Raw genomic sequence first — 104,311 nt, 5'->3', positions numbered from 1 at the left:
ATTTGCAAGAACATTGCAATACATGGGAAAAATGAATCTATTACTGTAATACAACACATCACAGTTAAAATTGCAGCTAAATGTCCATTCATTTATTGGAAGTCAGCATAGAGTAGCCAAAAAATAACACTCAAATGCATTGCTTGTGCTAGAACAACTCACATAAGCGGATTTTCGGAGTATTTAACTATTGTTTTATGAGCACTGATGTCGATCTTGTGTTTTGGCCTAAAGTAGAAGGCCAAGTGCATAAGTAGCCATCTCTTCCACACTAAATGAAATAGAGAGCTGACTCCTTTGTTGCTTCCTAAAGCTTGATGGAATAGATGGATAGTAAGCAATCGTGCACAAAATCAGTACGGTAATATCATTCAAATGATATACTTACTCTCCGTGGATCATGGTGTCATACATTGTTCAGAACATCGTACTCGATTAGTATTATTTGGATACTGTGTTTTGATTTTTTTTTTCCCTAGTGTTGTTGCTCTGCGTTGCCGAATCAGTGTTGCTGTCTGCGGCAGCAACTTCCGGCGCATGCGCTCCAGCGCTCGCGTCACAGACAATGGCTGCGGTCCAGACACTTTCTTTATTTATATGTACAAAATTCAATTCAATATGAAAGAACAGAGAGGGAAAACCAAATACATTCGCGCACAAATATTACATTTACAAATCCTCCGTAAGCATTAGTCCAAATATAATGATTTTCCTTTAACCAATCACACACATCTTCCCTGAATCCGATTATGCCATATTTTAACTTCGAATCTAAATGATCTTGTAACAGCATCGTGTCTTCTTGCAAAAACACTCGTTGTAAATTTATCACGGATAGCCTTCTCTAATTTGTCTGCCCCTTGCTTCGCATTTCATGTCGCTGTGTCTGCAGAGATAATCATGCTTTATCATTCTCTAACCATATCACTTGTGAGATTATTCTCCTCTGGTTTATCGTTTAATTTACTCTCTAGGAGACAGAGAAGTTGTCTTAGAATTTGTATTAGTTTATCCATTAAGTTAGAGCTATCATAACTTATAAATACCTTGAAAAACATCACGATAATCATATTAAGTAGCAACACATTTAATTAGATAGAAGATTTATCTTTACTCTATTTATCTTGATGGTTGTCAGTGTCTGTAAGGAAACTGTAAATGTGGTCGATATTTCCTGGTAGAAATCAACCAAACAAGCAGTTTCTGATTTGCTAGAAGCATCATGTTTAACACAAGAAAACATTTCCTTAAACAAGATTATTGCATATTCTCACTTGCTTAGTAAGTAGGTTTAGCCTTTTGGTATAGTCCCAGAGACTATACTAACATTAAAGTCTGTCCAATGTCAATTTTTTTCCACGTGGTATGGAAAGGGAGAAAATAATTACAAATATGAAAAAAATCAAATTAACGCACGTAAAAGCATTCTTAGCAACACTTGGAAGGCAGCTGCTTAATGGAGGAACAACAGCATTTTCCCATTTTGAAAAACAAAACAAGAAATAACACGGCAGCTGCACCATAGAGCAAACGCATAGTGTGGTGTACCCATCAGATTTATTAGCGCCAATTCAATTGTGTATTTGAGCTCATCGTAATTATAAAGCGTAGTCTTAATCAAATCACTTTAGTCTATAAATAGATTAACTGCCCCAAACACACAGGAATGTGAGCGCGCAGTCATTCGATAAGTAAAAATTGAGGTTATTTTATCTTGAGTCATCGTTATGTGGTTTTGACAGACGCACTGAAAACCTCATCAGACAAGCTACCGAAATGACATGACAAGGACTGCAGTTTCGTTTTGAGATGCTCGGCTGATTTGACACAAATAGCCCGCGGTATATAATCTGACGCCAAGAAGCAAACAGCCAAGGCTTCGAACGGAACGGAAAATGGTGTATAAATATTTACACTTCCTATCGGCGAGAAAAGAGCCGTGTGATTTAAATAAATCTTGACATTTACTAGTACTTGACAAAACAATCGCCCTTCGTTCGCCATTTTACCGGAAACCTTCTTCTTCTTTTGTTGATTTCTGGTAAAACACAAGCGGAATGTGTATGTCGTCACCTACCGGTCCAATGCGCATCTGCATATAAACATCCAATAGCCTCTACAGTAAGTGTAAAACATCATGTGTTACAGCGAATGCCCAAAGTTAGAGGACAAGGAAAATAATTAAAATCATATTTTGACAGACAAGCCTAAACTTGAAACGCACTATCAACCTGATACCCACTAATCTCTTAGTCTGTTCCCTACATCTGCCCTAAGTACAGTGGGTTTTTCTGAACTCTTCCCTAGATGTGTGGTTTGATGCAATCCTATTTCTGAGCACTACAGGCAGGTTATTTTTTTATTTATTTTTTATATAGGGATTGTCTTTGCTCTAATATGCATTTTCAGCTGTTAGACCTTTTATTAAGACATGTGTGCCTTTCCAAATCATACCCATTCAATTGAATTTGACACAGGTTAACTTCACTCAATGTGTGGTAACATTTACAAGCAAAATGAACGCTCCTGAGCTAAAATACTTATGCAATGGAATCATTTAATTTTTTTATTTTTATCTTTAATAAATTTGCTAAGATGTTAACAACCTGTTATTTGCTTTGTCATGCAGTGTAGATTGATATGGAGTTTAACATAAGGATGCAATATAACAAAATGTGAAAAAAAATGAAATACTTTTGCAAGGCACTGTATATATATATATATAATATTATATTATATACACTGTATATATACATATATACATATATATATATACAGTGCTCCATACAGAGATCTGATCTCATCATCATCCAGTCTGTCTGGAATGACATGAAGAAACCAAACAAACCGAGACAGACTCAATCCAGAAGAACTGTGGCAACATCTCCAAGATGCTTCAAGAAACCTACCTGCAAAGCTACAGTACTGTTAAAAGTTTTAGGCACTTGTGTAAAAATGCTATAAATGAGGATGCTGTCAAAAATAATGTCATAAATAGATTTTATTTATCAATTAACTTCTATTAACTAAATTCAATCAAAATGGTGTGACCATTTGCCCTAGGTGCACTTGAGCATAGTTTTTCAGGTAGCTTTGCAGGTAGGTTTCTTGAAGCATCTTGGAGACGTTGCCACAGTTCTTCTGGATTGAGTCTGTCTCGGTTTGTTTGGTTTCTTCATGTCTTTCCAGACAGACTGGATGATGATGAGATCAGATCTCTGTGTGGAGCACTGGCTGTTGTCAGACTTCTTGTGCAAACAAAAATCTCACTGGATTATTACAATTGATGGCAAAAAGATTGTTTGGTAATGCAAACTGATGTTTACTACTGACACACTACAGCAAAAGATAGAAATAACCGACTTAAAACCATTTTTTTGTTGGTGAAAATACTAGTGGCCTATAAGACTTTTGCACAGTAACACACTTTAAATATATGCTTTAAATAAATCATTTAAAATATATTATATACAATTAAATATATTTAATCCTTTGTGCATGAACCTTCATCTCTCAAAAGCAAACAAGACAGAGATGGTGATTTTCTTTGAATATTTAAGCTCCCTAAATACCCATTTCCTTTCTATAGAGCAATCTTCAGTCCACTAAGCCATGTTATATGCCAGTGAAGGATCTGAGGGATCTGTATCTCCATACAGTAATTTCCTTTATGCTAATATAGTGTTAGAAAATACTGCAAAACTTTGTGAGATTTAGAGTGTGTGCATATCATGAATAATTTGAATAGCTGCTTCTAAAATAGTTTTGATCTCAGTGGATCTACTCAGAAGCATTGCAGCTATATTTATCATATTGATAATAGAAGGCCAAGAAATTTTCTGTATTCAACACTAACAATTTCCCTGTTACAGAAGATGGATGGCGTTAGAGCCTCTGACTACATCCCACACAAGCCCTGTCAAAATATTTCTCCTGTCATTTCTGTACCCACATGCCAGCAATGCCTCCACACATCAAACTTTCTGCTCGCTGTATATTTTTGTAGGTCCTATGCTTTCAATTGTACTTGACATCCTCCATACACGCTGCACTATGGAAAGCTGCTCAATTACAACAGTGGAGCCCATCAGTCACTTGACATTTATAATGCTCTAACCATCATATTTTTCACATCTCGTTTTCCGTATACACACTCCTGCTACACATCCCGTACAATGACACTTAAAACAGCTTAGCATTGGAGGAATAATAGTTATACCTTGTCAGGAAGTCATCCCTCAAACTAAATTAAAACACTCAGACTATCTTGTAATTCTTTTTGAAGCTGAACAGACATTGCATTCCACTTTACTTCCTTTAAGGTTTACACCAGTGTCCTCAACTGTAATATACATTACTTGTTTTTCCAAGTTTTTTTTTTTTTTTTTTTCAGCCAATATTTAGTTAGCAGCCAATATTATTAGACATTTTTTAAATATAATGGTATCATCAGTGTATACCAGCCAATGTTGCATTCACCTTTGCCATTATTTAACTTACTTAAAATGAATCTTTAAAAACAGCAAATCACAAATTAATATCATTTTTATTGCACATTATAATCTTAGGATGTCTAAATTCACATTTAGCATTTAAAACTATTGATTTTGATTGCTGTTTACTTATTTATTTGTGTAAAATAGTGCAAAATGTTTATATTGGACATAAAAAAAATTATTGGTTCATCTACAGGTCTATTAGATCTTTTAAATGGTCTTCTATATTTTTCATAGACCAATAGCTCTGAAAAGTTACAATTCTCATTCGTTGATATTTCTAAGAATGATTTAGGAAAACATATTTGATTTGTTCATAGCTATTAGTAACCTCTCTACACTCCCACGTTTCCAAATGACAGTTTAATATTGATGCTTCCATAATTTTTCTTGAATACTTCTGCAATCTGCTCGTACTACTATAAATTGTATTACAGGTTTACTATAAAAAAAATAGCTAACTTTTGTAACTTTTGTAAACTTGTTCATACATAGCCTAAATAAAAAAATAAAAGCAGCCAAGCCAATCAAACACATAACTTAAATATAGATAACACATTCTAAATAAAATTATAAACAGAGCATCTAATATCACAGATATTAGAACTTAATGTGGTTTTTAGCACTTCTCTGGTCTACTTTTTTGAACACTCTATTGTGAGGTCCTTCAAGCAGCGACACCATCACATTATAGGGCTGCTGCAGTTATGAAATGGAATTATATAGAATGAATAACAATGAGTATGTATTTAAACTGTTGGTGTGCCACCCGTCTCTACCTGACGCACATCCTCTCAGCAACCGTCGTCAACATGATTATCATTAACCAGGCATTGTGTGATTCATAGCAGGCAGAACTATGTGGTGATCAAGACTAATTATTCTCATTTTTGCCATTGAGAAATAAGAAAACGCTGGTTCAGACCAGGCCATTCAACATGCTCGGAAATCATATCAGCGTCACAAGGCTTTCTCAAAAGAAAAAGCCATTATGTGGAATAATGTAATAGAAGTCTTGAGCTTGAAGCTTTTCATGTGTGGTTTCAGGTTTTTTTCCCCTGGAATTATTAAGGTTATGATGGCTGATCCTGGACCAGTACAAAACGTCATTTTGCACCCACAGAGCCTCAGGCAGCTGAGGGGAAGTGCTCAGCAGTGTGCTTCATCACACAATAATACAACGTTAATGACGCAGAATGGTGTCTTTCTTTGGCCCTGAAAGACATCAAGGCAGGATGTTTAAGGAACAGTGGTCCTAATTGCACTTTTTATTCCCAACTCTGATGTGATTGATGGTTTCAAAGGAGATGCATTATTGATCCACTTCACAGACAAGTTGTATTGATTGCGAAATCCTGATAGAGTATGACTTTTCCTCCTTCTCTTACAATCTCTCCCGCTACAATCAGGGCTGGAAAGTATGACCTCTGGGTGCTTTTTAAAATGATCGTCCTAAAAGCGTTTTGATGAGGATGTGACAGAGGATGCCTCAGCTGTGTGGCTTTGTGTGTTGTGCTGTAATCATGTGTAATGGCTGAGCAAGTCGAAGCTGTATCTGCCTGAGTAGCAACTAACCAGCACGGCTCAGCCAGCTCCTGTCACACGCCTGTCGTATACTCAACATCTCTGCAGCTTTGTTATTCCTCCTTGCCTGCAGAAAGGTCGCATTGCTGTGCTGTAACTGCGGGACATTTCTATCTGTGTGTGTGTATCTGTCTTCACTGCAAAAGACGTGGAGAGACCTACTGAAATATTTGACATGACAGCAGTTATTCAGCATCCACAGCTCCTAAACAATAATGGCATATGCAGCACAAACATCCCTAGGATGAGGCTGTCATTTTATGCTGATATGGGATTCCTTATTATGATTTCTAACCCTGAGCTTTGTAAATTAGAACCTAAACATGAACATAGATTTGCACAAGAATTGACAGAAACAGTTTTAATAGTCAAGTTATTTTTGGAGAAACCATTTAAAACGGTCCACGATGTTTAAAAACAAACAAGAAATTTAAAATCATCCAAGATTGAAACCTGCATACTTTTTTTTTTTTTTTTTTTTACTTTCAGCATTTTAATTATGAGACTCAAATGAATTATTTAAATGTGACATTATGTTTTACATAACGTATTAGGCCCTTCAGAATTTTTATTTTCTTTCTAGATGAAAACCACATAGCTAGATGAATATTTAGATGGTCATAAGACCACAGTGAAAATGAAGACTAAAGAGGTTTCTTTGAATTTAGGGCTAAATTACCGGGATTCAGTTTCTAGGAATTGGAAGTCACATAAAATTCCACAGACACTTGCCAGAAAAGGTCTCCTCACAAAGCTCATGCAAACAAGGAGAATTATGAGAGAAAAAGATGAACAAACAAACACTGTGAAGGTACTAGAGTTGAGAGTCTATATGTAGTATATTGCATGTGTCAAAAGTTACAGTGTGCGTAATAGCACTAGCCTTTAATGGCTGGCAAAGAAGAAGTTATTACTCAAAAAGATGTGAAAGCACATCAACATGTCTATAGAGTTTATTTATGGTGACCTAGTTCTAATGTGGAAAAATATTTTATGGTTGCAGGAGACCACACAATTACAGATGATGGGTGTGCTGTGAGTGCAACGCTGGCCACATCTCAAATATAAAAACCTACAGTGAAATATGATGGGGTAGCATCATGATGTCTGAATTTCTTGAGCAAGGACTGAACATCTTGTTAAAATAGATGGAAGAATATATGGTGAAAAACACAGCGAAATACTGGAATATGCATCTGTGTGCTAAAAAAGTTTGTGAGAAAGTTCATCAAACGTTCATGGTTGTGGCTGAAGAACAAAAGGTAGTTAAATCCCAGATATCCTATTTATCTCATACAGCAATAATAATAGTATACAATTAGCAACAAAGATCTTTAGAAGTTCTGCAAAATGTGTCTCCACGACATTCATTTTTAATTACTGAATACCAAATTAGTGTCTTAAAAAACAGAATTTCAACATCAGATTAGCAATTATCTTTATAAATTCTGATCATATGTAGCTAAAAATGGCCCATATTCTCAAATGAGGGGAAGAATGTGCCATTTCTCCTGGTCTGCAGGGTAAAAAGGTAGACCAAACCCATGTGAGGAGAGGTCTTGTTTAAGTGAATGGTGAACGTGTTTTTGTTGGCACATTATTCTATCTGATATAGCCTATTTGTGTCTATTCCTGAACTTGTTGCTTCCTGAATGTGTTATGTTTTCACTAAATTGATATGCTGACAGATTGTGAGCCACCTGATATCCTTTCTTCTCCTCAGTGGAAGCGTTTTTCCGCTCTGTGCTGCTCCTGGTGGACTAGCTTTTGATGGGAGATGGAAAAACACATCTGTTCTCTCTGATTTTACCTGAGTGGATGAAAACAACATATACAATCTCAGTGCCTCTGATTAGGGATCATATTCTCAGCTCTCTGGTCCTCAAAGGCTCATTTTACCACAAACCTAACAACGGGAATTTTGATTTCATTTGGTCTGTTTCATGCTAGACCAGTGAACTCCAGAATCTCACTCCTGTCAGTAAAGTAAATATAGTAATATCCAAAGGGCATCATATATATACACACACAATAACATTTCCTCTTGTACTAGCTGAAATGATAACAAAGGTTCATAGTTTTTACTGTCAGATGCTGAGGCTGTCTATATATTAAAGTAGGCTATTAATAATTAATGAAGACTACACTAGCGGTTTATTTATAGCGCCTTCGTAGCGGCGCCTGAGCAGCAGATGGCAGTAGTGTGTAATATATAGATTCATCACTCGAGTTCACTCGGCATGAGCAACATGTCTGCGCCCTGGACACATGTGTAAACAAACATGGAGAGGAGAATAACCTTGCGCAAGGGTTAGCCCAAGTTAAACATTTTGAAATTATCCACTGGTGTATAGAAAACTTGTTTCAGCAATGACTTTGCGGCTTTGCGAGACGTTTCTACGCAGATCTTTGCGGTTTTCAACGATCCGCAAACTGACAGCAGCCCCAGAGCACGCGCCACTGTATCTGCGTGTATCAGGTGATTTATAGATTACACACAGTCTGTTTATCCTTCTTGTATCTCGTGATGTTATGCTAGATGACAAGCTGGTTGTATTTGTCTTATTCACCACCAGAAATAAAACCAAACTCATAGAAAAACAATAACGTCATAGTATAACTTATTTTACCTGTCGTTTGTCCTCTACTTGTTCACAGGTTGCTCAGTGTTTGGTCCACAGACAGTAAGAAAATGTCTTTTTCATTGTACTCCGGCCAGTTTGGTGTCTTCGAGTGCTTTTTTGGACAGACTGCAGAAGGGGAGAGCGGTGGTGTCCGATGAAGGTCTCTGTCATCACCAGCCTGTCTCTGTTCCATCAGACAGCGGTAAGAATATAATCACCAGCCCCTCTCGAGCCTTCAAGACTGCTGTTTTACTGATAACATGTCGAAAACAGTTATTTGTTATTATCTGCGTAGACATTTGTGATATTATAGCCTATTAGTTAAACCAGTTTTGTATGTGTTCTGCTCTCAGGTCATCAATTTTCCTTATTGCTAAAGGATCCTGATCAACCTGAAAATGCCAAATCTCTTAAAGTGGCGATAGTGGGTGCACCTAATGCAGGGAAATCAACATTGACCAATCAACTGCTGGGTCGAAAGGTGATATTATACTAATGTATGGAATAAAAATTAAGGTGAAATGTGTTTTTTTCTCACCCAGAAATGTTATTTCTGCTATTTACTCTGCCTGTAAATAAGAGGCTGTGTATAAAGTTACAGTGTTGGTCCAACATGTTTGAATGTACACATGTAAAAATGAGATTTGCATAGTGACGCATAATTAGGAGTAAGTAATGATAGAATTAAATAGAATTTTTGTGTGAACGGTCCCTATAAGAACTTGTGTCTGTAACCTTAAATGTTAATTAACAATTTTTATATAGTTGTTTGCTGTTTCGGAGAAAGTGCACACAACAAGATCACGTGCTGTTGGTGTCCTGACAGAGAATGACACACAAATTGTAAGTACCTCTTCTACCCCATGTATAATAGTCTGGTCTGTTTAGGGAATGTTCCATGCTTGAATGGCATTTTCTCATCTATTTATTTTTTTCTATCAGATACTGTTGGATACCCCTGGTCTCACCACACCAATAAAGGCTAAAAGGTAACTATGTAATACAGCAGTTTCTTACAACATTAGGTGGCAACTGTAAGTAAACCATTTGTAGGTTGATTTCCCAGAAAAGTGTAAATACTGTGCTCTGCAACCTTGCTGTGATTGTTTGAGCATCTCAACCAACCCGAAACAACAACATTGCTTTAACTAATGCCATGATTGTGGTAAAAATTCTCATACTCATAAACTAAACTTGATTTTGTTATATTTGTTTAACAGACATCACCTGGAGGAATCGCTGCTGGTGGATCCTTTTGAGTCAATAAAGGAAGCTGATCTAGGTAAAAATAAATAAATAAACATCTTTGTTTTAGTGGTTCTTCTCTTGTTTATTTCTTAATCTGTTCAAAAAAAGAGGACACATCCAGCATCCAATAGAATCACCATTGGCTGAGTACATCGCCATTTTATTTTATTCGCCAGACTTATATATATATATATATATATATATATATATATATATATATATATATATATATAATATATTTGTATGTGTGTGATTAGAACTAACCATGAAAATGTCTGAAAATTAAAAATGCATGGATGCATATTTGTCATTTTAACAGAATTTAGGGCATTGTTGATCATTCAGTGTGTCTGTAAAAAATAAAAATAATACTGATATGGTGAGTGAAATCGAACAATTTATTAGCCGGTGACTAATGATAGACATTCTTGAGTGATTTACTTGCATTGTTGAGGGTTGGTTTGTGTGATAATTATGTTATGGTATTAACCAGGAGGCCTGGGGCCTCAGTAAACATTCAAGGGGGCCCCAATAAGTCTCAGCAGAAAACAACAATAAATAACTTACAATATTTGATTATATTTAATATATAATTGAAATATTAAATATTTGTATTACAACAGGTGTACCAGCGGTATATTTCAGCTTAGATGAAAAAGCCTTTAGTCAAAGAAAAAGGCTCGAGAGCCTTGGCGTCAAAAAGGCTGAGAACCGCTGTATCATGACTCATGTTGCTGAATCTTCCATTTTTTCCATTTCTGCTATATTTTTGCAGTGGTGGTGCTTGTTGATGTGTCTGATAAATGGACCCGCAATAAGCTGGACTATGAAGTGCTGAAGTGTCTGGCCCTGAATTCAGATGTCCCTGCCATCCTTGTCCTCAATAAGGTATTAGCTGTGTCATTGTGTATTGATCTGTCCCAGTCTGACCATAGGATTAGTTTGTGGAGGAAATTACCATCTCTTTTTCTCTGCATATCCCATCTTTCATCTTACAAAGAGAGGGGGCTGTTTTGCTGCAACTGTTAACATTGAAATTAATTTCACTATTAAACTCAGTGAATGATTAATAGCTGGTACACTTAGAAGAGCTAAAGCAAAAAATCAACTCTAAACACACAGGTAGATCTACTGAAGAACAAAACACTTTTGCTAGACATCACGGCACAGCTGACAGAAGGAGTGGTGAATGGAAAGAAGATCAGGATCCGTGGCGCAGAGAAACCGTGTGAGAAGTTAGCAGCCAAATCCCACAGCAGACATGCTGAAGAACCACAGTCTGAGAGCGTGAAGGACGGGGTGTCTCAGGAGGGTCAGGACAAAGACAGGCTGAAGGCCCTGAAGAGCCGCAGCGGGTGGTCTCTTTTTAAGGATGTGTTCATGTTAAGTTCTATTGACGGGGAAGATGTGGAAACATTAAAGGTTAGAGACTGTATTGAAGATTTTAAGAAAGAGACATTTGCATTAAAACAAACTTGATGTTGGAATCTCCAGCATTGTGATAATCATCCTTAATTTGTCTGTGTTTGAACATGTGCAATAGACGTACCTGTTTGAGGGTGCAAAGCCTGGCCAGTGGCAGTACCACAGTGAAGTACTGACTGATCAGGTTCCTGAGGAGATGTGCGTCAACACTATCAGAGAGAAACTTCTACAGCATCTCCCGAAGGAGGTGCCGTACAGTATGACACAGGTGGGTCATGATTTGTGCACACTAAAAAGGTGTTGAAATATGCTACGGTTTGGGGTCAATAAATGTTTTTTAAAGAAATTCAATTATTCAGCAAGGATGCGTTAAACTGATCAAAAGTGACAGTAAAGACCTTCACACTGTTAGAAATGTAGCATTTGAACCATTTATTCATCTTAGAATCCTGAAAATATATGGTTTACGGTACACACAAATATTAAGCAGCACAACTGTTTTCAACATTGATGATAAGAAATGTTTCTTGAGCACCAAATTAGCATATTAGAATGATTTCTGAAGGATTGTGTGACACTGAAGACTGGAGTATTGTCTGCAGAAAATTCAGCTTTGCCATCAGGGAATGATTTGCATTTTAAAGTATATTAAAATATGAAAGAGTTAATTTAATATATAATACTATAATAATAATTATAATTATATTTTACTCTGTTTTTGGTCAAATAAATGTAGTCATATTCACTCATTTCCTGTAAAACAGCTGTTTCTCAGCTTATTATGGTCTGTTTTTCATCATCGAAACTGCATCTATTTTACCCCGCTATGATTCTCATTGTGTTAGCTGAAAATTGGGAATTTCTTCACAAAACTTAGTCATACATCTGCCCTTCCTTTTGAATGATTCCATTACTCAGAATATTTATTGTGGCCTTTTTGTATTATTTATGTTTTCTGGAATGTTATTTGTTTTCATTATTATTTTGGTCTTTTTGCAGCAAATTGAAATCTGGAAGGAATCTGAAGATGGGGTACTTGAGATATCCATCAAACTATATGTAAAGAAAGACACTCATATGGTAAGTTGGTTTGTTTGCCACATTTATTGAGAGAGGCTAGTCTTCTGTGCTGCTGTTTTAACCATCAGGCAACTTTAGTTTTATGATAGACATTTTGTGGAATTGTTTTTATAACAAAAGAGTGCTTTCTCACTACCTGAAGAAACAGTAGCATTATTATATTTCACTATAAATTGAAACCTTTGTTCTTTCTTGCAGAAAATGGTTATTGGTTCTGGAGGTCATTTAATAACCAGAATAACCCAGGAAGCTGAAAGTGATCTAATGAAGATTTTCTTGCGTGAAGTGCGTTTAAAAATCTCTGCAAAGTTGAGGAAATGAGGTAGACAGTTCGGATGATGTAGGTCAGAGCCTGACTCGTGCAGAGGCATACGTAAACCTGAAAAGAGTGAAGAAATGGACATGGACTCAAAATTATTTTGGGTTGTACTGTCAGGTTGATCTCAACAGACCCCCGCTCATTCCTGTAAAATGAAATGTAAGTATATCACAGGCACATTACATGGGTTTTCTGTATCATTTCAATGAGACTATGATCGATTGGATCACATATGCCTGTGCCTGCTTTTGATTTATAAATATGTCTTTAAATAATAATAAATACCATAAATCATATAGTTTTGCAATCATACATAGATATACATGTGTGCTCTGAGAGTAAGGTTCATTTTCAGTCTTTTACTGAAAGGAAGGCTTTACCTTGTTTTTTTATTATTCATTGTCTTCAGTGTGGTCAGGCTATTATCTGTGGTGCAGTCTTGCTGTTTAACTGAATGTCTTGCATAATAACATTACACTGACCTGAAATCACTCAACTGTAAGCCCGGCTCCAGGGCCATAAGACTCAGAGTGGGCTGCACAGTTGGGGTGGTGGCTGGTTTGCCAGGGTGGAGCCGGGCCCCCTCAACTGTGGCTGTACATGATACTAACTGCAGCTTTTGAATTATTAACTGTTTAAAATGATGTGTAGCTATGTCTGTAATATTACAGTTAATAAATATTATCAATAATTAATTTTCATCAGTTGAATAAAGTATTGCATCAATTTTAGTCAGTGGTAAATGTTTTGAGTAAAAAAGAAAAGTCAGTTCTCATGGTGCAGGACTGTCTGTGGTGAAAAAGTTATGGTCAATTTATCTACAGACAGCAGAACTGCACATATGGAGCTGAAAGAATCAACTCAATTATTCGCTGCATACATTTAATTGTGTAAATCTCAATTGTTTGTTTTATTATAATACACAAAGATGCATTAATCTGATACAAAAAATACAGTAAACAGTAAAATAGTAATTTAAAAACTAACTAAAAGTGCTGTTACTTTTTAAATTTTGCTAAAAAAAATTACATTAACCCCAACCTCACAGTTGTGTATCTCTCTCTCTCTCTCTCTCTCTCTCTCTCTCTCTCTCTATATATATATATATATATAATAATTCTTTTTGAAAAACAAAATTTCTTTAAATAAAATGTAAATAATGTAAACAGTCTCTTTTCTTCTTCCACCTCCTTCAAAACATGTGGAAAAAGCCATTTAAAGTTCCACTGCCTAGACCCTGGAGGGTTAGATAACCTTTCGAATGGAAATGCAGTTAACCTGCTGCTAAAGTGAGTTTCAAAATGGTGACTAGATGCACTTATGCCCCTTTTTGCAGTGGAACTATATGCTTACCTCTAGCTGGCCTACAGCAATGATATGTCCCTGGTTCTTTCTCTATATCCTTACACTGGCCATTACTTTTATTCCATTGGCTGCATCAGTTAATTGTAAGTTCATTACAGTTAAAGCAAAGATTCTTATTAATCATGTCTTTGGCTCCTAGAAGCACAAGTAAGCATTTTATCAATCACATATGCTGCCTTTCTGCGTAAAATGGTAGTTAAAAGTGGATTCTGTAAAAATAATTGCAAATAATGAAGCAAACGGTTTAATTTCAATGTAGTGATATTTATTTAAATGACACACAATGGCAGTCTCATAACACATTATAGGCTATAAAGTACATATGATTCAGAATTTCAAATACATTTCTACTTAACATTGGTTTTTCTGGTATTTTTGTCCATTCGTTCACTCATCCGTTTTTGACTGCGCCATCCGTTGCTCTGAAGTTCCATCATATCCAGATGATTTTTGAGAGAAGGCAACAGAACCCTTACCATTACTAAACTCAGTAATGGTAACGGTTTCACCGCCACTCTCTGTCACAATGTTTGCGGGTCCACAGGAAACAGTTGGAGGTGTATTGACCCCCTGGATAGTACATCATCTATACTGTAGTGTCTCAATAATGAACTTACAGTATACGATGATATCCTGTCTAGAGGACAAGATTTATGAAACACCTTCGCTTTGGAAACCCACTGAACGTTCGCATCTACTATTTTTAACATTTTCTGTGATCTAGAACATTGTCAGCCAGTTTTTAAAGAACTAAAAGGATATTTCACTTGTCAATGTTCCTAAGCAATTTCCAGAAACTGTATAGTTTTCCAGATCTGTTGCATCATTATCAATTCAGCGTGGTCTAAATTGTTAGATTAATTTGTGTTTCCAAAAGATTTTCCTGTAGAAACTCTTCCCAACTCTTCAGATGATCACACCTGTGGAAGATCCCTCACATGGGACTATTCATCTAAAAGGAAGAGCAGCTGCCTTCCTGTAGTTCATAGTCACCGGCCGACACACTCACCTTTAGATCTGTGTCTCAGTACTCCTGCAGGAAGTGTTGAAAAACTATTTAATTGGCTTCATCTGTCACCTTTACCCGTCTTCTCACTTTTGTTTTCACAAGTCTGTCGTCTCCACGCCGTTAAGCGATCGTAAACGTTGCTCCCTTGCTCGTGAGTTTTAATGCTTGCTGCTCATTTGCATATGATGACACAAAGGCTATTCCATCCTTATCATGTCTTTGCCCTTCAGTCTGCTGACCAATCAGAATCGTTCCCTATATCAGACCCTGAACAGTTACTTAGCATCAGGTTTCGCTCTCATGCGAGTGTGTGAGCCCACACCCAAACTCTCCCACCCTTGGATTAAACTTGAAATTTTACCAAAAAAAGTTGGTGGAAAGATCCAAAGACATGTTTTATGCATATCATATTAGTTTCTTCTTTTCATCTATAGCCAAAAGTGCATATTACAATAAGATTCCAAATTACACATACTAAAACCTGCATAAGTAGTTAATAATACCACAGGAGAAAAGTGCATCTTGAGGCTGTATGAGGGGTTTGAAAAATCGTATTACTAAAGGACAATGTTTTATTCAGTTTCTACACAAGATTTAAATTACTGAAATGGTTTTCATGACATTATGGTGCATAAACAGATGCCAAATTCACGGATTCTGGTGGCCAGTTGTTGATTGACTACCGATGAAATCACCTTTGGGTGTCTGTTCTCATACCTGTGTGAGTTGTGACAAATTAACTTGATTCTACATCTGTAGTTGTCCTCAGCATCTGGATATTAAAGGTCTATTGGCTAACATGGGAGTAGCCCCCGCAGTTACTCTGGAGACAGACTCCCGGTTAGGGTGGGGTTGGGGGGTGTTTGTGACTGCTTAGACCATGTTAACAGATAAAAACAAGATTGTGGCCTATCTGAGTTGCACCAGCATGTAGCAAGCCTCTGACACCTTATCTGCCACCAAAATAAATGGACATTTCTGTTAATTTGTGATGATTTCACAGAAAAGACATTGCTGTGGCCAGACATGAAGGGAACTGGAAACTGCCCTTTAGAGCTCTTATGAAACACAAGTAGTCACCTGATCTAACTGATTTGGGATCATTTAAACTTAATGGTTGTTGAGTGCTGGCATAAAGTGTGCAGAGTCAATTCTTGGAGAACAATCCTGCTATATCAGCGTCTTTTCCTTTAGCAAAGCACTTAACGAGTTGCTCAGTTGTGACTCACTTTTCAAGTAGTTTACTGTAAATTACCTTAAATGAAAACCACTAAATAATGACAGTTCAAGGCAGATACTAGATCAGAACCTTTAGGACTCCTTGGTTTACAGAGAGACTTAGCAGAGGCACTGTTACGTAATTTATAAAACTGAGACTTATTTCTGGTATATAAAATATGTATACAGTTTTAATGTTAATTTATTATGATCCTTGCGTTGCACATCAATTAATATATAAACAGAACATGATTTGTAATTTCTATTAATTTTTCATTTATATTGCTTTAAAGAGACATGTGTACATTTAATTTTCACATTCTTGTATTTAAATTTCTATGAAAAATAATACTGGGCAGTGTTGGGAAGGTTACTTTGGAAATGCAATAGGTTACAGATTACAAGTTATCCTATTTAAAATGTAATAAGTAGTGTAACTATTTCAGTTACTTTATTAATGTATCTGATTACATTTAATTACTTCTTGATTACTTTTCTAAATTTCTAATGACTGTTTTCAACTGTTAATCATTTTGAAACATTTAAAGCAGGCCGGGTTAACCTACTGTCGAATCCTTCTTCACTTGAATTAAGATTATAATCATTTCATTACAATGCGCAACCACCACAAAATCAAGACTTTAGCACCTCTATTTACTTTGAGATTGTACAGTTACTGAAATGTAACTAAACTGTAACAGATTACAGTTATATTTATTTTGTAATTTAATTATGTAATTCCATTACATGTAACTACAGTAGTTACTCCTCAATACCGCTGGTGGGACAATGAAACATTAACTTAGTTTTACTTTATTTATTTATTTTCTAAATTAGTTTGAGCTGGATACGCTGATTCTTTCTCAAAGGAAACGAACTGCTTCAGGGAGGGAAAGAATATGAACATGACTGATGAATTTGATGTTGGCTTCTTTCATGTTGAACATTACTGCCTTACTTTAAATAGTTTAGACTGAAAGGTTGTCACATTAAAAAAGTTTTAGTAGTGTGGTCACATTTAATCATACTGTTAAAATGACTGCATCGATTTCTGTGAACAGTGATAAATGTGATCCAGTCATTTTTACAGTTATTCACATGATTGGGAATTTCACAGGAAGGCAAAAGTTTTCCCTATGCAGGGGTTCAAGTTGATCACACGGATTTGCTGAATCGGTCAACAGAAAGCTACTTCGTTTTACTTTTGTGTCATACATCACTACACTGTTGACTATGTGACCTTTTTTGGTCAACAAAATTTCTGAAAAACTGTCAAAACTGTCTGAAAAACTTGGTGTTTGTTAAGATGGTTAGAAGTGTTCAACTGCTTAAACATTCAAAACCAGTATACAGTATAGGATGTTATGATAGAAAAAGCCCTTAGCAAATGACATGAAACCAGATTTTAATATTCAAGATTAGAAATTATCTGCTGAACTTTGACAGTTTGGCCAAGAGCCAATAAATAGAGGAAAAGACTTCCTGCAGTAATGAGGGGACAAACTGCTGGGGTGATTAACACCTATATGTGTGTGTGTGTGTGTGTGTGTGTGTGTGTGGGTGGGTTTAGAGGAAGTGTTATGGAACCCTTGGCCTCTAAAGTCAGATGCACCCCCCTTTCCTCCAGATCCAGAGATTGTTGTTTCTACACACCTTTGCAGGCAAGCTGGAGCACAAACTGGAAACTGGGAGAGACAAAGAGGCAGATCAAAGACGAGACTGATGTTTTGACAGAAGTGCACATACACACCTCTGTCCTCTTTGAAGTTATGGAAAGGTAGCATCCTAAGGATAGTCCTAGCAAGTCATTGGCTTGCTACAAACCTCTGGACAAGTCACTTTAGTTTGTTGCTCCAGTCTCATGGTCATGTATCTCCCAGAGGAACGGCCTGTGCTGGACTTACCTTACCAAATGAATTATTTGGCTAATAACTATGGATATTATCCACAAGGTAGGACTGTTTTTACATCTCTCATGTTTTTTAGTTTTAAATTCATTTTCAGGTTTATTTTTTGTTGTTTTAATTGATTGATTACTGTGAGTTGTCAAAAGAGGGAGGGTTCTCTAATAATAAACAAGTGTCGTTCTTGAGAGCCAGTGTTGTACATATGAAATAGTGCGAAAATCTGAAATTATTCTGTTGTCGATTAGACTGTAAGGAACCCATTTTCCGCACTCAACATGGCCTCAATAGCAGGATGAACAGTCCTGAAGCTGAACTGACCTCACTGCCAGTTCATGTATCCCTGCAAGATCGAGAGCTTTGGGACAAATTCAGCAGTATTGGCACAGAGATGCTGATTACTAAATCTGGAAGGTATGCACCTACAGTGTTTTAAAACTTTAAACATTTATAATATGTGATGATATAACAAACATATAATTGACTTGTGTTGGAATTTACCCTTATTATAGTGCAAGAAATCTTTGTCAAGTGCATTCAGTGTACTGTTCATTTAGCTGAATATTTAATAATAATGAAAGTGTTACAAATCAGAATGCACATTATGGAAGGCGTCGTTTAGTATGTGGTGACTAAATGTTATGATGTGTTTCCGGTGCACGTTTATTTCAGGCGGATGTTTCCCAGCTGCAAAGTAACAGTGACAGGACTGAATCCAAAAGTCAAGTATATGGTGATAATGGACATGGTGCCGTTTGATAACCATAAGTACAAGGTACCTCCCTCCACCCTCCCTTATGGTACATACACACATACTCACTTCAACCCCCTCCGACTTCCCTCACAATCACACATGTACACTAGCATTCAAAAGTTTTGGGGCAGTACAATTAAAAAAAAGTATACTTTTATTCAGTTGATCAATAATGACAGAAAAGACGTTACAAAAGATTTCTAATTCAAATAAATGTTGTTCTTTTGAACTTTCATCAACGAAACCTGAAACTGCATGATGGTTTTCGAATGTTTTGATGACAACATCGATGATAATAATAATAAACATTTCTTGCACACCAAATCTGCATATTAGAATGATTTTTGAATAATCATGTACCACTAAAGACTGGAGTAATGTAATTAAATATATTTATTTTAAATATTTAAAATATTACTGTTTTTACTTTTTATTTGCATTTTTTTTTCTTGTCAAATAATGCAAATAATGTATCCTTGCTAAGACTTCATAAGAAAAATACTATAACAGTAGTTTACTATGTAACTAGTTTTCTTCTGCTTATACATTATAATATGCCACTCTCCCTGTTTTATTCCTTAAAGGGATAGTTCACCCAAAAATAAAAATGTTGTCATCATTTACTCACCCTCAGGTTATTCCAAACCTTTCTAAGTTTTTTTTTCTTCTGTTGAGCACAAAATAATATATTTTGAAGAATATGGGTTACCAAACAGTTGTTGGTCCCCACTGACTTCCATAGTATGGAAAAAAATACTGTAAAAGTCAATGGGAACTATCATTTATTTATTTCAAAATATCTTTTGTATTGAAGAGAAGGAATACGCTTATGCAGGGTTGAAACAACTTAAGGGTGAGTAAATGGATTAAAATTTTTCGGTGAACTATCCCTTTAATATCAATATTTCAACTGATACACATCATACTTTCAGCCCCAGATGGTTATAGGGATGTTATAAGGTTGCAAACCTGATAGATGTGTGAATATTTTTGGAATTTAAGAACAATAAAACTAAACGCCTATATATAAATCTATGTTTGAATGAGTAGTGATAAATTGTTGTAGTCTTCATGACTATTTGTATGTTCTTATGTTGTTACAGTGGAATAAGGATCGTTGGGAAGTGAATGGTTCAGCCGATCCACACCTGCCCAATCGGTTCTTCATCCATCCAGACTCTCCTGCACCTGGAGAGAAATGGATGCAGTATCCGATCTCCTTTCACAAGCTCAAACTGACCAACAACACCCTCAACTCTAATGGCCTGGTAAGATGTTAGAAATGGGGAAAGTGTATCGGTTGAAAGATTTCTAGGAGATGTTCTCTGTTTTGGGGATCACTTTTTTTTTTACCGTTGATACTTCTATTTCTCTCAATGTTCGTTAGGTGGTTCTCCACTCCATGCATAAATACCAGCCCCGTCTACACATAGTCCAGTCTCCAGACCCCTGTAACCCTCACAACGCTGGCGGTTACCTGCGCTTCACCTTCCCTGAAGCTGCTTTTATAGCTGTAACAGCCTACCAGAACCAAGAGGTGAGGACAGACATTTCACATGAGATCAATAACTGTATGGAAATGTAGAACTTTCTAAGCTGGCCTTCAAAGATTATTTTCAATAGAGTTGCACTGCCATCTAGTGGGTCAAATTCATGAGGATAAAAAGGTCAATTTAAATGTGTATAATAGTAGAATTTAGTACCCAGTATAGTGTGCAAAATATGCAAAACCCAGTTTTCATCACAAAATATCAGCAAAACATTTAAGTAATAGTTGAAGTTTGAAGACTTCAATATGTCTGATTTTTCTGTTTTATTAATCTATTTTGCATGATTTATGCTCTTTGCCTGACATGTCTGTGGTTTTTGCTGATGGGACTCTGTTTTTCTTCCTCAACACAGATCACAAAACTCAAGATTGACAACAACCCCTTTGCTAAAGGCTTTCGTGACAATGGGCTGAACAGGAAAAGGTGAGAGACACTTCATTAGAAATAATTAATTAGGTCAGTTCAATTAGAGAGAATTATTAGGTCACCACAAAAAGAAGTGATGGAGAGCATTTTTCACAATTCTTTCTTTAATTCAGAAAATTTCACTTAGAAATGTCTCCTTTACAGCATAAGGGCTGATATTTTTTGTGAATAATTAATTATAATTCTTTTCAACCATGTAGTAGGTAAAGGAGCAAGATTTTCACCATTCCTAATGGCAAATCAAACTGTATTTAATAGAATTTACATAATGTTTCCTGTCCTGAGTGTTGAACCTCCAACTCTAATAATTAATTCTGATATTTTCAGTTAATATAACCTTTATAATTTCTCCTACTTAGGTTTAGAGAAAAAGAGAGCCAAGAGACCCAGGATTCCATTGGACAGGCCAAAAATGAGCATGGTATGATTCCCAAGAGAATAATAAGAAGAAGAAGAATATTCAATATAACTTCACATTATATGCATCAGTGTCACACTTCTTGTTTCTGTTCCTATGACCTGGTGCCCAGCAGAGGGCAGCAGAAGGGGACTTTTAACCTCGATCAAGAGGGTCACCTTGATGTGTCCTATATTTTATTTACCACTTAATTAGCTTTTTTTTGTTTTTTTCTTTGGACAGACTAAAGAAAAATAAATTGTGTATTTCTTCTGTCCACAAGCAGTAAGACAGCCACAGAAAGGCGAGGAAGTGGATGTGACCGTGTCCAGCTCTGTTGACTGCAGCAGAACACTGAATTCTTCAGAAGTAGTTTCCTCTGTCACCCCTAACCCTTTCATATCAGCCTTCATAAACCCCAGCACTGCTGGAGGACCTTCACCCCATCAGACCCACACCATTCTCAGCCTCAATAACAGACACCTGAACAGGTCAGTCTGGCTCTGATTCTGCCTGGGAGTTTTTGTGTGCAGTGAATATCACATTATAATCAAACCATAATATTATGCTGCAGTTCTGCTGGAAAATACTAATTCTTGCTGTAGACTGAAGTATTACAATTAATCTTAGAAATTCAGGGAGGCAAACTTATCAGGGGTGAAAAAGGTGACAAAGATAGCCTAGTGAAAAAGAAATATACAAAGATTTATTTGAAATACATCTATTTCATGCTAAGTATACATTTACATATTTATGCACTTAATAAAGTTGTACTAAATTGGAACAACTAATTTTGTGCTGAAGTCCAACAAAAGAAATACTGAAGTGAATTTGAATGTGCTAAAGTGTAACTATTGCAAATACACTTCAGGTAAACTTTAAATGATGATTTAAATCTTGATTTTAAAGACCAATATTATACAAAGATCATGCATTCCTCATCAATAATGATATTAAAACACATTTTAGGCTTAATATTAAGAAATGAATATTATACATAGTTATATTATAAATATTTATAATAACTATATTAATATTATAAATAAAGTTTAATTATCATTTTTATGTCTGTCTCGAGCGATATGTCAGTAAATATGTTAATAGATTTGAACTATACTTAATATGAAATAAATGTATTAAATGTTTTCTAGGGTAAGAGCCCTCTATGGAATAATTTTTTTTTTATCGTCTGAGCTTTGAAATGGGGATTTAGACCCTATAAAGAATATTAAAAATATTACTGTAGTAATAATACTATTGTACTGTAAAATTAAAAATAAATAAATAATAAAAATGATTTCATTTTACATAACATGAATAAAATTACAAGTGACTTAATTTCTTTGCTTTCAAATGCTAAGCCATAGAGCTTTTATTTTGGCTTAAATCCTAGTTTTCACTGAATAGTGACACATTAGGATCCCTGAAGATTACATTTATTCTCAGGTTATGACTTTTTAGACTTACTACATGCAGACTTGTAAAAAGTTAAAATTTTGCTTTTGATAATTAGGCATTGTCCAAAATACTACTTCTACTGATTATTATTATTACAAAATATTATTTTTTAATTAAATTCCATTCCAAATTTTAATAATTTCCTTTTATAGAACAAGAGTAAAATTACAAGTAAAACTCTTTAATTTCTTTGTTTTCAAATGTTTTTTATTCTGTCAGAAAACCTTGGATTTGTACCTCTCAAAATTAAAATGATTCTCTGTTGATCACTTTCTAGACAACATCTACGTACAGACTTGACAGTTTTGTCTTCCAAAATAATGGTGTGAATCTTTTTCCAAGTCCCAGAGAAACGAGACCCTCCAGCCTCCATAGTCTGTGTGCAGCTTTGCCCGTGGCCCAGAGCTCCTGCATCCAGTCCTCCACAGGAAACACCAACCTCAGCAGACTGCCCTCTCAGATCAGCAGCCCTCTAAACCCTCAGCAACACCATCACCACAGCAGCCCAGCCTCTCAAACCCCAGACAGATCCATCATCCAGCTCCAGCCTTATTTTCAGACCCCTCCACATCCCTCACGACAATGTCCTGAGATGGAGCTGCCCCTCCCTCTGCCTCCTAAAGTGAGCCGGATGCAACTCCCTGAAAGTGCTCTGAGGAACCTGGAGATGACCGACTACGTTAATCTGAGGCCCCTCACTGACATCCTCAACAGGATCCATTTTCGAGCTTTAGCTTCAGGACCATCGGGGAAGGTCCTACAAAATCCCCCCCAACCTGAGCAGTACCTCCGTGGCTCAGACCGAGAACTGCATCCTCAGATTTATCCAGCAGTTCAGGAATACATCGATCAGCAGTTCACATTAAACAGCATGCTGAGCAGCCAGACTGAACACAGATCACAGATGGACTATGTCAGTGCCAGACCACTAACTGAATATTGCTGTGAACAGCAGACTGGGAAATGAAGTTTTTCAGTCATCATCGAATTATGCCTCATTTTGTTGCTCATTTCCAGCAGACTGCACTGCTCTGCATTAGTAGTTTACAAAGCAGATTCAAGTTGAACACTGAGGGCTTCCCAACAAAAGAATGTAAATATATTTTCAGCAGGACATGAGGTTGTTAGCTGTCATTGATGTCCATATTTATGTTTGGTCTGTTACTGTCTGAACTTTAAACTGCTAAACGTCTAGAGTCAACATGAAACCATTCAGAATTGTAATCGACTTCAGGTAATTCTGCAGACCACACTTTTGCTGTTTCTATCCTAATTTTTGACCCTGTGTGGGTTTCATTTTTTACATTAAACCTAAACACAGAGTTCTGGGTTAAGTTTTCTTTTTTTTTTTTTTATAAAGTCATCACAAATATAACTTTTCTTAGCAATGTAAAGTTGCCTTTACAAACAGCATAGACTCTACTGACACTGCTGTGCGTCTTTCAGTCTAGTGTAAAACAGCAAATATTTCACACGCAAAAACATCAAATAAATCAAGATGAATTTATTGACTGTGATCAGAAACAGATTTCTTATTAGATACATATATTGTATATTCATTCTACAACAAGTTATAGGCATTAACTCTATGCACAGCTATATAACACATTCTCAGTATGTGATTGTTAGTGATGGAAACACCACACAACTCTAGAACAAACACACTCAGCTTAGAAACAACAGCTCTCATTAGTTTAGATTAAGCATAGAAAATTTTTCGAAGCCTGAAGTTGATTTTAAATGTGTGCAACATCTTATAAACAATGGCTACATTTTTAAAGCACAGTTCCCTTTTTCCCAGCTGAAACAGATATTGATGTAAAATAACAAACACTTCATTTTGAAGAATGAAAATTGAACATCAATTTTAATGAACTTGTTTCTGACTAACAGACCATTCCTTCACAAATACTTTTGCCAAAGTGTACTGTAAAAACAAAAACAAACAAACTTCTATTTGGCATCTGATTACCAATGAGCAAAAGACCCAATCATTCATTTATGATTCAGCAGCAATGTAAAATAAATGCGGATATACAGTTTGACCTACTGACGTTTGGCAAATTGATTTGTATTTTCATAACACAATAGCAAGCTGAAAATCAGAAGACAACAAAACAGTAAAATATAGCCACTCTGGAGCAGAGTTAAAATTCACATATACCTGACAGAGCTCTCACATTATCTGGTTGATGATAATTTGCACTTTAGAAACAAAGAATACATGTGAAATTATTTAAAATATTGCGGTTAAAACATAAAAAAGAGGAAGAAGACCTGTTATAATCAAGCTGCATCACTGAATTAAAAATAACTGAAATTATTCAATATGGGAAAAACTCTGAGGCACAGAGTATCTTCATGGTAGATGTTCAACTTAAAACGCACAGTATCCAAATTTGTAGATTTAACAGTAGACAAAAGAGTGTACTAGGTCCTGTACGGTCAGTTTGGCTGCAGCCATAAAATCTTAATTGCAGCTAATGGAAGAGGACCAAAGCTTTATCGTCTGCATAAACATCGGGTGAGGTAAAACTATTGGAGGTTTTCTGCAATGAAAAAATAATGATACTTCTCAAAATCCTACTAAATTCAGCGTGTTTTGGCCTTTGCTTGGTGTCTCGGTAAAAATGCATTTGGAGTACTACTTATTATCCAAAAATAGGCAAAACATTCTCAAAGAATATACGTACAGATATGATTATGAATCACATGGCGTAGTTTTAGATGAACGACTGCACAGTGAAAGCGTGATTTGACCTACAACCCTAAAAGCAAAGTTTTGAAAAAAAAAAAATTACTGTTTGAACTATACAAAAAGATGTTTACAAATGAACCTATGTCTAAATGTATTGGTTAGATAAACTAAAAGTCAGTTCTCCTCACTCCTGTGTCACTATTTGACCTGAACAGCAATGTCTTCATAATGATGAATGATTTCAAAGGCCCAGTTGATCAATCCAATAAACATGCTGTAACAAACCTAATGCTTTTTATATTTTTATACACTATATATATATATATCTTCATACATTGCATAAACGTAACTGTGAATACAACCTTAGCTACCCTCTAAAATGGAAATACCTCCTTATCTTCTAAATCACTACATACACATACATCTGCAGCTGCCCACTAGTGAATTTTATGAAACAGTTCTGCAAATTAACAAAATAACCATAATTGAGGTAAGTGGTTTCAACAAAAAAGGCAAAAAAACAGATAAAAGGATACACGTGATGAAAACAAGAGCACATGCAGAGATTCTGGTCCTGCAGAGGTAAGGCACCAGGGGTCTAAAAAAATCAATTCCTCATTTCTGTAAAAAGAAAACAGCTTGTGTTTCTTTTCAAGGCAATCAATGTGGGAGTGTCGAATAGGCAGCAGAGTGGAAGAGGCGTGTTCAAGCTTGAGGATTGATCATTTTCTGAAGCAAAGGGATCTGTAGAGAAACAACATTTATTTACATGTTTATACTGACAAAACATAATATATATTACTTGTTCCCGGTTATTCATTTCTTAATCCTGTTCTACCTCTGAAAATATACTAATGTCAAAAAATAATCAGGTTTGATATATAACATGCTAAACAGCACTATGCTTATTATTTTTTATAATTATGTATGAGGTTTTTATGACCATATTAAATGAGAGCTAACACTAACATTTTACAGTTTGCGATGAGTAAAAATGAATACTTTTATTCTGTGTGGACGCATTAAATTAGAATGATTTCTGAAGGATCATATGACACTAAAGACTGGAATAATGACTGCTGAATATTCAGCTGTGTCACCACAGGAATAAATTACATTTTAAAATATATTACAATAGAAAACATATATGTTTGTAATAGTATTTCATAATATTACAGTTCTATTTTTGATCAAATGAATGCAGCCTTCATTTAAAAAAATATTTTTTTAAATCTTAAACGTTTGAACAGTAGTTTACATGAAAAGTAGTAGTCTACATGTATTCACCTTGGACAAATCCACCCCTGTGAGGGCATTTACAGAAACAGGTAGTTCAGCCAACAGACGATTCACCTCCCCAGTAACACGGCCACCGTCGCCGCTCAGGATCACAATCTCATTGATACGACTTAATGGTGCTGCTACCTGTTGAGCAATCTGTGACGAAACAAATTCACTGACAAGTTAACGCAATGAAAACACACTCAGCTTAAACTTAAACATTTGCATTTTAACTACTGGTAGTGTTGGAGAGGTCTGATCAAAGTTAAGAGAAAAAGAAAAAAACTGACATCTGTAATTACTGTAATCTAATTTCAAATTTGTTCAGAAGTTCCCAGATTTCCACACACCTTTGGCAGGGCCTCCAGGACGAGGGCAGTCTTTGCAGCCTCTCCGTACTGCTGATAGGCCTCAGCTTTGAGCTTCATCTTCTCTGCTTCGGCTTTACCCACAACCTCAATGGAGCCGGCCTCTGCTTCTCCAATACGCTTGATCTTCTCCGCTTCGGCCTGTGCCGTCAATACCTTCTTTATCCTGACAGAGAGGAGCATAAGACAGAGTTCATGAGGCCTTTGTTCTTGCCTTTCTTATCTGGCTCACTTAAACTAAATATACCAATTTTATATATACAGCTCACTAATTCGCTCTCACTCGTGTTACTCACTTATTTGCCTCTGCGAGCTGCTGCATCTTGTAGGCTTCAGCCTCAGCTGGTCTCCTCACGGTGGCGATCAGCTCTTTATCTGTCCTGAGGATCTCTTTCTCCTCAATGGCGATCTGCTTCTTCCTCTGAACCACCTCGATCTCAATCTCCTCCAGTCTGATCTTCTGCTGTTCTTTGGCTGCCTGAAGCTCATAGGCCAACTGCGCCTCAGCTTTCTGAGATAGGTGAAAGGAAAGAATGATTATATGTGTTGTGCTTTGGGTGTCGCATGATTAATTTACCAGTGCATCTGCAGTATTAAAATAACCAGAGGAATAACTTTGCTCTACCTTTGTGTTCACTTCTTGATTGAAGGCAGCCTTCTGCATCTCCAGCTCTCTCTTCGAGTCTGCCATTCTTGTATCGGCTTGGAATTTTATGTCCATCATCTCCTTCTTACATTCTGCTTCCTAAAAAAAGGGTATAAGAAATGTGAGGTGGAAAAAAAGTTCCACACCACTTGCTTTTTCACATTTTCACATTTTTGGATTAGAATAAAATTTGCTGCACTAAGATTTTTGGTGTCAAAGGTTTGCAAATCTGCTGAAGTCAACTGTAGTAAAAAATAACTGTAAATTAATTGTAATTACCAAAAAAACAAAACAACAAATCAACATTTGGTCATAAACTAGCCAGCCCTGTACTGAGTGAAATCTTAATTTTGGTTTACTTCATGTTTATGACAAAAGGATTTGAAACTGTATATACTGTATACCATTCTTCAAAAGTTCAAAAGAAAGCATTCATTTGTTAAATAAATCTTTTTATAACAATGCAAGTCTTTACTGTCACTTTTGGTCAATTTAATGTGTCCTTGCAGAATAAAGTATTAATTAATTTAAAAAAGACTTGCAGACCCCAAATTTGTCAAGTTATGTTTTTATTTTTTCAGCTATGTCCAAAGTTATTCTAATCTGAATGTTTTATATTCTAACAAAATGAACATAAAACTTATTTTGACATCCTGATGATAAATATTTTCACTTGACCATTTATCTGCAAAAGTTTTTTTTGTGTGCTGTCAAACGATTAATCGCATCCAAAATAAAAGTTTTACATAATGTGTGTGTACTGTGTATATTTATTATGTATATATACACATGCACACACATACAGTATATATTTTGAAAATATTTAGATGTATTTACGTGTATATATTTATATTACAGATAAATATATTTAATATATAAACATATTTTTCTTAATTATATACATGTATGTGTGTGTATTTATATAGACATAATAATTATACACAGTACACACACATATATTATGTAAATAAAAACGTTTATTTTAGGATGCGATTAATCGTTTGACAGTTTGAGGCTCTATTTTGTACTATAGTCATGGAAAGTCTCACCCTGATTCCAGCATCTCTCTCTGCTTCAGCCACACCAATGTCAGCATCTCTCTGAACAGCGGCAGTCTGGGATTTCCCCAAGGAGCTCAAATAGTCCACCTTGTCATACACATCCTGATGGGAGAAAACTAATGACATTTTCACCCTGACAACTGAAACGGATTTGAAAGACTGATTGTCGAAAACACAAATATAAAAGCAAAATAAAATAGAAACTCTATCCATATTAATGTAAGCACACCTTGATAGTAAAGCTTAGGATCTCAATGCCCATCCTGCCCACATCAGGTGCTGCCACCTCCCTCACCAGCTTGGCAAACTGATCCCTATCCTGATAGATCTGCTCCACCGTCAGAGTCCCTGTGAATAAAAGCAAATGAGATTGTAAGGATGTGAAAGTCACGTTTCCTCATTTTCATGCTCCAGGAAATTGATTGGAGTCTGCCATTATAAAGGATATATACATTTTCTAAATGCACTGTGAGGTCAGAGGAAGCTTTTAACCACATAATGTCCCAAACTTTGAGTAAGTAAGTAAAACTTTATTTATATAGCACCTTTTAAAACAATGTTTACAAAGTGCTTTACAAGATAGACAATATACACAAGAACAAACATAATAAGCAATTAAATCACATAATAGAAATAAAATAATAAAATACAAAAATGAGTCAAGGAAAAGCCCTAGTGAACAAATGTGTTTTGAGATACTTTTTAAAAGTGCACAGTGAGTCGATGGCTCGTAGGTTGTCAGGAAGAGAGTTCCATTGCTTGGGACCGAAATAACTAAAGGCTGACTCCCCAATTTTTATCCGAGTCTTAGGCACAACCAACAAATTTCTGTCTGAGTGATCTTACTGGAGTATATTTATTTAACAAATTAGAAAGGTATATAGGGGCAGTTCCATTTAAAAACTAATAAGATCATCTTGAATTCAATTCTGAATAATACAGGCAGCCAGTGAAGGGCTCTGAGTGTTGGAGTAATGTGATTTCTAATTTTACAGCGAGTTAGCATTCGTGCAGCTGCATTCTGAACTCTTTGTAAGTGTTTAATAGAGCTCTTTGGTAACCCAGCAAAAACACTGTTGCAGTAGTCAAGTCTGGACATAACAAATGCATGAACAAGTTTCTCACTGTCAGAAGGGGAGAGAATGTCACGTACTTTGGAGATATTTCTGAGGTGATAATATGCTGTTTTAGTAACAATGCTAATATGTTTTTTTAAAACTGAGGTCACTATCAAATATAATTCCTAAGTTCCTAAGCCTGATTACTGGTTTTTAGTGATAGAGAGTCAAGATGTGAAGCAATAGATCCTCTCCACACGTCATTATCGATAACAAGTATCTCTTGTCTTATCTTTGTTTAGCTGTAAAAAGTTCTGAGACATCCACAATTTTATGCTCTGTATGCAGTCAAGTAGTGTGGAAATTGAATTATGGGCATCTGGTGCAAGTGAAAGATAAAGTTGTGTGTCATCTGCATACTGGTTAAATGAAATATTGTACTGGTTAATTACACCAGCTAAAGGAAGCATGTATAAATTAAATAATAAAGGACCCAAAAATCGAGCCTTGAGGAACACCACAAGAAATGGCATAATGCCTGGAGGTGTAGGTACCCAGTGTAACACAGTATTCCCTGTTACTTAAATAGGATCTGAACCAGTCTAAGACAGGACCTGATAGACCGACCCAAGTCTGAAGTCGGTCGAGTAGAATCTCATGGTCAACAGTGTCAAAAGCAGCACTCAGATCTAAAAGAACAAGGATAGCCAAGTTTCCTAAGTCCCGAATAACTTGCAGATCATTTAAGACCCTAATCAAAACTGTTTCTGTGCTATGGTTTGCCCGGAAGCCAGACTGAAAAGTCTCAATAAGTGAATTGGCATTGAGATACTATTTTTTCAATTATTTTAACAAGAAAAGGTTCTGAGATTGGTCTGTAGTTACTGAGCACAGAAGAATCAAGATTACTTTTCTTCAGCAGGGGCCTAACAAGTGCAGTTTTAAAAAATTGTTGAAAAACTCCTTGCCGTAGGGACTGATTAATGATATTCAAGATATCAGGTAATAAGCAATTCACAACAGTTTTGAGAAATTTAGTGGGTAATGGGTCTAAGGCACAGGTAGAGGAATTCAAATGTGATATGACCTGTATAAGTGTACTGGGACTGACAGCTGAGAAAGAGGACAGATTACATTGCAACGGACTAGCTGGGGGGTTGGAGACCTTACAAGGGGAGCAAGTGCTGGCAATGTTTTGTCTTATAGAAGTAATTTTCTCATAAAAAAATTCTGCAAACTCATTGCACTTTGCAGTTGTGAGAGGTTCTGATGATAATTCAATTGAGGGGTTAAGTAGCCTATCGATAAATAAATAAATATTTTTAAGTGATCTGTTGAGAGTGGTTGCTGGTCATATGTTGCTCATCTGGCAAGAACTTTGATCTAACACTGACTGTGCACACTGTCTGAACCCTTCACAGTGACGGTAAGAGAGTGCCATTCAAGATGGACACAAGTGTCCGGCGTTACTCACCCAGAATAGAGCGCAGGTGACCTTCCAGCGTCTGCAGAATGACACTTTTAATCTCTGCCACGGTCTTGCCCAGGAACTGTTCACAGGCATAACCCAGCAGCTCATTGTCAGTCATGACCTTCACCTGGTAGCAGAACACATATAGTCATGGTCCAATACTGACATGCACTGGATCACAGCATGCCATTGACACCTAGAGCTCGATACAATGCACTCAAGACAGTAGAACTTCAGTAGACAGTAGAAAGAGACATTTTTAGCTGTTGTGTTACTGTACTGTACACATACAGCAAAAATGTTTCAGAGACACACTCAGAATCTTCTAGCATCTTATACATAATATTAGATCAACACTTGCAGTTTGACACATCTAAAAGCATATTTTGCAGGTGTGAGGGAAAGACACAATCAAATCTGCTGGATGTTGTGTAAAACAGGTTGTGGTTAAATGAGGGACATGCTTCAGTCAGTATTTACGCCATATTAAATTTACATGCAAAAGCTTGCTAATCAGTATGTAAAAGAATAATCTTTGATAAAAAGAATATGAAATAAAATGTTTAAAGAGACCAAATGTCTCATTACATTCAGGCAGTATAGAACATTTACGATACATTTAAGATTCATTCATTTACATAGATTTCAAATTAAAGCAATATTGTGAATATTGCTATGACTTTTTGTAATTATTTGTTCATTGAGTTTTTAAATGTAGAGTGCAAGTCAGAGTGATTAAATGTATAAAAATAAAAATGTAGATATACACAATATTATCAAAAAGCTAAGAAAATAGAGACATTTTTTTAATCTATAACACTCAGCCCTAGTATGAATTAAAGGGATAGTTCACCCAAAAATGAAAATGCTGTCATTAATTACCCTCATGTCGTTCCAAAACCATAAGACTTTCGTTCTTCTTCGGAACACAAATTAAGACATTTTTGATGAAATCCAAAAGCTTTCTGACCCTGCACAGACAGCAACGCAACACGTTCAACAGCCCATGTGACATCAGTGGTTCAACCTTAATTTTAAAAAGAATACTTTTTGTGTGCAAAGAAAACAAAAATAATGACTTTATTCAACAACTTCTCTTCCGTGTCGGTCTTCAACACACGTTCACAAGAGTGCCACGCATGAGAAAAAAGGTCTTACGTGTTTGGAACGACATGAGGGTGAGTATTTAATAACAGAATTTTCATTTTTGGTTGAACTATCCCTTTAATGGAATTTACAATTAATATAAAGGGTGGTAAAAACCAAACCTGATGGGAGAACAAACGCAAAAAAAATCAAAAATGGGTCTAAATGTTCATGTCTGCATGCAAAATAAAGTAAAGTAAAAGAAATAAAATAATGTCAGGAATAACCGCAAGACATTTTCAATGCAACCAATGTGCAAACCCAAGGGTTGAATTTTCCACCCCTTCACCAGTTATGAGTCTGAGACACATTTTAAAACAATCTCTCTCCATGGCTGTGAAAAGGAAAGGAGAATGAAATCATGCATCAGAAAGAGAGGGGTGAGTTTTTGTAGGTTTAAGGTTCTGGCTAGAAGCCGCCCCTCTCTACTGAACTACAACCAGCTTCCCATTTAAACATAAAAACATATTTTTTTTTTTTCAGAGCTGAAAAAAATATGCATGTGGCCTGGTTATTTCAGCAGTACGTGATTATGATGAAAGCTGATTTCAGTGCAGTGTCAAAGGTGAACTCTGGCAGGAGGGTGTTTGTGCATCCTCCCCATAGTCGAGCAGTCATCAAACAGTTAAAGATATGGTATATTACAAGCAACCACATACACAGCAGCATGACGACACTAATGTGGGTGGGGGAAAACATTAGCCGTAAAATGAATCTCAAAAGCCTCCACAGGATTAATGCCCTGTGAATGACATCTGGTGATGGTTGGTCTAGTATGGCTGATGCTCCAGATAAATGTTCCAGGTCTGGAACCATATTTCCAAATATAAATTCTGAAATTACATTTTTTGTATTTCTCAGAATGAAGGCCTGTTCACACAAAGATTAATATTCAATATTCATTTTTATTTAGCGATGATCTTTTCAATCGCATGGCGAAGAAAACTGGCCAACCAATAACATTTGTACTTTTGGTCACATGCCCAAAGCTGCTGTTGTTACACAAAACCAGGGCATTTCTGCTTTTCTAAAATTGGTCTGAACAGACAAATTTTTCTGCTTTGGTGTGAACGGTCTTGATAGTCCAGCATAAAAGATCAATATTATAATCATTAACGGAGTCTAATTGAGTTCATTCAGAATCAGCAGTCATTCAGGACAGACATGTAAATCAAAAATGTCAATAACAATGGAATGTTGTAGCATTTACAGTCAACATGGGGAGCCACGCTTTAACAAGCATTCAAACGAAGGCTGCGTGCATTGGTGAGAACATTTTCCCCCAAACTAAAACATTCACATGTTGTGCTCATGGGAAACCACAGCAATCGTGCAATCATGCAACACAGTAAAAACGAAAGTAGGGCAAGACTGAACATGTGTTCTGGGATTAAAAAAAGAATTTCTCTTCTTGAAGTTTTCCAGATTGTTAAGAAAACAAAGTGATTTTGAACTCAGAAAAAGAAAAAAAAAAAAACACAACCCAAACCCACAGTGCTAGTATTATCTGTATCTGTATCTTTGTTTGTTGGTGAACATGTATAAGGATTGATTCATAATAGAAAACAGACTCAAGGAGGATATTACAGAAGACTGGGTGGCCAACAGTTAAGTGGGTCCATTAGTTCAACAGCTGCAAGGCCTCCATTTACAAACTACATGAGACAGTCTTCCCACAGTGGCTCTAAAATTGATACATTGATATGGTTTGATGCAATCAATCAAATTAGAGACTAACAATATGACACAACATAATAATATCAATATGGAGATTAGTGTTGTCACGGTACCAAAATTTCAGTATTCGGTACGGATACCAGTGAAAATCCACGGTTCTCGGTACCAATTTCGGTACCACATGCTAATTAAAAAAAAACTCACTATTTTTAATAATAAAGTCAAACAAAAATAACATGTATGAAAATTGTGTTTCAAGTTTTTCCGCAAGTAATAAAAGTATGAAAAACAGTAAACAAGTTTCACCCAAATTTGATTTGTTTTTTAATTAATTAAATTTAAACACATTTTATTTTTTGGGTAAATAAAGGGAATTTACTATTAAAATTAAAATATGGAAGAAATATTGTGTGATTTCTTTAAAAATAAATATTTATAAAAAAAAATTTCAACAGTAGTAATAGTATCACATACATTCTACTAAATAATAGTAATATATTCTGGCACAATGTCTTTAAGATAAACGTTTATTTTGACGGGTTGCCGTGAATACCTTTACATTTCTGTGTGTAGCTATATGATATGACGCTGGTTTTACTCAATGAAACGGTAAAATGCTCGTGAAGTGACTCTTAAAGCAGTTCTATAGATGTTGTTTATGTATTTATGTCCTCACTGAGACGGCAGATGCTGAAATCACCGCGAGCGTCACGCGCACTTATTAAAAAAAAACAAAAAAACCCAGCGCGTCTCTACCTTTCATTCACTCGCACAGAGACGCGCAGGATTCATATTTGAACCGACTTTTGCGGCTTAATATTTACAGATACTAGTCAGTGTCGCGATTTGATTTAAGTGTAATGACCTACTTTTGATTAATTCATCCAAACTTTGACAGATTCCGTGACATTTTGTGCTAAACTGTAAATTCCGTTTTTATAACTGGATTCCGAGATTCCGTCCGCGTTTTCTGCATCGCGGAAATCATAGGGCCGTACGCGTCAAGAACCGGGCTGACCGGGTACTCGGTACCACCGGTACTTAAAAAAACCTGGTACCATGACGTTTTCATTTTTTTAGTACCGACTTGGTACCGAAGTACCGGGTCTTTTGACAACACTAATTGAGATACTAGATGTGCACATTTTAGAGAGCACAGACGACTGAAAGACTTTCTTGACTGTTGTCAGTGCTTATCTCATTGGACAAGCCAATGATCAGATGACAGATGATGTGCATATTGATTTTTCCCCCCATTATTTTAGTATTCAGTACTTTTTAATGTTGATGTCCCAATTGAACCACAAAACTTGCAATTTTCATAAAGTTCACTGTTTCAAATCATATTGTGGTATGTTTTGAGGTATCAGCAAATATTGTATTGCTGGCTAAGAGAATAAAAATCAAATATACTGATGAAACATCCAAATTACACCCCTAGGTAAAACATGCAGGGCAAAGCAGTGTATTGCAGTCTCATTTCATTGAAAAAATTCAATGTTTTGATACAATAGACAAATGTAAACATACAGTCTCTCTGTGGAGAGACCTTGAGCTCAAGTCTCTATGGAGACTGAATCGTGTAATGTCTTGTTTAAGTTCCTCATCCAATCACATGTGACTACCAGAGATAAATGCCCTGTAATGGCTGGACTGCCTCTTTGCGTTATAATGCTCTCATTGTTCACACCAGACTAAGTATTCACAGAGAGAAAATAACACTTGAAAAAAAGAATCAGGCTTTGAGAACTGAAATTAAAGATCTTGCAATACAGGTAATGCAAAATGCTCAGTTGTAACCATAGTGGAAACTGGTATTTCCTCTTGAAGTTGAGTTTTCAAAAGAGCAGAGAAATGTTCATTAGAGTTAACATGTGAGTTCAGTTACACACTGCAAGTTTTGGCACACTGACAACCAAGAGCAATCAAAAAACTGTCAAGGCATAGACAACAAAGAATGAAACTAATCAGCATATAATTTACAGATTCCTCTTCTCTGTTTGAGAAACGCTTTTAGATGCTTAAAAAAAACAATTAAAACATCTGTTACATCTACACTTCAACATGAAGGTCACAGAATGTGGCAACATATTGGCTCTGTTCTAAAACCTAGTTTCCGCCATTCTAAGGCACTCCTAATATGAGTAGGTGAATTAATTAATGTAATTATGAGATTTCGAATTTTAGACTTAAAAAGCATTCACATTCTTGTAGAACTTGTAATTACAACTTGTTAACACTGAATTTTCTAAAAGTTACAACTTTTACCGCCTGATCATTGTAATGTCATGAGAACACATTTGAATGGTGGTGGCTACAGTGGTAAAATTTAGTTATTTCATTATAATTCTGTAAAATAATTCTTAGAATTGACTATTGTTAATGTCTTAATCTAATGTCTGCTAAATAAATTTTAACCTTATTATTAAGGCATTTGCATAACAATTGTTACTTGTTGCAGTTTTGTTTATTGATTACTTAAAGTGATAGTTTACCCAAATTCTGTCATTAATTAATCACCTAAAACGTCAAAAAATGCGTTGTGGTACTTTTGTGAATGACGGCAGAAACTGACCCGGAAGAGAAGAACATTGAAGAAATTGTCACATGGACTACTTTAATTATGTCCTTACTACCTTTCCAGGCCTTGAATGTGTCAGTTCCATTGCCATCTATGAAGGGTCAGAAAGCTCTCAGAATTCACTAAAATATCTTAATTTGTGTTCTGAAGATGAACGAAGGTTCTGTGGGTTTGGAACGACATGAGGGTGAGTAATTAATGACAGCATTTTCATTTTTGGGTGAACTAACCCTTCATTTTGGCTTTAATAGTGTTGCCATAGAAAGGAATACTTCAGCATCTGAGGACGTACAACATCCTGGGTTGCATCTAGTGATTAAAGTCACTTTCTGTATAAGAGTTACGTTTCAGCCTATTTAGGCAGTATTTACACCAAGACATCTCACTGGGTTTTGGAACAGAGCCATTCTTTGTAAATTATGTTTTTTTAGCAGAAAAAGCTTTCCCCCGAAATACCAGTAAATTATTGTTTAGCATTTAGCAAGTAACCACAACTTTTTCGGTTTTTGATTGACTGAACAACAGTTCATCATGTCAAGCACAAAACAGTGACCTTCAGTCTGGTAAACATACTAAGATTGACACTGTTCATCCCTGAGGGGCGTATCAAATTCAGGGACCAGAAAAGGAGGGAAGGAAATGAGAGGAAAAAGCATGATAAAGGGGTGCTGGTTCTGAAACCAGTCTGGCAAACCTGAAAGTGGCATTTGGAGCTGAGGTTAGGTGAGGTAAGGTGGTTTACCTGTGCCACACCTGTGACAGTAATAGCTACCCCCTCCGCTGTCTCTACATCCTCACACTTGGGTTGCAGGGTCATAATCTCAAGGGTTATCCTGTGGAAAACGCAAAAAAAGGGAAACAAACCAAAAAAGTTGGCTATGATCTACGGGAAGAATGTCAAGCGGCGTGAAAACAGGAAAGAAGGTGGGATTAAAGAAAGACGTGAAGGTAAACAACACAAAATGAATCTGTAGGGTGAAAATACGAAGACACAACCACTTGGTCAGCACAAATCAGGTGTTTTGACCATGGGCTGTAATGGCATCCTCTGGATTCAGATTCCCAGAACCTTAAAGATTATTTCCCTACCCACAATATTCCCGAAAGCCCGTCTAATACGTTCGTCATCCATTACAGGCCCATCAGTCAAAACAGGCTGACGTGAGACATTAGTTACATGAGCCATGAGCGCTGCGTAGCCAAACTCCAGACAAGGATAGTGAGAGATGACTGGCTCTCCTTCACTGCAGAGGAAGACCAACACAATAGTGTGGAAGAAAGCGTGAGAGCATGTGTATGTGTGTAACTTAGGAAATGGAACCAGGCCACCGCCCTTCACATCCAGAGAGCTTGAAATTGTTCTCACTGTCTCATTAGGTTGGCTTGTTTCATTCAGTGTGATTACCTGAGCGACCCCTGTCACATCCAAGGGGACACCCTCCGAAGTTTCGATATTCTCACAGCGACAGAGGATGGTCATTATCTCCAGAGAGAGTCTATGTGGGGGAGATGGGGGGTGGAGGGGAGGGGGAGAGAGGGTGAGGAGGGAGGGAAGGAGGGGAGGCAGGACAGCACAATATTATCAGTGTGTTAACATATGTGAAAGGGGAGGACTGAGGTCAGGGTTCAAGGTTAGGGAGGATGGCGCTGGTGTTGATTGCAGTTGAATCCAGACCATCAGGGAGCCGCTGTCTGCTGCATATGGAGAGATCTTTCATATCATGTAATTTATCTTTGAAATCTCATGACTGACTCAGAATGAATGTCTTATTTAGTCTATCCATTACACTCACACCCCTAGATCACTCCTTAAACATCTATGACAACGCAGTTTCCATTTCTGATAAGATGTTTATGCTACCGGTGGATCTGGACAAAAGGCTGCACAAAAATGATTAATCTTTCATTTTTAAATAGATTTTAGTAGAATTGTAACAGAATGTGCATTACAATATAGGTCAGCTGCATCACATATTCTTTATGTAGGCTACAAATTCAAACAAAGATGATAACTGTTAATAAATTAATGCTGGAATACACTCCAGATCTGAACAGGTATTAAAACACTAGGCCTCCTCATACACTTGCCAACTTTGTAAATGGTTACAAAGAAAAACTGGGTATCGTACACTAAACCAGTGGCTCTCAACCATTTTAACTTGAAGGTCCCTTATTGTCCAAGGGCCACCTATTATATTAACAGACCTATAATATATACAGCAAATACAATCGATTATTAACAGACACTTGGGGTGTGTCAATATAGGTAAATTAACCAAAATTAATTTTGTGACGTTTCAAGAACAAAATACAGCAACTGTTGAGGGAAAAAAGATTTAAGATTCAGACTGTATGTTTTTAAGCATTTTAAGTTAGATTGCTTTAATATATTAATATTAAATTGATTAAAATAATTTCAAGTCATGTCTGGTTGAGAACCACTAAACAACTGAGGATCTCACACACTACCAGGCTTAAGTCATGCAGAGCACAGCAAATACAATGGAGACACGTGGTAAATGAAAAGACTGGCTCTGACTTTTGGCAACTAGCATTGACTCCTCTATTGACTATAATCAGGGCAAATGTCTGTGCAAAAATCAGTTTATGTATTCCAGCTGTATATACAGTGGGTACGGAAAGTATTCAGACCCCCTTAAATTTTTCACTCTTTGTTATATTGCAGCCATTTGCTAAAATCATTTAAGTTCATTTTTTTCCCTCAATGTACACACAGCACCCCATATTGACAGAAAAACACAGAATTGTTGACATTTTTTGCAGATTTATTAAAAAAGAAAAACTGAAATATCACATGGTCCTAAGTATTCAGACCCTTTGCTGTGACACTCATATATTTAACTCAGGTGCTGTCCATTTCTTCTGATCATCCTTGAGCTTCATTTGAGTCCAGCTGTGTTTGATTATACTGATTGGACTTGATTAGGAAAGCCACACACCTGTCTATAGAAGACCTTACAGCTCACAGTGCATGTCAGAGCAAATGAGAATCATGAGGTCAAAGGAACTGCCTGAAGAGCTCAGAGACAGAATTGTGGCAAGGCACAGATCTGGCCAAGGTTACAAAAAAATTTCTGCTGCACTTAAGGTTGCTAAGAACACAGTGGCCTCCATAATCCTTAAATGGAAGACGTTTGGGACGACCAGAACCCTTCCTAGAGCTGGCCGTCCGGCCAAACTGAGCTTTCGGGGGAGAAGAGCCTTGGTGAGAGAGGTAAAGAAGAACCCAAAGATCACTGTGGCTGAGCTCCAGAGATGCAGTCGGGAGATGGGAGAAAGTTGTAGAAAGTCAACCATCACTGCAGCCCTCCATAAGTCGGGGCTTTATGGCAGAGTGGCCTGACGGAAGCCTCTCCTCAGTGCAAGACACATGAAAGCCCGCATGGAGGACTCCAAGATGATGAGAAATAAGATTCTCTGGTCTGATGAGACCAAGATAGAACTTTTTGGCCTGAATTCTAAGCGGTATGTGTGGAGAAAACCAGGCACTGCTCATCACCTGTCCAATACAGTCCCAACAGTGAAGCATGGTGGTGGCAGCATCATGCTGTGGGGGTGTTTTTCAGCTGCAGGGACAGGACGACTGGTTGCAATTGAGGGAAAGATGAATGCGGCCAAGTACAGGGATATCCTGGACGAAAACCTTCTCCAGAGTGCTCAGGACCTCAGACTGGGCCGAAGGTTTACCTTCCAACAAGACAATGACCCTAAGCACACAGCTAAAATAACGAAGGAGTGGCTTCACAACAACTCTGTGACTGTTCTTGAATGACCCAGCCAGAGCCCTGACTTAAACCCAATTGAGCATCTCTGGAGAGACCTAAAATGGCTGTCCACCAACGCTACCATCCAACCTGACAGAACCGGAGAGGATCTGCAAGGAGGAATGGCAGAGGATCCCCAAATCCAGGTGTGGAAAACTTGTTGCATCTTTCCCAAAAAGACTCATGGCTGTATTAGATCAAAAGGGTGCTTCTACTAAATACTGAGCAAAGGGTCTGAATACTTAGGACCATGTGATATTTCAGTTTTTCTTTTTTAATAAATCGGCAAAAATGTCAACAATTCTGTGTTTTTCTGTCAATATGGGGTGCTGTGTGTACATTAATGAGGAAAAAAAATGAACTTAAATGATTTTAACAAATGGCTGCAATATAACAAAGAGTGAAAAATTGAAGGGGGTCTGAATACTTACCCACTGTATGTTGAAATTTAAAATAATACACAAAACAAATAATACAATAAAGATCCAATTATAATCACTGAAGCTGTCACTCACTGCAGGTTTATAATGTTTCACATTGTCGGGAGTCCTGCAGTTCAGCACAAGTTAACTGACTTACTGGGTGGAAACAGGGTCCAGATGGCATACTATTTCTAGTGAATTGTTAGGAAAATATAGCTCAACCCTAATATAGCCCACACCCATTTAACACAGGATAGTTCACAGTAAATAATTATGCACCATCTACCAATACAGTAGTTGTGAGCAGCGAGTATGGACTGCTCATCAACGGCCCTTTTCTGTATACTTCAAACTAATTTATTTCCACTTGTTTTTTGTCTGTTTCAAAAAGCGTAGCTCTTTAATTGGACTGAAAAGAAACTGTGGAAGTCTGAATGGCAACATGCACAAGAATATGCAGTAGGATCCTCAACTAAATGTTTAATTTCAGCCCTTGTGCTGCAGCAAGCCCTACAGCGCTCTCAATCTTTTAAAATTAGATCAATGTAGCTTTTAGAGCTGCCAGCAAACTAGATTACTACATGCTTTATCAAGGAAGGGGGGATGGTAAGAGATATCCCACCCAGCCTTGCTTTATTTCTAAGCTATGTACTCAGCTGAACAACTGTTGTAACCACTGTTTACAACACAACCCATATTTACACTTCTTTTTGACATTTAATCCCTCTCTAGAAACTGCTGAAATTGACAGTTGTTTCATCTTCCTATGGACTCAATAAAAAGTATGAAATACACATTTTCATTTTAGATGTAACATTTAAAACTAATGGCTGCATTTCTGCAATAGACCTTTTCCACACATCCATGTGTTGTAACATGACTCTCTGATAAATGACCAACTTCCTGTGTTCCTGTCAATGGATGGCGGTCAGTTTTGGTAAATTAAATATACTGTTAGTGAATTTCCCAATAAACCTTTCAACGGTTTCTTTAGCTTGACATAGTATTTCCCCATATATTATCTTATCATAGTATTTCCCCATATATTATATTATCAATTTTAATGTATGACAGTGGTGAATAGGGACGTTATTCTCAGAGAGATCTCTTGCTCAAGAACTAAATACTTCCACTGTGCACAAATGGAAGTGTGATAAAAGTCTACTGATCTGCATTTCCACAGAGCTGATTTAGCATAATAATCTTATGATCCCCAGCAGTGAGATACCAGAGAAAGATCAGATGCTCAGACACACACGGGTGAGTCCAGCGCTTAAAGGCAGGTTAGCTCAGCAAACACTTAAAGAAATGAACAGGAGAGGAACATCAGAGAAAAGACAGGCTGGGTATTATTGATTGCACATGCATAACTACATCAATGATGATTAAAGAAGGAAACAAGGAATGGAAATAAATCATATGCTTCAGAATGATACACAGTTCTCTTATTTCATATATGTGACTTATGGCTAATGTTCTAACAGCTACAAGCATTGTGTACCCACAGTGCTCTCACCAAATGACACATATAGGCTTTTTACACTGCACTTAACCTTGTATTATCATATTTTTAAAGCTCACTTTTAGAGAAACATCATTTGAGGAAAACTTTGACAGAAAATGTTTTATTTTTACAGTTATGGTCCAAGAAATGTCTATTCAGGACGAATTAGATAGTCAGTAATAAATAAGCCTGATGTGCAGGAGTGAGACAAGCCATTATTTAAACTGTGATATTGACACCACAAATATGCAAATAAGAAAGTTAAGCCTGGGTTTACGATTGTACAGTACAAAATCTGAATAACCAGGGTTATTTGCTACCTAGAGCAAAGAATGAAAATGTGTGAAACAAAATATCATAACCCAGGTTTCCTATAACCCAGTGTTAACAATGTTAAATGTCAAAAGCCCTATATAATTTTAGCACAACAGATTTTTGGATATATTATGTTTTCATCAGCAGATGCTGCACCATTAATGATCTTCCGTTTGTAGCCATTGAAGCTGAACTTCAGTCAACACTCCAGTATTGTTAATTCTGTTTATTTTTCCAAACACTGGCCCTGGACACTCAGGCCCTTAATGAAGTGAGTTTATGTGAACGTGGGGGGAGTACTGATATATGAGACAATGTTTGTGTTTAATGTCTGAAAGCTGTCTAAGCTGAAGACTATATCACTGAAAGGAAGAGCGCTCAACAGATATGTTTTTTTCCTTTAGTAAACAGTTATTTTAGTTACAATCAATGTCTTTAATATGTTGGGAAGAAAACAATAGGCACAGGTGTGTGCACTCTGGAGTTTCTCTAAAGTAGACATATTATATATTCACAAGTTTATATAATCTAGCCAGACAAATATGAGCATGCGGTGACAATTCTAAAATGGTCCCAATGCCCACTCAAGAGGTACTGAAATGTACATATATGGAGAATAAATTCATTCAGTCAGTGAGAGAATGATTTGTTTATGTTGTGAGCCAGTAAACACAATAGTAGGAGTGAATGTGATGAATGTACATTCTTACTTCTGTATGTCAGTGATAAGCCACCATGCCCAGGCCCAGCCGCCCACTGTATACTGCTTCTCATCAGAGCCACAGCAGCCACCTGAGAAAATAAACACCGCATATTTAGTACAAATACACATTCCAAACTAATTTCACTTTCAAACTCAAACATGCTTGCAATTCATTTTAAATTGTCTTAAAAAAAACAAAAAAACATATTTTTCCATTGTAATAATCTAAATCTTTCAGCCCATTTCACAAGCTATTGGTCAGTCACCACTTTCACCACCTACAAAAGGTAAAAACCTCATACATGCCTCACCAAACTGGATTATAAACTGTAAACTGAACAACAACTTCATTATAACCACATGCAATGAAAATCATTGGAAAGCCCCAACACAGAGTTACAGACTAACCAAACCACTATGGTGGTTAAATGTTTACAGAAATGAGCTCAAGTCAGTAATCAACTAGCTGTTCCAAACAAAACAGCTTGTGCATCTGTGCAAAAGTTTGGGATGTAAAATTTGTTTTTAAAGAATGTAATACTTTTATTCAACAAGGATGCATCAAAGGCAACAGTAAATACATTTATAATTGTTATAGTTAAAATGATAACCATTTCCACAAATATTAAGCAGCACAGCTGTTTTCAACATTAATAATAAGAAATGTTTTTTCAAACACCAAATCAGCATATTAAAATGATTTCTGAAGAAAATAAACTACCTTAATAAAATATATTAGCCTAAATAGAAAACAGTAAATTTTAAATTGTAATAATATTTTTTCACCAAATGAGTGAGCAGAAGAGATTTTAAATTTTTTTTTGTAAATCTTACTGACCTCAAACTGAATGATATTGTACATGAACACAGAATTACGATTCAATTACTAAGGTGGGACTAGTTTGATTATGAGGCTTACTGAATACCAAGGCCATAATTTAAACTAAATATGTCTGTTATTGTTTGCAAGACAAACAAACAAAATACTCTTCACTCATATAAGTATCTTTTTCCATCAATAGCGGATTAAATCACACACATCTTTTGGCCACATGAACATGCACATCCTATTTGCCTTTAATTTTCATTATGTAAAATACAGTCTGTTGCTCATGTTGTGATTTGGCTAAAAAACTAATGCTATGGGAGGCAAGCAATTAGAAGGGTAAGTGTAAGACAAACCTTCCAGTTCTCCATAATATTCAGTTTATGAAGCAAGATATTTTGGCTATGCATCTGTGCAAATATAGATATCGTTGGGTCAACCATAATCTAGGATCTATTACACTCAGCTGTCAATGTTACAACATCAATACATTTTGCCTGAAGTTTATGCATTAATCTGGACTCCTGATGTAAAGTATAAACAGTAGGGGCCTGTAACCATTAGGAATGTGAGATATGTGAGGAACTCCCTCACAAATCTATGTATATCACGCATCCTCAAATCTGGCCCACTCCTGCAGAGTTTAGCTCTAACCCTAATCAAACATACCTGAGCATGCTAATCAGAGTCTTCAAGATCATTAGAAAATCACAGGTAGGTGAGTTTGATCAGGGTTGGAGCTAAACTCTGCAGCAGATTGGCCCTCCGGAGAAAGATTTGAGGAACCCTGATGTACATGGTTCTGGTCCCCAGACCATTCAAGTCAGAGTTTGTCTCTCTTCATGTTGCAATGGAGGTACTGAAAACTATTCTAACAAATTCCCTGCATGTCATCAGCTATTAGTGTGCAATCCTCAGCTGTTGTTTAATCACTTGCACAACTGCAGCCAGATCAATCACGTGAAAGACAGATGAATTGGTCCATTGAAGTTTCTGTCATGTGACTGTAATTCATAAAACATGACCAATGCGGACACAATGTTCAGGCAAGTTAAGCAATGAGGAAATAACCCTGCATGAAAACTGTACAGTTAGAAAAAACTGTAGTTGGCAGATCATTTAAAATAAAAGAACTAGCAAATTTTGTGACAGTGTACACTTTAGTGTGCTATGACTTCCTTGGGCCTGTTCCATAAAACAAGTTTACCAAATAAACCAGGCTTATTTCAGTAATTCTAACTTATTTTCACTTGATTTGGTTTCTGAAAGCAAAATTACCATAGCTCAAGCTCAGTCACTGTGGCAACTTATGCTGGCAAACTAACCTGGTCCGGAGCAGGCTAACTGTCAGGCTAAGCTGAGCTCCTCTAACACTGACCAATGGGAACACATTGATATTACCACTGACTCTCTCACATACAATTAGTTGACTTTATTATTAGTCCAAAAATAAAAGTAGCCTATACAGAAAATACACCTTAAATAATCAAATAAATAAAAAATAGGCTACAACCAACTGTATTTAATATATTGTTGCCAAAATAGGCTAATGACATTTTAACATAGTTACTTGCACATTTAGTTGATCAGAAGTTTCTAGCCATGCAGCCTTTCTCTCTGAATTTATGACAGCTGCACCTTTTATGGTTATTAGAACATAAAACATTGCAATCTAAAATGGCTCTTTAAAGCATTAAAAACACTAAATCAAAAGTTAAAATCACTGAATTAAAAATTGAAATAAATAATAGAAATCAGACCACATTTGAACTAATAAGAGGAACACACATTTAACTCATTTGAGCTAGTATGGCTGTATTAGCCAGCTTACATTTGATTTACAGTTACTGCTATCATAAAAATACACTTATAAGTAGGATTGAAATTATATGTCACATTTAATGTCCAACAACAAATATTTGAGCAGAATGTATATTGTATTCTGAATTCTTGCGCTATTATTCTATTCTGCTCCGTCTGTGTTGCGCGCATGTGCTCAGCAGCGCTCGTTCGCTCGCTAAGCCTCGCCCACTCCTGACAGCAAAATGGATATATTTGCATTACTTTCTAACATTTAAAGATGAAAAATATACCTCTGACGTGTCAGTTATACACTGAGGAAAACATAACGTCTCAAATGCATTAAACAACACAAATATTCGCTGTTTGCCATGGTGGATCGATTTGATCCATGATCGACATTAAGGGCTGCTTAAGAATAAGCGTGCACATCAAATTATCCTGACTCACTGAACCTGGCTCGAATTAGTGAGATTGCGTGAATTTAAATTGTCGTTTATGAAACCGCTTTAGTCCCGATTGATTTGTTAGGCTATTTCAAGTCAGGTTTTGGACTTTAATCCCCGCTTTTCTTAGCGTCTTTTATGGAACAGGCCCCTGTAGTCTGATATCTGAGATTCATGCCTCTATCAGGTATATTTGATAAACTATATTAAACATTAAAAGTAGCTATAGCTCATACTGAATGCCTGCATTTCCCACTTAAATGTGTACTGCTAAAAGTCAGAGGTCTTGACTTTCCTGACTGTATCCCGCAATTAAAATCATACAATATAATATTTTGATGTAGTCTATTGATTCAGACTCAATTCATGCAAAACAGCTTTTACATGAAATGTAAAATAGACTACATCAAAATATGCTATTATTTTTCCCACATGTGCATACAACCCCATTACTGCCCAATTTCCCCCTTAAAGAAATATAAATGTAACCTAAAATTGTGAAACCCAGGAACATTTCTACAATGTAGCAGGAAGACAAGTAATGACAAAAAGAAATCAAGGGCCTGTTTCATAAAACAAGTTTACCATATAAGCCAGGTTTATTTCAGTTAGTCTGACTTATTATCAGTTGATTTGGTTCAAACTAAGTCAGACTAACTGAAATAAGCCTAGTTTATTTGGTAAACTTGTTTTATGGAACAGGCGCCAGGGCTTCAAACTATGTAGACAAGTCCTGATTTTTATAAACAGGGGTATGCTAAAAGGTCTTGATCAAGGGCGCCCAATCCTGTTCCTGGAGATCTGCCTACCTGCATAGTTCAGTTCCAAACACACCTGCCTGTAATGATCAAGTGCTCCTGAAGATGTTGATTAGTTGGTTCAGTTGTGTTTAATCAAGGTTGCAGGAACAGGATTGGGCACCCCTGATTGATACCGTTTCTATAAAATTATTATTGTGCAGCAACAAAACGTGTTATAGTACTCTTTAAACAAAAATCTACAATCATTACCTGATATATAGATACAATGGCTTAAAACTATTTATACCAAGATATGGACGTGACAGCATCACAAAAAACATGTATAGGGCCTACAGTCCAAAAAAAAAGTTGTGTGTTTAATCTAAACCACTACATAAGCAATCGATATTCAAGACCAACAGGATCTCGAGAAAAATCGATTTCATTGCGTATGTAAAAAACGAACAAAAACGAGCACGAGGGAGGCACAACAACACTAGCCGAGTGAATTGTCTTCTAACTACAATGCAACAGGCAAGCACGAATGGCTACACACTACTCGACTGAAATGCTTGAGAAAATAAGCATTTATTGCAGTTACACTGTAGAATAAAATACATTTATGATGATTTATATACACATTGTACGTTAGCTACATTTCAGATGATTCTAATACACGCGAAAAGCGGACTGCTTTGAGAAAAACTGAAGGTAGTTGATAGTATGTTACCTGATACCACCAAGGCTTCGTTTGGTCCCACCGTGTGGCAATTCCCCATATTTTTCCTGCCCGACGGCTTTACAAAGCTATTCAAAACGTTATTTCCTTTTTTTTTTTTTTCAATGACGACGGAAAAGTGTATTGAAAACAGTCAGATACAAAGACAAGGCACTCAAAACAGTCTTGTGTACACCCTATTCCTCACGATTTCTGCTTGCGCCAGTAGTCACCGCCCTTTCAGAGATGTGACGACTGTTACTACGATTCATGGTAAATTTGTGTTATTCTTTAACGATCCAGTAGAGGGAGCCATAAGATTTTAAATGAGCCTAAACACCAGAGTTGCTCAGATCTTTTTCAAAAACATCAGGGTTTGGTTTGAGCTTTTTATATTAATTCTAGAATTAAAAGTGGACTACTTTGGCCTTCAGCGCCTGACAAGCTCACGTCGAAAGGCAATTTTGGAGTCAACTTTTATTTATTTATTTATTTTTGTTTGTCGGGTCTTCATTTTTTGAAATCAAGGTTGGTTTTCAAAGATTATTTTATAAGAAATTCCAGGACAGAAGTGACCACATAAAAAAGCCCAAGATGAAGCCCGTGTATCACTTTCAGGTAACGCGTTCACTTTTTGGCTGTTGACGTTAATAACTGTCGGTAATAATTTCGCCACCAACAACGCATTAATATTGTAGGTTCCATGACTTAAAATGCGTTATACAAAAACAAAAAATGATTAGTTAATAATCATATGGTTTTATTGCATAAGTGTTAAAATAATATAATACAAAATAATTTATGTAGGCTACCTACATTACATGTTATTGCAAATGCCTGCAAGGGGCGCCAAAGGCCTGGTAATTGCCGTTACACTTAGCCTACGGGATGATCAAATCCTTTACAGTTTTTTACAGACGCTAGGACACATTTCTCAATACTTAGGTCACTTTTGCAAAACTCTTCACACAGTTCTCCTAACCAACTTTCAGCTTGGCAAAGCAGTTCATTTCACATTCAAAATGCACTACAACTACCAAAACACTTTATTCAGGTCTCAAATCAACTCATTCTTCCAGAACACTAGCAAAGGTTGACAGCCGACAAACACACTTTGTCACCCACAAAACAATGACCTAAAAAACACTAACAACATGTAGCATTATACAATGTTTTCTTGTGTAAAACAAGGACACATCTCTGCTTCATAGATGCTTATTTTGCCTTCCACACTCTAAAAAATGATGGTTCTTTACATGTTGTAACAGCTCTATTTAGAACCTTAACACCCCGAAGAACCCTTTTATGCTTTTAGAGTTTAGGGTTCTTTATTCCCGCCTTTTTGTTTTTCAAATCTGCAACTGTTAAAGTCACCTCATTATAGATTTTCTGGTGCTCAGCCATTCAACTACACAAGACTATCAACACACCCTCAACAGGTAAATTATTTCTTTCATAAATTTAAATACAAAATGTAACATTTTCTTTTCTCATTTTAGTTTTTTGGTCACATGTAAGCAGCTCTGTTAAGATGAGGACATTTCTCGACACTAAGCAACAGAAATATTACATTTATAATCCATATTGTTAGATTTTTTTTTTTCAATTATTGCTTGGGTTTATGTATAACCATGCAGTCACAAAAAAACATCTCTTGTCTTTCTACTGTATTACTATTTCCTTTTAACATTGTGAAGGGCTCACATTCTGCACATTTTGACTACTTTTGGCCATTATGAACATAATTTTTACATAAACAACTGGAAAAGGCATACTGTAACTCTAAACTCAATTGTGTATTTCGACGGATTTCCGTCAATTGCAGGGTTCCCGCCTGTCTTTAATGTCTTAAATTCACTTTTCATAATTTTAAGGCCGTAAATAGGCTTACATTTCTCAAACAGTGTAATAAATGTCTTAATTTTAGCTTGAATAGGTCTTAAATTAGGGAAAGACGAGGTGTATTCAGCCTGCTGAGGGGGATGTGATCAAAGCCTGGAGTAGAGTAAAATCACGTTCCTCTCTCCGCTCTAAGCGTTCTGTATTCACTCCGCTCTCGATCCACTCCGGGTTTTGTGTTCCCGCTCACGGAAAAACTGCTCCGCGTTCACTTCACTCCATTAGTTATTAGGGATAACAGAGGGGAAAAGAAACATGTAGCGCGTTGTTGTTGTTGTTCTGCCGGCACACCAAAAATCATCCCCGCCACGGCTGCAGCTTCTCACTGACAACACAGTAACGCCGCTCGCATCATTCACAGTCGGGTTATTATCAGAGAACAGAGCAGAATTCGGCGCGGGATTGCGGTAATTGGAGTTTGCAAATGTGATATTGATTTAATACAACAGATTAATAAACAAGTACTGCATGATTTTGCTCCATATCATCAACGAAAGTAGTTCTAAATGAAGTAACAGCTGAGCCGCTGCGCATCTCTAAAAGCAAACACGGCGGTGTTTCATTCATGAATGTAAGTGCGTTTTTGATTCATGATTAAACATTCATAAAGACAGTGCCTGCGTCCCAATGTGCATACTATCCATCCTAAATTCTGTGTGGTAGTAGTAATTTTCAATATTATTTAGGGCAAATAGGGTGGATAGTATACATATTGAGACGCAGGGAGTCACTTGCTTCATTCCTGAATGAATCATCCGTTCGAACCAATCAATTGAATGAATGATTCAGTGAAGAAATCATTGACTTGCCGCCACCTGCTGGCGGTTTCAGTTTCACTTTTAGCGTATAATTTCAGTTATTTAAATCATTTAATATTTCTGTATTAAAAATGTTATATTTAAAACATTAATCTCCACATGAATCTATGAATTTAATTGCACTCATGCCACCTCTGAGCCTCATTAAACGTCTGAAAATGTACAAACCACTTTTGTGTTCTTCTGTGCCACCTCTGTAGTACAAATAAATTTATTAATACTAATTTCATATGATTGGTATCTTATTTGTCTTATTCTACTACTTATATTGTTTTAAATAGAAATTCTAAAAAGCTTATAAACATAAATTTTTGAATTTGACAGATGAAAATAATGCCATTGCAAAGGTAAAAAGAAAATACCCCTGTAAGTCACTTTAAGGAGTCAAATGTCACCTCGTATTAGGAAGGCTAATTTTTGATTATTGATCAGAAGGTGCTCCTAAATTTTTTAAATTAGGAGGACAAGAGCTCCTAAAAAGAAAAGTAAGCACAGAGCCATGTGTAACATATTAGATCTGTGCATGAGGTCTTAAAGAGACAGCAGCCTAAATAAACCTGCTGCTGTCTTTCATTATACAGTGAAGACTATTCAGTGTTATTTTACAGCTGAATAGATTATAGTTAGACCTAACTGAAAAATATTAAGTACTGATCATTTAATTTGTATCTTATTGTTTTTGTTTGTACTATTGATTGTCATTAATTTATTTGTTCTTATTTTATTATTTACTATTTACTTGTCTTATTTAGTTAAAATAAATTCGATTTGAGTGCAGGTGATTCTTGGGTGGGGAGGGGGCGTGGTCCATGGGAAATAGTCCTGCCACCACAGCTGGAAAAAATCCTAGAGGAAACACAATTTAATAAAATTAGAAAAATGCATTTACAAAGGTAAAAAGAAAATGCCCCTGTAAATCACTTTGAGTCATATGTCACCTCGTATTAAGAAGGCTAATTTTTGATGCAAAGTTTTTATTGATTAGAAGGTGCTCCTAATTTTTTTTTTTTTAATTAGGAGGACAAGCGCTCCAAATTACAAGAAGAAAAACACGGCTCTTAAACTGGGTGTGTGACAGGTATGGCTGTGGAATGGGGTTTGGCCGAGGAAAAATTCAGTCAAAAGATTTTTTTTTTGCTTTAACCCCTGTATAATGATAAAAAATCCACCCAGTGGTTTTTTTGTATTCTCGTTAAATCTTTACCCCTTTGGATGCCCCTCCCACGATTGTTGATTGACAGTAGCATTTTAGCACAGACTGCACTGGTGTCTTACCTCAGACCCGCCCTGAGTGAGCTGTCATCAGTTGTTTCACCGCTGGAGCAGATGTAGACAAGAATGACTCCTAAGCGATTGAGGTGTTTTGTTGTTGGATATAATGAACATAGCAGTTGTCATTTACTCCAGACATCTGAGCGGCTGAAGAGGATTAGGTTTTGCTCTGAAGGGAATGTGCCCTCCATCTACCTAAATGCATCTATGTTCGCCCGAATCATTCGTGATCCAGCTTCACCTCCAGAAAAAGTGAGTACAAGGTTTTTTAAATGAATCTTTGCAAATGGCCTTTCCTAATAATGTGCTAATTAGAAAATTTCAAGATGAATGCGGCTAAAGTATGCGGCTAATAGTTCCTCAGAGAGCCGCTCGGAAGACAGGGGCGGAGTCAGCAGAGCTCATTAACATTTAAAGGAGAATGACACAATACCGCTTGCTCTGACGAGCTGTTTTTGACGGGGTGAAAAAGGTGTTTTTTTTTACTCTACCAATGAGAAATCTTAACCAAACTATGTTACAGACTTTTCATTAAGACCCTAAAGAATAATATCAACTTGTGGAAAATGGGCATTATATGACCCCTTTAATAATACTAATATTATGTAAATATACGAATATAGCGAAATTAATGAAAATAAACTATCATTAAAAAAGTTATTTATAACACCATTAAGGTTCCCTTTCGAAGTGTCTCTCGACGTTGTGTACAGCTTTGCTGATGCAATGGGGAAACTCCTTTCTCCTTCGAATACTGAAGCCTGATTCTCTTAAAGCCATTGTTCTGCAATGGCCAATGGTGCTCAAGCGCGCTAATTGGGGGGCGTGGTGACCCTTATAACGCAGTGCTTGGCGCCATTTTCCTCAGAATCTTTCTCCTTCACCTCAATTATTTGGAAGCCTCTCCTTCGTCATTGAGTCATCGCAAAAGTGGATATATTCAACCCTCTTCAGCGTTCCGGCGAAGTTGCGATATGTCATTTAAACTTTGTTCCTCATGCTTGGGACCTCTAGAGCAGCGTTTCCCAATCCCAGTCCTTGCACACCCCCGCTCTGCATATTTTGCATGTCTCTCTTGTTAACACACCTGATTCAGATAACCAGCTCGTTAGAAGAGAGCTACGTGCATGAACTGCGTTCCGATTGTTATGATCCCTACACAGTGTTCATTGCTTTCTACTCCCTGAGCAGGGGAAATCCAATTAAGTTTTCTTCACTTCGGAACATTCATTCATGGATTTGCGCTGTGCCGCTGCCTGCAACGTCTTCACACACAAACGAGTGGACATCATATAGGCCTACCTATGTAAATAAATACAATTGAAAGTCTCGCACACTCATTTCGAACTGGAATCATGGTGGAATATCCGGTGATATCCACTTTGCAGAGCACTTACGGTCGAATAGAACAAACTTTGTAAGTGATAAAAGATACATATGAAAAATGCAGAGGGGGGCGCGAGGACTGGGATTGGGAAACGCTGCTCTAGAGCTCCCTGATGATCATGACAGGTGCGTCTTCTGCCTGGGCTGCGCCCACGCAGAAGCTGCCATTGAGGAGCCCAACTGCCCTGACACTGTGATGCCATGAGTGTCAGGACTCTCGCTGCATTAATGCAATGTATCATATATCACCAGCTTTGTAGCCCTTGAACTAACATTGCTTCCTTCCAGGGCATGCTATTGGAATGTGCGGTTTAATTGTGTGCATTTGCGTTTCGATAGGACTCGCAATGCACTGTGCCACTTGTTCTCTTGTTAGTAAGCGCTGACTGCCACCGCTTCTATCATTCTATAGAACGTTCATTATCATTCAGTGACTACCTGGACCTCACCCTCCTTTCTAGAGCACAGGGTTTCAAGCAGGTCCGCTGACATGCAAATACCAGCTGTGTCCCAATGTGGAGTGCGTGGACTCCGGAGTGTATGGACTTCGAAGGCCATGCCTCCGAAGTGCACAAAGGACCCTCCGAAGTGCATGAGACGCTCCGCCTTCACAGGATTTCCTAATTGAGCCACCAGGGGTTCCCAATTAGCGCTCTGTAGCATAGCAGAGGAGAGCTGCCATTCTGCCAGGATAGGTGAAGCCAGAATTGATCATTTTTGTTTTTATGTTTTACATTATAATGGAGGAGACAGTGATTAGCCAAGACCGAGGCCAGGTAATTTACACTGGTTTGCTGGTATTGCCGCCGGTATTGGCTTAGCGCTTACTTGAATAATGTAATGATACATATGAAAAACTACAAAATACACACACACACACACACACACACACACACACACACACACACACAGCAGTTCAAATGCTGATCATATGTACAGTATGTGGAAAATAATGTGTTTTTTGAACCTCAAACCATGTAATCACATTGCATTACACCAAATACACAAAATAATGTTCTTTTTAGCAACATCATATGACCCCTTTAATGCCAAACCATCCTGACGAATTCTTTTTTCAGAACAATACTGAATATCTTTCCTTTTTTTCTCTCAATACCTTAAGTATATTAGAGTATGCAAGATAATACTTTTACTTAAAGGATAGTTCACCCAAAAATGAAAATTATGTAATCATTTACTCACCCTCAAGTTGTTCCAGGTTTGGAATTTTCATTTTTGGGCGAACTGTCCCTTTAAGGTTTTAAATATGACTAGCAGATTTTCCCCAATGTGGCACTATGTTACTAAAAGTAGTTTACTGAAGTATCTCACTATTTCTTCTGCCATTTACTTTGTCATAGCTCTAAACAATTTCTCTTTTCCTTCTTTCCCTAAATCAGACCAGACCCCTGTACTGCAGGATAAATCTGAATGTACATGCACTGGACAGGTTTTTTAATGGTTTTCGGCTGAGCAGGGAAGCCCTGACAGTGCTGCTGGATCTTTTGAGAAGTGAATGGCAACACGGATGGGGTGCCACAATCCAGACCTTGGTGTTTCTTTTCTGTCTGGCCAGTGGTACATCATAAAGAGTGGTCTCCAGAGTGTTTGACATGCCTAGTTCCACTTGCCCACCGCATTGTCCTCCGAGTCGCTGAGGAGGTGCTTGCCATTCGCCACCAAGCTTCACCTCCCGAAGACCCCAGAAGACCTATGGCAGGGCTGGGCTTAAAATAGATGTTGTTTTTCTGATGTTAAACCTTTGTTGTAAATAGTTGTAAAAAGTACTTTCAGTGATGTATAGAATAATTTGTTTTAATGTGTAAAACAATTTATTTACAGGACAAAAAAAAATAAACGTATAGAAGAATGTGTTGTGAAAAAATTATAAGCTGCATTAAAAAAAACAATGTACATAATTACTACTCTTTTATTTACTCATGTGAATATGCGAAACAAAAATACTAAATTTACAAATAAATTACACTGCAAAAATGAATAAAGTATACAACTTGCATCACAAAAATAAACTACAGAAATTAGGTTGTTTCACTGACAATGTGACATTTAAAAAAGATATTGAAAAATTGTAATGTACCCATTTTTTCCCCCTGTTTTCTCTTGCCTAATAGAGAATGGCTAATAATTTATTTGTTAACCATTCTCTCCCTGTTCTCCTGTGCTCTTCTCTCCTCGATCTCCCTCTGGAGTTTGATGTCCTCCCTGAGTAGCTCCACCAGCTCACCACTCACTCCCTCACCTGTCCCAAGACACTTGCAATCCTAAGGCAGAGCAAATAAACCATGCCTGTTAACAACAACAGCACAACGAATTTCAGCAAAAATGTCTATTAACTTGCTTACTTTGTATTTTTTAAGTCCTTCACCAGCAGGTTCATTTTCTCCAGAATAGTCCTAAAACAAGAGAAAATGGAAACACTAATGACAAATATAAAGAGAGGTTTTCAATCTTAACATTAAAAAATATGACACAGCAGCACATGCATACAAAATACTGAAGTGCTAAAGTTTGGTTAAAATATTTGTCGAAATATCTTGCATGACAGCACTACAAAAACACAACAAAGGGAAAGACTATTGCCTTGTATACTAGTTGTCTTATTGTTTGTGGGCTTTGTGTAAAAAAAACACTTTTAAAACTTTCGCTATGAGTAAATGAAAACACAACACTTTCATTTCAATGTGAATTCCCCCACAGAACTCTCATATCCTCCAGGCTCTTTGAATATAAATTCCATCGTTATTTGCACACAAGTGATTCTGGGATATGGTAGGGTGCAAATTGTCCATCAGATGTACACTTCATTTTCCTGGGAAATGGAGGGTGCATTTGAAGTCGCTTTCGAATTACAGCAGCCTTCGTCGTGCTGCGGTGACGCAGTCGGTCTTGGAATGCGGTCTTCGGGGGGTGCATCCTGAATTGGGACAGCTTACGTGGGGATGCTGTGACGCAATCGCACTTCAAATGCGCCCTCCGGAGTCCGCGCACTCCACATTGGGACACAGCTAACGAGAACCTTTTCACTTGAATCTGATTGGCTCTAGTGAGTCTAGATCAAGGGATATCCCCTCCTGCGTGGCGTGTGCTCTTTTCTACTTCAAACTGCATTGTGTCTCCACTTTTAGCCGAAAGACCTTCGCAGTAGACACGGCGTGACTGTATATGTTCCCAAATGCACCAGCAAAGCTGTACGCAACGTCGAGAGACACTTCGAAAGGGAACGTCCCTGGTTACTGAACGTAACCTCGGTTCCCTGAGAAGGGAACGAGATGTTGCGTTCGTGCCGTGTTAACTTTGCTCAGGTCTTATTTTATTTAGTCTAAAGGTTCTGAGGAATGCCCCCCAATTTTCTTTTCACCAATTTGCATTTCTAGATGACTTATTTAGACTTAATGTGCTCACCTAAACTTATGTTCAAAATTTAAGGTTCACATTTAGATTTAGTAATGAAATATTTCTTCCAAACAGGCTACTTATAATGACATTTTATTGTTTTTATTTAGTTTATTTTTAATCTGTGCTCTAAAGAATTACCACAAGTACAAAAATAAATACTGAAATATCAACACAAGCTTTATTTTGCAAGACTGTACATATGACACACTGTAATCAGGCATGTTTTGCATTACTATTTTGAAATGCACAACAGTGATTAATGATCATGTTTATCAGAAAAAAAAGATTACGTAAAGCAAACATTAAGGAAAGATTTACATAAAAAAATTAAGTTCAAGATTTGTCAGAAGGACGTTGGTTACTGATTGTAGGGTGCTGATATCATATGTTCTTCATTTAACAATAGCTCATATGGATTCATTTGCAGGCTATTTCTTCTATTTCTTCTGCAGGCTCCTAAAAATAATCAGAAACAGTTGATAGTGAGTCTTCTCTGTTTATTCATATTGTATAGACATCAAGTATAAACTATATATAATATTAAAAATATTAAAGGTTTATACTAACCTCTTTTCAACAGCCTTCATGATGTATTTCTGTGTGAATTTAGATTCCGGATTCAAGCATTTCTGCTCTGTACTATTTTTCAGAGTAACACTACACAAAACACAAGACAAAGTAAGATGCATGATTATTTATGTCAGTCAACATATTTAAACAGATGTACAGTATTTAGAGAATATTTTAACAGTGTACGCTTACACAATCTCCTGGGTTTTACAAGAGGGACTTGGTGGTATGATTTCAACCTTCTCAATCAGTTTTGGAGGAACCATGTTCACACCTTTGTCAGCACAAAAACACCTGCCCTTGGGAACTCTAGCCTGGCCTGGAAGAGAAAAACAGTGTATTTTACCATCATCTGCAACATCCTGCCACGTAAAGAAGGTTTCACAATATAAATGCACAATATGAGAAACAAAATATACTTGCATTTCTTCAATCTGCAAAGTTCAGAGATCAAACTCACCTTTCACCTCTACAACAAGCAGGCAGCCTAGAATAACCATAGCTGTAATGATTTTCATGGTGTTAATCTTCTGTGTTCACCTCCCTAATGGCTTATTAATTAAGTTATGTATGATTAAGTTCAGCTGCTTTGTTTTTATGCTTTTGTAAGGGGTTTTCCCTCCCTGAGAATTTTTCAGTTTTTGTTTCTATGGTCCTGCATCTGTACTTGTCTCGTTTCTCAGAAACACTTTCTTTAAATGCAGACTTGACCTTTCCAAGAATGAGGAAGGAATCATTCGATTAATCATTTTCTTTGGTCAATATTAGACTAATATTGGAATGAAATTGCAATTATATTGCAATATTAGACTATAATTGCAATATTAGACTATTGTTGCAATGAAAAGCATTAGGCAATTAAAACATTATAAACATAAACATTGTGTAATTTAATGCACATTTTTATTATGAATTTACAGATAGACTGTCAGTCTCTTTGTAAGTATTAATACTGGGGATTTCAGGTAACATTGCACCAGTAGGTGTCATGGCGACAAATAAGTGAGTCACTGAACCATTTTTCAATAGATAAGTCAAAAAAAACAAAAACAAAGGGAAATTGTAAAGGGAAATTGTTGGCTTGACAATTATCCCTTATTGATTGCAATTGTGCCTAAGTGTGTTTATTTATTTATTTTGCCTCATGAGCACTGAAGAAAGCATGGGCTGAAACATCTGCTCTTTGGTCTGTTTTTGAGACACTTTGCACTTTTTCACTTTTGCATATGGAAAATAAAAAATATATTTTTGATTGACCTTTTTTGGTCTGATTGGATTTTTCCAGTGCGCGGACAATTTCAGCTACCCGTTGGACTAAAACTTCCTCCTTTTTGTTCTACGTACCTGAAAATTCATTGGTTTTTTCTTTTTGAGTGCACACAATTCCTGTTTGATAAAAAGAACAATACATTCAGGTACAAAATAAGTGTGATTATGAGTGAGTTAGTGAATCATTTACTCAACCGAATCATTCAACAACCAGGGGCATAGCTGCACTTTTTTTTTTTTTTTTTTTACTGTTGCACACACCCCATTGAAATGCCTCTGTGCTCTAGTAAAATATTACCCAAACCCTTGTCTGACAATGTAGATGACTGTATTATACATAAGCAATTATGTAATGCTGTGTTTTCAGCTTTAAATCAGAACTAGGGATGCCAGATTGAGAATGAATGAATGAATGAATGAATGAATTAGTCGGTCAGATGGGTTTGCACAAAGGTCTGGAGTTGTTAGTAATGGGATGTTTAACGAGGCAGAAGACAAAAAGAGTGGCAGGATGAGGTGAATTTTTTACCTATAATCCTTTGTTTATAGGTAAACTCTTGCAAATGCAGCTTTTGAATGATTCTGTATTACAGGTAAAGACAATTTATATCCATCCAATAGTATACAAAAAGAGTATATAAAAATATGAGGAAATGTTTTTGATGGGGGTACTGTGCCCAGTACAGAAAGAAATGCTTCCTGTCAACTACTCATTCACGAGTGACATGCTGCTCAGACACGCATGACATTTGGATCTGCTGTGGCTTAGTTTCAAACTATTTTTCTTAGCTGATGAATCAGTCAAAAGTAACTAATAATATTGTACATAATATGTATGTCTCTTATGTCTCTTGTTAATTGAAATATTACATTGTGCTGTTGTTGTTCTGAATATCAGACTGCGACCTTTTGTAGCTGAATCACAGTGTGGTGATGTAAACCACAAACTAGTACACACACCAACACTTCTTTTTAAATAGATGTTAATAGGTCAGTGGTTAGTTGCTCTCACTACCCTTTTATTTTACATTCTATGTTCTATTTTAAAGTCAAAACAGTGATTTATTGAAATTTGTTAAAGCTGACATGCACAAACTACATCAACATGGGAACACCCATTATAAGTCTGGTATAATTATTGGTATAAACAGCTTCTTTTCAGGAATATCAATACAGTGCATGTAAGGGATAACATAGTACAGCGGAGGGTGGTTGCCTCCGAGAAGTGCATTCAAATTGTTTAATGCACAGCTAGCCGTTGATTATCCCGTTTATGCCATGGTCATTTCCCAGCATTCACATATTAAAGATGTTAACAATATTTGTGCTGCAATATTTGACCGGAAAGAGAATATAAATACACTGCTGTTCAAAAAGTTTGGGATCAGTAAGATTATTATTTTTTTTTTTAAAGATGTCTCTTATGCCTGCTGCAGTTATTTGGTCAAAAAGAGTCATATTTAAAGTATAATAATATATATAGTAATATAATACAAAAGAGCTATTTTAAATTTCACAATATTACAGTTTTTTTATCCAGCATAAGAAACCTCATTTAAATGATACAATGAAAAAATAACAGTGAACACTAATTGCTTTGTTGTCCATTTGTACAGTATTCATTGTCAAACGTAAGATATCAAATGACAAATGATGATCTGTTTGCACGGAATGAGTGACCTCCTCCTCTCTTCCTTTTTCAAGAGCGACTCGTTTGTTTAGACTCTGTCTTCCATTAATGATGAGGCAGCTAACAATTGTCAGAGCAGAATTTCTGCATTGTTTAAGACATTTAAGGCTCTTTTTAACAGTTTCTTCTGATCACAGTTGGAAGTAGCTGCCTAGATTTTGTTTTAATTCATTATGTGGGATGGAAATGTAGCTTGAATGTCATTTTCAATTGATTGATTTATCTAGTGCAGTGGCAATCTGCATTAGTTTTCACTGGCAAAAGTCTTTATACCATCCATATCAGTCAAAAATAGCTGCTTATAACTGAGACTATGTTCAGCAATCTTTAAAGCTTTATTGAGTTTTCACATCCCAGACCTCGTGTTTTAGAAGTCCATGGGACTATTGCTTATTGTAAATGGATTATTATATGCATTTTCACTCAGAATGTCAGAATGCAAGAACTATTCTGAAAGAAGTCAGGAGACGTAATTCATAGACAAAAAGGTTTATTTGACATCTTTTGGATTATGAAAATACAATCAGCAAATTATAAAAAGACTGTACATATGACACATTCTTCAGTGGTCTTTTTGTGAAAACAACCAAGTGGTAAGATAAAAAATAATTTAATCAGCTTAGACATAGGAAATATTTTTAGCTTTAATTTTTTTTCTAAATTGAACTCCAACTTATGAGGCAGAATATTAATTCATCTGAAGTCTATGAAGTCATTTGAAGGATGTTGGCGCTGATGATGACGTCATGGTGCTCTTCAGTGGCACAGAAGCAGTTGTACTGTGTGTCTTCTGGCTCCTGTGAAGAGCAGAAATATTTTGCATTTAATAAAATTTCCAATTAATTAATTCTTGCTTTTTTTCTCTCTGCCACAAATCTACATCTTTGCATTGAATAAATATGTGAAGCATGATTAAATATAAAGATATTCTCACCTCTTTTCAAGAGCCTTTATGATGACATTTTGAGTGAATTTTGACTCTGGATTCATGCATTTCCATCCTGCTCCGTTCTTCAGAGTGACACTATGAAAGAACAAAAAGCAATGAGCCGAATCTTACTTGGGTTTGTTTTACAGTTGACGAATTAATTGAAAATGAAAATAAATGAATGTTTACAAATGTAGGCTATGCTTACATAATCTCATGTTTGCGACAAGATGGACTTGGAGGGATGATTTCAACCTTCTCAATGTTCTTCACTAAAACCATGTTTGCAGCTTTGTCTGCACAGAAGCACCTGCCCTTTGAAGACCTGTTCTGTCCTGGAAGAGAAATGCCATTTCATTAGAGTCTATTAGCTGCAGAACATCACCATAAACATATACATGTTCTGAAGATTGCTGAATGCTCTTGATCTGCGATTCTCAGAGCTCAAACTCACCTTTCACCCCTACAGCCATCAGGCAGGCAAGAAGAACAAAAGCTGCAGTGGTCTTCATTGTCTTCTTGTTGTCGTTGAACTGTGCTTGTGTTATGTCTGGGTCAGTGAGATTATGACTGAAGGACTGCAGGAGTTTGTTTAAATACTGTAGGATCGGGGTTTGCCCTCAGTTTTAGTTCTCATTTTAGGTTTCAATACTCCAGCTTCCTCTCTTTTTTCTCTTTTTAATGCGATTTCTCAGAAGCACTGTCCTTAAACCTTAGAGAAGCCTTGACTTAGGGCACCCTGTTTGTAACTTTCCATGAATTAGGAAGCAAATATTATGATTTTGGTGGGAGTACTACTGGACTAAAACATTGAAAGTGAAAAACACTTGGGGCATTTCAGTTATTTGCAAAACATTTTAATTGACTGAATTTTATGGCTTTTATTGTCTGTTTTAAGCATGTGACCATCTGTTATATAGATTTTGTGTATAAATTAAGGTAACAATACACAGAAATATAGAAAATGCACATTTTGTATTTATCAACACAATCTTTTGCGATAATGTTATTGCTGAGAAAAAGATTCTGAGCAGGTAACAGTGACAGGCACCCAAGTTACACCCAACAATTTCTGTGCATTCAGTCTGACTGAATCCTGCTGATTTAGTAGTTTATAGCTACACTTTGAAGTTGTAGTTTGTTTCATTTACCTTTTGGATGTAATTGTGGTCCTTCTCTTTACTGAAATCAGCTTTCTTAAATCTTATATTATCATTAAGCACAGACCAACACCAACACCTCAACCACCAACATCTCTATCTGCTAGAACATTATCTGTTTTTCTACAGATTTTTTTTTTTCTTACAATGTAGTTTACCAAACAGGTCTGCTATCCAAGTCCTAACCAGACTCATCCCTGCTAAGCAGCAGCAGACTTGACCTTTCCAAGAATGAGGAAGAAATCATTTGAATGAATATTTCCTTTTGTCAATATTAGACTATAATTGCAATGAAAAGCATTAGGCCAATAAAAAAAATGTAAAACATAAACATTGTGTAATTTAATACACTTAAAAAAAATAAAAATAAATTATATATATATATATATATATATATATATATATATGACAGACTGTTAGTGGGGATTCCCAGGAGGGGAAAAAAAAAAAAAAAAACTGGGCACATTTGAGTAGACTTAGATATTCTTAAGATTATCTTAAGTACTGAAGGATATATTTTCAGTATATTAAGTACAAAATTAGTGCATGAAAATAGAGCACTTTAAGTACATTATTGAAATGCTGCTGTGCTCTAGTAAAATATCTGACAATGGAGATGACTGCATACCAACCTAAGAATCAAAATACATCTAAAATGTACGTCACTCAATACTGATTCCTTGTTTATTGAACTATTGTATGCATTGTGCTGTTGTTCTGTGGCTTTGTGCAGTCAGCTGAATCACAGTGTGATGATGTAAACCACGAACTACACAGACCAACACTTTTAAAAATAGTGCTCAATAGAGGTCAGTTGTTAGTGGTTCTCACTACCCTTTTACTTTACATTGCATGTTCTATTTTAAAGTCTTTGATAAAAACAGTGACTTATAGAAATTTGGAAATGCTGACATGCACAAATGTCATCAATATAAAACTTGTATAAGACTGGCATAATTACTGCTATAAACGCAGCTGTTTGTTTTTTCCCCCCCAGGCATATCAATACAGTATATAGAGAATATATAGGCTACACTGCGGTTTAAAAGTTTGGGATCAGTAAGATTTGGAAGGTTTATTTTTTTATAAATAGCCCAAGTCTCTTATGCTCACGGAAGTTCTAAGCGGCCATGCATTATTTTTTTCCCTTCTTGTTGTCTCGACATTACTATTGCGAATGCAACCTTGACAGGAATATTTTAAAATACTTAACCTGGCTTAATGCATTAATTGAGAGTGTTTTTAAAAGACAAAACTCAGTATATACACATAGTAATTCATACAGACAAGATGAGCCCGTAATAAGAACGCAATTCATTTAATTCTGCGTTAAGCCTAGGCTTAATGCAGGGTTTATAAAAGACCAAACTCAGTAAAACACATCATTAATAAAGCCCAAACAAATAATAAATAATAACAAACAAATAAGCCCATAACACAAATGCAGTGCGTTTAATGCATTACGCATTTTACCCATAGAAAACAGTTAGGGTATTTATAAAAAAAAACAAACAAACAAAAAAACACCACCACCTCTTAATGCTTATTGTAAATGGATTATTATATGCATTTTCACTCAGAATGTCAGAATGCAAGAACTACTCTGAAAGAGGTCAGAAGACATATTTTACAGATATAAAAGCTTTATTTGACACATCTTTGTGGACAATAAAAATACAATCATAAAGCAAATTATAAAAGACTGTACATATGACACATTTGTGAAAACAACCCAGTGGTCAGATAAAAAAATAATTTAATCAGCTTAGACATAGGAAATATTTTTAGCTTTAATTTTTTTTCTAAATTGAACTCCAACTTATGAGGCAGAATATTAATTCATCTGAAGTCTATGAAGTCATTTGAAGGATGTTGGCGCTGATGATGACGTCATGGTGCTCTTCAGTGGCACAGAAGCAGTTGTACTGTGTGTCTTCTGGCTCCTGTGAAGAGCAGAAATATTTTGCATTTAATAAAATTTCCAATTAATTAATTCTTGCTTTTTTTCTCTCTGCCACAAATCTACATCTTTGCATTGAATAAATATGTGAAGCATGATTAAATATAAAGATATTCTCACCTCTTTTCAAGAGCCTTTATGATGACATTTTGAGTGAATTTTGACTCTGGATTCATGCATTTCCGTCCTGCTCCGTTCTTCAGAGTGACACTATGAAAGAACAAAAAGCAATGAGCCGAATCTTACTTTGAAATTGTTTTACAGTTGACGAATTAATTGAAAATGAAAATAAATGAATGTTTACAAATGTAGGCTATGCTTACATAATCTCATGTTTGCGACAAGATGGACTTGGAGGGATGATTTCAACCTTCTCAATGTTCTTCACTAAAACCATGTTTGCACCTTTGTCTGCACAGAAGCACCTGCCCTTTGAAGACCTGTTCTGTCCTGGAAGAGAAATGCCATTTCATTAGAGTCTATTAGCTGCAGAACATCACCATAAACATATACATGTTCTGAAGATTGCTGAATGCTCTTGATCTGAGATTCTCAGACCTCAAACTCACCTTTCACCCCTACAGCCATCAGGCAGGCAAGAAGAACAAAAGCTGCAGTGGTCTTCATTGTCTTCTTGTTGTCGTTGAACTGTGCTTGTGTTATGTCTGGGTCAGTGAGATTATGACTGAAGGACTGCAGGAGTTTGTTTAAATACTGTAGGATTGGGGTTTGCCCTCAGTTTTAGTTCTCATTTTAGGTTTCAATACTCCAGCTTCCTCTCTTTTTTCTCTTTTTAATGCGATTTCTCAGAAGCACTGTCCTTAAACCTTAGAGAAGCCTTGACTTAGGGCACCCTGTTTGTAACTTTCCATGAATTAGGAAGCAAATATTATGATTTTGGTGGGAGTACTACTGGACTAAAACATTGAAAGTGAAAAACACTTGGGGCATTTCAGTTATTTGCAAAACATTTTAATTGACTGAATTTGATGGCTTTTATTGTCTGTTTTAAGCATGTGACCATCTGTTATATAGATTTTGTGTATAAATTAAGGTAACAATACACAGAAATATAGAAAATGCACATTTTGTATTTATCAACACAATCTTTTGCGATAATGTTATTGCTGAGAAAAAGATTCTGAGCAGGTAACAGTGACAGGCACCCAAGTTACACCCAACAATTTCTGTGCATTCAGTCTGACTGAATCCTGCTGATTTAGTAGTTTATAGCTACACTTTGAAGTTGTAGTTTGTTTCATTTACCTTTTGGATGTAATTGTGGTCCTTCTCTTTACTGAAATCAGCTTTCTTAAATCTTATATTATCATTAAGCACAGACCAACACCAACACCTCAACCACCAACATCTCTATCTGCTAGAACATTATCTGTTTTTCTACAGATTTTTTTTCTTACAATGTAGTTTACCAAACAGGTCTGCTATCCAAGTCCTAACCAGACTCATCCCTGCTAAGCAGCAGCAGACTTGACCTTTCCAAGAATGAGGAAGAAATCATTTGAATGAATATTTCCTTTTGTCAATATTAGACTATAATTGCAATGAAAAGCATTAGGCCAATAAAAAAAATGTAAAACATAAACATTGTGTAATTTAATACACTTAAAAAAATACAAATAAATATATATATATATATGACAGACTGTTAGTGGGGATTCCCAGGAGGGGAAAAAAAAAAAAAAAAAAACTGGGCACATTTGAGTAGACTTAGATATTCTTAAGATAATCTTAAGTACTGAAGGATATATTTTCAGTATATTAAGTACAAAATTAGTGCATGAAAATAGAGCACTTTAAGTACATTATTGAAATGCTGCTGTGCTCTAGTAAAATATCTGACAATGGAGATGACTGCATACCAACCTAAGAATCAAAATACATCTAAAATGTACGTCACTCAATACTGATTCCTTGTTTATTGAACTATTGTATGCATTGTGCTGTTGTTCTGTGGCTTTGTGCAGTCAGCTGAATCACAGTGTGATGATGTAAACCACGAACTACACAGACCAACACTTTTAAAAATAGTGCTCAATAGAGGTCAGTTGTTAGTGGTTCTCACTACCCTTTTACTTTACATTGCATGTTCTATTTTAAAGTCTTTGATAAAAACAGTGACTTATAGAAATTTGGAAATGCTGACATGCACAAATGTCATCAATATAAAACTTGTATAAGACTGGCATAATTACTGCTATAAACGCAGCTGTTTGTTTCCCCCCCCCAGGCATATCAATACAGTATATAGAGAATATATAGGCTACACTGCGGTTTAAAAGTTTGGGATCAGTAAGATTTGGAAGGTTAATTTTTTTTATAAATAGCCCAAGTCTCTTATGCTCATGGAAGTTCTAAGCGGCCATGCATTATTTTTTTCCCTTCTTGTTGTCTCGACATTACTATTGCGAATGCAACCTTGACAGGAATATTTTAAAATACTTAACCTGGCTTAATGCATTAATTGAGAGTGTTTTTAAAAGACAAAACTCAGTATATACACATAGTAATTCATACAGACAAGATGAGCCCGTAATAAGAACGCAATTCATTTAATTCTGCGTTAAGCCTAGGCTTAATGCAGGGTTTATAAAAGACCAAACTCAGTAAAACACATCATTAATAAAGCCCAAACAAATAATAAATAATAACAAACAAATAAGCCCATAACACAAATGCAGTGCGTTTAATGCATTACGCATTTTACCCATAGAAAACAGTTAGGGTATTTATAAAAAAAAACAAACAAACAAAAAAACACCACCACCTCTTAATGCTTATTGTAAATGGATTATTATATGCATTTTCACTCAGAATGTCAGAATGCAAGAACTACTCTGAAAGAGGTCAGAAGACATATTTTACAGATATAAAAGCTTTATTTGACACATCTTTGTGGACAATAAAAATACAATCATAAAGCAAATTATAAAAAGACTGTACATATGACACATTTGTGAAAACAACCCAGTGGTCAGATAAAAAAATAATTTAATCAGCTTAGACATAGGAAATATTTTTAGCTTTAATTTTTTTTCTAAATTGAACTCCAACTTATGAGGCAGAATATTAATTCATCTGAAGTCTATGAAGTCATTTGAAGGATGTTGGCGCTGATGATGACGTCATGGTGCTCTTCAGTGGCACAGAAGCAGTTGTACTGTGTGTCTTCTGGCTCCTGTGAAGAGCAGAAATATTTTGCATTTAATAAAATTTCCAATTAATTAATTCTTGCTTTTTTTCTCTCTGCCACAAATCTACATCTTTGCATTGAATAAATATGTGAAGCATGATTAAATATAAAGATATTCTCACCTCTTTTCAAGAGCCTTTATGATGACATTTTGAGTGAATTTTGACTCTGGATTCATGCATTTCCGTCCTGCTCCGTTCTTCAGAGTGACACTATGAAAGAACAAAAAGCAATGAGCCGAATCTTACTTTGAAATTGTTTTACAGTTGACGAATTAATTGAAAATGAAAATAAATGAATGTTTACAAATGTAGGCTATGCTTACATAATCTCATGTTTGTGACAAGATGGACTTGGAGGGATGATTTCAACCTTCTCAATGTTCTTCACTAAAACCATGTTTGCACCTTTGTCTGCACAGAAGCACCTGCCCTTTGAAGACCTGTTCTGTCCTGGAAGAGAAATGCCATTTCATTAGAGTCTATTAGCTGCAGAACATCACCATAAACATATACATGTTCTGAAGATTGCTGAATGCTCTTGATCTGAGATTCTCAGAGCTCAAACTCACCTTTCACCCCTACAGCCATCAGGCAGGCAAGAAGAACAAAAGCTGCAGTGGTCTTCATTGTCTTCTTGTTGTCGTTGAACTGTGCTTGTGTTATGTCTGGGTCAGTGAGATTATGACTGAAGGACTGCAGGAGTTTGTTTAAATACTGTAGGATTGGGGTTTGCCCTCAGTTTTAGTTCTCATTTTAGGTTTCAATACTCCAGCTTCCTCTCTTTTTTCTCTTTTTAATGCGATTTCTCAGAAGCACTGTCCTTAAACCTTAGAGAAGCCTTGACTTAGGGCACCCTGTTTGTAACTTTCCATGAATTAGGAAGCAAATATTATGATTTTGATGGGAGTACTACTGGACTAAAACATTGAAAGTGAAAACACTTGGGGCATTTCAGTTATTTGCAAAACATTTTAATTGACTGAATTTGATGGCTTTTATTGTCTGTTTTAAGCATGTGACCATCTGTTATATAGATTTTGTGTATAAATTAAGGTAACAATACACAGAAATATAGAAAATGCACATTTTGTATTTATCAACACAATCTTTTGCGATAATGTTATTGCTGAGAAAAGATTCTGAGCAGGTAACAGTGACAGGCACCCAAGTTACACCCAACAATTTCTGTGCATTCAGTCTGACTGAATCCTGCTGATTTAGTAGTTTATAGCTACACTTTGAAGTTGTAGTTTGTTTCATTTACCTTTTGGATGTAATTGTGGTCCTTCTCTTTACTGAAATCAGCTTTCTTAAATCTTATATTATCATTAAACACAGACCAACACCAACACCTCAACCACCAACATCTCTATCTGCTAGAACATTATCTGTTTTTCTACAGATTTTTTTTTTTCTTACAATGTAGTTTACCAAACAGGTCTGCTATCCAAGTCCTAACCAGACTCATCCCTGCTAAGCAGCAGCAGACTTGACCTTTCCAAGAATGAGGAAGAAATCATTTGAATGAATATTTCCTTTTGTCAATATTAGACTATAATTGCAATGAAAAGCATTAGGCCAATAAAAAAAATGTAAAACATAAACATTGTGTAATTTAATACACTTAAAAAAAATACAAATAAATAATATATATATATATGACAGACTGTTAGTGGGGATTCCCAGGAGGGGAAAAAAAAAAAAAAAAAAACTGGGCACATTTGAGTAGACTTAGATATTCTTAAGATAATCTTAAGTACTGAAGGATATATTTTCAGTATATTAAGTACAAAATTAGTGCATGAAAATAGAGCACTTTAAGTACATTATTGAAATGCTGCTGTGCTCTAGTAAAATATCTGACAATGGAGATGACTGCATACCAACCTAAGAATCAAAATACATCTAAAATGTACGTCACTCAATACTGATTCCTTGTTTATTGAACTATTGTATGCATTGTGCTGTTGTTCTGTGGCTTTGTGCAGTCAGCTGAATCACAGTGTGATGATGTAAACCACGAACTACACAGACCAACACTTTTAAAAATAGTGCTCAATAGAGGTCAGTTGTTAGTGGTTCTCACTACCCTTTTACTTTACATTGCATGTTCTATTTTAAAGTCTTTGATAAAAACAGTGATTTATAGAAATTTGGAAATGCTGACATGCACAAATGTCATCAATATAAAACTTGTATAAGACTGGCATAATTACTGCTATAAACGCAGCTGTTTGTTTCCCCCCCCCAGGCATATCAATACAGTATATAGAGAATATATAGGCTACACTGCGGTTTAAAAGTTTGGGATCAGTAAGATTTGGAAGGTTTATTTTTTTATAAATAGCCCAAGTCTCTTATGCTCACGGAAGTTCTAAGCGGCCATGCATTATTTTTTTCCCTTCTTGTTGTCTTGACATTACTATTGCGAATGCAACCTTGACAGGAATATTTTAAAATACTTAACCTGGCTTAATGCATTAATTGAGAGTGTTTTTAAAAGACAAAACTCAGTATATACACATAGTAATTCATACAGACAAGATGAGCCCGTAATAAGAACGCAATTCATTTAATTCTGCGTTAAGGCTAGGCTTAATGCAGGATTTATAAAAGACCAAACTCAGTAAAACACATCATTAATAAAGCCCAAACAAATAATAAATAATAACAAACAAATAAGCCCATAACACAAATGCAGTGCGTTTAATGCATTACGCATTTTACCCATAGAAAACAGTTAGGTATTTATAAAAAAAAACAAACAAACAAAAAAACACCACCACCTCTTAATGCTTATTGTAAATGGATTATTATATGCATTTTCACTCAGAATGTCAGAATGCAAGAACTACTCTGAAAGAGGTCAGAAGACATATTTTACAGATATAAAAGCTTTATTTGACACATCTTTGTGGACAATAAAAATACAATCATAAAGCAAATTATAAAAAGACTGTACATATGACACATTTGTGAAAACAACCCAGTGGTCAGATAAAAAAATAATTTAATCAGCTTAGACATAGGAAATATTTTTAGCTTTAATTTTTTTTCTAAATTGAACTCCAACTTATGAGGCAGAATATTAATTCATCTGAAGTCTATGAAGTCATTTGAAGGATGTTGGCGCTGATGATGACGTCATGGTGCTCTTCAGTGGCACAGAAGCAGTTGTACTGTGTGTCTTCTGGCTCCTGTGAAGAGCAGAAATATTTTGCATTTAATAAAATTTCCAATTAATTAATTCTTGCTTTTTCTCTGCCACAAATCTACATCTTTGCATTGAATAAATATGTGAAGCATGATTAAATATAAAGATATTCTCACCTCTTTTCAAGAGCCTTTATGATGACATTTTGAGTGAATTTTGACTCTGGATTCATGCATTTCCATCCTGCTCCGTTCTTCAGAGTGACACTATGAAAGAACAAAAGCAATGAGCCGAATCTTACTTGGGTTTGTTTTACAGTTGACGAATTAATTGAAAATGAAAATAAATGAATGTTTACAAATGTAGGCTATGCTTACATAATCTCATGTTTGCGACAAGATGGACTTGGAGGGATGATTTCAACCTTCTCAATGTTCTTCACTAAAACCATGTTTGCACCTTTGTCTGCACAGAAGCACCTGCCCTTTGAAGACCTGTTCTGTCCTGGAAGAGAAATGCCATTTCATTAGAGTCTATTAGCTGCAGAACATCACCATAAACATATACATGTTCTGAAGATTGCTGAATGCTCTTGATCTGAGATTCTCAGAGCTCAAACTCACCTTTCACCCCTACAGCCATCAGGCAGGCAAGAAGAACAAAAGCTGCAGTGGTCTTCATTGTCTTCTTGTTGTCGTTGAACTGTGCTTGTGTTATGTCTGGGTCAGTGAGATTATGACTGAAGGACTGCAGGAGTTCATTTAAATACTGTAGGATCGGGGTTTGCCCTCAGATTTAGTTCTCATTTTAGGTTTCAATACTCCAGCTTCCTCTCTTTTTTCTCTTTTTAATGCGATTTCTCAGAAGCACTGTCCTTAAACCTTAGAGAAGCCTTGACTTAGGGCACCCTGTTTGTAACTTTCCATGAATTAGGAAGGAAGTATTGTTTAATTAGACTGGAATATCTGTGTGAACCTACACCCCTCAACCACCAACATCTCTATCTGCTAGAACATTATCTGTTTTTCTACTGATTTTTGTTTTCTTACAATGTAGTTTACCAAAGAGGTCTGCTATCCACGTCCTAACCAGACTCATCCCTGCTAAGCAGCAGCAGACTTGATCTTTCCAAGAATGAGGAAGGAATCATTTGAATGATTGTTTTCTTTTGTCAATATTAGACTATAATTGCAATGAAAAGAATTAGGCTAATAAAAGTCAAGTCGCCTTAATTTATATAGCGCTTTTAACAATACAGATTGTGTGAAAGCAAATAAAATAAAGTGTATAGAAACAAATAATAAAGAAAATAGTGTGTCAATAATGCAAAAGGGCAACAGTAAACACTCAAATTTCAGTTAAAGGCAGACAGTTCAATTTCATCATTGAATTCAGTGATGTCATCGCCCAGCTCAGTTCAGTTTAAACACTAGCTGTGCAATCAAGGCAGCGATATCACTGGAAATTAAAAACGGTAAGAAACAAACAAACAAACAAAAAAAACATAAACATTGTGAAATTTAATACACATAAAAAATAAAATAAAAATTACAGACAGACTGTCAGTATTATTGGGGATTCCCAGGAGAACAAAAAGTGCACTTCCATAAGGTACTTAAAGTGCTTTGTTTTCATGCACTCATTTCGTACTTAACATACTAAAAACTATTCTTTTGTACTTCCTAAAATAATCTTAAGAACACCTAGTGCACTCAAATGTGCTCATTACCACTTGTAGTACACTTGAACCCATCCTTCATACACTAGTGGGTTCAAGTGTATTATAAGTGGTATCTAAATACATTTTTTAAACGCAGAGATAATATGCTAAAAGCACATTTTAGTTCATATTCATGGTGTCCCAAAATAGCACATTTGAGTACACTTAGATGTTTTTGAGATTATCTTAAGTACTAAAGAATATTTTTTTATACTATATAGTACATTAAGTACAAAATTAGTGTGTGAAAATAGTGCACTTTAAGTACATTATGGAAGTGCACTTTTTTAGGTTTCCGTTGACTCTTTATGCAGGTAACACTGCACCAGTAGGCGGCGTAGCAACAAGTAAGTGAGTCACTGAACCATTTTTCAATAGATTTGTTAAAAAAAACAATACATTCAGGTACAAAACAAATGTGATTATGAGTGAGTCAGTGAATCAACTGAATCGTTCAATAGGCAGGGGTATAGCTGGACCTTTTTACTGTTGCACAAGACCCATTGAAATGCTGCTGTGCTCTAGTAAAATATCTCAATGGAAATGACTGCATACCAACCTAAGAATCAAAATACATATAAAATGTAAGTCACTCAATAATGATTCCTTGTTTATTGAACTATTGTATGCATTGTGCTGTTGTTCTGTGGCTTTGTGCAGTCAGCTGAATCACAGTAAGATTTGGAAGGTTTATTTTTTTATAAATAGCCCAAGTCTCTTATGCTCACGGAAGTTCTAAGCGGCCATGCATTATTTTTTTCCCTTCTTGTTGTCTCGACATTACTATTGCGAATGCAACCTTGACAGGAATATTTTAAAATACTTAACCTGGCTTAATGCATTAATTGAGAGTGTTTTTAAAAGACAAAACTCAGTATATACACATAGTAATTCATACAGACAAGATGAGCCCGTAATAAGAACGCAATTCATTTAATTCTACGTTAAGCCTAGGCTTAATGCAGTGTTTATAAAAGACCAAACTCAGTTCTGTCAGGACCACTATCGTCAAAAGATAGATACTTAGCATAAAGTTTTGGTTTGGCGGTATGGTTCTGTTCTGTGCAAAAACTCCCTGCCCATCCATGCAGCCTGTCATGAATGAGCAGGGAGAGCAACAATAATAACCCCCCTGGGTAAACAGAACAGAACAAGGCAGATATCATTAATGTACTTAATGATATTTTAGTGTATTTAATATGATTCAGCAAGGAATATCAGAAAGACAAGTCCTGACTGCGAAAGGAGGAGTTGGGGATGGAGGAGGGTGATTTTCTCCTGAGCAAGCGGAAAAGCTGCTGATTGATACGGAAGAGAGCTTATATAGGAATGCCGCGATAGGTGTTGTATTCCTATAGGTAGATACGATCAGCTGGGAATCAGCTGATGCAAGCTTGACTCACGTGACCTGCCAGAACTAACGCTAACGCTTCATTAAAACACATCATTAATAAAGCCCTAATAAATAATAACAAACAAATAAGCCCATAACACAAATGCAGTGCGTTTAATGCATTACGCATTTTACCCATAGAAAACAGTTAGGGTATTTATAAAAAAAAAAAAACCAAAAAAAAACACCACCACCTCTTAATGCATTGAGCAACGTTAAGCGTTTTGGAATGCCCGTCACACATTGGATGGAGAGGCACACAAGGGTAAGTCAGTTAAGAGCTTCCAAACTGAAGGCAACAGCAAAAGGTAAGTGCAATAACTCAGAGTTCAATGAAGCTCAATAAACTGAGAAATTAAGCATCCTTATCTTTCCCTAAGTGTAAGCAACGGGAGGAAGACATCCATGGAGCCACAGAGATCCAGCATGTAAGTTTGTAGCTTGTAACCTCGAGACCAGACAATAAGGGTATGGATTGAGTGAAGTCTTACAGGGAGCTTGATTAGTGGCAACAGGCGAGGAGGATTCCCTGATGGAGGTCAGGCGAGAGTGATTACTGATGGAATGCAGGTGAGTGGCAAGAGGGATGCTGGGAATTGCAGTGCATTTCAACTGGTGACTGTTGCTGTGTTCCAATGTGCCTACTTATACTACGCCCTTAAAGTATGTACTCTTTTGGTGAAGAAAAAGTACACACTTTGAGTGTGTAGTAGAAGAGTAGGCAAGCTTTGGGACATACTATCACGTCACACTACTGCGTCTTTAACGGACCGCTCTGTTGCATCTGTTACACGCACTCTGTCACTGTAAACTGGCCTGTCAATCATCTTGTCACTGTTAACATCCTCCACATTTAATTTCATTTCATACGGTATTGGAGAGAAAAAAGTAGCTCGTTCTCTTTCATGGCAAGAACTCTGCTCATATTTTCTGCATAATGATGCATTTAAAAGTTATCGACCAAATGGATGTTTATAAACGTTCACATGGCTGTTGCAGATTAAATATAACACGGATAACAATAAATAAATATTTTTTACCAGGTTAAATGTTGATTATTAGTAACTCATACCCCTTTTTGTAAACCTTTTTTTATTTATTTTTTTTTATTAACAAAAACAAGTTACATGTATATAACAAACATTATACATGATATAACAATTACACACTGGAGGGGCTGTACATACAGATTTATATAAAAATATTAAAGCATTTACAAACTTTCACCGTTTTAATTGCTTTTTGTTTCATAGAAAATAGTATAGTATCAATATAATGCTCCATTTCCTTCCTAAAAGAAAAAAAACAAGGTTTTTTACTGGAGAACTTACATTTGTGAATATGAAATTTTGCATATAAAAGAATAAGATTTATCATGTAAACGTGATTGTGCTTTTCTCTGCTATTCTCTAAGATACCAAATAATACATATTTCCAAAACAAAACAAAATGACTGTCAATATTTTGTACGATAAAATCACAGACATTTTCCCAAAATGTTTTTACAAAAGGGCAATGCCAAAACAAATGTACCACAGTTTCATGGCTACTGACACAAAAGGAGCAACTAAAATCAATATCAGATTTAAATTTTACCAAATAATATTTGGCTGGGTAAATCATGTGTAATTTTTATCTCTGTCAACAATAGTAATACCTCTCATTGGGCTTGATATAATATAAGAGGAAAGAAGCTGACTTACTAACAAAAAGAGGTATGGAGATACTGGGCACCCCTGCCTAATTCCTTTAGAAATATCAAATCTAGGAGAAGTACCATTAAATAACTTTATAGAACAAATTTAGAGTATCAAGGATGAACTGATGTTCTACAGAATCAAATGCTTTACAAAAGTCTAAAAACAATATAAATCCATTATCATTCATCAGATTTGAATAGTCTAAAATGTCCAAAACTAATCGTATATTATTTGTTATATGCCGATTTTTCATGAATCCCGATTGTGATTCATCAATTACTGAATCCAAAATTGTTTTCAATCTTCTAGCTAAAATTAGGGCCAACAGTTTATAATCATTATTCAATAAACAAATAGGGCGCCAATTATCAATATACTGTCTGTCTTTATTTGGTCTGGGAAGCAATACAATTAAACCTTGTGTTAAAGTGGGTGGAAGACACTGTTTTTGATGCTTTCAACAAAAACCTCTAAAAGAAAAGGAGCCAATTCCTTGGAAAATAATTTATAAAATTCTGATGTCAAACCATCAGTACCTGGTGATTTGGAATTTTTCAAATGATTAATTGCTTCCATCAGCTCACAAATTGTAACTGGTCTATCACAGAGCTCCTTTTCAGTTCTATTAATAGGTTTAATCGGCAACGAATTAAAAAAAATATCGGCTGACGCCTGAGAGTAACTGGAGGTATACAAATTTTTATAAAATTCACTACAATATTGAGAAATTATTTTATGATCATCCGTTATGACCCCATTAATATTTAATTTACTAATAGTATTACAAACAAAATTCTGTTTTTCTAAATTAAAAAAATAATTTGAATTTTGTTCCCCTACCTGCAGCCATTTCTTTCTGGAACGAATAAAGGCACCTTCAGCTTTTTTCTTATACAAATCATCTAGTTTACTTGACAACTCAAATTTTTCATCCTCTAAAAAAGAGTTTGGATGTCTCTGAGACAAATTTGTTATTCTTGTTATTATTCTAATTTCTTCAGCTCGTTTACTTTTGGCCATAAAGGCCCTTTTCGTAAACCTCTCTAGGTAGATCGCGCGCATCCGTCACGTTTGCAGTTTTTCTAACGCGTTTTATACGTGTTTGTAGTTCTGGACCGAATCCTTCGCCAAAACGTAATGGATTGTGGGCAATAGCCGTTAGAGTGTGCATGGATCCACACTTCAAATATCGACCTGAAATAGTAGACCATTCGGGGACTTTTGGCATACTCTTTTCAACATACTATGCTGGGACACACTTATTGTAATCTCACATACTATTTAGGATGGATAGTATGAACATTGGGACGCAGGATGTGACAGTCCCCTTTGATGATCGACAGATAACCGTGCCCTCTTATACTGTATCCTGTGGATATAGAAATGACATCTACAATAACAATAAATAGACTAATCAAACACTGCTGGTTTTGTCCAGAATTAGGCTTCGCTAAACATTTTATTTGTGTAATTAACATGTTTAAATGGTCCAACAACAAAGCATTTAACCCCGCAAACGCAGGCGGAGAGCCTTAGAAGACTGCAGAGAACTATTCTAAAAAATCTTAAACTGCTTGGATTAAACTCACTTTAAAATTTAGTTTAAAATGATATATAATAAAATAAAATGATTATATATAATAACATTATATATAATAATTTGTTTGTGATTTTTATTAGTCATAGGATATCATGTGCGTAACAAGTTTAATGCTGCTGCTGTGTGTGTGTGGTTTACAAAGAAATGTAGAAAATACAAAAGATTAGGCTACAACACTGTATAACATCACTGAACTAAATTATACACATATGTATATCTTATTAATATACATTTATTAACGATAAAGATTAAAAATAAGAAAGATGCACATTAGAAATGGGCTACGTCATTGACTCATTGTAAATGATTAACAGTGATGAGTCGTGCAGCAGTAATGTAACGATAACAGATACAATTTCAAGCAAAATGATCATATTTATTCAAGCATTTAACATTTATAAGTTAACTAAATGTCAGTAATGAACGGCACAAATTATAGATAACCTAAGCAGGGGCGGTTCTAGACCACAGTAACTGGGGGGGCCAGACAGGGGCCACTTGTGCTTTTAGCATTTTAAAATTCATCCTAACCTACTTTAAGTATTATTCATTCAGTCATTTTTCACCATGTCATGTATCATTGCAATCTCTAGAAGTAATCTATAACAATTTCAACTAAAATGAATATTTCATCATGTTTCATTTATTTTGACAAATAATTTTGTATGTCAGGGGCATAATTTTTGAGGGGGCACGAGTAAGGGGGGGGGGGGGCTCTCATGCTTGTCATATGACACACAGCAGCCACAATACCACTGTATCAGTTGATATAGGCTTATGTATTATTATTTTTTTATTCGAAATATTACCAAAATATATCATGAAATATCTCTATTCTCAAATATGTGTAAGTAAATGCATTTTGCACCTTTATAGATTATGTTCTGTATTATGCAAAGTAGCCTAATAGTGTAATATTAACTTTGCATAAAAATCCGTCTTTTTACTTAAGTACCAGATGTCATACCATAAAATGAGTGTCATACCATAAACATATAATACCACTGACTTTGTATTTTATGTGGATTTAATAAAAACATTGTAAGTTACTAATTATCCCATAACACTTTCATTGTACAAAAAGAGCAAAGCTTGTTGACAGGGGGGCACATTAAAAGCTGCTCTAGCGGTCCAGATCAGCAATAAAATGCGAATGGGCCATAAACGGAGACAAAGGGTATCTCTCCCGCTCAAAATACATGCCTCTGATTGGCCACTCCACCCACCAAATAGGTGCGGCCATGAACCATTAAAAGTTCTGAACCCAGACTAATCATCGCTCAAAAACTCTTCTTCTTGAGACAAACACACTCCAAAACTCTCCTCTTGAGTTTAACCTTCTGGCAGTGTTTACCTTCAAGTAACTTTGTGGACTTTCTGCAGACTTCTTCAACTCCCTCCTAAAGAAATCATCGAGGACCTCGTCTACCGCATCACTACTCTTATTCAGCAACAAACCAATGCAAGTAACCATTTACAACTAATTAGATGCGTGTTTAAGTTTGAACCCCTTTTAAGGTGAATTGTGTCTTTGATGATTCTCATTTTAGGTTGTGGTTAATTGATGTGAAATACTGCCATTCTTTGCTCTTCTCTCTCTTTTCCTTACTTTCCTTCATTCTATATATGTATGTTTTGCTTAGTTTGTTTGTATGTTAGTTATAGTTTCGTTTATTAAATCCCTTATATTCACAATTGATTGTCTCTGTGTTCCGCTCACATTTCAAAGTCACTGAATGATTGATCCTTGCTACATGCTAAACTACTGCTAGCTCTGTATAAGCAGGAAGGCTATTGTTCCTTGGCCAGGAAAGTAATCTTCCTAGAATTGATAAATAATTATATTGTCTGCTCGGTGGACGGACAGATCAAGTAATTGTAATATCAATTCTGCTACAGTTAGTTCTAAGATATAATCTAAATATTTATTATTAATTATAACCAGTTATAATTAATTATAAATAATTCCCTTTTTTTTAAGCTAATTCGCTACACATGGCTTTAGAAGAATAGGCCTATAAATACACTTCTACACGTGGTTGATGTATTTCTTTTCTTTCGTACTGTGTGATACTGTCTTCACAACCACAAATGCTTACAGTAAAAAATAAAAGTTTGATTTCAATTTTGCTTTCGTGTTTACCATGAATTTTTCAACATCTCTCTGCCAATTACTTTCAATCTTGTACAGAAATGTACATAGGAACTCATGAAATAAGAGCTTTAAGTTTTGAATAACTGTGTGTATATGATATATCCAAAAATACAATATTATGGCAAAGGTGTTTGCAACCTAAGACAAATGTTTGCTTTTGAGATATGTTTGTGATATTTTGAATTCAGTGCTTCATTTTGCAAGAGATGTGAGGCATTTTTCATTTTGTGTGTGTAATTCTTGGATTTGTGTGTAAAGTTTTGAAAAAAAAAGAGGCATAGTTTTGAAAATGTGTGTAAGCAGTTGAAAAAAAACTGTAAGCAGCACAACTGTTTCCAACACTGATAATACATCAGCATATTGGAATGATTTCTGTTTGAATGGCTGATCAAAATTCAGCTTAGTATCACAGGAAGTAATTATATATTAAAACAGAAAACAGTTATTTTAAATTGTAATAATATTTCACAATATTACTGTTTTTTTTCTGTATTTTTGATCAAATAAATGCAGCCTTAGTGAGCATAAGAGACCTTTTTTTTTTTTTAAACATTCAAAATCTTACTGATCCCAAACTTTTAAACAGCAGTGTATATATTCTCTTTATACTGTATTGATATGCCTGACAAAATAGCTGTTTATAGCAGTAATTATACCAGTCTTATACAAGTTTTCCCATATTGATGACATTTGTGCATGTCAGCATTTCCAAATTTCTATAAGTCACTGTTTTTATCAAAGACTTTAAAATAGAACATGCAATGTAAAGTAAAAGGGTAGTGAGAACCACTAACAACTGACCTCTATTGAGCACTATTTTTAAAAGTGTTGGTCTGTGTAGTTCGTGGTTTACATCATCACACTGTGATTCAGCTGACTGCACAAAGCCACAGAACAACAGCACAATGCATACAATAGTTCAATAAACAAGGAATCATTATTGAGTGACTTACATTTTATATGTATTTTGATTCTTAGGTTGGTATGCAGTCATTTCCATTGAGATATTTTACTAGAGCACAGCAGCATTTCAATGGGTCTTGTGCAACAGTAAAAAGGTCCAGCTATACCCCTGCCTATTGAACGATTCAGTTGATTCACTGACTCACTCATAATCACACTTGTTTTGTACCTGAATGTATTGTTTTTTTTAACAAATCTATTGAAAAATGGTTCAGTGACTCACTTACTTGTTGCTACGCCGCCTACTGGTGCAGTGTTACCTGCATAAAGAGTCAACGGAAACTCAGTGCACTTCCATAATGTACTTAAAGTGCACTATTTTCACACACTAATTTTGTACTTAATGTACTATATAGTATAAAAAAATATTCTTTAGTACTTAAGATAATCTCAAGAACATCTAAGTGTACTCAAATGTGCTATTTTGGGACACCATGAATATGAACTAAAATGTGCTTTTAGCATATTATCTCTGCGTTTAAAAAATGTATTTAGATACCACTTATAATACACTTGAACCCACTAGTGTATGAAGGATGGGTTCAAGTGTACTACAAGTGGTAATGAGCACATTTGAGTGCACTAGGTGTTCTTAAGATTATTTTAGGAAGTACAAAAGAATAATTTTTAGTATGTTAAGTACGAAATGAGTGCATGAAAACAAAGCACTTTAAGTACCTTATGGAAGTGCACTTTTTGTTCTCCTGGGAATCCCCAATAATACTGACAGTCTGTCTGTAATTTTTATTTTATTTTTTATGTGTATTAAATTTCACAATGTTTATGTTTTTTGTTTGTTTGTTTGTTTCTTACCGTTTTTAATTTCCAGTGATATCGCTGCCTTGATTGCACAGCTAGTGTTTAAACTGAACTGAGCTGGGCGATGACATCACTGAATTCAATGATGAAATGAAATGAAATGAATAATGCCCTTTTGCATTATTGACACACTATTTTCTTTATTATTTGTTTCTATACACTTTATTTTATTTGCTTTCACACAATCTGTATTGTTAAAAGCGCTATATAAATTAAGGCGACTTGACTTTTATTAGCCTAATTCTTTTCATTGCAATTATAGTCTAATATTGACAAAAGAAAACAATCATTCAAATGATTCCTTCCTCATTCTTGGAAAGATCAAGTCTGCTGCTGCTTAGCAGGGATGAGTCTGGTTAGGACGTGGATAGCAGACCTCTTTGGTAAACTACATTGTAAGAAAACAAAAATCAGTAGAAAAACAGATAATGTTCTAGCAGATAGAGATGTTGGTGGTTGAGGGGTGTAGGTTCACACAGATATTCCAGTCTAATTAAACAATACTTCCTTCCTAATTCATGGAAAGTTACAAACAGGGTGCCCTAAGTCAAGGCATCTCTCCATAAGGTTTAAGGACAGTGCTTCCGAGAAATCGCAATAAAAAGAGAAAAAAGAGAGGAAGCTGGAGTATTGAAACCTAAAATGAGAACTAAATCTGAGGGGAAACCCCGATCCTACAGTATTTAAATGAACTCCTGCAGTCCTTCAGTCATAATCTCACTGACCCAGACATAACACAAGCACAGTTCAACGACAACAAGAAGACAATGAAGACCACTGCAGCTTTTGTTCTTCTTGCCTGCCTGATGGCTGTAGGGGTGAAAGGTGAGTTTGAGCTCTGAGAATCGCAGATCAAGAGCATTCAGCAATCTTCAGAACACATGTTTATGGTAATGTTTTGCAGCTAATAGACTGAAATATATAATGTATAATAAAATATATGGCATTTCTCTTCCAGGACAGAACAGGTCTTCAAAGGGCAGGTGCTTCTGTGCAGACAAAGGTGCAAACATGGTTTTAGTGAAGAACATTGAGAAGGTTGAAATCATCCCTCCAAGTCCATCTTGTCGCAAACATGAGATTATGTAAGCATAGCCTACATTTGTATACATTCATTTATTTTCATTTTCAATTAATTTATCAACTGTAAAACAATTTCAAAGTAAGATTCGGCTCATTGCTTTTGCTCTTTCATAGTGTCACTCTGAAGAACGGAGCAGGATGGAAATGCATGAATCCAGAGTCAAAATTCACTCAAAATGTCATCATAAAGGCTCTTGAAAAGAGGTGAGAATATCTTTATATTTAATCATGCTTCACATACTTATTCAAAGCAAAGATGTAGATTTGTGGCAGAGAGAAAAAAGCAAGAATTAATTAATTGGAAATTGAATTAAATGCAAAATATTTCTGATCTTCACAGGAGCCAGAAGACACACAGTACAACTGCTTCTGTGCCACTGAAGAGCACCATGACATCATCATCAGCGCCAACATCCTTCAAATGACTTCATAGACTTCAGATGAATTAATATTCTGCCTCATAAGTTGGAGTTCAATTTAGAAAAAGAAAAAAAAAAAAACTTTAAAACTAAAAATATTTCCTATGTCTAAGCTGATTAAATTATTTTTATCTGACCACTGGGTTGTTTTCACAAATGTGTCATATGTACAGTCTTTTTATAATTTGCTTTATGATTGTATTTTCATTGTCCACAAAGTTGTGTTAAATAAAGCTTTTATATCCGTAAAATATGTTTTCTGATCTATTAAGCAGCACAACCGTTTCCAACACTGATAATAAATCAGCATATTAAAATGATTGCTGAATGATCATGTGACACTGAAGACAGGAGAAATGGCTGATCAAAATCCAGCTTAGCATCACATGAAGAAATTATATTTTATTAAAACAGAAAACAGTTATTTTAAATTTTAATATTTCACAATATTGTTTTTTTTTCTGTATTAGTGAGTAAGTACGGAAGTTCTAAGCGGCCATGCATTATTTTTTTTCCCATCTTGTTTTCTCGTGATCACGACTTAATTCAAAACATAGTAAGAATTGTGCGATGCATTTCACGATCACATAGTGTACATTATTGTGTGAGAAATAAAGAGAAGATCATTTTGATACCAAGAAGGTAATCTCCAAATGATATTACAGAAGAGATACACTCATACACTGGAAAATAGGCATTTAACGTCTAACTAATACAAGAAAAGGGTTTTAACTAAGTTAATATAACAGGGGAATATACATGCAACACATGCATATAGCAGAGACATTTATAACTGCTTAATTATGGCCTAAATAGAGAAAATGTCTTTAGGTGTGTGTGTGACGTGTATTGGAAATTGTGAAGACAGACAACTAGTCTGGTCCCTGGCACAGGGGGTCACCCCCCCTTCTGTGGAATGTGTTTGAAGCTTGATACAGACGATCTGTTTAGCATCCTTTTGATAGTGATAAAGACCATCTGCAATTTAGTACCAATATAAATGTAAACGTTGAGGCCAGGTCAGTAATTTATATGCAAATGTCAAAAGGCTAAAAGGGTTTTTTCTTTTAAAACAAAGTGTAATCAGCCATCACTGATCCTAGACAGACGTTACACATGATTGGTTGGTGTTACAGTTTTTTCTGATGGCTTAAGCACATTTTTTGTAACTATTGGCTATTTTTGCAAAACTCTACACACAAATAAGAAAACCCTTCACCAAATCAGCAAAACATTGTAGTTTTCTTGCAAAAGCTAATAAACCTTGCTTAACTCTTCAAACCTTCGTAAAAATGGTATTTTCGTATCAAACAGTTAACACAAGCCATCACATTACAGTTTTTCTCGATTGCTAACACACAATTCATGAAACAATTCACCATTTTCTCACAACTATAAACACAATCTCAAAATTACACACCAACTTGTGTAAACTTCAAACTTCCAGGGCAAAATCAAATAGTTTAGTCAAAAACATATTCTTTTTTGTCAGACTCAAACTTTGGCCTCAGATGATACACAAACCTGTCAAATACTCAGACTACGTTCCTGTCTAGAGAATACTAGTGAGATCAATTCAAAACACTGTTACAAAAACCTCCTTTTGGGAAACAGGAATCCTTTTGCTAGTCAATGTCTGTTACAGTATACAGCATAAATAGAGCGGTGCAGATACAGTAAAATTCAGCAATAAACTTTAAGAAAAGTTGACTTTCATTACACGACTGTAAAGATATCTTATAGTAGATGAAAAGCACTAGAAGAGAAAAGTTCAAAGACCAAACAACTGAATATACAGTAAACACACACTGGACTATACTGTCAGTTACTGTGAATGAATGAATAAATAAATAAATATATATATATACAGTAGGGCAAATAAGTATTTAGTCAGCTACCAATTGTGCAAGTTCTCCCACTTAAAAAGATGAGAGAGGCCTGTAATTTTCATCATAGGTATACCTCAACTATGAGAGACAAAATGAGAAAAAAAATCCAGAAAATCACATTGTAGGATTTTTAAAGAATTTATTTGCAAATTATGGTGGAAAATAAGTATTTGGTCAATAACAAAATTTCATCTCAATACTTTGTTATATACCCTTTGTTGGAAATGACAGAGGTCAAACGTTTTCTGTAAGTCTTCACACACTGTTGCTGGTATTTTGGCCCATTCCTCCATGCAGATCTCCTCTAGAGCAGTAATGTATACAATTTTGTTTCTGGTGTCCTTTGACAGCTCTTTGGTCTTGGCCATGGTGGAGTTTGGAGTTGAACTGTTTGAGGTTGTGGACAGGTGTCTTTTATACTAATAACGAGTTCAAACAGATGCCATTAATACAGGTAACGAGTGGAGGACAGAGGAGCCTCTTAAAGAAGAAGTTACAGGTCTGTGAGAGCCAGAAATCTTGCTTGTTTGTAGGTGACCAAATACTTATTTTACCGAGGAATTTACCAATTCATTCTTTAAAAATCCTACAATGTGATTTTCTGGATTTTTTTTCTCATTTTGTCTCTCATAGTTGAGGTATACCTATGATGAAAATTACAGGCCTCTCTCATCTTTTTAAGTGGGAGAACTTGCACAATTGGTGGCTGACTAAATACTTTCCCCCCCCCACTGTATATATATAAATACATTCATTCATTCATTCATTCATTCAGCATCCTCAGCCAAATTGCATTACAGTATTGGTAGTATCCTTATTTGTTATAGCGGTTTCTTAGTCTTCTGAAAAAAGACTTCTCTGCCTCCCCTCGACAGTCGTCTCTCAGTTCTGCAAAAATAGAGTAGATGTAAGGACTACTTGGCTACAAATCATTTCAACAGTAATAAATTTGAGGGTGTACAACATGTGCTACATTATTTACTGTACATAGAATAATGAAAGTTCTCTCATCTGAAGTACTGCTGCTATGTGCTGTAATTATATTGTATGTGTCAGTAGTATTGAAACCTTGTAGATGAGCCTGTAGGCCATCTTCCCTCACGGTCAGTCCATGCAGAAGAACATGCTCAACTATAGTGCTTTGTATTTCATCAGGAACAAACGACCTTTGACCTCATCCCCTTAATTTTTTCTTATCTCCTCCTATTCCTCTTTGTCTCCCACTACCAGGATTCATTTTCCAAAACACATAATCACTTGTGCTCCTGTGCATATCATCCTGAGATTCTGACCTGTGTGTCATCAGTTTTGCTACTGAATGTTCACACATGGATAAACATGTGCTGTTTGTGTTCATTTTTTGATGCTTGAGTTAATTATATTGTGTGTTTGTGTTTTCTAAATGAGAACATGGGTAAACCTGTGCAAAATGATGGCGTTTTTGTGTAGAGTTTTGCAGAAAACACTGAGCAAATTGGAACGTGTGTGCAAACAAGTGAAATGTGTTAAAAGTTTTGAGAAACATGTCTTTGTTTTGAGAACTGTATGAATGGTTTGGAAAACTGGGCCAAATGAATCAGTTATAGTGTGTTAGCAATCGAGAAAAACTGTAATAAGCAGCCCTATGGAAACTAACATTGTCCCATATGATGACGTATCTGGTCTGCTCTGGTCTCTGAACATTAGTGAGCATGTCATGTAAGGTGTCCAGGAATGTAATAATGTGTGCAGTGTTATATGGGCCCAGGGTTGCATGATGGTGAACAACACCATTTTGACTTATAGCTGCACACATAGTTATGTTACCACCACGTTGTCCTGGGACATTGATTATGTACGGAGTCCAATATTGTTCCTGCCACGTCTCCTTGTCTTAGTGAGGTTAAAACCAGCCTCATCCACAAAAAACTGCTCATGACCCATGGCATCTGCCTCTAGCTTCCATCACTCTCTAGACAAGACAAAACAAATTCAGCACAGCAGGCCCATGCACAGCACTACAGTATGCAGTTCCAGATTCAGTACCAATGATACTATAGCTTACCTGCACATAGTCATATCGCAGCTGTTTTACACGTTCACTGTTTCTTTCAAAAGGTACTCTGTAGATTTGTTTCATTCGGATTCTGTTGCGGGCAAGTACACGACCTAATACAGAAATGCTCAAATTGTGTATGTTTTGGAAGGTGGTCTCATCCTCAATTATGCGCTGCTGAATTTCTCGTAGCCTTATGGAATTATTTGCAATCACCATATTGACTATATGGGTTTCTTGTTCTGCAGTGAACATTCTTCCTCTGCCCCCAGCATCTGGTCGTCTAGCAATTCTGTAAAGTAACAATTTCAGTATTTTTACATCTATGGTATTGTTGTGTTTCTCATTAGAATATGGCAGTGCTACAAATCTTAGTGCAAAGTGACTGTACTAACCGATTCTCATTTCGAAATGTTCTTATGATGCTACAGTGTAGCGGCTCAAGTTAGGCTGAACCCGTTGGCCAGCTTCCCTCAGGGTCATTCCATGGTTGATTACATGGTCCACTATTGTAGCTCTGATGTCATCAGTAATTCTATTTCTTACTCTTCTTACCCTTCCTCTTCCCCTCCTCGTCCTCCACTTGCTCCTCCTTGTCCTCTTCCTCTAACTTCACCTCCTTGTCCTTGTCGTCCTCTTCCTCCTCCTCTTCCTCCTACTTCTTCACCTCCACGTCTTCTTCCTCCTACTTCTTCTTCACCTCCATGTCCTCTTCCTCAGCCTCCTCTAATTCTCACTCTTCTCACTCTTCCTGCTCCCTCCATTGTACTCCACACGGACAGCTTACCTGTAGCTTATTTATAGTGCTTAGGCTGATTGCAAAGTTAACTAATTATCTAAAACAGTTTTCACATGTGACAGTGTGCCAGACAGTTGGCAAAATAGTGTAAATAATAGCCATAAATGTGTATAGTTTTGCTAGGAGTGTGTTGATCATTTGGAAATTGAGTGTAAAGCAGTGAGTTGTGTTTACAGTTCTGCAAAAAGAGTGCTGTGCAGTGGATTGTACCTACAGTTTTGCAAAGTGTGTGTTACAAAATTGCAAACTGAGTGCAAAGCAGTGTTTGTGCTTTTAGTTTTGCAAACTCAGTGAGTGGTTTTGCTATAAGTATTAATAGTTTTAGAAATTGTGCTATAAGAATCACAGTTAGGGTTTAAACATTCAGAAAAAACTGTAAGTAAAGCAATGAGTGTTTGCACATGTGAGGAGTTAGTGTGAGACACTGATGAATTAGTGTGGCATTTTGATTGGTTATGTTTGAAAAAGGAAATCAAGATACTTCCTGTTAGATTTTTGTGTGTTACATAGAGAATTGTGTATATTGTGTTTTGCAAAAAGACTTTTATGAAATTGAAAATTGAGTGAAAGGCTGAGAATTAGTGTATGGTTTTGCAAATTTGTTGTGTGGTTCTGGTGTTTGAGTGTCAGGTTTCAGAAATTGTGTGACAAGTATTTTGTGTGTAAGTAGTTGAAAAAAACTGTGATACTTTTTTAGGATTCTTTGATGAGTGAATAAAAACATTTGATCAATTTAACACATCCTTGGCGAATAAAATTTTTTACTTAAAAAAAAAAATAAAAACGGTAGTGTATATATTGTTACAAAAGATTTATATTTTGCCATTTTGCCAACAAAGATCCTAATTAAAAACCTTACTGAACTTCTGAATGGCAGTGTATGTATAGGTAGACGTATAGGTGGATAGATAGATAGATAGATAGATAGATAGATAGATAGATAGATAGATAGATAGATAGATAGAGCGAGCATATGGGGTCTCGATGTCTGCTGTAATGATGCAATGAAAGACGTTTAAGGCTTTTTTATAACAGTTTCTTCTGATCACAGTTGGAAGTAGCTGCCTAGATTTTGTTTTAATTCATTATGTGGGATGGAAATGTAGCTTGAATGTCATTTTCAGTTGATTGATTTATCTAGTGCAGTGGCAATCTGCATTAGTTTGCACTGGCAAAAGTCTTTATACCATCAACTGAGACACTGTTTAAAAGAGTAGCAGTCTTTAAAACTTAACTGAGTTTTCACATCCCATACCTTGTGTTTTAGAAGCAAATGAGACTATTGCTTATTGTAAATGGATTATTATATGCATTTTCACTCAGAATGTCAGAATGCAAGAACTATTCTGAAAGAAGTCAGAAGACATATTTTACAGATATAAAAGCTTTATTTGACACATCTTTGTGGACAATAAAAATACAATCATAAAGCAAATTATAAAAAGACTGTACATATGACACATTTGTGAAAACAACCCAGTGGTCAGATAAAAAAATAATTTAATCAGCTTAGACATAGGAAATATTTTTAGCTTTAATTTTTTTTCTAAATTGAACTCCAACTTATGAGGCAGAATATTAATTCATCTGAAGTCTATGAAGTCATTTGAAGGATGTTGGCGCTGATGATGACGTCATGGTGCTCTTCAGTGGCACAGAAGCAGTTGTACTGTGTGTCTTCTGGCTCCTGTGAAGATCAGAAATATTTTGCATTTAATTCAATTTCCAATTAATTCTTGCTTTTTTTCTCTCTGCCACAAATCTACATCTTTGCATTGAATAAGTATGTGAAGCATGATTAAATATAAAGATATTCTCACCTCTTTTCAAGAGCCTTTATGATGACATTTTGAGTGAATTTTGACTCTGGATTCATGCATTTCCGTCCTGCTCCGTTCTTCAGAGTGACACTATGAAAGAGCAAAAAGCAATGAGCTGAATCTTACTTGGGTTTGTTTTACAGTTGACGAATTAATTGAAAATGAAAATAAATGAATGTTTACAAATGTAGGCTATGCTTACATAATCTCATGTTTGCGACAAGATGGACTTGGAGGGATGATTTCAACCTTCTCAATGTTCTTCACTAAAACCATGTTTGCACCTTTGTCTGCACAGAAGCACCTGCCCTTTGAAGACCTGTTCTGTCCTGGAAGAGAAATGCCATTTCATTAGAGTCTATTAGCTGCAGAACATCACCATAAACATATACATGTTCTGAAGATTGCTGAATGCTCTTGATCTGAGATTCTCAGAGCTCAAACTCACCTTTCACCCCTACAGCCATCAGGCAGGCAAGAAGAACAAAAGCTGCAGTGGTCTTCATTGTCTTCTTGTTGTCGTTGAACTGTGCTTGTGTTATGTCTGGGTCAGTGAGATTATGACTGAAGGACTGCAGGAGTTCATTTAAATACTGTAGGATCGGGGTTTCCCATCAGTTTTAGTTCTCTTTTTAGGTTTCAATACTCCAGCTTCCTCTCTTTTTTCTCTTTTATTGCGATTTCTCGGAAGCACTGTCCTTAAACCTTAGAGAAGCCTTGACTTAGGGCACCCTGTTTGTAACTTTCCATAAAATGATGAAGGAAATATTGCTTAATCGCATTTACATGTAGTCATTTAAAAAAAACAAAAACAAAAAAAAACAATCAAAGCCAACAAAAGAGCAACAACATGCAAGTGCTATGATAAGTCACGGTTAGCCTAACGCAGTACACGTATTAAGGTTTTTTTTAAATTTTTTTTAAAGAAACAAGTAGATAGAATAGAAAAAAGAAAGTTAGTGTTAGTTTTTCAAGAAAAGCTAGCAGTTAGAGAATAAATATGCAATTGATAGAGGGTCAAGTGTGTGTTTAAAAAAAAAAACAGATAGATAAAATAGAATTAGAATAGAGAGTGCTAGATTTAGAGGGTCAAATAAAGATGGAAGAGATGTGTTTTTAGCCGTTTCTTGAAGATGGTTAAGGATTCAGCTGCTCGGATTGAGTTGGGCAGGTCATTCCACCAGGTGGGAACAGTTAATGTAAAAGTCTGTGAAAGTGATTTTGTGCCTCTTTGGGATGGCACAATAATGCGTCGCTCACTTGCAGAACGCAAGCTTCTAGAGGGCACATAGGTCTGAAGTACTGAATTTAGGTAAAGGGGTGCAGAGCCAGAGGTGGTTTTGTAGGCAATCATTAATGCCTTGAATTTTATGCGAGCAGCTACTGGTAGCCAGTGCAAACTGATAGTCACGTCTAGACGGAACAAGAGCTTGAACAAGAAGTTGTGTTGCATGTTCCGAAAGAAAGGGCCTGATCTTCCTAATATTGTATAATGCAAATCTGCAGGACCGGGCAGTTTTAGCAATGTGGTCTGAGAAATTCATCTTATCATCAATCACAACTCCAAGGTTTCTGGCTGTTTTTGAAGGAGTTTTGGTTGATGAGCCTAACTGGAAAGTGAAATTGTGATGAAGTGATGGGTTTGCTGAAACTACAAGCAGTTCTGTCTTAGCTAGGTTGAGTTGAAGGTGATGGTCTTTCATCCACCAAGAAATGTCTGTTAGACATGCTGAAATGTGAGCAGCTATCGTCGGATCATCAGGATGGAATGAGAGGTAGAGTTGTGTGTCATCAGCATAGCAGTGAAATGAAAAGCCATGTTTCTGAATGACAGAAACTAGTGATGCCATGTAGACAGAGAAGAGAAGTGGTCCAGTCCAAGAACTGAGCCCTGAGGCACCCCAGTAGCTAGATGTTGCAACTTGAATACTTGACCTCTCCAAGATACCTTAAAGGACCTATCTGAGAGGTAAGACTCAAACCACTGAAGTGCGGTTCCTGTTATGCCCTTTCTCAATAGGGTTGACAGGAGTATCTGGTGGTTGACCTTATCAAAAGCAGCGGACAGATCCAGCAAGATAAGTAATGAAGACTTGGAAGCCGCTCTTGCAAGTCTTAGGGCTTCAACAATTGAGAGCAAGGCAGTTTCGGTCAAATGTCCACTTCTGAAGCCAGATTGGTTGCTGTCCAGGAGGTTGTTCTGTGTGAGAAAGGCAGAGACTTCGTTCAAGCGTTTTTGCTATGAAAGGTAGAAGGGAAACTGTCTATAGTTCCCTAAAAGAGTTGGGTTAAGAGTGGGTTTCTTTAGAAGTGGGGTTATACGAGCCTGTTTTAAAGCCCGGTACACACCAAGCCGACTTCAAAGAACTAGCGGCGACGAAACAAAAAAGCGTCGGACAAGAAAGCTGCATGTGAACACACCGCACAGACTTCAGCCGACTGCAAAGTAAACACTGAACTGAGTGAGAGGAGTTCTATATCAGCAGCTATCAATAGTAAATATTCGTTATTCAAACGGAGAAACCGAAACAAAGATATACAAGATAAATGCAGATATACGAAACGTAAACGAAGCAGCGCTTACTTACCATTTTGAATATCAGTAACGTTGATAACTTTCATTATTTTAAGCAGCTCATGTTGTCCAATATGCGAAAACATTCGCATATTGGAATGCTTGGGCAAGATCATGTCACATCAAAAAACAGCCTTTTGTCTGTGCCGCCTTCATTTACTTGCCCGTTTTAATCACTTTCGCTTTAATTCTCCTGCACGGACTCGTTTGCTAAATTGAACATCCAATCAGAGTTCTCTCTCTCACCGACAATCCGCGACAGCCCGACAGCAAACTACCGCCAACGTGAGCCTGACGAGAGCCGACGAGTGGAACACACCAAACAAACTAGCCCGACGGATGCTCCCCGGCGGCCTGATGTTGGCCGACGGCTGACCGTCGGCTTGGTGTGTACAGGGCTTAAATGCTGAGGGAAAAACTCCAGTGTGAAGGGATGTGTTAATGTTGTGAGTGAGGGCAGGTACAGGAGAAATGGCTTGAAGAAACATTGAAAGTGAAAAACTCTTGGTGCATTTCAGTTATTTTCAAAACATTTTAATTGATTGAACTTGATGGCTTTTACTGTCTGCATGACAATCTGTTGTATACATGTGTATAAATTAAGAAAATGAACCTGAACCTCTTTATTAAAACAATCTTTTCAATAATTTTAATGATAATGACCTATTGTTTTAAAGAAATCTGTGAAGATAAAATACAGATACAGTACACAGTGACAGGCACCCAAGTAACAACCAACAATTTCTGTGCATTCAGTCTGACTGAATTCTGCTGATTTAGTAGTTTATAGCTACAGTGTGAAGTTGTAATTTAATTTAAGGCTGATTACCAGTTGGATGTAAATGTGGTACTAGCCTTTACTGAAATCAGCTTTCTCGATAGTCAAGTTTTATATCATTCTTAATCACCCACTCCCCTCAACCACCAAAACCCATTTCTGCTAGGTAGGATAATATACATTTTTCTACAGATTTTTTTTTCTTGCTGTGTTTTCCCAAAGAGGTCTGTCATCCAAGTCTTAACCAGACTCAACCCTGCTTAGTGTCAGGGTATTAGCTGCTGGTCATCATTAAAGGACATTTTCAATGTAGTAACCCAAATATTACAGATTTAACACCACAGTAACACTACAGGATCTACTGCTACAACTTAAATAAATGCATGATTGCAAATTTGAAAAAAACAAAAACAAAATTAATGCTTAAACCTTTATGTAAAGTTTTGTTACCTAATATAAATATATATATATATATATATATATATATATATATATATATATTGCATCTGTTTAATACTGTGTGTAAATTCTGTCAACTGATGTGATTTTATGTGTGTTTTTTTTTTTTACATGTTAAATACTGTTATGTTCTACATTTAAAGAAGGTTTCTGTTATGTTATAGTTTTTGTGGTTACCATTTCTACCAGTGAATATTTTACTTCATTAAATGTACTTGCTAATTAAGTTATATTAAGCATGTCATATTCTATAGCCAAAGGTTTTTTTTTTTTTTTTTTAGCGAGTTGATCAAATTTACAAATATTTACCTTTACCTATTTAACGCAAGTTCTGTTACAGTCATTTTTGGTCTGTGTAATTAAAAAAATAATAATGATCCATTTCCATCATCACAAAGTGTGGCTGGGATCTTTTGGTTTTGCTGGTGTGCTTGTGGATGTTTAATGTATTTATGAAGACATTAAGAAACCACAAACAAGGATGTGGGACAAAACGTGTATTTTCTGTGGAAGATGGTCAGTTGTTTTCACTACCTCTTTATTTTCAGGCCAGTCTAAACAATATTTGTTACATTTGATGGTAAAAAGATGATGACATATATTGGCTAATAATGTGAGTTATTTGTCCATAAATTATTTTATAGTTATTCTCTAACCACTCCTGGGTCGTGTTTTTCTAATGAGACTTATTTGGTGAGACAGGTAAGTTTGAGGATAAACTGGCATAAACCAAACCTTTAGGAAAAGTTTCTTGTCAAAATGGGTTTTGCCATATATTTGTATGGTATGTTCAACACTTAACATAAAGCAAGTAATGTTTGTTTGCAGATTATTAAATATTTCAGTGATGAAAATATTCTAATGATGAAATTAAGTGACTAATCAGAGTACCAATGTTGAACAAACAAATAGTTTAAGACATACTGTAAACAAACTGCAAATCAGGTCATTAGACAAAACTTCTCATTTCACTGGAATGTGTTTTCATGTGTTTTCACTACCCTTTTCTTTATATAGGATCTTAATCAGACATTGTGTTGAAGTCTAAGCTAATGACTTGGCACAATCATGCTGACGAAAAGCAAAACTGAAACTGAAAAAACAAGAAAACTTTTTGTGAAATCTGGAAATGTCACTTCAACATATTTTTGCTACATGCTACATGCTACATATTTTTTTAAAAATAGAGTGATTATGCATGCACAATGCATGGTGGTGTTATCAGTTAACATCAGTAAAGCATGGAGTGCCGCAAGGATCTGTCTTAGGCCCTCTGCTGTATTTTCAATATACATATACAGCGGTCTTCTTGCTAGGCTGAAGAGTTGTGGGTTTTCGTCGGTATGGTTGCACCGAGTTCGGCCTGGAGGCTGCACGCTGTTTGGTCGCCGTGGCGCGTCGGAGCTGCGGCCTGTCGGTCTCATTCCACTTCTTCCGGCTACAAAGGCCCCTTTTCGCCGATCAGCAAGACATCGTTATGTCAAGAGGGAGGTAGATTTTCGGAACCTCCGGACCTTGGAATACGTTAAATCAGCGGATTCACTCATGGTTATTGGCCCGCAGCAGGTGAAATTGGCGATGGTAAATGCAAGATCCATCAGTAACAAATCGTTCATTTTAAATGACTTTTTTATATCTCAAGATCTGGACTTCTTATTTTTGACAGAAACGTGGCTCAACGCTGGTGAGTTGGATACATTAGCAGAGTTAACACCAGAGGACTGTGATTATTTCAATTCTCCGAGATTAGCGGGTCGAGGTGGAGGCTTGGCCACTGTTTTTAAAAAAGGTTTTAAATGTAGGCTAGTTCCTCTCGCTCAGCATTATTCTACATTTGAGCTGCAGATATTAACAATTCATTTATCCAGTTCTGTGACTTGTGTCCTTATTTATAGACCTCCAAAATATAATAAGGACTTTATTCACGAGTTCGGGACTTTTCTGTCTAATATAGTTCCTACTGTGGACAAATTACTGATCTTGGGTGATTTTAATATACATGTGTGTTGCCCTACTCATTATCTGGTGAAGGAGTTTATGCAACTCATTGATTCTTTTGACCTTGTCCAACATATTAATGGACCTACTCATACACAAGGACATACTATTGATCTTGTCTTATCTTTTGGACTTCCAGTATGTAACTTCAGTATTACTGAAAGTTGTTTGTCTGATCATATGCCGGTTATGTTTAATATATTACTCTCGTACTCCCTTTCAAGTGAGCAGCATGATGTGTATTACGCCCGAGTATTAACTTCCTCAACTGCAGAGGAATTTTCCGATGCATATTTAGAGTCCACAGCTAGAACAGTGTTAGAAGCGCCATCTAATAGCCACAATACTGAGGATCTAACTGTGTTGTTTAATGAGACTTGTACAAATATTTTAGATCTACTTGCACCACTAAAACCAAAAGTTTTTAAATCGAGCTCACACCCTTGGTTCAACCATCATACCCGTGCACTTAGGCGGGAGTGCCGTAAAGCAGAACGTAAATGGAGATCGGATAGGTTACAGGTTTCCAAGGAGATTTTTAAGAACTGCATGTCGGCCTATCAGTGTGCTGTTAAAACAGCTAAAATTGAATATTTCTCAGATTTAATCTCTAAAAATCCTCATGATCCTAAAGTGTTGTTTAACTCATTTGATAAAGTGGTTAATCCCAGGAAATCATCTTTTCCTGACGTTAACCCTGAGTTATGCACAAAGTTTTTGGATTTTTTTAGGAGTAAGATTGAGGTTTTATATGAATCTATTCCGAGTATGTACGTTGCCTCCGAATCTTCCAATTCGGTGACTGTTAATGCTCAGTTAACGCATTTTTATCTAATTGATCTTGATAAATTGATAGAGTTAACTTTAAAATTAAAACCGTCCACCTCTCCAGTGGATTTTATGCCAACTCGTTTCTTTAGAGAGGTGTTAGGTGTGATTGGCCCAGCTGTTCTGACTATCATCAATAGCTCGCTGAGCTCTGGCATTGTTCCTTCTTATTTTAAGCACTCAGTGATTCGGCCATCCCTGAAGAAGCCTAATCTTGACTAGAGATGTTCCGATACCCTTTTTCCCTTCCCGATACCGATTCCGATACCTAGGCTCAGGGTATCGGCCGATACTGAGTACTGATCCGATACCTGGGTGTGTATCTGGTTATACAGCTGTATGTACTACTAGATCTGTATAGATACAATTATTTTATGGTGTGCTTCACCATAGATAGATAGATAGATAGATAGATAGTCTGGCGAGTAAACAAAAAAATATAATATATAATGTTTGGAAAATGGCATTCCATTTTTAAAATCTATTTAAATATCTAAAAGTACACTCTTAACATCAGTCAGTGAAGCATTATAAATGTATTATGATAATCGAGTATTATTTAATGATATAACTTTAGCAATTAGAATTGAAACTTGGTAACCATGAATACAGTCATTTTAACTGAACTGGTGGTGGTGCTTTTTTGGTCATTCAGTGTTTCTCTAAAAAATGGGGGGGGAACTATCAATAATACTGATAAGATAATAATCATACTATGAATTCTACTAAGAACAATATAAAACGCACTAAGGATTAACGAGCTGCTGGATTCATGAATATTAATCACGTTGTCTGCGTTCGCTTGAACTGATTTGCTGAAATCAAAACAGGGACGATTATAGGTGAGCGCCAGCCAATGAGATTGTCGTTTGCGCATTAGCTCCGCCTACTACCGGAGAACCCGGCAGTCCTTAAAAGATGAAGAATTCCAAAGGAACTCCGTTATTCTGACAGGAAAATACAACAAAGAATATCGTTTACATACCAAGCAGAATTGACGCTACATAAGACTCTCTCTCTCTCTCTTTGCATGTGAGGAAAAAAGCAAAGCGACGGCGAAAAGCAAAGCTCACACTAGAGCTTACGGTACGTCAAATACAGGTGCGCTGCGCATTCATTCAGATGAACTGAAAAATAGCCCAGATCGCTTGACGGAGAGTGAAACTCTGAAGCGCTTGGTCAGAGTGTTCAGCGGTGACAATATATCTGTGCTAAACTTATACATAGCCTCCAACTCACACACTGGCGAGTATAATCTGAGCATTTATTAGCCAGTGGCTAATATTATACACTATTTAGTCGCCCAGGGTGAAGATTTAGTCGCATATGCGAGTGATTTACTGGCAATGTGCTACCACGTTTGTATTTATTCTTTGCTGCTCTAAATAGTGGTTGCTTGTGCACAACTTCCTGTGTTTGCATTCTGAGCAGCGAAGAAGAATTGATTTCCGATTTGCAGCGTTAAGCAAAGCTAGCGGGCATAACTATAGATCTTGTTTAAGAATGGTATCGGATCGGTACATGGGTTCAAGTACTCGCCGATACCGATGCCAGATTTTTTTGTGGTATCGGTGGAATTTCCGATACTAGTATCGGAATCGGAACAACCCTAATCTTGACACATCTGATTTTAGTAATTTTCGACCTATTTCCACATTGCCTTTTCTGTCGAAAGTGTTGGAAAAGACTGTTTCTCTCCAATTGTCCGCATTTTTATCAGATCACCATATTCATGACCGTTTTCAATCAGGATTTAGGGCCCGCCATAGCACCGAAATGGCTCTTCTTAAAGTGTCAAATGACCTCTTGCTCACTTTGGATTCTGGTAACTCTGCTATTTTAATTTTGCTCGATTTAACTGCCGCATTTGATACAATCCACCATAGAATTTTGTTAGATCGTTTACAGCAGGAGGTTGGAATTAGTGGTAGTGCTTTACAGTGGTTTTCTTCTTATCTGTCTAATAGGTCTGTATCGGTTACAGTGGGTAATCATTCTTCTTCTGCAGTTCCTCTATCTTGTGGGCTCCCACAAGGGTCCATATTAAGTCCAATTCTGTTTTCTCTATATATGCTACCGTTGGGGAGTATTTTTAGGAAACATGGGATTGCATATCACTGTTACGCTGACGATACTCAGTTGTTTGTCCCATTACACTCAGTTGATAAGTCTTGTGCTACAATCGTCAAGTGCCTAGAGGATGTAAAATCCTGGATGGCTAAGAATTTTCTCCATTTAAATGAGAGTAAAACAGATGTGGTTGTTTTCGGTCCTCTTAGCTCTTCGACACTTATTTCTAGTTATTTGGGGCCTCTTTCTAGGAATATTCATCCATTTGCAAAAAACCTGGGTGTATTTTTTGACTCAGAGCTGAATTTTATCAAACAAGTTATTACTGTGGTGAAAACTAGTTTTTACTATTTAAGGTTAATTTCTAAGATTAAACCAATGCTCTCATTTAGAAATCTGGAGACAATCATCCATGCTTTTATATCGTCAAGATTGGATTATTGTAATGTTGTGTATTTAGGAATTTCTCAGTCTTTGATAAATCGATTACAGCTTGTCCAAAATGCGGCTGCTAGACTATTGACTGGTAGGAGAAAGAGGGATAGAATAACTCCAATTTTAGCATCCTTACATTGGTTACCTGTTAGATACCGGATTGATTTTAAGGCCTTAGTAATAATTTTCAAAATTTTAAATGGTCTCGCACCTTTGTATTTGTCAGATCTGGTTAATTTGCATAAACCTGTGAAAAACTTGCGATCTGCTGACAAACAATTGCTCCAGGTACCGCGGTCCCGACTTAAGCGAAAAGGGGATCGGGCCTTTTCGATTGCCGGTCCTCGTCTATGGAATAATCTACCTCTAGACATTCGGGTTGCCCCTCAGTGTCCGCTTAAAACGGGTTTGAAGAAGCATTTTATGTTATGGTGTTTGAATCCGACTTAGGAGAGACGTAATGTATGTTTCTTTTTAAGATGTTGTGTTTGTCATTGTTACGTGTTTGGTTTTGCTGGAATGCTTTGTACAGCACTTTGGGCTGCTCCAAAGGCAGTAGAAATGTGCTATATAAGAAAATAAACTAAACTAAACTAAACTAAACATGTTAGTAGTCTATATGGCATGGCTTATGACAAAAAGATTTATGACTTGACCTTTTGACCTTTCCCCCTCCCCCACATGGCCCACCCGCATAGCGACCACCCAGGTTGTGTTGACCTCTTGACCCGTTAATGAGATCCAGTTGTGCGGAAATCGGAGAAGCGTGAAATTCCAACGTCATCCGGGGATGAGATATGTTGTTTGTACAAGTGGAAAACCCATAAATGAGCTGTCAAGTATTGTTTTGAAGATTTTATGCTCATCCGGTGGGGGTTTGCCCATCTGTGGACCACGTGGCGGTTGCATTCTGAGGCCTGGTGTATTATGGACTCTCCCTCTATGGGAGATGTATGTAAAAGGATGAACAGAATAAACAATTTTAACAGGTCAGTTTTAAGACAAACATATATTCTGTTGGTTTTATAAAATGTAATTAAATAACACTCCTAATAGTGAATTGGAAATAAATTAAAACCCTCTTACATTTTAACAAGAGAAAAATAATTTCTCCTTTTGCAAGCATCACCATCCTTCGAATGAGAGGTTTACAAAAAAAAAATGTGTTTAGTTTAAGTTGGAAAAGTCCTCTCACGCTCTTTCTCTCTCTCTTGCTCTTTCTCTCTCTCTCTATATCTCTGGGATCCTTGAGAAAAAAGATATTGAATTTAAGGGTAAAAGCAGAATAAATAAACAATTTTAACAAGTCAGTTTTAAGACACAAGCCCACGCTCACACATATATTCTGTTGGTTGTATAAAAAGAATTTAAATAAAATAGGTAACATGACTAATAATGAGAAGGGATAAAAAAAATGTTTACTTTAACAAATAAAATGGTCTTACATTCTTCATGGAGAATCACGTCTTCATGGTATACCAGTCAGCCTCAAACGAACTGTTTACAAAAATTGTGTTTAGTTTAAACTTTAATTCTGTATCTCTCTCTCTCTCTCTCTCTCTCTCTCTCTCTCTCTCTCTCTCTGCAGAATGAGCATGCTTGTGCCTGTCTGTGTGTGTGTGTGCGCGTTTGTTTGTTTGTGTGTGAGCCGCAGGCCCCCACCGCTCATGCCATTTCTGTCCGCTGCGAGCGAGAAAGTTTTGCAAACATTTTAAAAATGAGATGTATAACATTGTTTTAATGTTTCCCTAATACGTCTGAAGTCCTTATATTTTAACTTATTTCACATCAAACGATTGTTTAAAAATTTCTTATATCTTCAAAATTGAATGTTTTAAACTAAAAGTAGTAACATTTCTAATAAAAAAATAAAAAAGGTTATTGCGACTTTTTATCTCAGAATTCTGAGAAAAGTAGTCAGAATTCTGAGATATAAACTCGCAATTCTGACTTTTTTTCTCAGAATTCTGAGATATAAAGTCGCAATTCTGAGATATAAAGTCGCAATTCTGAGATATAAACTCGCAATTGCGACTTTTTATCTCACAATTCTGACTTTTTTTCTTGCAATTGCGAGTTTATATCTCACAACTCTGACTTTCTCTCACAATAGGAAACTCCGTGTAAGGCTTTGCAGTGCTTTGTTCAATTTGCACTATCAAAATGAACTAGATAAATGCTGCGTCCGAATATGATTGTTGAACAAACATACAAATGACTAATTATTCTCCATTTCCGTGTTCTGCGCTCGCGGTTGGACAGTACCATTACCGCCGGGCAGGGACCGGGAGGGGGGACGGCACGCACAGCTTTCAGACACAATATTCTTCATTTCTTTATATTTCTGAGTTTGAGGCAGCTTCTATCGCGTTATTTTAACAACAGCTGTCAAGTAAAGAGCGTATTATTGTAACATGAGAGTGAATATATGAATGCACGGAGGTGGATTTCCTTCACTCTCGCATAAAACGCGCTTTCATCTCTATGATCTTGCTCTAGCATTATCTTATCTCCTGTATTTAATGTTGTAAGATATCGACCAAGCAAGGCATCTCCGATGAAAATTGTAAATAAAGAAAAGAAAGTCAGAGTTGTGAGATATAAACTCGCAATTGCGAGAAAAAAGTCAGAATTGCGAGATAAAAAGTCGCAATTGCGAGTTTATATCTCAGAATTGCGACTTTATATCTCAGAATTGCGACTTTATATCTCAGAATTGCGACTTTATATCTCAGAATTGCGAGTTTATATCTCAGAATTGCGACTTTATATCTCAGAATTGCGAGTTTATATCTCAGAATTGCGACTTTATATCTCAGAATTCTGAGAAAAAGTCAGAATTGCGAGTTTATAACTCAGAATTGCAGTTTATATCTCAGAATTGCGACTTTATATCTCAGAATTCTGAGAAAAAAAGTCAGAATTGCGAGTTTATATCTCAGAATTGCGAGTTTATATCTCAGAATTGCGAGTTTATATCTCAGAATTGCGAGTTTATATCTCAGAATTGCGAGTTTATATCTCAGAATTGCGAGTTTATATCTCAGAATTGCGAGTTTATATCTCAGAATTGCGACTTTATATCTCAGAATTGCGACTTTATATCTCAGAATTGCGAGTTTATATCTCAGAATTGCGACTTTATATCTCAGAATTCTGAGAAAAAGTCAGAATTGCGAGTTTATATCTCAGAATTGCGAGTTTATATCTCACAATTCTGAGATATAAACTCGCAATTCTGACTTTTTTTCTCAGAATTCTGAGATATAAGACTAAGACTAAGACGTCATGGTTTGAAATCATGCATGGCACGGAAGGTTCCCCTGCTTAAACCAGCACATGTCCAGGCCCGACTTAAGTTTGCCAATGACCATTTGGATGATCCAGAGGAGTCATGGGAAAAAGTCATGTGGTCAGATGAGACCAAAATAGAACTTTTTGGTCATAATTCCACTAAACGTGTTTGGAGGAAGAAGAATGATGAGTACCATCCCAAGAACACCATCCCTACTGTGAAGCATGGGGGTGGTAGCATCATGCTTTGGGGGTGTTTTTCTGCACATGGGACAGGGCGACTGCACTGTATTAAGGAGAGGATGACCGGGGCCATGTATTGCGAGATTTTGGGGAACAACCTCCTTCCCTCAGTTAGAGCATTGAAGATGGGTCGAGGCTGGGTCTTCCAACATGACAATGACCAAGCACACAGCCAGGATAACCAAGGAGTGGCTCTGTAAGAAGCATATCAAGGTTCTGGCGTGGCCTAGCCAGTCTCCAGACCTAAACCCAATAGAGAATCTTTGGAGGGAGCTCAAACTCCGTGTTTCTCAGCGACAGGCCAGAAACCTGACTGATCTAGAGAAGATCTGTGTGGAGGAGTGAGCCAAAATCCCTCCTGCAGTGTGTGCAAACCTGGTGAAAAACTACAGGAAACGTTTGACCGCTGTAATTGCAAACAAAGGCTACTGTACCAAATATTAACATTGATTTTCTCAGGTGTTCAAATACTTATTTGCAGATGTATCATACAAATAAATAGTTAAAAATCATACATTGTGATTTCTGGATTTTTTTTTAGATTATGTCTCTCACAGTGGACATGCACCTACGATGACAATTTCAGACCCCTCCATGATTTCTAAGTGGGAGAACTTGCAAAATAGCAGGGTGTTCATATACTTATTTTCCTCACTGTATATATAAATACAAACACATGCATGTATATACTTAAGAAAAATGTTATGTTTATATATTAAATATATTTATATATAATATAAATTGTCAGAATATAAATATATGAATGTATATGCATGTAAATATTTTCTAAATATATACTGTATGTGTGTGTATTTATTTATACATAATAAATATACACAGTGCACATACATATATCACGCAAACAAAACTTTTATTTTGGATGCGATTAATCACGATTAATCATTTGACAGCCCTAATGTGTATATATATATATATATATATATATATATTATATTACTGTCAGGATTGTGGACTGTCTTGTGTGTGTGTTTTCTCCCCATGTGCTCAACGACCCACTTTCTGCCTCCCATTGATTGTGTTAATTTGATTCCAGGTGTGTCTCGTTCCTCCCTTATTATCCTGTGTTTAAAAGCCCTAGTCCTTTCAGTTCATGTTGGTCAGGTCTACTTGTGTTTGTTAAGCTCCTGTTGTGGGTGAGTCTAAGTGATTCCTTGATTAAAGTCTGTTTAATATTTCCTCGGTTCCCTTGTTCTCCTTACCACAGCGAATTGTGACAATTACGTTTTATAATTTTAAATTTATAATTACTACACAGCCAGTTGCATAAATTAACAAGCAGAAAATATTTACAGTTTATTTGTGTTCTAGGCAAACTCATGCAATGTGTTCAAACTGTCAGCTATAGCATCTGAGGATGTTCTTCATTTGCATTACAAAACAGCAGCTAATCCAGGTCTGGCACTAAGCACCTACTGCTGGGCTCTGTAAAGATTAGAAATGGTTAACTATATTATTTTAAATATTCTATATTGTTATATTCTATAATTTATTCATTTCAGAAATTGCCAATAGGTCAAACAACAAATGTTATTCATCTTTTCAAAAGCCCTCTTGATTAAATTCTGTGTGAAAGCACCTGCCTTTGTGAAACTTCTGCCCTGGAAGAAAGATGATACTTTATTAGCTGCAGAACAGTATGATAACAAACTAACATTTGTGCGAGATGCAGTTATATAATATTAAATTAGGTCTTAATTGGCAACACTCACTTTGTACTTCCATTGCATGCAGACAGGAAAGAAAAACAAAAACTGCTGCAGTCTTCATTTCATTTTTTTCTTTTTAAGTTTGACGATTGTCTAAGACTGTTATTGCCAGAGATGTTCAGCTACAGTGCATAGCTGTCAGAAGATCAGGGATTTACAGTGCGGAATCAGTTCCTGGTTTCACAAGCACAGCAGTTTTGATTTCCCATTTCTTTGAAATGCCTTTGTCTCGTGTCCTTTAGTGCAAAGGTTACTCTGGCCAATGAGGAAGAATTATAATTTGTTTTACAGCAATTTTGGAAGTTGGTGTAAATTCTTTCAAACACTCTTGGAAGCCCAAGATAAATGAAGGGATCAAATGTAAAATCCCTGGACAGGCGCTAAAGCATCTATTATACTGGCAATCATCCTTTATTATAATACTGTTTGGTCAGACAACAGCAAAAAATTAAATTCGTTCTACTCCATGTGCATGAATTATTAAAATGTTTAAACCTAAACACAATATTTTGGATGATGAAATGACCAATGTTGTGATGAAAATCAGTGACATCACGTCAAACGTGAACCCAACTTCTGTTTTCAGAGAAATCAGTTTTCACTACCTCTGTACATGAAATAGAGTCTTAATAAGAACCTCACACTTATGAAGGGGGGAAACATATTGCAA

The 104,311-nt window shown here is 36.2% G+C and overlaps 10 protein-coding genes across 13 annotated transcripts; 3 read left to right on the top strand and 7 right to left on the bottom strand.

The window, feature by feature from the left end:
• Positions 1-8,270: 8,270 nt before the first annotated feature.
• Positions 8,271-13,507, top strand: eral1 (Era-like 12S mitochondrial rRNA chaperone 1). Its single transcript, XM_058775298.1, has 11 exons — positions 8,271-8,559; positions 8,739-8,906; positions 9,058-9,185; positions 9,470-9,547; positions 9,647-9,693; positions 9,925-9,986; positions 10,728-10,840; positions 11,075-11,374; positions 11,496-11,645; positions 12,377-12,457; positions 12,656-13,507. Exons 1-11 carry the CDS (start codon positions 8,451-8,453, stop codon positions 12,776-12,778), a joined length of 1,359 nt encoding a protein of 452 aa, XP_058631281.1. The 5' UTR covers positions 8,271-8,450; the 3' UTR covers positions 12,779-13,507.
• A 4,405-nt stretch (positions 13,508-17,912) lies between these two features.
• Positions 17,913-24,228, top strand: tbx16l (T-box transcription factor 16, like). Of its 2 annotated transcripts, none has more exons than XM_058775510.1 (9): positions 17,913-18,320; positions 18,521-18,686; positions 18,945-19,047; positions 20,130-20,294; positions 20,414-20,563; positions 20,929-20,999; positions 21,362-21,423; positions 21,683-21,890; positions 23,200-24,228. In XM_058775510.1, exons 1-9 carry the CDS (start codon positions 18,230-18,232, stop codon positions 23,822-23,824), a joined length of 1,641 nt encoding a protein of 546 aa, XP_058631493.1. In that variant the 5' UTR covers positions 17,913-18,229; the 3' UTR covers positions 23,825-24,228. The 2 variants fall into 2 exon arrangements, with proteins under 2 accessions (XP_058631493.1, XP_058631494.1); XM_058775511.1 differs by having other exon boundaries at positions 17,914-18,320; positions 21,686-21,890.
• A 118-nt stretch (positions 24,229-24,346) lies between these two features.
• On the bottom strand, positions 24,347-48,360 carry flot2a (flotillin 2a). Of its 3 annotated transcripts, none has more exons than XM_058775514.1 (11): positions 48,116-48,360; positions 43,581-43,662; positions 38,250-38,340; positions 31,444-31,567; positions 29,141-29,259; positions 28,900-29,013; positions 27,830-27,949; positions 27,501-27,715; positions 27,187-27,370; positions 26,843-26,992; positions 24,347-26,299 (listed from the first exon to the last, which is right to left on the bottom strand). In XM_058775514.1, exons 1-11 carry the CDS (start codon positions 48,162-48,164, stop codon positions 26,261-26,263), a joined length of 1,287 nt encoding a protein of 428 aa, XP_058631497.1. In that variant the 5' UTR covers positions 48,165-48,360; the 3' UTR covers positions 24,347-26,260. The 3 variants fall into 3 exon arrangements, with proteins under 3 accessions (XP_058631497.1, XP_058631496.1, XP_058631498.1); XM_058775513.1 differs by lacking the exon at positions 38,250-38,340 and adding an exon at positions 37,587-37,677; XM_058775515.1 differs by lacking the exons at positions 38,250-38,340; positions 48,116-48,360.
• An 8,701-nt stretch (positions 48,361-57,061) lies between these two features.
• LOC131541274 (C-X-C motif chemokine 11-6-like) lies at positions 57,062-58,062 on the bottom strand. Its single transcript, XM_058776925.1, has 4 exons — positions 57,926-58,062; positions 57,658-57,784; positions 57,463-57,552; positions 57,062-57,351 (listed from the first exon to the last, which is right to left on the bottom strand). The coding sequence occupies exons 1-4, from the start codon at positions 57,981-57,983 to the stop codon at positions 57,333-57,335; spliced, it is 294 nt and encodes a 97-aa protein (XP_058632908.1). The 5' UTR covers positions 57,984-58,062; the 3' UTR covers positions 57,062-57,332.
• A 2,849-nt stretch (positions 58,063-60,911) lies between these two features.
• LOC131541332 (C-X-C motif chemokine 11-6-like) lies at positions 60,912-61,922 on the bottom strand. The gene is made up of 4 exons (XM_058777011.1): positions 61,807-61,922; positions 61,561-61,687; positions 61,359-61,448; positions 60,912-61,221 (listed from the first exon to the last, which is right to left on the bottom strand). Exons 1-4 carry the CDS (start codon positions 61,862-61,864, stop codon positions 61,137-61,139), a joined length of 360 nt encoding a protein of 119 aa, XP_058632994.1. The 5' UTR covers positions 61,865-61,922; the 3' UTR covers positions 60,912-61,136.
• Positions 61,923-64,220: 2,298 nt separating this feature from the next.
• On the bottom strand, positions 64,221-65,219 carry LOC131541342 (C-X-C motif chemokine 11-6-like). The gene is made up of 4 exons (XM_058777026.1): positions 65,042-65,219; positions 64,796-64,922; positions 64,593-64,682; positions 64,221-64,455 (listed from the first exon to the last, which is right to left on the bottom strand). Exons 1-4 carry the CDS (start codon positions 65,097-65,099, stop codon positions 64,371-64,373), a joined length of 360 nt encoding a protein of 119 aa, XP_058633009.1. The 5' UTR covers positions 65,100-65,219; the 3' UTR covers positions 64,221-64,370.
• Positions 65,220-67,080: 1,861 nt separating this feature from the next.
• Positions 67,081-68,437, bottom strand: LOC131541323 (C-X-C motif chemokine 11-6-like). Its single transcript, XM_058776999.1, has 4 exons — positions 68,255-68,437; positions 68,009-68,135; positions 67,806-67,895; positions 67,081-67,668 (listed from the first exon to the last, which is right to left on the bottom strand). Exons 1-4 carry the CDS (start codon positions 68,310-68,312, stop codon positions 67,584-67,586), a joined length of 360 nt encoding a protein of 119 aa, XP_058632982.1. The 5' UTR covers positions 68,313-68,437; the 3' UTR covers positions 67,081-67,583.
• A 2,034-nt stretch (positions 68,438-70,471) lies between these two features.
• LOC131541326 (C-X-C motif chemokine 11-6-like) lies at positions 70,472-71,577 on the bottom strand. The gene is made up of 4 exons (XM_058777002.1): positions 71,463-71,577; positions 71,217-71,343; positions 71,016-71,105; positions 70,472-70,882 (listed from the first exon to the last, which is right to left on the bottom strand). The coding sequence occupies exons 1-4, from the start codon at positions 71,518-71,520 to the stop codon at positions 70,798-70,800; spliced, it is 360 nt and encodes a 119-aa protein (XP_058632985.1). The 5' UTR covers positions 71,521-71,577; the 3' UTR covers positions 70,472-70,797.
• A 10,322-nt stretch (positions 71,578-81,899) lies between these two features.
• LOC131541349 (C-X-C motif chemokine 11-6-like) lies at positions 81,900-82,942 on the top strand. Its single transcript, XM_058777037.1, has 4 exons — positions 81,900-82,014; positions 82,148-82,274; positions 82,387-82,476; positions 82,613-82,942. The coding sequence occupies exons 1-4, from the start codon at positions 81,957-81,959 to the stop codon at positions 82,695-82,697; spliced, it is 360 nt and encodes a 119-aa protein (XP_058633020.1). The 5' UTR covers positions 81,900-81,956; the 3' UTR covers positions 82,698-82,942.
• Positions 82,943-88,788: 5,846 nt separating this feature from the next.
• LOC131541311 (C-X-C motif chemokine 11-6-like) lies at positions 88,789-89,797 on the bottom strand. Its single transcript, XM_058776988.1, has 4 exons — positions 89,683-89,797; positions 89,437-89,563; positions 89,235-89,324; positions 88,789-89,101 (listed from the first exon to the last, which is right to left on the bottom strand). The coding sequence occupies exons 1-4, from the start codon at positions 89,738-89,740 to the stop codon at positions 89,017-89,019; spliced, it is 360 nt and encodes a 119-aa protein (XP_058632971.1). The 5' UTR covers positions 89,741-89,797; the 3' UTR covers positions 88,789-89,016.
• Between the last annotated feature and the right edge of the window lie 14,514 nt (positions 89,798-104,311).

The sequence above is a fragment of the Onychostoma macrolepis genome, chromosome 05 (assembly GCF_012432095.1).
Source record: "Onychostoma macrolepis isolate SWU-2019 chromosome 05, ASM1243209v1, whole genome shotgun sequence".
Lineage (NCBI taxonomy): Eukaryota > Metazoa > Chordata > Actinopteri > Cypriniformes > Cyprinidae > Onychostoma > Onychostoma macrolepis.
This window is presented reverse-complemented; position numbering and strand designations above follow the sequence as displayed.

What these genes read in the sequence shown, in the direction of transcription:
- eral1 (XM_058775298.1), top strand. Translation starts at nt 8,451, where the DNA reads ATGACTTTGCGGCTTTGCGAGACGTTTCTACGCAGATCTTTGCGGTTT. An exon ending in ACACCAATAAAGGCTAAAAG is followed by an intron (nt 9,694 to 9,924) that starts GTAACTATGTAA and finishes TTTGTTTAACAG; the next exon opens with ACATCACCTGGAGGAATCGC. An exon ending in AAGATGTGGAAACATTAAAG is followed by an intron (nt 11,375 to 11,495) that starts GTTAGAGACTGT and finishes CATGTGCAATAG; the next exon opens with ACGTACCTGTTTGAGGGTGC.
- tbx16l (XM_058775510.1), top strand. Translation starts at nt 18,230, where the DNA reads ATGGTCATGTATCTCCCAGAGGAACGGCCTGTGCTGGACTTACCTTAC. An exon ending in CTATGGATATTATCCACAAG is followed by an intron (nt 18,321 to 18,520) that starts GTAGGACTGTTT and finishes GTTGTCGATTAG; the next exon opens with ACTGTAAGGAACCCATTTTC. An exon ending in AATGGGCTGAACAGGAAAAG is followed by an intron (nt 21,000 to 21,361) that starts GTGAGAGACACT and finishes TCTCCTACTTAG; the next exon opens with GTTTAGAGAAAAAGAGAGCC.
- flot2a (XM_058775514.1), bottom strand. Translation starts at nt 48,164, where the DNA reads ATGGGGAATTGCCACACGGTGGGACCAAACGAAGCCTTGGTGGTATCA. An exon ending in AGAGAGATGCTGGAATCAGG is followed by an intron (nt 27,950 to 28,899) that starts GTGAGACTTTCC and finishes CCCTTTTTTTAG; the next exon opens with GAAGCAGAATGTAAGAAGGA. An exon ending in CAGCTCGCAGAGGCAAATAA is followed by an intron (nt 27,371 to 27,500) that starts GTGAGTAACACG and finishes CCTCTCTGTCAG; the next exon opens with GATAAAGAAGGTATTGACGG.
- LOC131541274 (XM_058776925.1), bottom strand. Translation starts at nt 57,983, where the DNA reads ATGAAAATCATTACAGCTATGGTTATTCTAGGCTGCCTGCTTGTTGTA. An exon ending in GCTTGTTGTAGAGGTGAAAG is followed by an intron (nt 57,785 to 57,925) that starts GTGAGTTTGATC and finishes TTTCTCTTCCAG; the next exon opens with GCCAGGCTAGAGTTCCCAAG. An exon ending in TGTAAAACCCAGGAGATTGT is followed by an intron (nt 57,553 to 57,657) that starts GTAAGCGTACAC and finishes TGTTTTGTGTAG; the next exon opens with TGTTACTCTGAAAAATAGTA.
- LOC131541332 (XM_058777011.1), bottom strand. Translation starts at nt 61,864, where the DNA reads ATGAAGACCACTGCAGCTTTTGTTCTTCTTGCCTGCCTGATGGCTGTA. An exon ending in GATGGCTGTAGGGGTGAAAG is followed by an intron (nt 61,688 to 61,806) that starts GTGAGTTTGAGC and finishes TTTCTCTTCCAG; the next exon opens with GACAGAACAGGTCTTCAAAG. An exon ending in ATAAAGGCTCTTGAAAAGAG is followed by an intron (nt 61,222 to 61,358) that starts GTGAGAATATCT and finishes TGCTCTTCACAG; the next exon opens with GAGCCAGAAGACACACAGTA.
- LOC131541342 (XM_058777026.1), bottom strand. Translation starts at nt 65,099, where the DNA reads ATGAAGACCACTGCAGCTTTTGTTCTTCTTGCCTGCCTGATGGCTGTA. An exon ending in GATGGCTGTAGGGGTGAAAG is followed by an intron (nt 64,923 to 65,041) that starts GTGAGTTTGAGG and finishes TTTCTCTTCCAG; the next exon opens with GACAGAACAGGTCTTCAAAG. An exon ending in TGTCGCAAACATGAGATTAT is followed by an intron (nt 64,683 to 64,795) that starts GTAAGCATAGCC and finishes GTTCTTTCATAG; the next exon opens with TGTCACTCTGAAGAACGGAG.
- LOC131541323 (XM_058776999.1), bottom strand. Translation starts at nt 68,312, where the DNA reads ATGAAGACCACTGCAGCTTTTGTTCTTCTTGCCTGCCTGATGGCTGTA. An exon ending in TGTCACAAACATGAGATTAT is followed by an intron (nt 67,896 to 68,008) that starts GTAAGCATAGCC and finishes GTTCTTTCATAG; the next exon opens with TGTCACTCTGAAGAACGGAG. An exon ending in ATAAAGGCTCTTGAAAAGAG is followed by an intron (nt 67,669 to 67,805) that starts GTGAGAATATCT and finishes TGCTCTTCACAG; the next exon opens with GAGCCAGAAGACACACAGTA.
- LOC131541326 (XM_058777002.1), bottom strand. Translation starts at nt 71,520, where the DNA reads ATGAAGACCACTGCAGCTTTTGTTCTTCTTGCCTGCCTGATGGCTGTA. An exon ending in GATGGCTGTAGGGGTGAAAG is followed by an intron (nt 71,344 to 71,462) that starts GTGAGTTTGAGC and finishes TTTCTCTTCCAG; the next exon opens with GACAGAACAGGTCTTCAAAG. An exon ending in ATAAAGGCTCTTGAAAAGAG is followed by an intron (nt 70,883 to 71,015) that starts GTGAGAATATCT and finishes TGCTCTTCACAG; the next exon opens with GAGCCAGAAGACACACAGTA.
- LOC131541349 (XM_058777037.1), top strand. Translation starts at nt 81,957, where the DNA reads ATGAAGACCACTGCAGCTTTTGTTCTTCTTGCCTGCCTGATGGCTGTA. An exon ending in GATGGCTGTAGGGGTGAAAG is followed by an intron (nt 82,015 to 82,147) that starts GTGAGTTTGAGC and finishes TTTCTCTTCCAG; the next exon opens with GACAGAACAGGTCTTCAAAG. An exon ending in ATAAAGGCTCTTGAAAAGAG is followed by an intron (nt 82,477 to 82,612) that starts GTGAGAATATCT and finishes TGATCTTCACAG; the next exon opens with GAGCCAGAAGACACACAGTA.
- LOC131541311 (XM_058776988.1), bottom strand. Translation starts at nt 89,740, where the DNA reads ATGAAGACCACTGCAGCTTTTGTTCTTCTTGCCTGCCTGATGGCTGTA. An exon ending in TGTCGCAAACATGAGATTAT is followed by an intron (nt 89,325 to 89,436) that starts GTAAGCATAGCC and finishes GCTCTTTCATAG; the next exon opens with TGTCACTCTGAAGAACGGAG. An exon ending in ATAAAGGCTCTTGAAAAGAG is followed by an intron (nt 89,102 to 89,234) that starts GTGAGAATATCT and finishes TGATCTTCACAG; the next exon opens with GAGCCAGAAGACACACAGTA.